Here is a 123,799-nt window from a genome sequence, read left to right as displayed (position 1 = left end):
CATGTGACCTACTCACGAGTCATAAAATGAAGCCTTCCGAATGGGTTTATTGGCCTTGCTGCTGTTAGTAAGTCCTGACGCTAATGGCTGACATAAACCCATCCATTAGTTCTGCTGTAAAATTGCATGCCAACCCTAGGTAGTTTCTGGATTGCACCATTTTAATAATGGGCTAGGCAGATTCAGTGCATGACTTCTCTTCTGGATATAGTTCTCATGGTATAATCTGGAGGTTCCCTTGCTACCATATAGGGAGTGTTGCTTTCACAAACGAGAAACTAGCTGTTGGTCAAGAGGTGTGTGTGGGTGAGATTTGCTAGGAGGAAAACTTGACACAAAGGACTCGTGGAACCTTATGATTTTGAGTAATCTCAAGAGTGTTGGCAAAGCCACAGTGATGGTGAAGATGCCTGACCGTTGCATTGGATTAGCAATCCTGGATGCTTTTTAGTTTGTTTGACATGGGCTGTAATTGTGAGTCCTATTTTGCAATTATGCCTCTTCCTGCAATATTAGCACAAGATCTATTAAACTTTCTTTGTGGTCCAGCTAAGATTGGAGAACAGACATGAGGGTCCGAAGTCTCATTGAGAATTTCAGCATTACACTGGCCCATTGTTGGTGTATATCATCCTACACTGCTGCTAGGCTTGTCCTATTGTAAAATACAGATGCACAAACCTTGGACATGTTGCATAGTTACAAGCTGCCTGGGCCAGATATAATCTCATGTGTTGCTGCAGGCTTGATAGTTGCCACTGCTCCTTAGGAATCTGAAATTGAATGGGTGAGCTGGATTTTCCTAATCTCTTCTGTGCCTTGTCTTGGACCAGATGACTTGGTTGCCAAAGTGTGGTCATCTTTAAGCAAGTATAATGAAGAGATCAGTGGTCTGAGACTTGTCCATTCAGGTTGTGGTTTGGGGAGATGCATTGGGTTGTTTTGGTCATAGTATGCTGGGGTTGATAAGTTTTGTTTAGTGGCACTTAAATTTCTGCCAGCTCATGTCTGATCAAGATGAGGTGTTACTTGTAATGCTGAACTTTAGATGATAACAGCCAAATTCTTTGTGAGGGTCCTTTCCCACTAGAATGGGTAATGAATTGCATATGGTACTTGCGTTACTTCTGGGAGGGAAAAACAGTGATTCAAAGCATTTTTGCTCTGTAGGAGGAATTCATTAGGAATGAAAACTTTGGAATGCTGTCACTATGAAATGGACCACCTCCCCACCCATCAATCAATGAAGTTAATTCAGTGCCAATATCTTAACAGAATCAATTGCTTCATTTTCCTTGCTATTCAGGATACAAGAACCTGCTCTACATTCAATTTCTCTCTAAATAGATATATATATAAAAATCAGTGAATTGGATTGAATAAAGTCCACTCACTAAAGTGCACTCTTAAACCTAGGATCCTGAAGTGAAGCAGCCACCAAGGTTCCTTGTGTTATTTTTCAGGTATTTATCAGTATTTGATTTGAGCTACAAGATGTGAGGGAGATCAAGTGCTTTGAAGATCAACCATAGATAGCTCCAGCATGACTTGTAAATATCATCCATTAGTTACCAAATGTTCATGTGGCATCTAGTACCACATGCACAGAAGTGTGTTAGCATATTGCCTAAAATTCACCTTGTTTAATCTTTGTTATGCCCAGTGGGAATGTTGGCTACTCGACAAGCACTGGGTCTGATGGCGTGTTGTTTAGTTCCATAGTACCTTGGCTCGTAAGCTTAGAACTTCAAGATGATTTGAACAGTTTGCAAGCTATAAATGTTTTTTAACCTGATCAACTACAAAATGCACTGGAAGACCACCACAGGAAGCAATGGAATGACTCATTTGCATCTGTTTTTTTTTATTTGTAAAAGTCAAAGGCAACTGACAATATGGAGTGTTCTGGTAAAAGTTCATAATTTGGAGAGTGGTATAGAAATAAAGGTTGAAGCACAGGGTTTTGTGCAGCTTGTTGCAAATGTGTCATGTGTGCCTTGAGGAGTTGGAGGTGTTGCCTCTTATTGTGAATGCTATTGCTGCAGCCTACCTCTGACCCAGAGTGGCAGTGATTGTCAGGGCTATACATTACCACCTCTTTTGATGGATTCCAGGTACATCCTCTTAACTTCTGTTGGACCATTGGCTCCCATCTTAATACTCAGATATGGAGAGAGATGTGAATGTTGTTAAGTCCATCAGGCTGAAAACTCTCAATCCAAACTACGCTTTGCTTCAGAAATCTGATCCTTTAATCCCTTCCTTGAGGCCAGTGGTTTTAGACTGCACCTGGCTTCTGTACTCAAGCAATGCAAGTGGTACTGGTTTGAAACTGAGTCCAATAAAACATTCAAAGAACCATTAATAGTTTTGGAAAACAACTCACTTTGCCAATGGTATAGCTGTCATCTGCACCCAAGGAAACGCCAGAATGGATTAAGCAGCTCTTCGGCTGATGTTGGGGTGTGCGAGCGGAGGTTAAGCTGGCAGCTGCTGTGGAACTACAGCAGGTATCCTGATGGTTCTATATCTGGCCCATTCATTAGTCCAGCATGTGTGCTAGGTGGTTGGCCAAGGCCAGGAACACAGGTAAGATTTAAGACCAGAGCTTGGGTCTGGAATATTTCTGTGCTTCAGCTCATAACTCAATAGGTTCACTTAAAAAATAAAATGGGGGGGGGGGGGGGGCAGGAGGGAAGAGGAGGGAATAGAAAATTATATATTGGGGTCTTAGTAGCATCCAAGCTATAGTCTGGCACTACCAATATACCAAGGGTGCTGACTTACTGGAGTTTTACTATGTATGCCAGTAACAATCATGAACAACATTATTCAGCACCAAAGAAAATGGATCCCAGCACTGTACTCAAGGTTTAAAATTAAACCTTTTGTATGTGGCCCAAAAGTGAAAGCACATTAGGCAGTCATTTAGTTCATCATAGCCTGGTCCCTGTCCATTTTCAACTGGAGTCTGATGCCCTCTTCCATACTTTGATTTACAGAAGCTGACATTTACTTCTGAGCTATGTGAGTTTTTCAACAATCATGGCACAGCTAATTAATGTGCTGTTAGTAGCATTAATTGCATGCCCAAGTATTAAGTAGCTGAAGCTGTCACTGTCTCTCTATAAAAAGGCAGACAGCTGAAAGGTTTATGTATGAATTACCATCACTACCTGTATTGTTCTGTTGCAGGATACTACCAATAGTTGTCTTAACTATAATGGTGGTAGGAAAATACACACCATGCTGCAAAACTTAGACGTCACCTAGTGGCCAAGTGACTTCAATATTTTCATTAAAAGCAAAATTCTGTTCTACTAAACAAAAACACCATCCCACACTGGTTCATTCAGCTTTCTATCCTCAAGCTCCAAAAGTCCCGACATCTCCTTAAAAACTCATCTTTACAAGCTTTCTGCTACACTAGCTTTTCTTCAGTATTGCATAGTTTTGTCTAAATATTTTGATATTGATAATCTTTAATGTGTTCTGATGGTGATGACTGGAAGGTGCTGACTGACATCCATCAACAAAGCAGAACAACTTGTGGAAAATGCTTTAATCTGACGTATCACCAATAACAATTTCACTGTGGGGCTCATGTCTGTTCAGGCAGAATGCTTGTAATAAGACAGCATATCATCCAGAGCACTGCCACTGGCTGGCTGATGGAGTTTTGAATTGCTTTGTAATTTCATGTTGGGATAGCACTGTCCTTCAAACTGTGCAGTCTGTTGGAAGGAAGATCCAAGCTGGCACTTCTTCCAGCCTCCATAGTTATTTGATCTCTTGGAATCACTGTAATAGTCTGAAGGGGGTGCAAATTCAGCTGGTCTCTCATCCCTAGGATCCAGGTGGTTCTTGGACCAGTGTTCAAACAGTAGCTCTGGAATGGTATATTGAAAATAAAAATCAGTTCAACTCTTCAAAGCTTTGCACATCCTGTCCATCTCTTCTCAGAATTCCCATGTTTTAAGTGCACCTGGATCAAAGCAAATCTCAGTGGAATTTGAGATCACAATGTAATCTGGGTCCACTGTTCTGATCCATGTCACATGCATACCCACCTCCTTATCAATAACATGAGGGTTTTATTATTAACACTAAGTCCTTCCTCACCTTGGGTGGGAGGGAATCAAACATCTTATTAATCCCCTTTACATCATAGCAATCTAAGTAGTAGAGTCAAGGCTGAACTGATTACCCTTTCTGGGAGTTCTGTTCAATATGATTGATTTTTCAGATTGGAAGCAAATTACAAATCTGTAAATATGATTGTTTATGCCAAGAAACTATGCACCTTTTCAGTAGCCACATTTTGTGAGTGGATCTTGAGATCAACAAGGACAAAGAACCCATAACCAACACCCTCCCAAGTTCCACAGGAACAAGCCTCAAACAGGGTAGGGATCATCTGACAGAGGAACAAATTAACTGATTTTGTTTTAACTTCTACCTATTCCTAGGTAGACAAGAACACAAACCCAAAGCAATGCATGACCAGGGTTGCTCGACCATTCAGGATGACGATGAGAAGAAATTTCTTTACCTAGGGAGATGTGAATCTTTGGAATTCTTTACCCAAAAAAAATCTGGAATCAGGTTTTTAGATATTAAGGGATATGGGGTTATTGCAGGAAAGTGGTACTGAGATAAAAGATCAGCTCTGATTTTATCAAACGGCAGCAGGCATAAAGGACCCAATGGCCAACTCCTGGTTCTGTTTCTTATGTTCTCAACACTTTCTGCCTGATCCCCATAATCCTCTATTCAAAGCTCTGAGGTTCTTGTATTAACTCAATGACTCAATTTCTACAACACCTTGCCCTGACCCAATTGGCCAAATCCATATTCTGAGGTCCTACCTCTTAAGTCTAGATTTTCCCCAATGAGGAACCACTCTCTCAGCCTGGTCTCTGATCTTTCCTCCTCAGGTAACTCCATGCCAGAAATTAATATAATAAGCCTTCTCCACTGCCTCTAAGGCATCTATATGCTGTCTTAAAAAGAGATTAAAACTTTAGAGATTCCTGAGAGAGACCAGAGATGCAGATGCTGGAATGTGGAGCAACAAACAATCTGCCATAGGATCCATTAGAGACCTCATTTTAATGGCTTGTCCAAAACTCGACACTTCTAGCAGTGCAGCAGCAGTCTACATTCTGTGTTAGCCTCTCTAGGGTCATGCTTGAACCCATAACTGTATGAGCAACAAACAATCTGCTGGAGGAACTAAGCAGGTCGAGCAGCATCTGGGGAGGTGGGGGAAGGAAATGCAAGACACAACAGTAGACCTTACTTACCTTTGTATATCCTCCATGCAATATAGAAAAGCAAATGTAGTGGTCTAATTGCTTGCTGCGCCTGCATGCTAACTTTGTTGTACGAGGGTACCAAGCTATTACCCCAGCACGAGATGTGGTCAGAGATTTACTCATTGATAGGGGATTGTAGTTAGCTGCTTTGTTTTAACTATAATGGAGTTGAACAAATACAAACAGACTGGCTTTTCTCAGTTACCTTTTCCTCTGTCCCATTCCCGTACGTGTGGCACACCAGGTTTTGTGTCCTTGCGCTCCTGTATTACGATCTCTACTTTCTTATTCCTTGGGCCAGTGGCTTCGTTCTGCCTTGCATCTAGTTCTGAAATCGTTGGCCCTGGCACTTGTTCCTCTGTCTCTTCGTCTGTATATGAAATAAGATTGCACAAAACATCGTTTCAACTTCTGATCATGGTCCGGATCAATTTCTTGGGATGGAAATCAGAGAACATTTTGTGTTTGCCCTGGGGGAAAACATGAGCTAATTGATCCCAGCACTGTACTCAAAGGTTTAAAATTAAACCTCTTGTATGTACATAATTGAGTGTCCCAAAAGTTATAGCACATCAAGCAGCCATTTAGTTCATTGTAGCCTTGCTCTTCCAGTAGTTTCAGCTGAAGCCTAATGCTGCGATCCTCTCTTCCATTCTTTGTTTTACAGAAGCTGACATTTACTACTGCTCTGTGTATTGTGTGAGGGAACAAAACAAAACATTTTCTTTTGTCCTGCAAGATTGGTTTACTCATGGCTAGCAGCCATGCAGGCTACAGCCATTTAGCACTGGCAAAGGTTGGGCAGGACCTGGATGAGTAACAGGAGGGAAACAAGGAAAGGCAAATGACAGGAAGTGCCCAAACAATGACTTTAAATAGATTAACCATTACCTACATCACAGCCAGTGGACCTTTTATGAGTTCTTAAGGGGTCCACTACATAAATGTTTATTTGTCATCAACAATCACATGTTGAAATTAACACAGGGATTTGTTTTTAGCAAGTCATGGTGTTTAGAGGTAGAATGATTCTTACTTACGTTTATTTTAGCCAGATTCCATTTTAGGGAGGTTATCCAATTTGAGCAACAGTATGCTGCTGTCTCAGAGCTACACAACATGGAACTGCTTCTTTCTCCACACAGCATTTTCATAACTGGAAGAGGAAGGCTGTTTTCCCAAAAAGGGAAGGGAAGGGAATGAAAGGAGGTAAAAGACAGTTAGCCCCTGCCAGGCTTGTAAAGTTTCTCCCAACATTACTGTCAGTGCCTGAAGGACCACAGTCTGAGGGGAAGCCAAAGAAAAAAATGGCAGGTTTGAATAACAACACACTAAGCAGGGCAGCTTGAACACAATCGAAACACATTCCCAATTTTATTGCTAGCGTGTAATGTCGTCAGATAAACTCTGTGTGAAAATGGCAGTGTACCTGTATCCATCACCATTTTAGGATTTTTTTTTGTACAGCAATTAATCTTTAAACTGAATTTGAAATGGAGTTTTGGTTTCTCCCACCCTATATACCATTCCCAAGCCCAAGTAGTCATACAAGTTTCTGTCAATGCAGGCCCTGTTACTTTCAAATGGACTCCAAGCCTCAAGCCTCCACCCTCCTAATTCCTCTTTAGGAACTTTGGAAGGGGACACACATTCTCACTCTCACAGGGACTGATCTAGCAAACAATCAACATGTAGAGCTACATCTTTTTTATATAAAAAGCACTGCAGAAATAACCATATGCTAGATGCCTATTCCACATGTCCCATTTCTCATACCTCAGTCAACCCAAAGTTTTACCTGTACCTTTGTTCTGCAACTCTGGCAGCTCTACAGTAATTTCAATTCCATCAGCTTTCAGTTTCTTCATCTTTCTCTCACGAACCTTTGCCAGTCTGGCACTCAGCATAGCTTTGCGCTTCTCCTTAAGTTTTTCTCGTTTGGTTCTCTGATCCATAGTCTGCAACAGAAGGCAAAATTCAGCTATAATGACTGGCGCAAGTGGAGAAATAGCTAGGTCAGAACTGTTGCGATACAGATTCCTCTTGACTTATTTGCTTCTCCTTTCCCCACTAGTATCACCCAAACACCAATATGAAAGGTTTTCTCTTGCACTGTGTTAGAAATTTTGAACAAGTTAACTGCTGCGTGAACACTTCAGCTGTTGCTCTTGATTCCTTTGTAAAGCTGGAGTACATCACTATTGCTCATCCTTGTGTTCACTTATTTGGTTTCACAGTATTTATGGTTGAGCTTCAACAGTAGCAAAGAAACTCAGCTACTGCTATTGCACCTAGATGAGGTGGATTTTGATGCAAGCTTCCAGGAAAGAGTTGGGTTAGATCCCTGTACCTTATATGTGTTTCCCCAACTTTCTTGGAATGTGCACCTCCAGCAAGGATAGCATTGATTTTCCCTCCCACTTGTGTAACTGAATGGCTTGCTAGGCCATTTAAAATTGCAGCTGAAATTCAATTGTGCTGGTGTAGGACCATTAAAGAGGTCAGAGCAGGTTATTTTTTTAAATCCGAGAAATATTATGGATTTTACAACAATCTTAGTTTCATGATTAGTTATATTGATACCAGCTTTTAATTCTCAGATTTTAATTTATTAAAAATTGTTTTCAGATTCTCAGATTGCCCAGAAGAACTTGAACTCATATTCTCTGCTTTGTAAACCTAGGCACCTGGATGGTTTTTCCAGTAACATAATTGTTCCACTACCAAGATTTATGCATAGTGCAGTTCCTCAAAGCCTTTCACCACTAGCCACCTTGTTGTGCAGTTTGTGCCGAGTTCGGTCACAACCCAACATCCACAACTGCCCACTTCACATCACATCACTCAGTAACAATGAATAGTGGAAAACCTGCATTAGCAGGCCTCCCACTGACCCACTGTTACCATGCCTAAGTGTAACTACCCACCTGCTGCATCAGCTAGTATCATACAGTGTAGCAGAAGCTGAGCATTAACCCCAAGATTTTCATTCTTGTTATTACAAATTTTAAATCTACTCTTACTGCATTAGTATCCTTCCTGAAATAATCTGTTCAGAAGTACACTAACTGCTCCAACTGTAGCCTAACTAAAGCCCCATAAAAATTGACCACACCTCCTAGCATTTGCATTAAATGAGATATTATCCTTTTATGGCTACATCTGCCTGTGCTTCTAACTTTTAAAAGCTATGTATCTGTAGCCCTGGCTCTTCTATTAAGAATCACATGGTTCAGAATCTACCTTCTCTTGAGCTGCACTGCCTGAAATGCATCTGTAACCATTTGGGCCATTAATCCATGCCCTCATGCACCCCGCCCCCACCCCCCCCCATTCCACAACAATCCCATTTACTGTGCCCAAAATGGTATCAACTGCTTTAACACCACCTGGGGCATACATTCAAATCATCTCTATATAAATGCAAAGACGACTGCGGCACAGATTCATGGGTATCTGAAGTCTGACAAACACTTACCTACCTCTCCCATCATCCACCAAACTATTCCTATTTCCTATGCATTTGGGGCAACTCCCTCTGATTCCCTTACCACTGGGCGTAATTTACAATAGCTAAAATACCTCACAATAAGCACATCTTTGGGATGTCAGAGGTGCAGCACTCCAGGGAAACCCACATGGTCCCAGCAAGAACATGAAAACTTTCCACAGACAGCACCAAAGCTCAGAAATGAACCCGGTTCACTGGAGCTGTGCTTCTGGGCTGCTCATTCATCTACCTGGCTACATGTATATCCCCTGTTTCTTAAAGGAAGCCTTTTATCATAGCGCCGGCCTGTATACACATTTAGATACACCATACCTTTCACGCCCAATGCTTCTGGTCCATATGGCTCACCTGCCTGTTAACATGCTGAGCATTTGGGACACCCAGCCATCTCCTTTATAACCATTTGATTAAAACGAATACAAAACATACACACATCTGGGAGTATACCTGTTCTCTCAGCATGTCCAGGGTTTCAATCTGCTTCTTCCTGGTGCTTTCATCACGAGCAAAAGCGAAATAACCTACACCCAGCTCTCGAGCCTCTGAAATAGTAATCAACCAATTAGAATGGTTTCTATAGGATGGCTATTTTTAAGATTATTTTCTTTAATGTGAATTAGCTCTGCCACCTCATATCAAGTGATAACTTGAGCTAACAACCCACTATCAGGTATCTGAAGATGTTTTGTTGCAGTTAGGTGCCAAAGCGGCTCAAATTGTGGCTGTGACTAGTGCTCTACAGACAGAAAAAGATTCAAGGATGTGCTCAAAGCTTCCTTGAAGAAGTGCAACATCCCCACTGACTCCTGGGAACCTCTAGCCCATGACTGCTCAAAGTGCAGGAGCACTGGGGATGGTAGTCAGAACCTCAGAGCCATCAGGGATACACAGAACCCTGCATAAGCAGCAGGCCACCTAACTACCTACCTACTTGCCCCATCTGTGGACGAGTCTGTCACACCCACATTGTTCTCATTAACCATCTCAAAACCTATGAAAGCAAGTTTTCCTTGATCCCAAGGGACTGCCCAAGAAGGTGGTGGTATATCTAAGCACCTGCTTCAACCAGGAGAGCAGATTTCCAAATAATATTCGGGAAAACAATCCTCCAATGGATCAAATAAAGGCTTCACAAATCCACCACCCAAAAGCCAGGATCTTTCACATCCTCACTCTCACAACCATTTTTAGTGGCTGTGGTGGAGTAACCAGCTGGGTCTGGATCTCTTCACTGGCAGGAAAGTGGGTTAAGTAAAGGCTTTAAAAAGAAAATCATTTTTGCAAAATGTTGAGCAGCACTCTAGTTCGGTCTCTGGGTTCAATAACTGAAATTAGCAGACATTTGGGACAGTTGGTACAATCTGAGGCTCCTTTTACTCTAGTTGATTTGGAACCTGCTGAAACTCTTTCATGTTTAGTATCAGAGGGATCCATATTTCCAGGTGTTAGGTTTTCGGACAGATTCTGACAGAAATACCAAAAGGGAAGCTACATTTCAAACTCAGCTTCTTTGTTGCTGCTTCAATCAAGAGCCAACAGGTAGTTCTGACGCAAATTTCCACATTCAAGGCTGGTGAGTATGGACAATGGGCAAGAACAGGACAGTGTTGCTGACAATGAAACAGCCTGCCAATGAGACTCGTGCCACCTTGCAAAAGGTTCAGGAGCAGTAGACTCCCTTGAAGTTGTACCCATTGCAAGAAAGTGCCAAAAACAGAGGAAAAGCAAAAGGAGGGAAGAGAATTCAGAGGACAAGAAGAAAGTAGGACCTGCAAGTGTCAATGTAACCCAGGTAATTTAACCAGAGACATTACGTTAGAATTTATCTTAAGAAGATTGTGCTGCACATATTAAAATTCTCACCATTTTGGCGGATGTCCTCATAGTGTACTGGTCCAATTGGCCTGCTCAGTGCTTCCTCTTCCTCTTTTTCCCACTGCTGCCGCTGAAGTTCCCTCCTCATGTCTTCAGAGAGCAATGTCTTTTTATTTGTCTCCTGCCTGTGAAGGGTTCAAGGGGAGACATTACACAAGAGATCCGCAGTATCTTCTATAGACACAGCATCCCAGGATAGTACAGACTCATTTCCCAACTCTTGTTTTTATTTTATTAAGGTAGAAACAATAAAGGAGAACATCTGAGGAGGATGGTGATGGTAAAATGCTCTAAACAAGGCGTAGAACAATATGGTTGAATTATGTTGGAATTTGCAACCCTCTGAACACTATGTTGAATTCAACAATTTCAGATAACTGGCCAGTTCTGATGAAAGGTCATCCATCTATAAGAGTTTCTTGCTCTCCACAGACGCTGCCTAATCTGCTGGGTGTTTCCAGCATTCCCTTTTGTTTCAGATCTCCAGCAACTGCTGGGTTCTGCATCTCAGAGTTCCAGCACATTCTTTCTTTTATTCCTTCTCTCTATTGCCCCCAGTCCATTATTAACCAGACGGTTCCAAAGCAAAGAGTGATCCGGGCAACTTTAGTCTCCAGACATTCCTCTTTTCTCAAATTCTGATAAAGTGTTAATGATTTCAAATTCCCTCCAAAGATGTTGCCTGACCTGCTGAATACTTAATATACTTAAATGCCTATGTTGTCTTAGACTGCCACAAACTAAAGTCCAAGCAGTGTTATTTTGTTGACGGCAAAATGTACAAATCAAACAGATTTCACCTTGCGCAATAATTCAGTTCTCTCTTCTTCATTGCACAAGCAATAGAAATAAAAACAGAAAATACTGGAAACAAAGCAGATCAGGCAGAATCCAAGAACAGGAAAACCATCAACATTTTGGGTCAACAAACCTCAAAGCCCCATGCAACATTAACTCTATTTCTTCATGGATGCTGCCTGGTCTGCTGTGCATTTTCTGACACCTTCCATCTTTATTTCAGATTTCCAGAACCTGTGGTTTTTTTTTTGTTAACTCTGATCTCTTCACCGTTGAAGTAGATAGATATAGCTGATTCCCCACTTCCACTTCCTCAGCAAGACACTTCCCTATAACGACAGTTGTACTTTGTGTCCAGTACAGGAGAAGCTTATTATGAGGTATATTCGGGTCGCAGACCTAATTTCAGCCACTTCTCAAGAGTATACTGTGACAAGGCAGGTAGTCTTGGAACACATAAAGATGGATAAATCCCTGGGGCCTGACCAGGTGTATCCTTGGATGTTATGTGAAGTAAGAGAGGAGACTGCCGAGGCCTTGGAAGAGGTTTTTTTGTTTAAAATCTTCGTTAGACACAGGTCGAGGTACTAGAAAACTAGAGGATAGTTAGTGTTGCAACTTTATTTAAAAACAGCAGGGTTAAGCCAGGGAACTACAAGCCAGTAAACCTTACATGGGAAAGTTATTGGAAGGGATTCTGAGAGACAGGGTTTATTTGCATTTGGAAAGGCAGGAAATGATTAGGGATAATCGGCATGATTTTGTGTGTGAGAAATCACGTCTCACGAATTTGATTGAGTTTTCTTGAAGAGGTGGCCAAGAGGATTAACGAGGGCAGGGTGGTAGATGTTGTCTATGTGGACTTTAGCAAGGTTTGACAAGGTCTTGCATGGTAGGCTGGTCCAGAAGGTTAGATCATATACGATCCAGGGAAGTTAGCAAATTGGTTACAAAATTGGCTTCGTCATAAGAGTCAGAGAGTGGTAGTGGAGGGTTGTTTTTCAGATTGGAGGCCTGTGACCAATGGTGTGCTGCAGGGATCAGTGCTGGATCCTCTGCTGTTTGTTATATACGTATATTAATGATTTGGAAGAGAGTGCAGGTGGCATGATTGGTAAGTTTGCAGATGACACCAAAATTGGTGGTACAGTGGGCAGCGAAGAAGTCTGTCTAAGGCTACATTTGGATATTGATCAACTGGGAAAGTGGGCAAGGGAATGGCAGATAGAATTTAATTCATACAAGTGCAAAGTGATGTATTTTGGGAAGTTAAACTAGGGCAGAACATACACAGGGCCCTGAGGGGTGTTGCTGAACAGAGAGACTTGGGGTACAAGGACATAGTTCCTTGAAAGTGAAAACACTGGTAGATGGGGTGATGAGGAAGGCTTATGGCATGCTTGCCTTCATCAGCTAAGGCACAAAGTGTAAGAGTTGGGATGTCATGTTACAGCCATACAAAATGTAGGTTAGGTTGAGTATTATGTGCAGTTCTGGTCATTATACTATAGGAAGGACATGATTAAACATGAGAGGGTACAGTGAAGATTCACAAGGATGCTGCCTGGATTGGAGGGCTTGAGTTATCAGGAGAGATTGGATAGGCTGGGTCTGTTTACCCTGGAGAGAAAGAGGCTAAGAAGTGACATGATAGAGGTGCATAAAATTATGAGGCATAGATAGGGTAGATAGCCAGAGTCTTTCCCATGGTAACACAGGGGTGTCCAAAACTAGAGGGCATGGGTTTAAGTTGAGGAGGAGGAGGTTGGAAGGGAATCAGAGGGATAAATTTTTCTCACAAAGAGTGGTTGGTATCTGGAATGAGCTGCCAGAGGTGGTGGTGGAGGTAGGAACAGTAGCAATTTTTGTAGCAAAAAGAAAATCAGTAGCAAAAAAAAACAGGAGGCATCAGGTGCTTGAATGAGCAAGGCACAGAGAGATATGGAATTAATGCAGGCTAGTGGGATTAGTATAGTTAGGCATGATAGTCGGCATAGACGTGGTGAGCTGAAGGATCAGTTTCCATGTTGTACAGATCTATGACTCTAACCCTTGCCACAAAGGCATGGGCTTACATTAGATATTTAAAAGAGTTTTTCATTAGTTTGGTAAGAAAGGTTTTGAAGTAATGGTGGTAAGAACTATATTGTATAACGATAATCTGTGATCGGTCGTGCTTCTGTGTTGTGGAGAAGCGGGAGTGTGGAGCTGTGACATGCTGTCCAGTGTACCATACATAGGGTGAAGCTTGTCCATGACAGATTAACTTTGCAGCAAGGTTGATTAAGTTTAGTGGGAAGAAGACCAAATAACTAAGAAATTATTCTGGCTTTAAGCTCCCAAGATAGAATAGGTTGCCCTAGGAAACAATACAGTGCATCATAGCATGAATAGAAAATAGGGAGAAGGAAGAAAATTCAGTGTTTGGGAAGCAGAGGAACTTTCAACCAAGATTCAGGGAGAGCCAGACATAATCTATAACAAAAACTTTGCACCAAATCCATAAATTAACAACACTGCTGAAAAATCCATATCAATAGCAAAGTGTACTTCTTCAGGGTAGCTTATTCATTGATCATAATTTGTTGGTTAAACCAAAATAATTTGAAAAGGGAGGCAATGATTTTACGTCAAGGTATCAAGCTATTTAGGGTACTGGAATGTTCATATGATTTAAATTCTCAAAGCAAGGCTTTCTTCACGTGGCAGAAAGGTGCAAGTGGGTTACAATCTCTAAACATGAAAGAACATTGTGGCAATCCACCTCCAGGACGTTCATTCAAGTTACAGCCCAAACTAATGGAATAAAAGTTTCCCTTTTCCAATAGTTGATTATGTGGCAGGTTCAATCAAGTGGCCTGCAAACACAAATCCATACAACTTAAAACTTCCCAGAACATAGCAATCTTGTTCAAAGTAACCACTGGATGCCTGAAGTATAAAGATCACCCAAGTACAAGTATTGGGTGCAATTCTGAGCCAAGGTTAAATTTGAAGCAGCAAAAAAAAACCAAAAGTGGATCTATAATGCATTATACCAAAGTGCTCAACCTAATGAATTTAGCACGCACCAAACAGCAAGAACCATCATGAAAGTGTCGCAGCTATTCTGTATTACAACATCCCACAAACACCAAAGAGCTGAATGATTAGTTCATGTGTTTTTGGTGTTACTGATTTAAGGAGAAATTTTGAGCAGGACGCAGTAAATATTCCCTCCTCTTCAGATAACATTTTGGTACCTTTAACACCTACTTCAACTACTGGAGGAGGCAGACATGGTTACCAGTTAACAACCAGTACTACAACAGCTGGAATGCCACACAGATACTGTCCAAGAAACTGTTGTACACCCGAGAAATGTTTGTCATACATAATTGTGAAGCATTTGTTTAAAAAAGTAAAATATTAAAAAAAATCAGTTATTCTGGATAATCAACTCAAAACACCCAGCAGTCCTAAGTTATGCAGCACCCATATTCAATTTGACTCCATTATGCAGTTGGCAGTGTCTCGATTTGAACATCTCCCTGCTCTTGAAAGGAAATTACATATTGTTACCTTGACTCCCTTAGATCTCGATCCATGGAGAGTAGTCCTGACAAGTCTTTTCTCATGCATCTTCGGGATCGGCCTAAAGAATCCACATAGTCCACCCTGAGGGGGAAGCACATAATAAAACACTTGTCTTTGTTTAGAATACAGTTTAATTATCCTATACTGCTGCAAATGTGAAGTCCCCACCTGTACATTATAAGGTAAACATATTGGCGAAATACTCCCGGCAGCAGCAAGCAAGAGTGCATTTCAAGCAAGGCTTTCAAACGATAACATTGAACAGGAAAGTGAAGCTTTTTTAACTGACTGTTTTCCAAATCCCAAGATACAGAGTGCTCTCCTGAAATGGGTAACCACACTGAGGTACCTTACCACAGGCACTCCTGTTTCTCACTGAATGCCCATTATTGATATTCAAACCCAAAAAGCACATTTCAATTGAGAATAAATCACACCCAGGCTGTCATGAGCCTAACAGACTCATATACATACTTCAAAATAGAGAAGAAATGAAACCAAACAGACCACCCAGCATCGTCTCAGACACTCCCATCCTGGCCAACCTTGCAAAGTCCTCCTTTGAGACATCTGGGGACTGGCATCTGGTTTGGGAAAGCTCATCAAGACTCATCAAGCAGGAGCCTGATGTGAGAATCATACCTTAAGCTAATGTGCCAGATTCCTGTCTCACCAAGAGGACTGACCCACTAGGAGAGGTAAGGCAGGAGTAGCCTTGGAGGGCCTCAACACCAACTCCAGACCTTAAAGTCAAATCATACATCGTCAACTGCAGTGCTGCAATTGGAAGCAGCATTGAAAGCAAGGACACAGAATGTACTCTGGGTGAAAGACTTCAATATCACCAAGAGTGGCCAAGCCCTCAATACCAGAGCTCCCAAACTGAATCTGTGATGTGGTAAGTGAACCAACATGAGGGATAAACCTATTGACTTCATCTCACTAATTGACCTGTGGCAGGTGCACTGGTAGAAATTCAGCACACAGATCTTGTGGAGTTGAAGTCCTGCCTTCACATTAAGGACACCCTCCAACGTGTTGTGTGGAACTACAAGCATGCTAAGTGGAACAGACTTGGAACAAACCTGGCAGCTCAAAAACTGATTCATTGGGGAGTGCAGAAGTGCCAAATTGGGATGTCAACCTGGTGAAGGCTGTACCACAGGACTACATGGAGTATTGTTACAAAATTGACATTGTAGCTGATTCTGTCTGCACAGACTGTTTTTGAAGCATAAAGCATAACCATTTGAAAACTAAAATTGTAGAAAACCATGGAATTATCCTCCTTCTATGTACATCGCTGGGCTCTCACCATTCTTCATCAGAGTCCTGAGGTGGTACCACTTCAGAAGCAGGTGCTGAATCCAGGTCCTGTTCACTTTCTGCTGCCTTCAATGCCTGATTCTCGCTATGAGCCTGCAGCTCCTTCTGCTTATCAAATATCTTCTGTGTGAAATCCACCAGGTACATGCTTTCTGTTTCTTCATCTGGCACAGCAATAACAAGGTGTCCATTTATATTAAAAGGGACAGAAAAGCAGAGAATTGCAGTTACTAGCAACCTGCATTTGAATTCAAATCAAAGGAAATCCAAAATATCATACTTTACCCTCCCCTAGAGTGAACAGGGTTCTCAACCCTATTTCCTGCACTTCTGCCCTCAGCCCTTCTCCCACCCAGAACACAGATAGGGGTTCCTCTCGTCTTCACCTCTCACCCCATCAGCCCTCACATTCAACTGATCAACCTCTGTAATTTCTGCCACCTTAGATGAGATTCCACCATCTGACCTCTAATCTCTTCCCTTCTCAATATCCAGGGACCCAAACAGTTCCTCCAGCTGAAGGAGAGATGCGTTTGCACTTCTTCCAGGGTAGTGCACTCTATTCCAGTGGATCACGTGGACTTCTCTGCATTTGTTTTTTCTTATGTAGATTAGGTGACTGCTTTGCAGAATATCTCCATTCAGGCCACAAGGTGACCCCAAGCTTCCAGTTTCCTGTCATTTTAATTCCCCACTCTGATCTCTATCTTTAGCCTTCTACATTGTTCCAACAAAGCTCAAAACAAGCTCACAGAATAGTGAATGCATTGCAGCCCTTGGGACTCGATACTGAATTCACTGATTTCAGATAACCGACCTTTCCTGTTTGTGTCAGAATGTGCCCAGTCCTGATGCAATGTTATCCATGTGTAACATGAACTCAGTTTGTCTCTCCACAGATGCTACCTGATCTGCTGACTTTATTTCAGATTTACAGCAGCTGCCATGTTCTGCATTCATAGTTCCAGCATATTTTCTCTTTGCTGTCCTTATTCTTCTTCCTCTTCACAACACACCTCCAGGGAAGTCAGTTATGATTAGCAAGCATTTGTCACCCTCTCTTGGTCTCCATGCCATCATACACATTCTCCCCACCCCTCTCCCTCGCTGCAAATTAAATAATGCTTGCTTTCTCACTTTTCCAGTTCTGATGCAAGGTCATTAACCCAAAACATTAACCGTTTCTCCCTCCACAGACACTGGCTGACGAGTATCTCTAGCACTTTCCATTTTAAAATCCAAAATACCTTCAGCTGTGAGTGAAAGATGAAATTTATGGACAGCATTTTGGGTTGTGAAATATTTATGAGCCCTAATCTCTCTTTTTCTCAACATTCACCAAAACGTATACCTTCCAGCATTTGTTTTCTTTTTCCAAATGATACTCTGGAAGCACCGGAGGTGGTCAAACTAGCTCAGTTATGCTTGCTTGCTAATTTAAAAAAAGGGAGAGAAGAAAACAGGGAACTTTAGACCAGTTGGTCTAATATCAGGAGCAGGGAAAGTGGTAGAATTTTATGGATGTGATAACAGGATACTTCGAAAAAGTCATCAGGATTTGACAAAGTCAGCATTGTTAAGTCAAGTCGAGTTTATCATCATACGCACAAGTGTGGTGAGGTACAGGTGAAATGGAAAACATGCTTGCAGCAGCATCATAGGTGTGTAGGTTCAGACAACAACACACAGAATATAAGTTTTATATAAAAGTTACTGTCTTGTATAAAGATAAAAAAGACTGCAAAATAAGACATTAGCACAAAAAACCCCAAAAAATTGAAATTGATTTACGACAGGGACAAACTTACTGGAGTTTGTTGAGGATGTTACAGGTAAACCAGTGGATGTGGTGCGTTTGCATTTTCAGAAGACCTTTAACAAAGTCCCTCATAAAGATATGAGCATGCAAAATTAAAGCACCTGGGATTGGGTGCAATGCATGGGAAAAGTTAATGTACCAAAGTCCATGTACCCTGCTCACAAAGCAAACATGCAGGTGAGGCAAGCAGTTAAGGCAGCAAATTTTTGTGACTTTCTATTTGTCAAAATAACAGATCATGCTAAAGAATGGATGACACAATCTCAGACATCAGTATCAGCATCAAGCAGCTCAAGGTTAGATGGAGATATCTCAAGTTCACTTTACATCAAGCTTATAACTAACATTGCTTTCAACAGTTCTCCAGAATGAAACAAAATTCAAACCACCATCCAAATTACCTGGCAAATCTCCTTTGGTCATCTGATCGTAAAGTTTTGCTTTTTCCTCCAACCTCTGTCTAAAGAGAACACAAATGAATTAGACCTATAAAAATTAATGCCAAGCATGAACATACCTTTTTCACAACAAGGCACAAACATTATACTGCAGGCAGTACTGTTAAATAGGATTCCCCTAAGTGGGCAGCCCCACTCCAAAGATTTGGATGCAAAACCAGGCTTGCACTCTCAGTGCTGCATGGAAGGAAAGCTGCAATGTTAGAAGGTGCCATCTTCCTAATGTGATGTTAAACTAAGACACTGGCTTTCCTCTCAGGTGCGGAAAAAGATCTCAAAGCACTTTCTAAAGAGAAGCATGGAAGTTCAGTCCACTGTTCCACCCAATATTTATCCTTTAGCCAAAACCACCACAAGTACAGACTGTCTTTCTCAGGTACATGCTTATAATTCTGAAAAAAACATGTGTTCAGTTCTATTCACAACTCCTCAGCAAATGATGCAGCCCAAGACCCCAACAACATTCAGGGCATGGGCTGATAAGTGAAAGGAAACGTTTATGCTACAAATGTGTTAGGCAATAACCATCTCCTGCAAGAGAGAGGGTCTGACAACCTACCCGTGGTATTCGACGGCATTACTGTTATTGATTCTCCTGCCATCAACATTACAGAGGGTCACCATTGACCAGAAATTCAACTGAACCAGCCTCATAAGTACCAAAGGGATCAGAGACTGGGTATCCTGTGGTGAGTGACTCACCTCCCGACACTCAAAAGCCTTGCCACCGTCCACAAAACACAAGTCAGGAGCATGATGGAATACAGACTACCCTGGGTTATGAACAGGTTCCGTTTTTACAGATGTTCATAAGTCAATTTTGTCCATAAGTTGGAAAATACACAAAAATCACCATGCAGAAACCATACTGCTACAGTATTGCAATGAATAGTGTTGATGAGGGCCAGTTCACATAAGCATTTACTTATTATCTTCTCCTGCCTGGTTACAATGGTACAGAATCAGGATGCCACACACTCAAAGGTGACACAAGAGACTGCAGATGCTGGAATCTGGAGCAACACACAAAGTGCTGGAGGAACTCAGCAGGTCAGCAGCATACATTGGAGGGAAATGGACAGTCAATGTTTTGGGTTGAAACCCTTCATCTGGACTGAAAGAGGGGAGATGGTCAGTATAAAAAGTTGGAAGGAAGGGGTGGAGCAAGAGCTGGCAGGCGATAGGTGGATCCAAGTGAGGGGGCAGGGGAGAGTGGGAATAGAATTCCAGATTGTTCGAGCTGTGGGCTGATGCTGGAAATCTGAATCCATAAACTGCATGAAACAATCAACAGGCCTGTGGGAGGATCTTTGACCCATGTTCTACAAATGCTGTCTGACTTGCTGAGCAGAGCAGTACAGCACAGGAACAGGCCCTTCAGCCCACGATGTTCTGCACCCTCTCCAAGGCCTCCACATCCTTCCTATAATGGGGCGACCAAAATTGAATGCAATACTCCAGATGCAGCCTAACCAGAGTTTTATAAAGTTGCAACATAACTTCCTGACTCTTGAACTCAATGCCTCAACTAATAAAAGCAAGCCTGCCATACATCTTCTTTACCACCCTATCAACCTGTGTAACCACTTTCAGGGAGCTATGGACTTTTACCCCAAGATCCCTCTGTACACCAACCCTGTTAAAGTTCTTACCATTAACAGTGTACCGTCCCTTTACATTTGATCTCCCAAAGTGCAACACGTCACATTTGGCCACGATAAACTCCAGCTGCCATTTCTTCGCCCACATCTGCAACTGATCTATACCCCGCTGTATCCTTTGGCAATCTTCTACACTATCTTCATTGTTAGCCACTGGAGAATTTCTAGAAGACGGGAGGGTGGCTAATGTTGTTCCATTGTTCAAGAAGAGTAGCAAGGACAGGCCAGTGAGCTTGACTTCAGCTGTAGGGAAGTTACTGGAGGAAATTCTGAGGGACAAGATCTACCATCACTTGTCAAGGCCTGATCAGGAATAGTCAGCAAGGTTGTGTGAGTGGGAGATCATGTCTGACATATCTTTTGGAGTTTTTCAAAGAGGTAACTAAGGGGATAGATGAAGGTAGGGCAGTGGATGTTGTCTATATGGACTTTAGTAAGGCCTTTGACAAGATCCCGCATGGCAGGCTGATTTGGAAGGTTAGGTTGCATGGGATTCAGGGGGAGCTAGCAAGGTGGATTCAGAATTGGCTCAATGATAGGAAGCGGAGGGTTATGGTTGAAAGTCGATTCTCTGACTGGAGGCCTGTGACTAGTGGGGTGCCCCAGGGGTCAGTGTTGGAACCTCTGTTATTCATTATTTATGTAAATGATTTGGATATGAATGTACATGGCACAATTAGCAAGTCTGCTGATGATCCTAAATTAGGGGTCTTGTTGATAGTGAAGCAGGTTAACATGAATTGCAAAGAGATCTTGATCAGTCAGGGAGATGGGTCTGAGGAACGGCAAACAGATTTCAATTTAAATAAGTGTGAGGTGATGCACTTTGGACAGTCAAACCAGGATAGGACTTGTACAGTGAATGGCAGGGCACTGACGAGTGTTGTGGAACAGCAAGGCTGGGAGTACAAGTGCACAGTTCGCTGAAAGCGGCCACACAAGTAGGCAGGGTGGTGAAGAAGGCGTTTAGCATGCTGGCCTTCATCAGTCAGGGCTTCAAGTTTAGGAGTAGAGACATTATGTTGCAGTTATACTAATCGTAGGAGAGGCCGCACTTGGAGTATTGTGTACAGTTTTGGTTGCCCTGTTACAGGAAAGATATTGTCAAGCTGGAGAGGGTGCAGAAGAGATTTACAAGGATGTTGCCCAGACTAGAGGGCCTGAGTTATAGGGAGAGGTTGGCCAGGCTGGATCTTTATTCCTTGGAGCGTAGGAGAATGAAGGGTGGCCTCATAGAAATTTATAAGATCATGAGGGGTATGGATAAGGTGGACAGTCAGTCTTTTCCCCAGGGTTGGTGAGTCCATAACTAAAGAGCACAGATACAAGAGAGGAGAGATTTAAATAAGACCCAAGAGGTAACTTCTTTACACAGAGGGTAGTGAGTACCTGGAATGAGCTACCAGAGGAAGTGGTTGAGGCAGGTATAATAAGAGGCATTTGGATAGGTCCATGGAGGGGAGGGACTTGGAGGGTTATGGGCCGAACACAGGCAACTGGGACTAGCAGGGAGGATGCTGTGGTCGATGTGGACCAGTTGGGCCAAAGGGCCAGTTTCCGTGCTTTATTACTCTATGACTATCCACAACACCACAATCTTTGTATAGTCTACTTTCTGGTTTTATTATTGCTGCAACAATTTGCTCAGTACCACATCCCGAGTGATTGCAATTTTTTTGAATTGCTGGAGGGTTATTTGACAATATGTCTTCATAGGACTTTGCATCTAAAACTCTTACCTCGACTTATCAAGTGTCTGTTGTTCCTCAATCTTTTCTTCAACGTCCTTCTCAGCCCGATCAGTGACACCTATATTTTGTTTGCTCCAGATAGTTGGCTTCTATAAAATTTAAGTATAAATATTTCAATATTATTCTGCATCTCAGAGTTTAGAAAATTCAAAGTAATGCCTAAATTATGGACAGAGCACAAGCAAAAGTTAAGGCCAAAAATAGTTCACAAAGTACTAGTTACTTACTTTATTAACATTATGCTTCTAAAAGGGAAGGAAGCGATATTAGCAACAGACTTGAACATTTTCACAATGTGACACCAAACAACTTCCATCAAATACCACTTAAATAAAACACAGACGTAAACCTGGGAACCAGTCCCTTTGCTTGCCCCCTTGGTGAGAGGGAAGGTGCTTGCTGCTCAGTAAGCAGTGAACATAGAACATGCAGCGCAGGAACACAGGAACAGCCCCTTCATCCCATCATGTCTGCGCTGACCATGATGCCAATCTAAACTAATCCCTTCTGACTGCACCATTCTCACCATTCCCAGCTTGTTCATGTGTCTGTCTAAATGCCTCTTAAACATCGCTATCATATCTGCTTCTACCATTTCCGTGGCAGTGCGTTCCAGGCACCCACCACTCTGTGTAAAAATTTGCCTTGCACATTTCCTTTAAATTTTCCCCTTCTCACTTTAAACCTATGGCATCTAGTATTTGACTTTTCCATCCTTTGGGACAAAAGACTATCTACCCCATCTATGCCTCTCATAATTTTATATACTTCTATCAGTCCACTCCTCCGACACTCTAGAGAAAACAATCCAAGTTTGTCCGACCTCTCCTTATACCTTCCAGGCAACATCTCTGTAAAACTGTTCTGCACCCTCTCCAAAGCCTCCACATCCTTCCTCCAGCGTGGCAACCACAACTGCACACAATACTCCAAATGTGGCTAACTGAAGATTTATACAGCTGCAACGTGACTTCCCAAATTTTATACGGTTACAACATCACTTCCCAACTTTTATATGGCTACAACAAGACTCCTTAACTTATATACTCAATAGCTCCAGCCAATGAATGCACACTTGCCATATGCCTTCTTCTCCACTTTCAGGGAGCTATGGCCTTGCACCTCAAGATCGCTCTGTACATCAGTGTGCCCAAGGGTGGTGTAAACAAAAATAAAAACAAAATCTAGCTGAGAATCCTAATATTCAGTATTGTGTAATCTTTAGAAAGAATGTTAAAGTCATCATGAAGCACATTAATCCTGTTAGAACCACGTTTTGAACAGTCATTTGGCAGTGTAAGGAAAGCAAGAAATAAACATGCTTCAGCTAATGCAATCCAATGTGCTAACATATCATTCAATTCACCTGGTGTTCTAGCCAAATACAAATGAAATTTCAAAGGAGAAAACCTAAGATTGTAGCAGTGAATGTTTTCCCTAGCTCATGATCATGAAAGATAACATTAATAAATAAGACCTCAATGATCCTTCTAAAAAATGGCAGTAGCAATGGCTGGATCTCTCATACCTTGTTGGATGGCTTGGCTTTATATTGACCTCCTGCTTCTTTCAGAAGTTTGTCCTGCTTGAACTCTTCCTGTTTTCGATAAAGTTCTGCCTTGAGATCAACTAACTACAAGAGAAAATTATTTTTTTTAAGATGGGTCTTTGGAACATTTCATAATTAAAAACACAACAAATTAAGTACAGAATACATGCGGCTACAAACGGGTGTTGTTTTTATCCTCAGAGACAATGTTTTATTAACTCCAGCACTGTACCCATTTAAATATCAAACAATATAATGGGTGCTATTTGTTAGAAAATACAGGTACATTTGTATAGAGATAAAAGTAAACATTATTCATTTTCCTGAGGAAACAAATTCTCTTCTAAAATCTTCAAATTTTAGTAATAGCTAATTAATGTCTATTGAAGCTTGTTCTTTGGTATTAGATGAGGTTTTTTTTAGGGTAAAAGAAAAATTGCACCAAGTTAGAGGCTGCAAAACCTTGCTAATTTTCTTGGCAGCTGTATCACAGGCATCTAATGCTGAAGGCAATATTAAGTTTTCACCTACCGTCAAGGATGATTTACATTTGGTGACGCAATAGGACAGAAGATAAGACGCTTCAACCTATCTTCATTTATAGTCACTGCAGTGAGTAGTTGTTTTCATTGAGATAGCTGGCTTCCATTGGAAGCTTTTCTTTTAAGTTCAAGTGCTGGGTTTCAAGGTGATCATTTTGGAAGATTGCATAGCATTGCTGCTCAGAATCACACAGCACACATAGCTCTTCCCCACTCGAGAGGAAGGATGCAATTGCACTGGAGACAGTGCATGGGAAATTCACCAGTACGTTGCCTGGAATGGAGGACTTTAGTTACAGAGAAAGATTGGATAGGCTCGGCTTGTTTTCCCTGGAGCGAAGGGGACTGAGGGGTGACCTGATAGAAGTATATAAGATTACGAGAGGCATAGATAGGGTGAAGGGTCAAAATTATTTGTCCATGGTAGGGGTATCAAAAACAGGAGGGCATAGTTTTAAGATGAGAGGAAGGAGTTTTAAAAGTGATCTGAGGGGTATTTTGTCTTTGCTTGCACAGGGAGTGGTGATATTTGGAACTCGCTGCCAGGGGGTGGTGAAATCAGATACAATTACTATGTTTAAGAGGCATTTAGACAGGCACTTAAAAAGGCAAGGCACCGAAGGATACGGTCCTAATGTGGGCAAATGGGATTAGTGTAGAGGGGCTAAAAGGTCAGCAGGACATACTGTACAATTCTATGACTATGAGAATTGGAATAGATACATACTTTAGAAATTTGACATTGTTCTTTCTGATGAAGGGCAAAATGCTTACATGCTTTTACCAACTTTCCTTCCCTTTCATTACATTGCTCACCGTATGCTTCATCTATTAAGTTTCTCCAAACTTACACTCGTTCAAAAAAATTGATCAAACTAAATCTGCTCTGGCAGACTACACAAGACAAGTAAAATGCTAAGTTAACTTGCTACAATAAAACTCCATTATCCAAATGTTTGGAAACTCCAACTGTTCAGCATCTGGCTCACTTATTAGTGTGCAGAGTCCTCATTATCTGTGGGTTTACTATCTGAGGATCTGCATACTTGTGAGGTTGCCCTGTATTACTTAGAGTGTGGGTGAACACTGGGGGTCAGCAACGTGGGGAGATTTGTGCCTGGAGCCAGGGTGCAGCTTATGGGTTTAGTGAACAGCTGGACCTCGGTTTGGGAACATTAGCAAGGATCCAAAGTGCTCCTTCAGACACGTTGAAATACACAAGCTGAAACCAGGCTGTGTTTCCTTCACTTCCTTTAAAGTTACCAGAGCTCAGTTTACTGCTGCCTTTAAACTCACTGGGTTCACTGGAAAACTTATTATACTACTGTATCACATGTTTAAAAAAACTGAAATAAAAATGTATTGGGACAACCAATAGTCCAGAAAATCTGTAGTCCAGCACCAAAGTCTGGAAGGTGTTGAATATTTGGAATTTTACTGTTGTCTATACTTCTGTTAATTTCAATTGAAAACTGTGTTTTAAATGTCACCTTGAATTACGGTCCCAAACTGCAGCTCCAATGGATCAGAATGTAATCTTGTTATGAACTATTTCGGATTTTGTAAAATTCTGCTTCTGTTGGAGGGACACCAATGACCAGAAACTTACTTGGCTCAGCTACACAAATACTCTGGCTACAAGAGCAAGTCATGGGTTGGGTACCCTGGGGCTCAGCCATCCATTATCTACAAAGTGCAATTCAGGAGCAGGATGGAATACTCCATTTACCTGGACGAGCTCAACTTCAACAATACTCAGGAATCATGAATCAACAAGGGCAAGGCAGCTCCTTGACTAGCAAGCCATCTACTACTCTAAACATTTACACCCTCAACCACCGGCACTCATCAGCTACAGTATGTATCATCTACCAAATGCATTGCAACAACTCACCAAAGCTTCCTCAGTAGCATCTCCTAAAGCCCACACCTTCACAATATAAAGGGATAAGGGCAGTAGGGGCAGAGGAACACATCAACCTGCAGGTTCCCTCTGGGTGACAAAGAAATATGGCATTATTGGTCAAAAGACCAGAATTTACTATCTAATCAGACTGTGGGAACAATCTTCAGTGCAACATTCATGACTGTTCAAGAAGGCAACTTTCACTGTCATCTTACCAAGAGCAATTGGAAATGGTCACAAGGAAAGAAAAACATACATTCAAGAATTCTATACTCTTCTCTCTCTACACTCATGACCGCGTGGCTAGGCATAGCTCAGTGGTTTCGCAACAACAACAAGACAAAGGAATCGATTGTGAACTTCAGCAAGGGGAAGTCTGGAGAACACACACCAGTCCTCATTGAGGGGTCAGCAGTGGAAAGGGTGAGCAGCTTCAAGTTCCTGGGTGTCAACATCTCAGAGGATCTATCCTGGGCCCAACACATTGATGCAATCATGAAGAAGGCACGCCAGTGGCTCTGCTTCATTAGGAGTTTGAGGAGATTTGGTATGTTACCAAAGACAAATGCAAATTTCTACAGATGTACAGTGAAGAGCATTCTGACTGGTTGCATCACAGCCTGACATGGAGGCTCCAATGTGCAGAATCGAAAGAGGCTGCAGAGGTTTGTAGACTTAGCCAGCTCCATCATAGGCACAACCCTCCCCACCATCAAGGACATCTTCAAGAGGTGGTGCCTCAAGAAGGCAGCATCCATCATTAAGGACCTCACCACGCAGAACATACCCTCTTCATGTTACTATCATCAGGGAGGAGGGACAGGAGCCTGAAGACCCACACTCAACATTTCAGGAACAGCTTCTTCCCCTCCACCATTAGATTTCTGAATGGTCCATGAACACTAACTCATTATTTCTCTTTTTCACTATTTGTTTTTGTAATTTATAGTAATTTTTGTCTTTATATCTTGTATTGTACCTCTGCTGCAAAACAACAAATTTCACGGCATATGTCAGTGATAGTAAACCTGATTCTGATGTATGCAGTTTGTCTTAATTACTAATCAACTTTCTGATACTGAATATTTGTTTTTAAAGGCAGGTTAGTTTCATTACCTTAGGCTGCAAACAAACATTTCAATCTCTTTTAATCCCACATTTCTTTTATTCTCTTTATTTCACTGATTGTTTGCAAATTTAGATTGGTTTAAGTATTCTAATGCACGTCTGGGTTTAACCTCTATAAGCATCAACGTACTTAGCTGAGAAGTCAGCTGCTGCGTGCTCTGTTCACACAGACCAGTTTAGAAGATGCAGTCCTGAAAAGGCTGTCCAATCAATGTAAACTGCCACCTAAAAGTCCACTAACACATCCATGGACTTAGTATACAGGCAGGACCAAGCACAAACCCTAAGCTAGGAGAAGAGTTTTAAGGAGGTGGGTTCAAAGAGGAGTCGAAAGGAAGAGGGAGGTGGAGGTAACCCGAGTTTAGGAGCCGGAGAGCCGAGGGCAGGGTACTGAGAGACGCTACATGGGCAGCTGATGTCCGGCTCAGGGGGAGGTTACACAGAAAGGCACTGAAACCATGGGGGGCACGTTTCCGTATCAAGTCGCTGCGGCCAGCAGTGCTCTGACAAGTAGAATTACCAATGCGCGGAACGCCACACTGATCGTGCATCAGGCCGAGCCACACCAGTGTCGGCTGCCGGTAAACACGCCGCTGCTCCCGGTGACCCGCCAGAGCCGCGGCGGTGCGCAGGAAGAGTCCGGCTCTGACCCCGGGCCTGGATTACAAACCAGGACCACGGCGTTTTGCAATCTCCCAGACTCACCGAAGCCGCCGTCACATCGAAAGTTTTCTTTCTCTTCTCCATAGCGACAGGAACAGGTTTGGTTACCGACAGGTTACACACGGGCCCGACTCTTCTGCCACCTTAATAAGGTCACGGTAACGTTCGCGCATAAGCCGAGCCGACATTTCCGTGAGGTCAATAGGAGGCAGATATCGGGTAATGCGCATGCGAAGCCTCCATCTTCATAAGGTCAAAGATAGCTCCCGGGTCAGGATCATCATAAAAGCGATACCTTTCGTTTTATATAAAATTCTACTTTATTTCGTGGGGTTTCTGGATTTTCATCCTGAGCCCTAGGATAACTTACGTTGATTTTCACGGTTTGTAATGAGGAGTATCTGCAACTATGGGTAATAAACACCAATTATCTAAGTGGTTCCTTGCTGTCCCTCAGCATCCAGAATGACTTGCTGCCACTCCAGGACTTTGGGTGCTTAGGTGGCTAAAGAGTCCTATGCGGGTTCGGCGGGGTGGATGTCTTGTTAGAGCCATTATTCACTCTGCTATTTATGCATGGCCTGTGTGCTCCCTCTTACAGATTTGACACGTTTAGTGTCCTCCTGGCTGCTCCTTCTTCATTTTGAACAATCACAAGCCAGGAACTTTGGTGACGATGTTACAGTTTTTCAAGGAGATTTCCAAGCCTGTCCTTGAAATTTTTTTTCATTCTTCTTGGAGGTCTTTTGCAATGACAGTAGAGTACTTGTTTCAGCTGACTGATGTCAGGCATATTGATGATGTGGGCACCCATCAAAGCTGGTTAAGTATGTAAAGAGCTTTGACATTGGCCTGTGAAGGGAAGCTAACACTGGTTCCCCTATTCCACAAGTGAATTTGAAGACGACAGTTTTGGTGCTTCTGCAATGTTTCATAGTCCTACTGTAGGTTGTCTATGTATCTGAAGCATACAAGAGGCCGGTGGCCATAGTAGTTCAGCAGACCATAAGCTTGGTGCCAAGTTTGAAGTCTGTCTTTTAAGTACATTTTCCTCAGTCAGTCATCCACATTTTCCATGTTTTACTCATGGAACTGGATTGTCAGGGGGAGGCCTGTTGTAGAGGAAAGGTGGTAGAGGACTGACTGAAATAATCCAAATATTTAGTCCAAGGCCCAACCTATCATATGCTTCGGTGAAGTCAATGACAACATTCTACTTGACCTCAGTCTGCACCATGATCGTGTCTGTATTGAACCCATTGGTCACAGCTTTCACGTCACAGAGCTGTAGAAGCACAATAAATTTCTAAAAACAGACAAATCTGAACAGAATTTGCCCTCTCAGTTGACAGAGTTAAAGGCTTAGCACCCTGCATACTGTGAATGGAATCAACAACACCCGTGTTGAGCTATTTGAACTTCCACTAACTGCCTTTCTATCCTTCATAAGTTGTCCCTCACTCTTGGCTCTCGGAGAGGTAGGTTTTAGGTCAATAAATTGAATCTAGAGCTAAGTTGGTTGCAGAACCAGCAAAGCAGCCAGGATGTGTAGTAAGGCAACTTTTAGTAGATGCTATTTTAAATAGTTGTACAAATACACAAAAAGTGAACAGGTTCAAGCTTGGACATCACACTGCTTTAACACACACATGCAGTTTATTCAGACATATTAGCATCAGTCTCCATGGGTCTGTTCACAAATGAAGTGGAGGAGTATAATTTGAGAAGTGTGGCTATGGCTGCTGTGTTCATCTGACATTTCCTCTAACCCACATTCAGCTCCCCAAGACTCCACAATCTTTCTTGACCTCACAGCTCTCTCTGCCCATTGGACTGCCTCAGAACCCACTCTATCCCTGCCCTCTACCCACTTCCTGCCCTGTTCCCATCCCCACCTTTGCTCCCCACCCTTCTCTTTCCCATTCACCTCAGACTTCTCTCTTACTCCCCCACAGACAACTTTCTTCTCTCCCCATTCTTCCACTCCCCCTCCCAACTCTCAGTCTGTCAACCCCCAGTCTACACACCTAGTGCCTGGTTGGGTTTGGTGTCCAGGAACAAAACACAAGCCAGTTGGGTTTGTGACCCATATGGACATCATGTTTGAATTGCAAATCAGCAAAGCTAGTCAGAGATTTAAGTGTCCAATAATCTTTCAAATATAGTAATTATCTGGAGTTACAATTGCAACATCTAGTACTCAAAGTTGATTACAAATATGCAGGACTCAATTAAAAATAAAACTAAAATTATGTAAACTTAAAAAGGCATAGCTGGAAAATGAATAGACTAAACTGACATTATTTGTCATGTAAATCATTTTTTGGACCCATATGTTCAAAACACAAGTAACTAGGATTATATTTTCTGATAGATTTTGTCAGTTGTTTATATTCCATATAGATCATGGGTATTTTTTCTCAGTGCATAAAGAACTTTGGACAGTTTCATCGCTTTCAGCCTTGCAATTTCCATTACAGTGTACAAGCCAAGTCCTGGATGGGAATGGGTACAAACCCCTTTGGAGACCTGAAAGTAAAGCAAACATACACTATATTAAGGTTAAAATATACACTTTCAGCACTGCAAAGTAAAGTGGACAACAGCATCATGTAAAAAAAAAGTAGGAATAGTGTACAAAGAAATTTTAATTTTGCTGCATTCAAAACAAAACACTATCCACTTTCCAGTATTGTGATCAAGTTCCTGGCTCTGGTCTACATTACTCCCACTTAGGCAGAAAATTGGCTAAGTAATAGAAAACAGAGAGTGGAAGTTAAAGGGTGCTTCTCAGTCTGAAGTTTAAAGGGTTGATACAGGGACCTCTGCTTCTCTTAATATAGATTAATAAACTGGACTTGGGTGCAAGGGGATATTTGTATAACTTGGAGATGTAGTGAACATTGAATAGAAGTAATAGGATTCAAGAGGATAGAGATAGTCTGTAGAATGGGCACATGGGTGGCGGTTGAAATTTAATGCAAAGATGCAATGTGTTACATTCTGGTCAGAAGAACAAGGAGAGGCAATATAAACCAGAGAGCACAATTCTAAAGCGTGCACAAGAACAGCACTGGTTCAACTGCAACCAAAGTAATGTTTCCAGGTCTAGGTGCTTCACTTTAGGAAAAACATTAAGACCTTAGAGTGCACAGAGAGATTTACTGGTATTATTCCAGGAGTCATGAGTCTAACCACAGTAGCTAGAGAGAAACTTTTCACTGGCAGAAGGATCAAGAAATAGAAGACATAGAATGAAGGTGACTTGAGAAGAAATCTATTTTTATTATATAAACGCAGTGAGTGGTTCGGGTCTGGAAAGCACTGCCAGAAAAGTAGTGGACACAGGCTCAATTATAGCATTCAAAAAGGAGCTGGATAAGTACCTGAAAGGAAAAATTTGCAAAGCTAGGGGGAGAAGACAGGGGTTGTGAAACCAGCTAGATTGCTCCGGCATGGACTCAATCAGCTAACTAGCCTTCTTCTATGCTGGAACTTTTCTGTGAAGTCTGTGAAGCAAAACTTTTAACAGGTGCTCATGTCATTAGTGAATAATCATATCGGCTTTTCATTTCTCAAATTTATGCAATAAGAGCAGTAGTTCTCTACTGGATTGGCATTGGTTTATTGTCACATGTACTGAGGTACGGTGAAAAACTTGTCTTGCATACCATTCGTACAGATCAATTCATTACACAGTGCATTGAGGTAGTACAGGGTAAAAGCAAGATAATACAGATTAAAGTGTCACAGCTACAGAGGAAGTGCAGGGCAGGTAGACAATAAACGGGTTAAACTGGTATCTGAATAATCTTAGATCGATTCCTCATGGGCAGTTTTATACTGCCAGTTACACTGCCATCATAATGCTGGGGTCTCATTCATAAGGAGTCAAGATATGGCAAAATGGAATCATCACTAATATAAGATGAAATGGGTGAAGTTGTGGCAAGGAAATGTTATTCATGCTAGTTGGAGGCACGTCCACTTTTCATCTATGCTGAATGATATTTGGTTGAAAAAGATTTGTGCTGTGGGAAGAAAACTAGGAATTTTCCTGTTCCACACCCTATTAAATACCACTTTAGCCAGAAAGACTGCTAATTTATAAAATTAACAGATTAAATTATAGATGTCATCTGATGTTGTTTGGGATCCAGCTTTGTTACAAGTACTGTAAGAGAAGCAGTCAAGAACTTCCTTTTCTTGTAGGCAAACCTGATTGAGTTTTTGTTGACGGTTTATATGGACTTTAGCGAGGCTTTTAAGTCCCACACAGTGGGCTGGTCCAGCAGGATAGGCCAGATGGGACGCAAGGTGTGTTGGCAAACTGGATCCAAATTTGGCTTGGTGATAGGAGGCAGAGGGTAGTAGTTGAGGGGTTTTCCTGACTGGAAATCTGTAACCAGAGGTGTACCACAGTGATCAGTGTTGGGTCCATTGTTGTTTGTCATAAATATAAATGACTTAGTTGAGAATGTAGGTGGGCTGATTAGTAAATTTGCTTATAACAAAAATTAATGGAGCAGTAGATAGCAAAGGTGGTTATGAAAGGATACAGAGGGATATAGATCAGCTGGAATGTAGAGTGGAGCAGTGGCACAAGGAATTTAATCCAGACAAATGAGGTAATACATTTTGGGATGTCAAATACTAACAGGACATGTACAGTAAATGGCAGGAACCTCAAGAGTGTTGATGTACAGAGGCACTTTCAGTGCAAATTTCTAACTCTCCAAAAATGGTGACACATATGTTAGTGAAGAAGCTATTCAATATATTTGCCTTCATAGGCCGCAGCAGTGAATAGAAGACATTGAATGTCACATTGCAGCCGTGCAATAGATTGGTCAGGCTGCACGAGTATAGCGTACAATTCTGGTTGCCACATTACAGGAAGGATGTTGTAATATTAGAAAGAGTACAGAAGAGATTCACCAATTTGTTGCTTGGAATGGAGGGCTTTATAAATAAAGAGAATGGAGAGGCTGGGTTTATTCTCACTAGAACATAACAGGCTGAGGGGTGAACTTATATAGGCTTATAAAATTATGAGAGGCATAATTAGGGCAGATAGTTAAGAGTCTTTTTCCTTGGGCAAGGTGTATAAAACTAAAGGACATAGGATTAAGATGAGAGTAGAAATTTAAAGGAGATCTGAGGGGTAGGTTTTTCCACACAAGAGGGTGGTGGCTATCTGGAACGAGCTGCTAAAGAAGTGGTAGAGAGAGATACAATTACAGCATTTTAAAGGCATTTAGACAGGTACTCGGATAGGAAAAGAGTAGAGGGATACAAGCCTAATGTGGGCAAATGGGATTAGTACACAAGAAATAGGAGCCTGCTCCGCCATTCAATAAGATCATGGCAGATCTAGTTGTGGACTCAGCTCCACCTACCTGCCTTTTCCCCATAACCCTTAATTCCCCTACTATGCAAACATCTTTCTAACTGTGTCTGAAATATATTTAACAAAGTAGCCTCTACTGCTTCCCTGGGCAGAGAATTCCACAGATTCACTATTCTCTGGGAAAAGTAGTTTCTTCTTATCTCTGTCCTAAATCTATTTCCCCAAATCTTGAGGCTATGTCCCCTGGTTCTAGTCTCACCTACCAGTGGAAACAACTTTCCTGCCTCTATCGTATCTATCCCTTTCATAGTTTATATCTTTCGAGAAGATCCCCTCTCATTCTTCTGAATTCCAGCAAGTATAGTCCCAGGCGACTCAATCTGTCTTCAGAGGCTAACCCCCTCATCTCTGGAATCAACCTGGTGAACGTCCTCTGCACCATCTCCAAAGCCAGTATATCTTTCCTCAAGTAAGGACACCAGAACTGCATGCAGTACTCCAGTTTAAATAGGCATCACAGTCAGCATAGATGAGGTGGAGCGAAGGACCCATTTCTGTGCTGTACAACTCTATGATTCCCCATGAACTTTAAGTATTTCTGCCATTTTAAATTCTGTCCTAGATTTTCAAACGGGCATCAGCATTATCTGCTTTTTAGATAGCATCTATATTATTTATGTATCAACATTTCAGTGGATGACCTGCTTTTTGCTTTGATATTTGAAGCTATTACTACACAAGAAAAGATATAAACAAAGTACAACTGACCCCTCTTGGTAAGAAGTATGGCGCATCAGTCTCCACAACAATCCGTTCCATTGGGATTTTTCTGACAGCCTCCTTGGTCACACCAGCAGTTGGATAGGTGATCAAGGCAGTGAATCCAACAGATAAATTTGAAAATTCCTGTAGAAATGGTTCAATCACCTCATAAGAGCCTGTGAAGCAATGCCTGCAGAATAAAAAAAAACAAAAGCAAATGTAACAAAATCATTCTGTTTCTGGCAAGGCTGAGGTTTCCTGATATATTCTTTAAAATTTCAAAAACAAATGGTTAAATGTTCCCAGGCATAAGATGAAGTAAGTGCTGGAGAGGAAAAAAAATTGCTCTTAAACAATCATGTTTCAGGTCAAAATTCACTTCATTGCAACATCTGTACACCTCCCCTGATATTAGGATCAGCATTGTATCAATCTTGAAGAGGGAGATGGATCAATTGTAGGCTTGGACAAAGATCACATCTGAGAAATGGCAGTTAGATTGTTCTAAACATGTGGTCCATGTCAGCTCCTAAGTGGTTTTGTTTGCCTGAACAGGTCATAGTGAAACTTTCCAGAGTATCTTTTCTCTTTTTGCTCTAGAGTTGCTTCTCTCAGTGAGGGGCAAGTGCTGTGGTTTTTCCTCTTCCCTCTATCTCTTGCACTGCCTCTCCTCTTGGTCCAAACATTGGCAAAATTCCAAAAATAGGGTGACAGCAACTGTCCTTGCTATCAACAAAGCATATTTCAGTGTCAATGAAGTTGTTGGGAAAATTCTCCATTGGCTAGATTCATACCCAGCACAATCTATTGGAGGCCATTCATCTTCAGGGTCCTTGCTGAAGAGTTCCCTAACACTGTGTAATAAGCTCTATCACCGACGACTGTTTCATCAATCACCTCATCTAGATCGTGAAGGCAAGAGTGGGGATGTTCATTGTTGGTTGCAGGTTCTGTTTCATTCACAATTATTCAGATACTAAAACAGTTTTTGCTTGCACGTTGCATGAACTGAAAGTGGCATATAACTTTCATGCCACACAATTGCAAGTTCATGACCAAATCTAACAAATACTGTATCCAACCACTTGTCCTTAACATTCAATGGCAATGCTTTTGCTAAATCCTGCACCATCAATATCCTGGTGCGGATCACCATTGCCAAGAAACTTAAGTGGACCTGTCACATCAATACCGTGGCAAGAAAAGTCAGAGGAAGTTATTTTGGGACAAGAACCTGCCTGCTGACTCCCAAAGCCTTTCCACTATTTATGACAGGATACGTCAGGGGCATGATGGAATGCTCACCACTTACCTCAATGAGTACAGCTGCAATAATGCCCAAGAATTCAACAGCATCTTGGATAGAGCAGCTACCACCACACTGACCATTGTTACCCTCCACACCAGCACACTTTGGCTTGAGTATGAACCACCTGGAAGATGCAGTACAGCAACTCAATGTGGCTCTTTGTATCTTCTCCTAAATCCACCCCTCTGCCACCCAGAATGACAAAAACAGGTGGTGTAACACCATCACTTGCACAAGTTCTTATTTTGTTTGGATGAATTTAGAAACTGGAGAAACGATGTGTAAACGTTTTACAGCATTATGGCACAGGGGCCCTTTCAAGTAGGGGGAGAAAAGAAAACCAGTAGTCATAGGGAATAACATAATTAGGGTTCTCTGCAGCAAAGACAAATGTCCCAAAGTGCAGTGTTGCCTACCCAGTGCCAGGTTTAAGTACTCTTTTGGGCTGGAGAAAAAGAGTGGGAGAGGGAGGATCCAGTGGTTGTGGACACTAACAGCACAAGTAGGACTAGGAAGGAGATTTTCCTGAGGGGTTACGAGCAGCTCAGGACAAAATTGAAAAGTAGACCGCAAAGGTGATAATCTCCCAATCATGGGGAATTTACTCATTTCATCTCATCCTATCAAGAGATATTCCCCTTTCGCTCTATCCATCTCTCTTCCAGCTTCCCGCAACTGAAATTAATTTGTCTTCTCTTTTTCCCAGTTTTGATGAAGGATCTCAGACTTTAAATATTAACGCTGTTTCTTTTGCCACAGATGTAGCCTGACATGCCGAGTGTTTCCAGCATGTTCTGCTTTTATTTCAGCCATGATCATATTGAATTGCAGGACACTCTCGAGGGGCTAGGCTATCTACTACTATTCCAATTATCAATGTTCCTTCATTATCACTAGGTTAGGGTCTTAGAATCCTTACCTACAGCAGTTCAATAAGCTGGCTCATCGCCATCTCAATAATACTTATAGATGAGCAACAGGTCAGCAAAATCACATCCCATGCTGAAATAAATCTAAAGGCAATTTTGGTGGTGGTGATAGTGATGAGCATGGTGCAAGCTTGATGGAACATGTGGCCATTTTCATATGTTCCTACATGATTGCCTGAAACAACATTACAAGTTTATTGATACTGACAGACGGGATAGTTGAATAAAATCTCTCCTAGGAAAAGCTACATCAGGAACTGCTTCAGCAAGAACTGCAAATCCATGGTGTCAATTATGGAATTAAAACACAAAATCTTCCTTAAAGCATGCAAGTAAATGAGAAAGTAGACAGTGTTACAAATAATGTCTGAAAAACAGATAATATTGTAAACCAATCATCAAATTCCTTGTGGTGAAGGTAGCCTGCAAGTGTGTTCTGCAATGGAAAGGATGAATGGCTTGTATGTAATCTGGTACCTGATACACAGTGATCACATTTACCAGATGATGCCAATGAGCATGTACCGATATCAACAACAAAATAATCAATGTGACCACTCTGTGGAATGGCTTAGTCTATTTCTTGTAGTTTCATTTCCAATGGGACACTCTTGTTCTTTCTAAGCTTGCACTATGAGGAACAGGTCTTGCACGTGTACAAATCTCCAGGATGTTTTTATTCTGGAAGCATTCTTTAGGGCAAACTCCTGACAGCCAAACAAAGCAAAAATCAATCACCTACAAGCTCCTTATATAATGTACCATACAAAATATAAAGGCTTAAGATCATTTTGAGGACCTCCACTGTCTTGGGAACACAGCTGAATCATGGGTTTATACAAGAAGAACAATAAAGAAAGCTAAAGCATAAACATAATGACCTTTTACCTATGAATTCTGTAGTTCTTGGCACATGGATTTTCATTATCTCAAAAAGATCTTGATCAGCGTCCCTGCAGTGGATGACGAGTGGCTTCTTTAATGCCACCGCAAGCTTTAGCTGCCTCTCAAAGACCTGGCATAAACAAGAATCAAATTATTAATAAATCATTAGCTCCCATACCCATTTACCCCTTACTGCCCATCACTCCACCTCTCATCCCCCTCAATCCACCCAAGACGATTGAGGAAGTGCTACACTGTCAGAAATGCTTTAATTTGGCAACTCAGGCAAATGGAAAAGATGCCTTGATGCTACTTGAAGATGGTTTAATAGGTCAGCTTTGGCTGAAAATTATCACTTAATCAACATCGCTAAAGAATTGCTAAATTCCTTCATTGGTGGACTTGTTTCTATACAAAGCAACACAAACTGGTTATAACATTCTGAAATGTGGAATGCACAATGTAAACACAAATTTATTATTCCTCAATGACAATAAGAAGTCCCATACATTACTTGTTCAAAAACTAGTTTAAGGCTTAAATTATGTAGAAAACTCTACAATGCTTCTTGCGTAGTACTTGTCTGCAATACTGAAAATCCTAGAACTGAAAGCTTAGCTGAAATTTCCAAACTCTGTCCTATCTGGCAAACACTAAGGCATTACTAAACTTAAATGACCAATCTATGAGCAAGTGTGGACTTTGGTGAGGTGCAGCTTTATACTTCAAAAAAAATTATTTTAATGACATAAATTTTGTTACCTGAACACTTTGTTTCAAGAAACATCATATCCCTTGGGTTAAATAATGCAGAATTGGTCAGTAAAGAGAGACAGGAGGGTCTAACACAAGTGAGGCAGGTATGGGGATCAAGAAGGTTGCTTTGGAGGAGCCTCAGCATTTGAACTTGTCCAGCAGCTACAACATTCTTGCAGACAGTTTGAATGAGAGCGGAGACTGCAGGAAGGATGAGCAAATTGACCACAGCACCAGGGTACAGGGGCCATTCAAGCCACAATACAGGAGTAATAGAAGACAGTATGGTCAGGAGGATAGATACTGTTCTCTGCATCTGCGAGCATGAATCCTGAAGGCTGTAATGGCCTGCCTGATGCCGGGATTATTTCCTCAGGGCTGGAGTGGAACCTGGAGTGAGAGGGGGAGACAAATGTTGTGGCCCATGCAGGAACCAATTACAAGCAGAGGAAGTTCTGCGGCAGAAGCATTTAGATTGGTGTAGGAGAATTTATTTCAATTCATGGGGCACTGGCAGCAGTACTGAGGAAGGGCAAGTTTCACTTCAATCACATTGGGACTAGTGTCAAATAAGTAGGGCTATAGGTAAGGCATTAAACAAAATAGTGAGGGTGTGGTGGTGGGAAAGGGTTCAGGTGAGGGGAAATTTAGAGTCATACAGCACAGAAACAGGCTCTTCAGCCTACTACATTAACACAACCATCAACCACCCATTTAGAAAGTTAAAGGATGTGTTAATAGTGCAAGGTGGCAAAATAATGTGATAACTAGAATCAGTCAGAAAGGGACAAAGTGAACAGAGTACAACTCCAATCAGTAACATACTAGGGAAAAGTGGTAAAAAGGCAGTGAAGGCTCTTTATCTGAATGCATGCATGAGATAGATGAACTAATGGAACAAACATAAATAAATGGATTTGATCTAATTACCATTACAGAAACATGGTTGCAAAGTGATTAAGATTGGGATGTAAATATTCCAGGGTACTTAACGTACAAGAGACAGACAAATTAGGCAGTTCTGAAATAAAGGATGGTGTAAAGGCAGTAGAGAGAAAGAATTAGTTTGGAAAAAGAAGTAGAAATGGTTCAGGTGGAGCTAAGAAAGAGTACGGGGCAGAAACCTTAGGTGAGAGTTGCCAATCATATCCAGATACTCAAAATAACAAATCCACCACAGAGGGTGAACAAAAATTGCCCTTCCAAACTCCAGATTGTATAGAGGTACTTAATTTTTAAAAATCCTGGATTGATGATGGTGCTTCCCAATATTTTTAAAAAGTGATCAACTTAAATAATCACAGACAATATTTAATGGCTTTTAAAGGACAGATTTTTGCAAATCTTAAGCAGTGTTGTCAATTCCTACAATTTCTAAGTCAGCAGATAAGTTCATTTGTGGATAAACAAGTTGTCCTTCCTGCTCTTTGCTTACCTGTTTTTGTTTAGCGATGTCTGTTGAACACTTATATGAATAGTCCAAACCCATCTCTCCAAAAGCAACAGCTTTCGGATGTCTCAGTGCTTGGATAATTGCGCCTTCTTGTAAATTTGTGTAGTAACGGGCAAAATGTGGATGGCAGCCAAAAGCACCCCAGACAAGAGGTTCTTCCAGTAAACTTTCCCACAAGTTCCCAACAACTAGACTACGAGGGTCACAGAAATCAGTGATACAGCCATGAAATTCAGCTGGAAACGTGCTGTCATAAACTTTCATAAACTTTGCAAAAGTTCCCTTGAAGGATAACTTAGAGTATAAAAAGTCCAGATGGCAATGTGTGTCCACAAAGCCTTCCCTTTGGTAATTCAGTCTCCAATTATCATCCAAACTTTCTGAATCTTCAAATGATGAGTTGAAGGAACCTTTACTAAAATCCATGTTATTACTATGTTCAAACTGATGTGGTGAATAACCTAATGACTCAAAAGACAAGTTATTGCAATTAACAGACTGTGAACCTTGTAAAAATTGTTTTGAATGTGTTGGAAAAGGTTCTGTTTCATCATCACGGAAGTTATGATAACAGCAGTCATCATTAAAACTGCTGGGTAGCAAAGGTCGCTGAGGAGTTTGGGGGCTTGACCAATTTTTTGAATGTGGATAGGAAGGGGTAGAATACATGAGAGGTGGTTGTGGAATATATTTGGTGTTCAATGGAGTATCAGATTTGGAATTTTCCAGGTTAATTGTTGGACTGGAATCTCCTTGTGAAAAAGTAGCTATTAGAGTGGGATCTTCAACATCGGACCAGTCACTTCCAAAGGATGCATCGTCATCAGAGTTCAGTTTCTGTTTAAAAAAAAATGTGAGAGATGTCATAACCTTGACACAACCAAGTCCAAAACAAAATAGAAATGTGTATGGTACAGTGCAGAGAGCTAAAGCAATATTTGCATTTCGAAAGTTGAATCTAAACCATACTTTGTTCTGCTTCACAAAGTGAAGCACTGAAAACAAAATGTTAGGTCATTATAACATTTGCTCTAATATCCCCGCAACTATCCACTGACTAGTAACTGGAAAACAGAGAAAATGTCATTGAACAGAGAGCTCAATGAAAACAAAGAAAATACATCATCTTCAACTCATTCACAAGTGACATTCACAAAATATTATAAATATTTTTGTAAAAAGGTTGAATAGGACAAATTAAAGTTAGTACAGTTGTGAAGTATCGAAGGACCACTGGAGAAAAGCACCTAGCTTCAGGCAAAATTGAAGCCAAGAAAAATCTTTTACCCCCTTCACCTGAAGATAAGTACTCCCATGAATTGTTTGTTCGTTGCCAATTTATGTTACAAAAATGTCAATGTATAGATGATGAAGAATATTCTGGAAAAATATATCAGAATTATATAGAACCATAATGAAATAATAAACTCAAGTTTTTTTGGCCCAACTTGTCCTTGGGTGTATCCGTTTTCCACATGAACAAAAATTCCAATCCCATGTGCTTGCCCAGTTCCAAAATCTTATTTTCTTTCAACTGCCTATCTGGTCTAATACAAGACATAGTCTGTTTCAGTCACTAAAACTCTAGTAGAACATTCCACCAGTCTTGCTGTAAAGGACGTTTCTCCCACTTTCTTTCCTAAACCTTGTATCTTATTTCTATGCTGCCTCAACTTAGACCCTCATTCACCATAAATGTGTTTACTGTGTCCCATATCATTTTTAAACACCCATCAAATGGGTTTTAAATCCCTTTATAATGGAGACATTTTTCTTTTGTATTTCCTTACTTAGGTAGAATTCTAATATCTTCTACATCCTCAGTATTCCTTCAATATCCATCCTTTACTTTGGAAATCAAATCTGCAACTGTGGTCTTAATAGATTTATATAGATTTATTGTAACACACACAATTCTTATAATTTATACTTTCTCATAAAATTGGTATTCCATTAAAATGTAGAATACTTTAGCTTTTTTCACTTGGGATACTGCTTTTACCATCATTTGAACCTGAACTCACAAAAGCTCTCTACTGATTCACACTTAAGATTTTCTTAAATTATGATTACCAAAAAAAGTGTACAAAAAACAAAAATGGCTTGGATCAGTTGGGAGAAAGTGGCAAATTACAGGAAATGTCAGATAAGCAAGTATATACAAAAACAGATGGACATCCTGAAAGAGTGAAAAAGGTAGTGATCCTTATTACATTTAAAAGTACCTGGACAGGCACCTGGCACCATACAAAAACTTAGGAACTAGGATCAGTCTGAATAACTTTCTGTCCAGCATAAAGATGATAGGACAATTGGCCTGCTGGTCTGTAAATTTCTATAACTCCCTATACCATCTCCCAGTTACTGGCATTGGGTTCAATCTGTGATCATTTCTGTCCATTCCACCATCTTATCAATATTACCTCATAACTTCTTGTACTTATTTTGCAAAACACTCGAAATAGAATTTATTGTTTGTGCTTACTTTCGTAAAAATGTTCGTTGGTTGTATGAGATTTCCAGACAATGAATATCAGATAAACAAGAGTTTACTGTAATGCTTTTGTATGAACATTTCCCTTAAACTTCAGATTTTTGTATATACTTGTTTATCAGATTCAAAACTAGAATATGCAAAACAATTGTTCCAATTGGCCCTGAGAAGTAGACCTCAATAATGGAGAGCTGAACTTGTTCTCTTCCAAATTCAACACATCCATCACTGTATAATATTAACATAAAACAAAGGTCAAGTTTAAAGTGTGAATACCTTGTAGCCAACAATCTCATTTTCTGGAAGATCATTGCTTCTTTCTTTCATACTTGTCCTGATATTCATAGCTACATTAACAGACACCAGCTTAGGGTTTAGTCTTTCATCCACGTTTTCTTCACTGGCCTTTAATCCACCTTTCCATTTTTGCTCCACAGAATTATTTTCAGCATCAGTTTCTCGTTGTTGACTGCTGTACCGAGAAGAACAACCCACATGAGTTGTTTCCTGACAACTGTTTTCTTTGGTTTTCCTGCAATCTTTCGTTATAGCTGGCATAGATCCAGCCAACGTCCCTTCAGCATTCTCAGTGTCTTTGGTATGGCAGTGCAGTCGCGTTTTCCAGAAATCTCTACCGATAGCTTCTGATATGGCTTTAGGTAGAGAACTTTAGTACCCTGTGGTGGCACTACTTTCCGAGTCTTTGGCTGAATGAAACCGTTGTCATCTCCCACCCAGGACGTAGATTGAGAACTTCGTTTTGTGGAACTGTTTAATGCTGCAGATGGACTTCTTTCAGCTTCCACATTCTGAAATTTATATAAAAAGTGAAATAAATAACATTGCAAAAAACAGAGCATGTTGTAGTAAATTTGTTTTTAAATACAGGGATTTTGCTTGAATACATTCAACCAAACAAAGCATCCTTCAGTTTTTATTTATATATATAGTGCAACCTTTGGTAGTTATAGAGCTGTCAGCACCTTTTATGGCTATTCTTTTATAATCCCAAAAATTAATATTTTCATGTTAACCAACTTTGAAGTAGGTTTCATATATATTGTAACTATATACAATCATCAATGACAAAAAAAGCAGGCTGCAACATGGTGGCAGACATTTGTTGCAGTGCATCACTTTTCAGATCACTATTTTAAAACAATCATTTTGATTTCTAAAATTCTTTGATCCAATACAAGTTCGAGGACCAAATTAGATAGCCCCTAAAAACAGGTGTGAGAATCACAATGTGCTGTTAACACATTATCCTTGAACTGTAACACCCTTGGAGTTTGGAGAAGAAAAAAAAGATGAGAAAATTTGAAATGGAGCTTTACTTCATATTACTCGAATTTGAGTCCAAGGTGAGAAGTAATGCTGGCACAGAGGAAATTTCCAATGGTTTTGATTTGGTCAAGAATCACCATAATAGTTCTTTCCATGAAATTTCTGAGCAAAAAGTCTGTATATGTTTTATAGGCAACCTAGGAACGAAACTAACAGCAACAACAACAGGACCAGTGACCAAGTTACTTTTCAGGTCAACCTCACACACAGAAAGGGTAATTAAGTTCCACCAACAGCCTCAACAAAAGCTCTCACATTCAAAGTGCTTACTTATTACAAAGCAGAATGGGCCATACAGCCCATCAGTACATTATTACATTAATAAGATTGCTGTATGGAAAAACAGTGCAAAGAAAACTCTATTAAATGGTTGATGTAATGTAATCTCCGATGCCATCAGATGTCTGGATTTTATCCTTATGCCTTCAGCCAGCCATGGTGAAGCTGTCATCATGGTAATATTGGACTGGTTGATTCATCCTTTGGTGCAACCTCCCACAACAGACGAGCAGCATCCTCTTTAGATTCTTTCCAGATTATTTCATGACCGTTCCCAGTTACCAGGAATGTATGGTAACCATTTGATCTAATTTACATAATGTTCATTAAAGTCTATGTTGTATTACTGTAAGTGAAATCTCATCTCAAACATGGTTGTTGACTTAATACTTATTGTATTAATATCCTTACATACAAGTCAAACATTGTTCCTTACTGAGGTTCAGATAGGTGAATTCATCTAAGAGAACCCGAGGCAATTATGGCCTCATACTTAAGAGCCTTTCTACTCCTCACCTCTCTTCTGGCAGTTTAGTGTGCTCTCCATAAGCTTTGCTCAATCTCACAGTCATACTGTAAACCAAGGGGAATACCTACTAATAAACATGTTTGGCTGCAACTGGTTTGCATGATGTGTTGAACTCACCAAAAAGTCGTGCAGAACTTGACACATTATCCCCATTGACCTGCAACTCAAAAGAACTACAGAATACATCAAACTGTAAATCATCCAGCAACCAACCTGCAAGTAGTTAATGAGTTCTTTAAATGTTGATGGTAAGGAGTCTCTCCTGCTGGTTAATACATGATCAATGTACTCTGATCAAGTTGCACTAAAATGGACTTTGTTTTTTTTCTGTTCTGTGTTTGCTTGTAATGTTTTGTATAATTTGTTTAATTTATGTTTTTCTTGTGAATGCTATGTGCCTACTGCAAGTAAGCTTTGCATTGCACCTGTGCATACATGTACTTGTGCATATGAAAATAAACTTGACTTTAAAAGTGTAAAGTTTAAACTTCACAAAACACAGTACAGGCTGGAGTGCCAAGCTCCAAAGAGGCAGCAATGCACACCAAGATCAGAATTTTTCTGTTCTGCACAATTCTAATGGACAGACGCTAATGGTGCCATTCAACAAAATTAATGGCAAACACAGCAGTAAGTAACTCACAAAGCATCTTGTCAACACTATTGTAAGCAGTCTCATGCTGATTCATTGTCCAGAGGTGACTTTTTAAAATGACAATTGAGTTAACAGCCTTACGGATAACTAAATCTTGAATAAGAGCTTAGGAGCAGTAAGAAAGCAGGATGAAATTGATCTTGGGTGGTAGCTTAAATTGGATGTTGGGTTTATGACATGACCAATTCACTTTTCCAGAGTGTAAAATGGGGTGCCAATGTAATTGTATGGTTTTCAATGACATACAACTAATTATGTGATTAAAGTCATTGAAAAGCTGTAATGCACAAAGTTATTCTAACACCATTTTGGAAAATTGCACAAAGGAAAAACCAGGCACTAGGTGGAGATGTAGTGCCATCCAGGGAAAGACATACACACTGCTAAGGACAAGTTTGGTAACTGCACAAGTATTGGAAATATAGCATGTGACAGAAAAGTCATCTATTTCTACCCTGCACATAATTTCTTTCTCCTAGGCACAAAGAATTCAGACAATGGACATCACCTTTCTGAATTCCCATTGGCAATACATGGCAGCAAGTGATGTAGCTTAAATTACCAAATAGCTAAAGGAATTATTCCAGTGGTGCACATCTTTTTTGTAGAGAGGGCCAGAACGTACAGTTTGCAGAAAAGTACAGCCTCTTCTAATTGAATCACATAACATTCTTTTTTTATTTTCATAGCTGGTCACAGGAGTTTGCTAGCAAGCATCAAAGGATCTTAGATGTTGCTTTGAATTTTTCAACCCAATCGAAACATCTTTTCCAGTGTAACTGCATTTATGACAGATATAACACATCACTTCTGATCATCACACACTTGAAACAAGTTAACCATACTGAGATTCTTAGTCACGCATTTGCTTACAAATGCTGGCCTAGCTTCTGTTTAGACTGCTATGAAACAACAAGTCAATAATGGTTTCCTTGTTTAAAATGCAAGGGATTGGGACTTGTTTTTCATTTGACAGCATAATTTGCTGAAGTCAGTTTTAGCCTTTACAAGTCCAGCCAATTGAAAGAACTCAACTTTCAAAGACTCTGCTTACTTGATGCATCTGATAAGCAACCGCATCTACAATGATGTTACATTTCCTGCACTTAGACCAGCAAATTTAGAATATAGCATAAGAAACAGGAGCAGCGGCAGACCAGCTGGCCCTTCCATCCTGCTTATTATGCAACAATATCATGGCTGACCTTCCATTTTTACATCATTGTCCCATCCTATCCCCTAATGCCTTGATTCTTCAAGTGCCTGAGAAGCCATCTATCTCAAGGAATAAAATCAATTATTGTGCCTCCATAGCCCTCCTAGGTAGAAAATTCCAAGGATTCACCACCCAGTGAGTGAAGAAATTTCTCCACATTTCAATCCTACCCAATTCTGAGGCTGTGATCCCGGATTCTGCACTTGACGTTCTAACCCACCAACTTTCCAATCTATTTGAATCCATTCTCTTTCCAGGCCAATATTGTGTGGCAGCTTACCTTCATACCAGGTCTCTGCTCCAACATTATAACTGATTTCCCTCATTGCTGGAACTTTCCTAATAAATCTTTTCTGCAGCTTATCTGGGACCTTCACATACTTTCTGAATGGTGGTGAACGTAACTGGCCACACTTCTCAATTGTAGACTAACTAGTGCTTTGTACGAGTTCAGTGGGTTTAACTAACTAAAATGAAACGTCTTAAACCAAGTAGAACAATGGTAGCACATGTCTAATATGAGGGGCATTTATTCTGAAAACTGGTGGAACTTCTTTCCAATGAAAACAGTCCAGGAATTTCCTCGTTTCCTCCCTTGAGAGGCTGCATCAATGATGCTTCTGCAAACATTGCAGAAGCTGAATGAGAGAACCATCCCCATCTGCCACAACTCCTCTTCCTTAGGCCAAGGATATTTGCAACAAAGGCATCGACACCATGCACCAGAACACATCCAACACAATCCATAATTTAGCTAGTAAATAATGTTACTGTTCAAGTTTGGGAACACAAGATAGGGTGAGGGAAGGGTTGTCAATTTTAACTTCTCTTTCATTGACTCTCCTCATTCCAATGCATGTTCATCTGTAGAGGCTCCAAGCAATATCACTATTCCATAAACCTTGAGCAGGCTCTAAACCTTCTCTCAACCTACGCCCCTGCTAGTTTAGAAATGTCCCTGACCACATGTGTGCTGACTACCTCAACAATGTTTTAGTCTTTGCAAGGGTATTGTGCTTAACAGAAAATGGAGCTTATTGCTATTGACCTATGCTTCTGGTTATAGTTGGAGATGAGGTATAAGCAAAAAAATAACTACTGAATCGTTGTGCTTATAGTGTGCTGAATCATTGAGGTAGTCAGCACACATGGAAAGATGCTTCCCATCAGGACTGATAATAAAGTGGTTGTAAACTGGTAAATTTAAATAATCACAAATCCTGCTCTAATCCATGTTATACAGGGTCATTAAATTCACAGAACAATCACATTTTAGATGAGTAGTCTGGGCCATTAAAAGTTAGAGTCATTGAATCATACAGCATGGAAACAGACCATTCAGCCCAACTCATCCACACTGATCAGTGCTATCATTGGTTTTAATCTCATCTCCCAGCCCTTGATTCATAGCCCTCTATGCCTAGGTGATTCAAGTGCTCATCTGGATACTTCTTAAATGCCGTCAGTGACCCAGCTTCAACCACCCTCTCAGACAGTGCATTCCAGGTACCTACCATTCTCTGGGTGAAGGTGGTCCCCCTCAGGTCCCCTCCAAATATCTCCCCACTAACCCTAAATCTATGGCCTCTGTTTTATCTATGGCACGGTAGCATAGTGGTTAGCACAACGCTTTACAGCGCCAGCGACCCGGGTTCAAATCCGGCCACTGTCTGTAAGGAGTTTGTATGTTCTCCCCGTGTCTGTGTGGGTTTCCTCCGGGTGCTCCGGTTTCCTCCCACATTCCAAAGACGTACAGGTTAGGAAGTTATGGGCATGCTATGTTGGCGCCGGAAGCGTGGCGACACTTGCAGGCTGCCCCCCAAAATCACTACGCAAAAGATGCATTTCACTGTGTGTTTCGATGTACATGTGACTAATAAAGATCTTATCTTATTTATGTACCTCTGAAAAGGGGAGGTTTCCCTATCTATTCCCCTCAAGTTATGCCCCCTCTTAACCTCCTTGCTCAGAGAGAACTGACCTAACTTCTCCAGTCTCTCTTCATGACTGAACTGCTCCATTCCAGACAACATACTGGTGAATCTCCTCTGCCGCCCTCTCCAGTGCTATCACATCCTTCCCATGGCAGGGTGACCAGAAATGCATGCAGTACTCCAGCTAAGGTCCGACCAAGATTTTATGAAGCTGAAGCACAACCTCCCTACCTCTGTGTTCAATGCCCCGCCAAATGAAGGCCAGTATCCCATATGTCTCCCTAATCACTTATCTAGCCGTGTTGCCACCTTTAAGGATCTATGGATGTACCCCAGACCCCTCTACTCTTCAGTATTCCCTAACACCCTATCATTCATGGTGTATGTCCCAGCCTCATTAGTAGTCCCAAAATGCATCACCTCACATTTGTCTGGATTAAACTCCATCTACCATTTTTCAGCCCATCTTACCAACACATCTCAGCAGCCCAAGACCATCTTCCATGCTATCAACAACTCCGCCAATCTTTGTTGTCATCTGCAAACTTATTGATCATGCCTCCTACATCCACATCATTCACGTATAATTCATACAGCAAGGGTCCCAGCACCAATCATTATGGGACACTAGTCACAGGCATCTAATCACAAAAAACAAGCCTTGACCATCACCCTTTGATTCCCAATGCCAAGCTAATTTTGGATCCAGTTGCCAACTTGCCCAGTCTCCCATGAGGGACCTTGTCAAGGCCTTACTAAAGTCCATGTAAATCACACTTGTGGCGCTGCCCTCATCTTTGTTACCTCTTCAAAGAATTTAATTATATTGGTCAGGTAGGATCTGCCCTTAACAAAGCCATATTGTCTGTCTCTGATTAGTCCCTACCTTGCCAAGTGATCATTAATCCTCTCCCTCAGAATTTTTCCCAGCATCTTCCCTATCTATAATTATTTATGCTGTACCTTGCTGCCTTTCTTGAAAAGGGGGATGATGTTTGCTGTCCTCCAACCATCTGGTACCTCATCCGTGTCCAGCAAAGATTTAAAAATCTCAGTCCGATCTCTTCCCTTGTATCCTGTAATATTCTGGGATCTTGTCTTAGTTATTTTATCCACCTTTAAGCCCACTGAGGCATCGAGTACCTCCTCATTTATGGAGAGACAGGTTTTGCCTTCACATGGAAGGAGTTTGAGCTGACAAGTAGGATTTGCAGCCCAGCTGGCCCATGTTGAAAGTGGCAGCAGCTGGGTAAACAAAAAAATCTTGCGAACCAGCTACAACTACAGGCCGTGTGTCATGCACCAATCAATTATTCCATCTCACATCACAAAAAGGTACTGATTAACTTAATTATGTACATCTGGAGAGATTATGGTTTTGTTTCACCGACCTGAAAAGAAATATTACTTTTTATGTTTTTTTTGAGAGAAACAAATTATTTGTACATTCTGTTTAGTTAGGATAGTTGTGACCATGAGGTTAATGCTGCAAGGGTTCAGTAAGTCTCTTTAAATACAAAATTTAGGATGTCACTTTCACACTAGAGCTTGGATGACATACTATGATAAAATACCTTCTCAGGCTCCACCTGCACAGATCTTGGCACAAAACTTCGACGATGGTGATTTTTGTTACTAAACAAAGTTTTCCTCAGTGGATAACTCTTTTTCCATGGATCTGAATTGCAGAAACTATGGTCTTGTGAATGATCTGAATTTTTTGAAGAAATTATATTTGAAGTGACATTCATTTGTTCATTACAGTCATCAACTGGCTCCTGTCCTTTGCCAGTTCTCTGAATGATTTTTCCTGCGGTATCTGTGTGATCACACCCCGAGCCACTGTTATTGCCTGTTTGGTCCTGTGAGAGCTGAGTTGCATATTTCCTGTATTTTGATGGGGAGGCAGTGAAGGTGTCATCCCATCTAAACATCTTTTGCTTCTGACAACTTGGCCTCATTGCTGGCTCACTGCAATAAAAAAAATTTTGGTCATCAAGCATTCAAAGACCCTCATATAAATGCATGACTTCAGGACCAATAACAATGATACCAAACACACAAGTAAACAATCCTACGTGAATGAAAAGCAATGGTCACACCCATGACACTATCCATTTCAATGGATGTGATAATATGAATAGTGGAGCTATTAGTAGCAGAAATTAATGACAAAGACCCCTGATCATAGACCTACATACTTCTCTAAATTCAATGAAATTTTTTTTAAAAACTGATGATGAACGTCTGAATGTTTGAGGAAAATGGCACTAGCAGTACTGAAATAAAAACTGTTTTGGGGGCAGCGCAGAGGCACATTGCTGCCTCATAACTTGAGCAACGTGGGTTTGATCCTGATCTCTGGTGCTGTCCGTGTAGTTTGCACATTCTTCCTGTGATTATGCGGGTTTCCCCGCAGGTTCCTCCCACATGTGGGTTGGTCACTCTAAGTTGTCCCTCACGTGTTGATTGATGAGTGTTCGAATTTGGGGGGTGGGTATGGAAAGAATAAAATACATTAGGGTAGGATTAGTGTAAATATGGGTGCTTGATGGTCATTGTGGATTTGGTGGGCTGAAAGTCCTGATTCCATGTCATATCTTTTCCATGACTATCTATATATCCCACAAAAGACATATAGGTTGGACCTGTGCTAGCTCCCATAGCTACACCTTTGATCTGGAGGAAAGCAAATAGATATGAAGAAGTTCTTCAAAGCAAGAACAAGTTCATGTAGGTGAAAGCGTGTGTGATGGGGTGGGGGGGAACTCGGATATCTTGGAGTGGGATTAAACTGTAAAGGGATTGTACATTCATGGTAAAGATGAGGAAATTTGGACCACAGAATTAGAAACTGTTGAAGTAGCAAAGAGTACAAGAGATATCATATTTGTACCAGGGAGAAAGGATGGAATCGAGGTAGGAAGAACTAAGTTCGATGGGGCAAGAGCAGGCTAAGGTAATAGGTCTTCCCAGAAAGTCCTGCTTGTGGATCTTGGGCAAGAGATAGAAGCAAGCTATACAAAGATCTGAGACTACAATGCTGGAAACTATGGAGGGAAGATCTCCTGAGGAAATGGATGGCCCTGATATTCATTGGTGGGGTCATGGTCTGGATGGAGGTGAGCTGGTGTCTGAGAGATGACATTTAGCCTCTGCAAGACAGAGGTCAGTTCATCAGGCTATAATAGCACCACCCTTGTCAGCGAGTTTGAAGACGATACAGGGTTGGTTCTTGGTGAATGGAATTCTGCAAGTTCAGAAAGGGGTAGGTTAGAATGAGTAAGGGATGTGGAAAAATCAAGGTGGTCACAGTTGTGTCAGTGGTTAGCAATGAATAGGTCTGGAGAGGAGGAGAGAACAGAGAGAGGATCCAGGTGGATTGGGAATTCTGGAGACAGGAGAAAGCATAACTTAACAGTAATATGTTGTCTTCTAAATGGCAAATGACTGCCCTCCAACAACAATACATCATTGGCTATGTAGCACTTTGGGTTGTAGTAAAAGGACCTCCAAAAACATAAGCTCTTACTACCCTCTCATATTTCTCGAAAGGAATCTTTGCCTCTTGCTTCTGAATCCTGCTTAAGCCAAAATTCTATACAACCTATCCTTGTTCCTATCCCTGTTCCTATCCCAGATGCCTTTCTCCACCCTCACTCCACCAAATTACTTAAACGTTAACTCATCACTTCCATTCATTCTCACTTCTTTTCACCCAGAACACCCTGAACGTTGACTAGTACAAAACTGACAACCCCACACTGCCACCTGCTTCCTTATTACTCTTTGCCCACTTCCTTATTACACTTTAACCCACTTTCCTTTTGAACTTATCATCACTCCACAGGCCCGCAGCACCACCCCTCTCATCACTTCCCCGGTCCTCATCACTTCCACCCTCCCCCCACCCCCCATCAGTCCTCAAGCTCGGAGCACACCCCCACCATCACTCCCCCCTCATCACTCACCTCCCCGCCCTCATCAGTCCCCCACCCCCGCCCTCATCACCCCCCACCCTTACCCCTGCCCTCATCACCCCCCTCCGCCATCATCACTCCTCCCCCGCCCTAATCATTCCCCCGCCCCTCCCCTGCCCTCATCACTCCCCACCCTACCCCCTCATCATTCCCCCCACCCCTCCCCCTGCCCTCACTCCACCCCTCCCCCTGCCCTCATCGCCCCTACCCCTCCCCCTCACACCCCAACCTTCCCTCTTCCCTCATCAGCCCCCAGCCCTCATTACTCCCCCACCCCTCCCCCTGCCCTCATCACCCCCCACCCTTCCCCCTTATCACCTCCCTCAACCCTCATCACCCCCCCAGCCCCTCCTCCACCCTCATCATTCCCCCACCCCTCCCCCTCCCCACCCTCATCATTCCCCCGCCCCTCCCCCTCCCCCTCCCCACCCTCATCATTCCCCCGCCCCTCCCCCTCCCCCTCCCCACCCTCATCAACTCCCCACCCTTCCCCCTCCGCCCTCATCACCCTCACCCTTCCCTCTCATCACCCCTCCACCTGCCCTTATCATTCCCCTACCCCTCCTTCATCACCCCCCCACCCTTCCCCCTGCCCTCATTCACGCCCCCCCCACCCACCCACCCACCCTCATCACTCAATCCCCCGCCCTGCCCGCGCACCCTCACCCTCCGGGTAGTTTCACTTTCTCCTGCGTTCCCTGCACGGTGGATGGTGAACCCTGCGGCCACTCACAGAGTAAGGCACAGTTAGCAGCTGCTGCTTCCCAACTGTGTTGTATCGTAACGTAAATGAGCGGAAACGGGTGGAGCCGGAGTGGTTTGACCGCTTCAACCTCTCCTGTCCAATGGGGGTGCGGGCAGTGCGGCGCCATTTTAACTCTGGCCTGCGATTGAGGACGAGAAACATCAGTGTGTGGCGAGTGGGGGATGAGCCCGGAGTGGGAGCATGGGTCCGGAGTGGGGGCAGGGGATGGGTGGGGGGGGTCCAGAGTGGGGGCAGGGGATGGGTGGGGGGGGGGTCCAGGGTGGGGGCAGGGGATGGGTGGGGGGGGGGGTCCAGAGTGGGGGCAGGGGATGGGTGGGGGGGGTCCAGAGTGGGGGCAGGGGATGGGTGGGGGGGGTCCAGAGTGGGGGCAGGGGATGGGTGGGGGGGGGGGTCCAGAGTGGGGGCAGCGGGTGTGTGGGTCCAGAGTGGGGGCAGGGGATGGGTGGATGGGTCCAGAGTGGGGCAGGGGATGGGTGGGGGGCGTCCAGAGTGGGGGCAGGGGATGGGTGGGGGGGGTGCAGAGTGGGGGCAGCGGAGTGTGTGGGTCCAGAGTGGGGGCAGGGGATGGGTGGATGGGTCCAGAGTGGGGGCAGGGGATGGGTGGGGGGGGGTCCAGAGTGGGGCAGGGGATGGGTGGGGGGGGTCCAGAGTGGGGGCAGGGGATGGGTGGGGGGGGTGCAGAGTGGGGGCAGCGGGTGGATGGGTCCAGAGTGGGGGCAGGGGATGGGTGGGGGGGGTCCAGAGTGGGGGTTAGTGGGTGTGTGGGTCCAGAGTGGGGGCAGGGGATGGGTGGGGGGGCATCCAGAGTGGGGGCAGGGGATGGGTGGGGGGGGTCCAGAGTGGGGCAGTGGGTGTGTGGGTCCAGAGTGGGGGCAGGGGATAGTGGGGGCAGGTGGTGGGTCCAGAGTGGGGGCAGGGGATGGGTGGGTGGGTGGGTCCAGAGTGGGGCAGGATGCAGGTGGGGTGGTCCAGAGTAGGGGCAGGGGATGGGTGGGGGTGTCCAGATTGAGGTAGATATGACCCGCAGGAGGGAGGGGATGGTGGTGAGTGGGTAGGTTGAGTCCGGGGTGGGGAGCTAAAACGTTGGTGGGGGGGAGGGATTGGTGTGTGCTAATGAGCCCGCAGAGGGGATGTTGTCAGAAATGAGCCCATGACAGGGGTGGTGGTCAGCTGGGGTGGGAGTGAGCCTGGATTGGGTGGTGATTGAGTCAGGAGTTGCTGGGAGTGCAGAATTCACATGGTGGAATGAGATATGGAACTGGATCACTGCCTTCCAGTTCCTTGTTAGAAGCTCTAGGTACGAGTGCTTTCAGTTCATTCTCCTCAACACCTTTTGTCATCTTATTATCTCCTCCAATGTCGGTTAATTAAATTATTTAGCGGAATAGTGAATCGGATATATTTCTGGGGAATCGGGGAGTTTCAATTTCTTTTTAATCTATTGGAGGGTGTATTTCGGTTGGTTGAGTTGCTCAATTAGTTAGGTAGAGCCATAATACGTAGCTGCCAGATTTTAAAAATACTGACACAGGAGGGACTACAGATGCTGGAAATCTGGAGCAACACACACAAAATGCTGGAGGAACTCAGCAGGTCAGGCAGCATCTATTGGAGGGAAATAAACAGTTGACCTTTTGGGCTGAAACGCTTCATCAGGACTGGAAAGAAGGAGGGCAGATGTCAGAATAAAAGGGGGTGAGGAGCATGAGCTAGTAGGTGATAGGTGAATCCAGGTGAGGGGGGAGGTAGGTAGGTGGGGGAGCAGGTGGGAAGTGGAACGATGTGAGAAGCTGGGAGGTGATAGGTGGAAGAGGCAAAGGGCTAGACAAGATGGAATCTGATAGAAGAGGACAGTAGACCATGGAATAAAGGGAAGGAGATGGGGAATCCGGACGATGGGTGAAGGGCAGGGCAGGTGAGGGGAAAGAGAAGGGTAAAGGGGCCAAAGGGATAAGGGAAAACCAAAGGTGGGGGGTGGGGAGCAAACAAGGGGGAGTGGTTACCGGAAGATAGAGAAATCAATGTTGACGTTGTCAGGTTGGAAACTACCAAAACGCAATATGAGGTGTTATTCCTCTAATCTGCATTTAGCCTCAACTTGGCAGTAATGGAGGCCATGGACAGACATTGTCAGTGTGGAATGGGAAGTGGAATTAAAATGGCTGTCCACCGGGAGATCCTGGCTGTTCTGGCAGATGGAGTGAAGGTGCTCAACGAAGCGATTTCCCCCAATCTGTGTCAGGTATCACCGATGTGTAGGAGGCCACACCAGGAGCATCGGATGCAATAAGTGACACTGATGGATTTACATGTGAAGTGGTGCCTCACCTGGAAGGACTGTTTAGGGCCCTGAATGGTGGTGAGGGAGGAGGTGTAGGGGCAGGTGTAACACTTCATACGGTTACAGGGATAAGTGCCTAGAGGGGGATCGGTGGGGAGGGATGAGTAGACAAGGGAGTCACGGACGAGAGCAATCCCTATGGAAAGTGGAGAGGGGAAAATGTGCCTGGTGGTGGGATCCCGTTGGAGATGGCGGAGCTTGCAGAGAATGATATGTTGGATGCAGAGGCTCGTGGAGTGGTAGGTGAGGACAAGGGGAACCCTGTCCCTGTTATTTCAGAGGTGGGGGATGGGGTGAGGGCAGGTGTGCGGGAAATGGAGGAGATGGGGGTGAGGGCTGCATTGATAGCAGTGGAGGGGAAACCCATTTTCTGAAAAAGAGGACATCTTGGATGTCCCTGGAATGGAAATCCTCGGAATGATCAGATGTGGCGCAGACGGATGGAACTGAGAGAAGGGGATAGCAATCCTTACAAGTGACAGGGTGGGAAGAGGTTGTAGTCAAGGTAACGGTAGGAGTCAGTGGGTTTGTAAAAGATTGTCAGTAGATAATCTGTCTCCGGAGATGGAGACAGGGAGATCTAGAAAGGGGAGAGGGGTGTCAGAGATGGACCAAGTGAATTTGAGGGCGGGTGGAAGTTGTGGCGAAGTTGATGAAATTGATGAACTCCACATGGGTGCAGGGAGCAGCCCAATGCAGTCATCAATGTAGTGGAGGAAGAGTTGGAGAGATTACAGATGTAGGCTTGGAACGTGGATTGTTCCACAAAGCCATTGGAAAGGCAGGCATAGCTGGGGCCCATGCAAGTGCCCATGGCTACACCTTCGGTCTGGAGGAAAGTGGGAGGAGCTGAAAGAGAAGTTGTTGAGGGTGAGCACCAGTTCTGCCTGGTAGAGGAGGGTGGCGGTGGAGGGGAACTGGTTGGGTCTGTTGTCAGGAAAGAAGCAGAGAGCCTTGAGGCCTTCCTGATGGGGGATGGAAGTGTATAGGGACTGGACATCCATGGTGAAATGAGCCGGCAGGGCCGGGGAACTAAGAGTTGTTGAAGTGGTGGAGAGCATGTGGTGTTGCGGACGTAGGTGGGAAGGGACTGAAGCAAGGGGGACAAAGTGGAGTTGAGATACAAGGACACAAGTTCAGTGGGGCAGGAGCAGGTGGAAACAATGAGCCTACCAGGGCAGTTAGGTTTATGGATCTTGGGTAGGAGGTCAAATAAAGACAGGGGCGCAGTGCGCCTTTAATATCCGAAAACTTCCCGCGCTGACGTCACGCGCGGGTCACCTGACCTTCCTGCATGTGGGCTTTCCCAGCCCGACGATGGGGGAGAAGGAGGGCCCCACGCCATCTTGGATCGGTGCCTACGACGACATTTGCGATGTCGGTAGCCGGTTGATGCCGGTGCAGTGAGTCGCTACATAAGCCCCTCCCCACCCCCCCCCCCCACACACCCCCAGAACCGGCGGATACCGTCGTGAAAAACAGAATTAAATAAACTATGACTTGGGTGGCCTGCCCCTGCGTCACGCTCGCTGGACCACCACGGGTTGGTCCAAGTCTAAATGAGCCGGCTTCAGCCGGTCAATTGTAAAAACCTCCTCGTGCCCCCCAATGTCCAGCACGAACGTAGACCCATGTTCCTGACGACCCAGAAAGGCCCTTCATACGGCCACTGCAGCAGTGTTCGGTGCGCGCCCCTCCTGACGAAGACAAACTTACAGTCTTGGAGGGAAGTCGGCATACAGGTCGGGGCCTGTCCGTGTCGCAAGGTGGGTATCGGGGCTAGGTTTCCGAGCCGCTCGCGCAGCCGGTCGAGCGCCACGGCAGGTTCTTCCTCTGGCCCCCGAGGGGCTGGTAGGAACTCGCCCGGGACGACTAAGGGCGTTCCGTAGACCACCTCTGCAGACGAGGCATGCAGGTCCTCTTTCGGCACGGCGCGTATCCCCAGCAGGACCCAGGGGAGCTCGTCTACCCAGTTGGGCCCTTAAGGCGGGCCATGAGTGCCGACTTCAGATGTCGATGGAACATCTCCACCAGCCCATGGATTGCGGTGATAGGCGGTGGTGAAGTGGATCCAGGAACCCCACAAGTCGGCGACGGCAGACCAACACAGGCCAGAGGTGAATTGAGCTCCTCTGTCTGAGGTGATATGTGCTGGGACACCGAACGGGCCACCCAAGTTGACAAAGGGGCCCGTGCGCAGGACTGGGTGGAGGTGTCTGCGAGGGGAATGGCTTCAGGCCAGCGGGGTAAAATGGTCGACAATTGTGAGGAGGTACTGCGCTCCTCGGGAGACTGGGAGGGGGCTAACCAGGTCGACATGGATATGGTCGCACCTCCGGCGGGTAGGTTGAAAATCCTGCAGGGGGGCCTTGACATGCTGCTGTACTTTCGAGGTCTGGCAGTGTGTGCAGGACCGGGCCCATTCGGAAACCTGTTTACGCAGGCCATGCCAGACGAACTTGTCAGACACCATCCGGACAGTAGTCCGGATGGATGGGTCGTGCGCGGCCGTGGATGGAATCAAACACCTGTTGGCGCCAGGCAGCTGGGACAATGGGGCAGGGTCTACCTGTGGAGATATCGCAGAGCAGGGTGTGCTCACTGGAGCCTACCAGTAGGTCTTGCAGTTGCAGGCCCGAGACTGCGGTGCGATTAGCTGGGCATCTCCATGTCTGTTCGCTGTGCCTCCGCCAAGGTGCCGAAATCCACCCCCGGGACAAAAATGGATGGTGGGCCGTGACAGTGCATCCGCGACCACGTTCTCTTTCCCAGAGAGATGGCGGACATCAGTGGTGAACTCTGAGATGTACGACAAGTGCCGCTGCTGCCGTGCTGACCAGGGACCTGAGACCTTGTTGAAAGCGAACGTCAACGGCTTGTGGTCGGTGAAAGCTGTAAACGGCCTGCCCTCCAAGAAGTATCGGAAGTGTCTGATGGCCAGGTACAACGCCAACAGCTCGCGGTTGAAGGCGCTATATTGGAGCTCTGGTGGTCGAAGGTGTCTGCTGAAGAACGCCAGCGGGTTGCCAATGCCCTTCGATAAGCTGCTCTAGAACGCCTCTGACCGCTGTGCTGGAGGCGTCGACAGTGAGGGCAGTCGGGACGTCCGTACGAGGATGCACCAACATGACCGCGTCTGCCAGGGCCTGCTGGTTTCGACGAACGCGGTGTGAGCCTCTTTTGATTGAAACAACGTCCTTGTTTCCGCCCGACAGGAGAGCAAACAACGGGCGCATGATGCGGGCGGTGGATGGTATGAACCGGTGATAAAAGTTTACCATACCGAGGAATTCCTGCAGGCCCTTGATGGAGGTGGGTCTGGCGAAATGGCGGATGGCGTCGACCTTTGCAGGCAGGGGCGTGGTGCCATGTTTGTCGATCCGATGGCCCAGGAAATCAATTGACTCAAGCCCGAACTGGCATTTGGCTGGGTTGATGGTCAGGCCGAAATCCCTCAGGCGAGAAAGGAGTTGGCGGAGGTGCGTGAAATGTTCCTGGCGGTTGTTGCTGGCGATCAAGATGTCGTCGAGGTATATGAAGATGAAGTCAGGTTGTGCCTGACCGCGTCCATCAGTTGTTGGAAGGACTGAGCAGCGTTCTTGAGGCCAAAGGACATCCGGACGAATTCAAAGAGGCCGAAAGGTGTGATCAGTGCCGTCTTTGGAATGTCGTCCGGATGTACCGGGATCTGGTGATACCTGCGAATGCGGTCGACCTTAGAAAAAATGGACCGCCCATGCAGGTTGGCAGCGAAGTCCTGAATATGCGGCATGGGGTACTGGTCCGGGGTAGTAAGGTCGTTCAGGCGCTGGTGATCGCCACAGGGTCGCCAGCTTCCGGCTGCCTTGGGGACCATGTTGTAGTGGAGAGGCCCATGGGCTGTCCGACCTGCAGATGATCCCCAACTCCTCCATTTTTTTTAAATTCCTCTTTCTTGAGGTGGAGCTTGTCCGGGGGTAGCCGCCGGGCGCGGGCGTGGAGGGGTGGGCCCTGGGTGAGGATGTGATGCTGGACGCCGTGTTTGGGCAAGGTGGTGGAGAACTGGGGCGTTAGTACGGACGGGAACTCTGCCAGGACGCTGGTGAACTCGTTGGTTGACATGGTGACGGAGTTGAGGTGTGGGGCGGGTAGCTTGGCCTCACCCAACGAGAACATTTGGAAGGTCCTGGCATGTACCAAACGCTTAACCGGCAGGTCGACCAGCAGACTGTTGGCGCGAAGGAAGTCTGCCCCAAGGACTGGTTGCGCGACGGCAGCCAGGATGAACTTCCAAGTAAAGTTGCAGGTGCCGAACTGGAGGTGCACCAAATGGGTACCAAAAGTCCGAATGGTGCTACCTTTGGTGGCTCTGAGGGTGGGTCCTGGTGTGCAGTTGCGAGTCTCATGGCTGTTGGGAGGCATGATACTGACTTCTGCTCCAGTGTCCACTAGGAAACGACGTCCGGAACGCCTGTCCCACACATGCAAGAGGCTATCTGGGTGGCCAGCCGCTGTAGCCATCAGTGGCGGTTGGCTCTGGCGTTTCCCGGAAACCTGCATGGTGGCCGGCACCTGCGGACATCAGCGCCCCACTGCTGGTGGTAGAAACACCATTGGTCGGTCGGTGTCTCAGACCTGGTGGCGGGTGGGGCGCGTTCGAGTGCCGGGTCTGGCCTGCTGGGCTGCTGGGTACGTGGCATAGCAACGTGCTTGACAGACGCCCCACTCTTCTTTTTCGCCCGCCAAAGGACATCCGCTCGGGCAGCCACCTTCCAGGGGTCACTGAAATCGGCATCCGCCAGGTGGATGTCATCAGGCAACTGCTCCAGGAAGGCCTGCTCAAACTTCAGGCATGGTTTGTGGCCATCTGCCAGGGCCAACATCTCATTCGTGAGCGTGGAGGGGGGTCTGTCACCCATCAAGGTGGAGGAGGCGGGAGGCCCGTTCACGTCGGGAAAGGCTGAAAGTCTCCAGAAGGAGGGCCTTGAACTTATCGTACTTCTCCTCCTCCGGGGGCGCCTGAATGAAGTCCTCGACCTGGGCTGCGGTGTCTTGGTCGAGGGCGCTCACCACATAGTAGTACTTGGTGTCGTCCCTGGTGATCTGGTGAATCTGGAACTGGGCCTCGGCCTGGTTGAACCAGATGCGAGGCCTGAGGGTCCAGAAGGTGGGCAGTTTAAGGGCTACTGCCTGTACCTCTTGTTGTGCAGACATCGTAGAGCCAAAAACGTTTGGGCCCGTCGGGGTCACCAATGTAGCAGCTAGCTACACGCTACGAAATGAGGACACAAAGTCGCTGGTTTGAAATCTGAAGTCAAATGAATGACAGGGGCGCGGTATGCCTTTAATATCCGAAAACTTACTGCACTACAGTTCCCGCGCTGACGTCACGCGCGGGTCACCTGACCTTCCCACGCGCGGGCTTTCCCAGCCCGACGATGGGGAAGAAGGAGGGCCCTGCGCCATCTTGGATCGGGGCCTCCGATGATGTTCGCGATGTCGGTAGCCGGTTCGATGCCAGTGCGGTGAGTCGCTACAATACCACCCTGACTTGGAAGTACATTGTCCACCATTCCTTTATTGCTGCTGGGTCTAAATCGTGGAACTCTCTACCCAACATCATTGTAGAAGCATCTTCACAAGAATGTAGGTCACTAGCACTTTCTCAAGGGTACTAAGAGATGGACATTAAATTCTAGCCTTGCCAGCAGTCTCAAAAACAGATCAACAACGAACAGTAAAGTTATACAAAGGAACTGAATTCGCCCTGCCATTCAACAAGGCTGCGGTTGATCTCCACGTATCTGCCTTTACCCTGTATCTATAAATAATTAATTTACCTAGCTGCAGATGTTATCGGAAAACATGTTAAATTCCTACCACCCTTTGCACTTCTGAAAATATTGGGTCTCATATTTAATCTTGGTTAAAATCATAAGTAATATAGAAATTATGGGCTGGAGTGCGTTGGCTGTAGCTTCAGAACCACAGGGGTTCACTCATTTGTACTGAAGCAAGTCCAGCTGTTCTAAGTTTGGAACATAATGAACCACTGCATCTGTCACTATGCTCTGTTGCTAAAATCAGTATGAAGTCCAGCAGTTGAGCAAGGCTGTGCTAGGAATTTCTAGCATTATGCTGGTGAATTGCATCAGAGATCTTATCCTAGGTTAAATCTCGTGCAGGATCAGTGATCCCATTCATTTGAATGGAGTTCTTGGCTTGTGGAATGGGGAAAGTGACTTTTTAAATTATGTTTGCTGCCAAGGCTTTAAATGATTTGGAACTGTTTTAATGAATAATATTATTTTTATAATTTTTAAAATTATCTTCATCAATTTTGAACAGCTTTGAAATATTTCTAAAAATCAGGGCAATATAAAAATCTATTAGATTTCTTGGCAGCTGTGTCAAAAGGCCCCCTCACCGACCAACAGCCTTGTGCTGAAGTGTTTTTGTTACAAAGACCACTGAGGCTGAACCCTGTCTCCAGGGAGATTCCAGCAACACCTACAATGTAAGTACGGGTTCAAACAATTTAAGATTCCAGGTCTCGTGCAGAGGATTCTCCCAAATATAAATGCAGCTTGTTGTCATTAACCAAGAAATCCAGGCTGACATTCATTAAATGAGTATGAAATCAACATTATCACAACATCACTTCTGATGTAATATTCGGGTGTTTATTACAAGGTATAGAATAGGTTTCAAAACCATTCTTTTTTTGTTGAAAGTTTCATGTTGAAATAAAGGTAACCACACAGATTCTAAACAGGACTGAGTTTAATATTGACACAGTCATGAACCAAGGTTGCATCACTGTCATTTGTCATGATGTTCAATAGACAACTCCACATTCAATTTCAGGCATGCTGCTTGAATCTGACTGTTTTAACTTGCCTGTAGCCATTTCTATGAAATAGGAATGACTCCATGATAAAGAGCTTACAATTATATTCTCCATTTCTTTTGAACAAAAAGAACAATTCCTTTGGTTCTTGCTGAATATTCATAGTTGTCATTTTTGTGCACTTTGCTGACCTGTCTGGAAGTTACGTAAATCATTGGGTAGGAATTAAACACATTAAAACTTTATTTATTTTCTTACAACAAAGGAGAAGACCATTTGTCCCATCAGGTCCGTGCTGGCTCTCTGATAAATCCCATCAGTCCCATTCTCTCTCACGTCCCCATTAACTCCTCCCTTCTCGATGCTCCTACCCATCTCTACTTGAGACAATTTACAGTAGCCAGTTAGTCTACCAACACGTATTTAGGATGTGGATGGAAACTGTAGCACTCAGGGAAAGTCCACATGGTCACAGATGAAATGTGAAGACTTCACATAGCACCCAAGGTCAGAATTAAACCTGACTTGCTATTTTGGGTAATCTGCATTTAGAAAGGCAGGGATTAATCAGGGATAGTCAGCACAGATTTGTTGATGGAAGATCCTCTCTGACAAATTTAATTGAGTTTTTTTAAGAGGTAACTAAATGTATTGATGAGGGCTGTGCTGTTGATGTGGTTTATGTAAACTTTAGTAAGGCCTTTGCCAAGATCCCAAATGGAAGGCTGTTGGAAAGGCTAGAGCCCATGAGATCCAAGGCAAGTTGGCAGATCAGTGCTGAGACCCTTGTTTATTATACATTAATTACAGGCAGATGGGGTGGGAAGGGGAAGTCTATTATGGGTAGGACATATATCATGAATGGTAGCACCCTAGTGAGTATGGAGGAACAAAGGGACTTTGGTGTACATCCAAAGTTCTCTGAAGGTGGCCACAGAGATAGAGTGATGAAGACGGCATGCAGAAAACTAGCCTTCATTAGTTCAGGAATAGAATATAAGAGCGGGGAGGTCTTGGTACAACTTCATAAAACGTTGGTTAGGCCACATATGGAATATTGTATGCTGTTCTGATCACCACACTATAGGAAGGATGTGATTAGCTGAGATTGTAGAGGAGAAATATCAGATATTGCCTGGGATGGAATGTTTGTTATGAGGAGATACTGGATAGGCTGGGTTTGTTTTCCTTGGAGAAGAGGAGACTGAGGGTTGACCTGGTAGAGGAATACAAAATTATAAGTGGCCTAATAGGGTAGCTTACAAGAAACTTTACCCCATGGCAGAGATGTCTAAAATACGGGCATAGGTTTAAGGTGAGGAGTAAGAGGTTCAGAGAGGATCTGAGGAAGAATGTTTTCACCCAGAGGCTGGTTGAAGTCTGGAACTCACTGCCTGACGTAATGATGGAAGCAGGTATTCTCTCAAAATTTAAGGAGCATCTGGAAGGGCATATGAATTGCCAAGATAAAGTAGGCTATGCACTAAGTGCTGGCAATGGAATTAATATAGATGGCCACTTGATGGTCAGCATGGACATGGTGGGCCAAAGTGTCTGATCCCAAATGATCAGTCCTGAGCAGAGCCCTCAGTTTTGTCCCCGTGTCCCCATTTCAATGAATTTCAACATGAAGTTCAACGTGATATTGAAGTCTTCCTTCTCTGCCTACATGCCCATTTCTTTGGCCAGGAGCCTTCACCCAAAACTGTGGACCATTTCATCCATCCTTAGTACTCCCGATCCAACTGGACACCTCCCTTTGGCCAATTACCATCCTTAGATCTATTCATTGCCAACTGCTGATGTGACTTTTCCAGTCACTTCTCAGGGTCTAACCTACCCCATTCTGAAAACTGGACTGCATACGCTAAGAACCAACCCTGATATGATCATCAAACCTGCTGATATTGGTGGTGCTGTTGTGGTCTGGTGAACTGATCTCTATCTCACAGATATTATCTTGTGCTTTCCCATGCTCACATTTATAACATCCTCTGCTTACACAAAAATAAAAGGTAAAACAGTTTCTTTTTAATTGTTTAATTTTGAAAAAAAAAGGAACTTGCTGTACTCCCATTACAAGTATATTTTCAACCAGCAGTGCTAAGTTTATTAATCTTACATTTAACTACAATTAAAAGATTGATATGAAATACTGTACAGGGATTTTATGTGATTTATTTAAATAACATTTTGCAGCATACTGAGGTTAACATAATCAATGTCCAAAATCGTCATGAGCTTTTATAAAGATTCCACAATCTTAATTCAGGCTGCTATTCGGCAAGTTCCAGACCAGAATTTCCCAGAGTAGCACATCTCAAAAGTGCCCTATTATGCTTTTTCCCCTGTTGGTCCAAAAGGTTTTTAAGCTGCAAATTATTGGCTCTGTTGGGTAATAACAAGGCATCCAGGAGTTAAGTGAAATAAGAGTTATTAACTAAGCACATTTAAGGACAAAGAATGAAATAGAAAAGTGACTGATGAAAACAGGACACATTAGATACAGAAAGAAAACAGAGGGAAAGATAAAGAGAGAGACCAAAGTTTAAAAAAAAGTTATAATTTAAAATGTTTAGAAACAAATTATGATCTGCAGGACAATTCTACAGTTTCAATTATTTTTCTGACACTGAGGTTGACTCATTTTACAAGAATGTAAAATTTGTTATGAGGGAAGTTCTTGTGTTGTTAAACACCAACCATAACTTTCTACAGTGAGTTTAATTAGTCTTAATAGCCCAAGTGCAGTGTTTTTTTAAACTCATGCAAAGATTAATGGTGAGTATCTTATCATCCTCCTGGCCAAACTGCCAAGCAATTTGTGGTGTTTTGCAAGTCATGGCATAGCCTTTTCATAGATTTCTTTAAAATAAACATTAATCATGGCAAGGACATTTAATTGACAGTTAGAACTACTTCCTCATAAATTGTGGGCCATTTGGTTGCAGGATCTGCAGGGCAGGTTATATAAGGTTAGCAAGAAATCATTTTCTAGTTCCAGTAGCTACCTTTGATCGGTTGTAAACCAGAAACAATTTACAAAACTGTAATATGCATTTGATGGAATGAACTCTTACACCAACCTAATTATACCAAGTAGTTCAACAGCATCACTTGGATTGATTAGAATGTAGAGTCTGATTTAGAATTTGATAGTGATTCGTATTGCACGTAACCGTATTTTGAGTCTTGTCAAAATGGTCTGGAATATTGACATTGATGGATAACTTCAGAGAAAACAAAGCTACTCTTTAATCCTCTGTATTGAGAGTTTTCCTATATCAAAAATAAAGATAAGTTACTCATTTAGAATTGTCACCGAAATAAATTTTGTAGCTTAAAATTTTTTTTACTGTGTTTCTGAAACCCAGTCTCAGCTTGTATCAGCTCCTAAAATATTAATGTTTCTCCAGATCTCTTTCTCCATTCTCCCTTTCAACCACGAACTGTTTAATAGTAGGAGTTACCCAACCCAGTTCAATCCAGTGGTCATTTTACATTAATACACAGATGCTTTTTGGAGAGATGTTGATTAGGAGATGGAAACTTCACCAATTTAGTCTCACTAATCCAGAGATACCAAGGCCTTTTAACTATTCCAGCTGAAATCAGAAAACTCAGCCTTTTCTAAAGATGGAACCTGGAGTCTGGGAGTCTACACCCAGCACATCACGAACACCAGCCTCCCCTCCTTGGACTCTGTCTTTACCTCTTGCTGTCTTGGTGAAGCAGCCAGCATAATCAAAGACCCCACCCACCTGGGTCACTCTCTTTTCTCTCCTCTTCCATCAGATAGAAGATACAGGAGCTTGAGGGCATGTACCACCAGACTTAAGGACAGCTTCTACCCCACTGTGATAAGACTGTTGAACGGTTCCCTTATACAATGAGATGGACTATAACCTCACGATCTACCTTGTTGTGACCTTGCACCTTATTGCACTGCAATTTCTCTGTAGCTGTGACACTTTACTCTGTACTGTTATTGTTTTTACCTGTCCTACATCAATACACTCTGTACTAACCCAATAATTGACCTATACAATCAGTATGCAAGACGAGTTTTTCACTGTACCTTGGTACAAGTGACAATAATAAACCAATACCAACTTTAGCACACTTCTAATTAAACTTAAAGCAAACAAAAATGTATATATTGTTCTGCAACATAACCTGAGAAAAGCAAATGACTAAGGGTGACTTTATTTTAACTGAAAAAATTTTAGTTCCCTGTGTTATTCAGGAGCTTCCATCTGTGGGCATTGAGGCATTCTAAGGGAGTAGGGATACTGATGAAGGGGATAACCCTGGTAGAGCTTGACTTTTTAAAAAAAATTTTGATTTTGACATTTTTAACCTTTTTAGATACTCAGCCATCAAATACTTTAAATAATAGAAAATTAAAAAAAATTAGAAATATCAATTTCAGATTATAATTCGCCATTTTAAAGTCCAGAATTTTAGATTCTGGTTTTAGGCAGCCTATTTTAAAGTGGGGTACTCTAGCAATAAGGATATGAGCAGAGAGAAGAACTATGAAATTTTACTGTCTAGAGTTGTAGGTTTACTAACTACAAGGTCTGAGAGACACACCAGTGTAATATGAGACCCAAGAATAGACCAGCACTACAGTGACATGAGAAATGAGGTTTCTAAATCTGAAGCAAGAAAGAGACTACTAGATGTAGGGGTAACTTTTATGTTAATGCAGAAAATGTGTAAAGAGAATACAAAGTTGTGAGAACTTACAAATACAAAAAAGTCCCACAGCACCAAGTTCAAGAACAGCTTCAGTCATTCGGTTCTTGAACTAAATGGCAAAACCCTAATCACTACAGTTTAGCAACATTATGACCAATTTAACCACTTTGTACTAAACTGGGATTTTCTTTTGTTCTAATTGTTTTCCTGTAAAAATGGTGTATATGTTTAATTTATATTTTTCTTGTGAATGCTGTTTATATGATGCTATGTACCGGTGGTACTGCTGCAAGTAAGTTTTCCATTGCACCTGTGCTTACATGTACTTGTGCATAGGACAATAAACTCAACCTTGACTTTAAAAAGCAGGAGCAGAAGTTGACCATCAGACCCTTTAAGTCTGCCCCACCCTTTAATGTGACCACGGCTGATCTATGCTGGCCTTAATTCCTCTTCTCTGCCATTTCTCCATACCCCTCTATTCCTTGATCTATCAAATATTTGTCCATCTCCACCTTAAATACTCCCAATGATTCAGCTTCCACCATCTGCCAGGGCAGAGAATTCCAGAGATTTGCCAGCCTCTGTGAGAAGAAATTCCTATGTACCTCAGTTTTAAATGCTGACCCCTAATCTTGCAGTTATGTCCCTCTGGTTTGAGACTTTCCCACAAGTCAAAATATCCCAATATCTACCTTATCAAGCCCCTTAGGATCTTCATATGTTTGAATAATGTCACCATTCATTCTTCTAAACTCCAAGGAATACAAGCGCAAATTATTTAGTTTCTCTTGGTAGAATAACCCTCTCACCCCCAGGAATTAGTCTGGTGAATCTCCTTTGTACTGCCTCCAATGTTACTACATACTTTGTTTTAGATAAGGGGACCAAAACTGTGTGAAATATTCCAGGTGACGCCTCACCAACACCCTGTTCAATTGGAACAAAACCTCCCTATTTTGTAAACTCCAACCCCTTTTCAGTGAAGGCCAAAATCCATTTGCCTTCTTAACAACTTGTTGGATCTGCCTGCTAGCTTTTTGTGATTCATGCACTAGAACATCTACAGTAGATCCCTCTATACTGGCAGTCTCTCTCCATTTGGATAATAATCAGAATTTTGATTTCTCTTACCAAAGTGCATGACCTAACACTTTAAACTCCCATATTCCCATATTAAACTCCATTTGCTAGTCTTTTGCCCACTCTATCTATCTGTATCCCATTGCTAAATCACTTCTTTATCACTTCATGCCCGTCCACTTATTTTCATATAATTGGCAAATTTGGAAATGTTATATGCTGTTCCTTCTTCCAGGTCATTAATGTAAATAGCGAACAATTATGGGCCAAGAGCTGATCCCTGCAGTACTCCTCTTGTTATCTCCTTACAATCTGAAAAGGACCCCTTTATTCCATTTTCTGAGAGGACCAGTTTTCAATCCATTCCAACACATGCCCTCCAATACCATGGGCTTTTAATTTATGCCCTAGCCTCCTATGTGGCAGCTGGTCAAATGTATTTTGGAAATCTAAATACACTACATCTACAGGTTCCCCTCTATCAACTCTCCCTGTTACATCCTCAAAGAATTCAAACAAGTTTGTCAAATATGATTTACCTTTCCTAAAACTATGTTGACTAGGCTTAATTATATTCAGCTTTCCTATATGATTAGCTATTTCCTTTTTGATTATTGACTCTAATATTGTTCCAATATTAGTTGTTAAATTAACTGCCTGTAGTTCCTTGCCTTCTGCCTTTTCGGAACAAGGGAGTCACATTGGCTGCTTTCCAATCTCTGGTATCTTCTAGAGTTTAGCAAGTAAGAAAAATGTCAACCTGTGGGTCTATAGTGGAACCACTACCTTTGCAACTACTTCCTTTAAAATCCCAGTGTGCAAACCATTTGCTCCTGGCAACTAGTCTACCTTTAGCCCTCTGTTTCTCCAATACTTTACCACATTATTTGAACTTAGCTCATCTGATATCTTGGGGATATTAGCAAAATATCCCTAAGATATAAGATGGGCTGAAGACTGATGCAAAAATGTTATTCAACATATCTGCCATTTCTTTGTTTGCTGTTTTAATTCAGCAGCCTTGTTCTCTAGAGAACCCACAGTTACCTGAAGGAAGGAAGAATATGTATGCCATCTACCTATTTACATATCCAAAAAAACTTCTACTGTTTGTTTCTATACCACATGCAAGTTCTCTCTCAAAAATCATTTTTCTAAACTTTTTAGTCTTCTGCTGCTGGATCCTAAAAATTCCCAGTTCTTTGGTCTACCACTAGCCCTTACCACTTTGTATACCATAGGTTTCAATTTAACATCATCCTTTCCCTCCTTTGTTAACTGTGAATTGTACTCTTCTTCATGCAACCCCTCTTTTTGATCTAACTCTTTTAGATGCATTTTGGACCAGTTATTTAAATTTCTGCCTCTGTTGACCTGTCTCCTAATTTGATTGTCCAATCCATCTTTGACAACTTCTTCCACATACCATTATAATTGCCCTTGTTTAAATTGAAGACTTATGGACCTATGGTGTTCATCCTCAAAAAGCATTTGAAATTCAGTCTTTTTATAGTCACCACCCACTAGGGGATCTTTAATTACAAGATTCCTTATTAATCCTTCCTCATTACATAAGCCAAAATCTGAAGTAGCCCATTCCCAGGTAGGGTCCGCAATGTAATGCTCTAAACAGCAATCCCTGACGCATTCCACAGATTCTTCTACAATACCCTTGTTGGCTTATGGGTGGACCAACCAATGTGGTCTTCCCTTTAGCCATTGACATTTTAGAGACTTTTGTAATAATAAAGCCAATATTGCAGTTTAGCCCTTGCATAGCTAGGGCTAACAATGACAATCTTTTAAATAATATTAGTGCAGCTGAGATTTTGGATAACCTTGATGGTTTTAAAATATGGGAAAATGTTCTAACAGAGAGCATGAAATCAATATCAATAAAACTGGATTTTCGTATGTTGTCTAAGAATAAAACTTTAGGTTTTAATTCTATCAGACCATTCTATTAACTGTAGCAAATTAGATTTTATTGCACCGCGAAAAATATTTAGGGTGCTGGTCGTGCACTTTGTTAACAGCTAGATTAAAACCCCCACAAAAGTTGGATATTTCTAAAGTTTATATGATGCCTAGCTTTTAGTTTTCTTTTCTTCTAAATGAAGCATCCCAAAATATTTTTGTTAAGCTAGATGAGAAAATTAGGAACTATGTTAAAACTAGTTTTTATCTTCTTAATTGCATGAACAACTAAGTTTTATATTCTAGACTTAGGGATGGTGGTCTTGGACTTCTGAAATTGAGTCCAGGGTCCTTTATCAATTATTAAAAAAATAAGCATTTTTTTAAAAAAAGGGTAGCGATGGCCTTGTTTCCCTACCTTTCAAGTTTGCAGGCATCAATTTAGAGGAATCCATTGCTAAATATAAGAAAAGACACAAGAGACTGCAGAAGCTGGAATCTGGAGCAACAAACAATCTGCTGAAGGAACTCGGGGTTGAGCAACGTCTGTGGGGGAGAAGGAGATTTTGATGTTTCAGGTTGAAACCCTGCATCAGGACTGAGAGTAGAGAGGGGAGATGGCCAGTATAAAGAGGAGAGAAGAGCAGGGTTTTGACCTGTAATGACGACAATTCATTCTGCCCGACAGATGCCGCTTGACCGGCTGAGTTCCTCCAGCAGTTTGTTTGTTGCACTAAATACAAGAACTTTAACTGCCTTGGGGCTAATTTTGTGAATGATGTTCTTTTGAAGTGATGTTTTGAGTGTAATTTTAGTGGGCAGATCATTGGATGTCATGTTATCTGAAATAACAGTTTCCATTATGTGGAATAACAGCTCTTTCAATGTGGAAAATGAAAGTATTTGTAGTCATTGAAGCAAATGGACATATCCATTGGACACATTGAAAATACAGTGCCTTCAGTCTTCTGGCTTGACTGCATAAATTTCCATCATGTTTTGATGTTTCTTTATTGCCCCTTCTTTATTGTAGTTCAATATTCTGGTTCATTCTGTTTAAAAATAATCCAGCATTAGGTCTTGAAGTTCACATTTCAAAACAAACCGATGTCTTGTAGCATACCTCACTAACACATATTATTGTTTGTAATCCTAGGAAGCAATCATGAAGGTGCAAAAGTTGTCATTTCTTTTTAATGGAGAATGCACTACTCAGAATTGATTGGTCATATGATTAGCAAGAGAGCCCATCAGAAAGCAGTTTGTAAATCTACATTGGTAGATTCAATGTGACAGCACAATTTCACACTTTCTCCTTCCAATTTTACTCCTTTGCTGAAATAGATGCTTAATACCAGGATGTAATAAGATTGGACAGAAGACTGGCAAGTTACACTACAAATTACCACAGGGATTGTGATTATTCACTGAAGCTTCTGGAGAAACAGCTGTTTATAGTGATTCTACCAGTTTCTGTACCAGAGATGGTAGTGGGAAATTGGGAAACCCCATCATTAATAGGCAATTTTAATATAGATCTGTCCTTGTCCCACTCAGTTTGTATTTGCTTAATAGCTGTTAGAAGAGCAATTTTGCAGCTGTTGTTCAGAAACAGAGTAAATGCATTACTTCTACTGCTACCCCAACATGCACCAGAGATCTATCTGGTCACAGCAGCTTCTTAGATTAGATTGTGATGTGATGTGGCTTATCACTAATGTGTGAATAGGCAAAGAAATTGAGCAAAGATGGGTACAATTCTGGGATCTATTCAACATACTGTATGCCCAGTCTGAGCTATGCAATACCAGGAAGTATCAAGCAGGAGTATTTGAGATTTTCAGTTACAAGTGTGAGGAAAATCAGATGCAAGGGATGTTGCAAATTATCAATTGAATCTTTAAACACTTGCCTACATTCACCACAATGAGAGATGGCATCTTTTGCACTTTCATGCAGTGATTCCTGCAAAAAAAAATAAATTGTTAGTGAGGAATGCACACAATATCAACTCAAGCACTCCTTTGCATCTGTGCAGGAGTACTAAACATGTCTGATTAGGAATTGTAATAAGTGTGTTTTTTGGCAATCTCTTTGCGCAGATGTCATTGCCATTGCACACTTGCCATTGTAATAATGATGAGTTAAATAATGTTAATCCACTTTTAGAACATAGAACACTACAGCATCGTACAGGCCCTTCGGCCCACAATGTTGTGCCGACATTTTATCCTGCTCTAAGATTTATCTAACCCTTCCCTCCCACATAGCTCTCCATTTCTCTATCATTCATATGTCTGTCTAAGAGTCTCTTAAATGTCCCTAATGTATCTGCCCCCACAACCTCTGCCGGCAGTGCGTTCCATGCATCCACCACTCTGTGTAAAAACTTCCCCCTGACATCCCCTTTATATCTTCCTCCAATCACCTTAAAATTATGTCCCCTTGTATTAGCCATTGTCGCCCTGAGAAAGAGTCTCTGACTGTCCACTCGATCTATGCCTCTTATCTTGTACACCTCGAGCAAGTCACCTCTCATCCTCCTCTCCAAAGAGAAAAGCCCTAGCTCACTCAACCTATCCTCATAAAATGTGCTCTCCAATCCAGGCAACATCCTGGTAAATCTTCTCTGCACCCTCTCTAAAAGCTTCCACATCCTTTCTATAATGAGGTGACCAGAACCGAACACAATACTCCAAGTGTGGTCTAACCAGAGTTCTATAGAGCTGCAACATCACCTCGTGGCTCTTGAACTCAATACCCCAACTAATGAAGGCCAACACTCCATACGCCTTCTTAACAACCCTATCAACTTGCGTAGCAACCTTGAGGGGTCTATGGACCTGGACCCCAAGATCCCTCTGTTCCTCCACACTGCTAAGAGTCCTGCCATTAACCTTGTATTCTGCCTTCAAATTCAATGTCCCAAAGTGTATCACTTCACACTTATCTGGGTTGAACTCCATCTGCCACTTCTTAGCCCAGGTCTGCATTCTATCAATATCCTGTTGTAATCTAATTTCTGAATAAACATTTAATTAATAGTTTAGGCTTTATCCATCAACAAATTAAACAAGTTCAAATGTTATTTTGCTCCTTTTAGATAAGAGGCACTGAAGTTCATACATGACTAAAGGATGAATTGAGAAAGGTTCTCTGTTCATTATCCCAGATACACCATGAAACCTACTCAGTGATCAGGCACATTCAAAGATACAATCAAGGATATAGGGAGGTATGGATTAGGTATGAGAATACGTTGTGAAGCAGGTCAAAATTTAGCTAAAACAAATATGGCAAGAAACCCCTCCAAGAGAGAGAACTACTTGAATCAACCCAATAATGGGCAGCCAGTGTACATACCCTCAGTTACAAAGAAAGCTGACAGGAGCTCTGCACTATCGATCTTTCCTTCTTCATATAAAAGGATCTTATCTTGCAGTTTCTTTTTGTGAGGACCGATCTCAATACTCGAGGAAGACAAAGCTACTGCTGTAAAATGAAGACAGAGAAACTTAGAGCTGTGGCAGAACCACTTGGGTCATTAACATAAAAGAGACACTGAAATTCTTTTACTCCCTGCCTTGGTCAGAGGGAGCACTGGACTAAGACAGAACCAAGAGAGCAGTGCTGCCTCACCAATTTATTTGAGCATTTAACGGTATTACACCTTCTCATGTAACAAAATCACATCTCTGGGGAGCTATGTCAAGAAGAAAGTTTATTCCATATGTTTAGGCAAGAAATTATTATTTTGGAGAAACTATCATTTTAAACTGATTAAGGATCCAAACTTTATATGACCACTGCTAGCTCTCTTTGCACAAATTAAAAGATTAAAAACGTATAGCCTTTCAGACATTGAAGTTTTTAAATACTGGGAAATTAAATATTTTTGTGGTTTGGTCACCAATGAACTATAACCAACATTAAGTACATTAATGTTCATTTAACAGTCCTTGTTCAGCTGCAGCCCGAGTTAGAGGCATTATTAACTCTTTGAGTTGTCCCACCATGCACTCCACAATCACAACAAATTGGATTTAAATAAAGCTGCTTTTATACATTGTTGCAGAGCAGATATAGTTTTAAGGCAAAGTACAGTTCTACTCAGAGTCTCAGAGCAGGGACCAATATTTATTTAATAACCATATTAAATAAAAACATCCATGAGAAAGATTGTAACCAATGACTTCCAGAGAGTTGAGATCCTCCTAAATATTTTCATGTGTTTATTAATCACTTTAATAAATGGAAGGGCCTCACAGATGGATGGAATCCCTTCCATTTATGAAAGTGACTAATAGGCACATCATAGAATTGACTTTTTGCAACACAAGGTTTAGCCCATTAAACTTTTATTTTCCCTGAGTGTTGTGACTGCTCACTTCCATTAGGGTCAGGTTATGTTCTTGACCCAGATCTGGTTCTTAAAGAAATGTGATTGGGGAAAATAGTGACTTGTTATGCCTTTATTCAAACAGTAAATGTGGCAATATAAATTATGTCAAAACTACCATGCCATCGATTGAATACAGAATTTTTATGATATATATTTTTTAAGCTTCCGCCCTGCTTGTGTTCAGCCGCATTTGTGCTCCTGATTTGTTCTCTAGTGATCCGTGTTGGTTGGATATACCAGGGCCATTAACCTTCAAGGGACCGCGTCTAAACACGAGACTTCCAGGAAGCAAGGGCAAAGATATTTTCAATTATGTGCATGTACATCTGATTTCACAGACCTGAACATTACCTGGACTTGTGCCATGAGGCACTCCTGGACAATATTCCACAGGGTGCTCAAAAGCACATGCTTCATGGCATAGTTCACTGATGTTAAAACCCTGGTAAGAAGGATCTCTTGAGGGGGACTTTGAGTTGATTGACACTTTGTCTCCACTCTGAACAGACAGCATAGGAGAAACATCAGAATTGCAACAGTAGCCCTTTGAACAATCTTTGTAGTTGTCTCTGATCTGGTTGAAAGAATTTGCTGTCCTATCTTTTGGGTATGGAGAGAATTCACAAGCAGCATTTAAGGCAGCACTAGAATAATCACGTGGAACACAAGGTTTATCTGAGACCCTGTCTCTTGGTGGAGGTAATTCTTGAACAAAATGGCTGTTGGACTTGCAACCAAGTGTATTGGTTTTTGAATTGTCTTCACCTCTGTTAAAGCAAGAGCTGTCATCACTGCAAACACACTTTGTCTTAACATTGTATACTTTGCAAGACAAATGGCAAGGGTTTTCCGGTGCAGGGTAGTAACAAAATATGTCAGACTCATCTGATTCACATGGTACTTTAGGCAATTTTGCATCAGGTAGCTGTTCTGAGTTTCCAGATAAGCCTTTGAAAATGGTTGGACTTTGGGGTTGTAAAGACTTTATGTTATTATTGGGATCCAGGGAGGGGGAGAGGATCTCCGTATTTTCCTGTGGACGCAAGGCCAATTGATTTAGCTTGCACACAACATCTTCTGTCTCCTCAGGAGAACTGTGCACATCACAGTGTTTAAGGTCATGCTCTAGAGTCTCCAGCATAGAGTAAACCTGAAAAATACAGACAATGCATGTCAAATAACCATGTGAAATCATTTGAGAGGGATTGAACACATTTGGACTGCATACTTCACTCTAGCAGGAAATGTCCACTCCACTCTCTTACTAAGATATTATATTCAACTTTGGCAAAATACTGTGAACATAATTTTATTTTTTAAATTTCACGCATCAGTCACCATTAAAGTTGAGAACATTCCTTACAAGACTTAGCCGGCTTATAAAATAAATTGTTGATTTTATATAGAAGAATAATTCTGACAACTGTGACAATGCAGGATTTTTAAGATTCTCTTCTCATTGGGTTATACATAAATATTGTTGTAACACAATTGGCATAACCACCCTCCATCAAAAGGTATGAAAGTCATTTAAATTTACAGTGATACTCTGCCTTCGCCTTGCAGATTTTGATCGAATGGAGAACTTGATGACACATTTAAGATCGTGAACCAGATAATGGAACAAGCTAGTGCAAAGCCATTCTGGAGAACCTGGCAATGGCTTGCCTTACGACACATCTGGTCAACATGGTTTCCATTACATCGTTCCTGGACCTAATTGGTGGGTTCTTCATGGGTTATAATCTAGGCAGACGTGCTACTTTCTGAGCATCCAGTTAGTGTAGAAGTTTTTCCACACTGATAGCGGTGGTTACCTGGAACAAGCTGTCAGAGGAGGTGATAGAGGCAGATACAATTATGTTTAAAAGGCACTTGGACAGAAAATTAATTAGCAAAGGCGTAGAGGGATGCAGGCAAATAAGATTAGTGTGGATGGGCATTGAGGTCAACATGGACGAGTGGGCTGAAGGGGCCTGTTTCTATCCCGAATGATTCTGTCAATGTAAGAGGAAATTGTATCATCACAGGCTAAAAGCATCTTGGCATCTGCCCTGGAATCTAACACATCTTCAAAGATATATTCTTTTCTGCATGGAGGTGAGATACAATGTTGTGGTGAGAAAAAGATTTGAATAACACAGACTCTAGTCTTTATTGAGATTGGTTAGTATCGTGGCTTGTTTGTCGTCATGGAGCAAATTTCCATGGGCCGCTGAACTTAAGGAAGCTGTTCCACAATCCTTCCTGAGTGTTCGGCTTCAAAGAGGTTGAATAAGAAACACAGAATTTCTCATTATCCATGAGGGATAATAAGAAATTATGTGTATTGGAACTGTTCAGCTCTGGATCCACTGCAGTAGTGCCTAATTTTAGATTTGAAACCATAGATGGAAATAATTTTGAATGGTTATCTAACAGGGAAACAGATACTTGATTTTCAAAGCACAGCATTGGTAACAATACAGTATTACAAAAATCACATGCAGCTTACAACCCTTGGCCCAATAAACATTTGTTGGTGATTATTTTCTGCACAGACTCCAGTTATAATTCAATATGATTGTCTCATCTCCATATTCCTATATTTCGCTTTCCTTCAATAGTCTGCTGAACTTATTAGATGTTAACACGGTCGATTTTCCAATCATTATAAATCTGTTCTAATAGCCCAAATTTGTTTTTCTTTCTTCATATAGCAAGTCACTTTTTTATTTACCTCCGTCATCTTGAGTGTCTTCTTTTTGATGCACAGGCAGGCGATTATAGCAAACCTAACTGCAAAATTAAGAGGAAGAAGACCTGCTTTTGTATCCAGATACAGCTGACAAATTTTGTATGCTGTTTTCTCTGGATCTGCTCCATTTTTCATTTGCTTTTCTGCCTCCAGCTCTTCCAACACAAGATCTTTCTGTTTAACATGAAGATAAGTTAGTGCATTATATATATCCTGTACATAGATAAATACATTTTCATGTATTAAAAGTTTTGGTGCTTATTAAGGCAAAAAAGATGTTAAATGAGAGAAAATAATTATTTATGTCAGAATTGAACATATTCAGGGCAGATCTGAGTAAAACCACCTCTGCAGGACCACAGTTTAAATAGATTCCCAAATCATTTACACAAATGAGTACTATTTTGCAGCGAGCGAATCATTTACAAATGGAGATCTTCACTTAAAGAAGGTGCTGCTGCATGATTATGATATAGGTAGAAGGAAAAGAAAGGGGTAAAGACGCAAAGCAGAGCTTAAGACAGAACTCTCAAAAGCTCTGGTGAGAATGGCATAAATAGAGGGCAAATAAAGAAGGCAGTCTCTGAGATAGTTTGTGGCACTGTATCCTGGTTATACATCAGATGAAAGGAGACCGCTGAAGATGCACTGTAAGAAATAGCTTCGAGTGCAGCTGATTTGACCAGGTCACATCTCTTTTTGATCTTGTGTCGATTGAGCTAATCAATAAACCTAATCAAAACATACATTCTCAGGTTACGAGTGTTATAATTCTCATGGGTTGTTTTGTCAGGTTTATGGTAAAGAATAAACATAGAAAGGCCTTTGTAGGTGACAGAGATGTTAAGGAATTAGCTGAAATAAAGGAGAAAGAAATATAAAGACAGATCTCTCTGCCTTGGCCAAACTAAGAGATGAACATCAGAAGAATTGCTGTTTATCATGGTGAATGTTTGTACTGGGAAATTAATTCACCAGAATAGACAAGGAGATAGTACAATGAACATCAACTGCCTATGGGTCATTAACTACATAGGACAGTATCTCAGTGGTGGAATACAGGCCAATGAATGGATGTAGCTGCATTAGTGGAGGGTTTTATGTTGGAAGCTTCATGGTCCCTACTGTCTGCACTGCTGTTAAGTAATAATTGAACAAGAAAATAGCTAGAGTATGCATGCAGGTCATTAACAAATGATCTTCCAGAACCTTAGTGCTGTGTGGGCTTTGCCCATCTTACCTACATGCTCACTTGTAGTTAGACAACAGAGGTGCTGAATGTAAATAAGTTTAGTGATTAACGTTAGGGATCAAAAAGCCCTTAAATTGGATACAAAAAGGATGGCTTTTGTTAAATGGAATCAGAAGGAAACAAGAAGAAATGAAGAAAACCCGAGTGAAGTCATCTTATTTGCAGTTGGACAAAGCTAATAACCTGAAGGTATCCACTACTCGGTGAACTGACAAGTCTTCTATTCAATATCAGGATGGAAATATGTATAAACAGGGTAGCAAAACTACTGCTTGATAAATTATGTGTAAATGCTGATTCAATAAACCGTTATTACTTAGCAGAATGGTGTCAATGTGCATCCATTGTAAAACCTTACAGCATACATCACTTGTGTCTTCTTACCAGAAATGCTGGTTGCCTGCTTTCATCCACTGCTTTCATACCAGTCAGAATTTCAGCAAGAACCTGTGATAAAAATTAAAATGACACGAGCTTCAAAAGCTACAGAAAAAGCACATGGATAAAATAATCATCATGGTTTTAATACATGATATGTTGATTGTTTTCCATAAAGAATGGAGGAAGGGACAGGCATATTATGGGTAGTGCCTCACGATCTCATCAAATGCTTATGTGTGGGTTTGTGTCAGTGAATTCTTCCTAATTTCAGGAAGGAAAGCCCTGGATGGAATCAAGCCAGCTACCAATTAGAACCTGAGTGAGAGGACATTCATTCAAATATAGCTCTGTTTGAGTTCTCATATTGTAGTTTACGCTTTTAAGAACTATAAGATATTTTTAAAGTATACTGTACTGAAAGAATATCTTTACACCTATTGCCCTATAATATTTTCACTTCACTGCTGTTTTTTTTAAAATGTCATTTAGTGACTTTTTATTGTCACTTAGTGCATTTCAAAATGCATCATCCTCTCACAGAATGTATATGTTGACTGTCAAGCCGCAAACACATCAGTTTTCAAACCGCAGCATGGAAACTCAATAGATCCATGAGTTGTAATGATACATTGGGCAAAAATGGTGGTAAGTGGAGGAAAATGCAAAAAGGAAAGATCTGGATTATATTCAAGTTTTATCTTCTCTATTGAATGAAAATAAAATCAAAACAGAAAACTCTGGTCCTCTTTAGTAAGACAAAGAGAAACACAATTAATACTTGGATTGCCAGACAAAGGGTCTTCCACCTGAAACATAACTCTGTTCCTCTTTTCATGCATGCTGTCTGACCTGTTGAGTATTTTCAGTATTTTCTGTTTTTATTTCAGAATTCCAACATCTGCAGTTTTGTTTTGGGATTTTCATTGAATGTGAATTCATTATTTTGCTTTTTGTCCCAATGAAAATAAATTCTGAATCCTCCTTGAATTAGAGCTCTAAATTCCAGAAGTTATTTTGTCCAAATTCTTGATAATGTGCCAATATGCAAAAGGAAGCTCAAAGCCAGTCATATTATTCTGAATGAAGCCTCAATCCAAGATTAGATTAATTTGATTAATAATCAAATACATCATTCAGGAACCACTTACTATTCCAAAACTGAAGGTGTCAACTTTTTCAGACAGCCACCTGTGTCGCACAAACTCATCCGGTAGGTAGGCTAGAGGTCTCTGTAAAGTCTTGGTCTTTAACGTGGTATGGCTGTTGATTTGACTAGCATCTGTGCTAAGAGGGCCAATCTTCACCAGCCCAAAGTCTCCCAGTTTTGGTGTAAAATATTCATCTAGCAGAATATTTGAACTGCAGAAAGAAGGCATTTTTATTAAATATAATTATGTGAATTAACCTTAATCATAGCTTTAAACTTCCAGCAAATATGTCATATTCTTGGATGTTCAGAATGTTTTGATACTTGATGACTACAATTATCATTAAATATTAAATACCATTAAAAATTTCTTTCAAGTTCCCAATGTATAATATAAGTAAGTATGTTTTTTTATTTTGGAAATCTCATCTTAGAGTTCAAAACTGTGTCACTCTGGATATGTGGAATGGGGATTACATTATCCTTATTTCAACTACATCACTTTAATCCCAAAAGTCTGTAGGTTCTACAGAGTTACTCACTAAAGTAAGGAAATTTGGTGAGATAAGACCAAAGCCTTAGCTTTATATTTAAAGAACTAAATAAATTAAATTGTTAAAAAAAATCAAGACAGACTTTGCAGTGCAGCCAATGTGATGCACCTGCAGTACATGGGAGCCTACAACAACTACGTCAGCAGTAGATGTCTGCAGGTCCATGAACTTGCATTCAGAGCTAATGAGCTGGAGACTGGGATTTGGACACTACAACACAAGGGCAAAGTACCCAGGATACTTGTTCCAGGAGTGGTTACCCCTCTTACATCAAAGTATTGCAGGATTGGGCAGGAGTTGGGGGGGGGGGGGGGGGGCGGGGGCGGTGGCAGATACGTGAAACAGATTTGAAGATACAGAGTTAGCGTAGGAGGTAAATGAACCCTTGCAATTGTCCACCAGCTAGGTAATTCATGCAGCCCATGTGAGCATTAAGCAGAGGCAACAAGAAGGATGAACAAATTGATCATAGCACTGTGGTCCAGGGGGACATTTACGTCTGGGGAGCTTACTTTTTTTTGTTTAAGTTTGACATAGATAGAAATAAATAGAACTGATCTATGGTCATTACAGTGACATGGTTGCAAAGTGACCAAGAGTGGGAATTAAATATTTCAGGATTCTTAGCTTTTAGAAGAGATAGGCAAAATGGAAAAGGGAGAGGAATAGCCTTTATAATAAAAGATGAGATAAAAGCAGTGTAGAGAAAGAATGTTAGCCAGGAATATCAAGTAGAATCAGCTAGGAAACAGCAAGAGAATGGAAAGCATTGATGGGAGATGTCTACAGGCCCCAAAAAAAGTGTTAATATAGGGTACAACATAAATCATGGGGGATGAATAATAATGGAAGTTTATAAAAGTGTATTGATCAGTGTATTGAGAAACCAATAACAGAACAGGCTATTTTAGATCCAGTAACGTGCAATGAGAAACATTAATTACCTAATTAGAGGTCCTTTTGGGAATAGTGATCATAATATGATAGAACTTTACATAGAGACTGAAAGTGATTTAGTTCAATGTGAAATAAAGCAAGCTACGAAGGTAGGAAGGATGGGTTGGCTTTGGTAGATTTGGAAGCCAGATTGAAAGGTATGTCAATACACTGGTATCCAAGCCTAGCAGTATCCCACAGAGCACTGATTGGTAAAGCACTGGATTGGGAAACTTTATTAGAAGCTTTGATAATAACACTGGTATCCAGCTGAGCAATACCTGGCATAACACAGAGTTGTATGGTGCTCTTCACTCTCACAAATACAAACTCCACCAAACTTTAAAACAGACACCCATTCAACTGTGTGCTGTTATGCTAGGAACCTGCAACCAATACCTCCCCATCCACTATTGCATCCTTCTGTGCTAGGAACCCAATGCAAACAACTGCTCTCCCTGCTGCTGCACGCTGCTGTACCTGGAACCTGTGTGCTGGGATCCTGGTCTGATCCCCTGCCCTCTGCTGGTGCTCCCATGACCTCATGGCTGTGAGAGGAGAATCTGCCCAAGAGGGCTTGGCGTTAGATGGGCTGGTGGGTGCGGTGGGGAAGGGTGCAGCCACTCTGTGCTGTAATGTGGAGTTCATTACTGCATCCTGGCCAGCATGATGAGTGTGGGTCATTGCTGGGGACTGGCAGCACTTGCGCTATGTGTTGTCAGACCATCTGGGTCCTACTGCCTCCCTCATCGCCTACTGCTGGATGTGATGAAAGCCGCTGTCTCCCCCTCTATATGTTTGGCCTTAGAGCTTTCTCCAACCCAGATTTCATTATTTTACATTTGGTCAATTAAAAGACTTCAAAAGTTCTTTGCTGCACTGCACTATGAACCTTGACTGATTTTACCCGAACTCAGAGGATAGGTGCAAGAAGAAAACAAGGGAAACCCTGCAAAACTCTTCCGGGAACCCTGTGAGTTTTATGGGACTTTTAGAAAGACCCTTGGGGAAAACACATACCACTTCAAAAGTAAAAGAAATTCTAATTAACAATTTTCTGTGAGGCATCAAAAGGCTGACGGCATCCAGCAGGGTTAATGCCTTTAGGAGCAGATTATGAAGAGAATGAAATCAGGGAAACTGTGCTGGAAGATGGCAACAATTCACATTTCTGCAGCTTCCCAAAACTACAGCCTGGAAATTCATCTGCGATCAGTAGCACTAAATGTGCTATATAGCAGAGATTCCACTTTCCAACCTGTTGAATTTCAGAATCAGAGTGGAGCACTCAGCTGCACTGTATATATGCTTAGTGCTACTGACAAGGAATCTTAGCCCACTACTTTTCCAATTAGAACAAAAGTAATTAGACTTGGTGAATCAAAGTTTTGGGAACAACACTTTTACCTTTTTATATTTCCATGTATTAGAGGTACATTACACTGATGCAAGTATTGTACTGCCCTTGCTGTTCCAACTGCAATCTTAATACGCGTTTCCCATAAAATCATATCGGCAGGATTCTGAAACAGAAAAGATGTTGGAAACTGGATTAGAAAGAAAACAAACATTTTTATGGGTAAATGGTAACCTGGGGCTTGTTTTGAAGTGTATGCACCCATTTCCTCTCGAAGATTCCACTGGTCAGTTCCAGTTTCAATTCGCCCCGATGCCAGTGTCATATCCCTATAATATTCCACACAGTTGATGTTATCATCAATGTGCGTGACACTCATTAATTACTTGCTAACAGAAATTGGATAAAAGGTCATGACTTCGTAACTAAATTACAGCTCAACAAGGAGTACATCATGCTGAAGGTTTAGAACAAGACACAAGCTAACTCCCATCCCCAACAAGATGTGATTTTCTGTGGTAAAAAATAATCCCCTGTAATATTTATTAAATAAAAATCTGTTGTTGACAGGCCTTGGTACAGATTAAGGTTTCTGTGAACTGATAACTCTGTGGCTTGGAGGCAGCTGTTGGTAAATGGTTGATTGGGCCATCTACTACAATGGGGTTCAGTAAGCATGCTCCATGCCATCGGGAGATAGGGGGCTTTTCTTTAAGAGATTCACCTGCTCTCCTCCTCTGATATTCCCCCCCCCCCATCTCAGTTTTTATTTTGCAATCCCCACCACCCAATATGACCTAATTTTCAGTGAGATTGATTTAATATTGCTGCCCTGGGATTGCACGTGAATGCTGTTGCTGTTGTCTGCAAATGCACAAATCAGGTTTACTGCTTCTTAAAAGTAGTAAGCCACAATAAGGATAAAACAAGAATATTCCAGTTTGACAGTTTCTTTGGTGACCTCCCATTCATCAATATTAAGAGCCTGTTTAGCACCCTTAATATGGAACTAAAGTAATTTCTATGCAAGTGTTTTAATAACTTTTTTATGCAAACTTGTCCCATCCCTCCCCCACTAATGAAAACTAACTTGTTTTCTCTCTCCCAGTTCTGACAAAGGGGCCTGGACTTGAAACATTAACTCTGTTTCCTGTTCCACAGATGATGCCTGACAAATGAGTGTTTCTACCATTTCCTGTTTTTATTCAGAATCCAGCATCTGCAAGTTTTTTTTATTTTCATACTACAACTAATGGGAGTGCCGATGAGATTCAAGTGGATTCAAAGGTTCAATTGTATTGGCCACAGAGAACCAGGGAAGTTCTTTGGATGTCCTGGATAATATTCATACACCAACATCTTGAAATAAATCTTGCTGTTATTTCATTACAGTAAACAAATCATCTGCTGTTTCCCACCCTTAAAGCAAGGACAACACTGTGCTTCAGGAAACCTGGATTCATTAAAATTCTACCCAAATAAAAATCCTTCCTTCCTTAAGTGTTTACTGCAAATAGTTGCTAAAACTCTGAACCATTGCTCATTTGCATTCATCAGATTATAGAGGGGAAACCAAATTAACATAAAAGAATGTTCTTACTGTAATGTGACCAGTAGGAGGAAGAGGCATATTCCGTTTGATTTATTTTAATTAAAAATAAAATAACAGCTGCGTACTTTGCACTGAAGCTTGTCCTCAAGGGAGCCATTGGACATATACTGATAAATAAGGCAGTAAGAATCATTTTCAGCACAATAGCCTTCTAGAGCCATAATGTTAGAGTGTCGATACCTGGAGGAGCAAAAGAAAAAAAGTCAAGTTCAAAAACTTTAATATGAAGTCAGGACATCACTGCAGCAGCAAATCACACTCTCCATACTCTTCCCTTTTGTGCAAAGTATTTCTACTTTGTACATCTCATTTTGTGGAGCAGAGAAAAAGCTAAAGTAATTTTGTTGTTTAACATTAGAATGGGGTACCAAAAAACATAAGGTAATTGGATAAAGCCACTTTGGTTTTGTGAAAGGCAAATCATGTTTGACCAATTTATTGGAGTATTATTAAGAAGTAATGTGCACCTTGGAATAAGGGAAAACAGTGGATGAACTAAGTTTAAGATTTCCAAAAGACATTTGATAAGAAGGTGCATCAAAAGTCATTGCAAGAAGTAAGTTATAGGAGACAATAAATGGCATGGACTCAAGATTGGCTGGGTGACAGGAAACAGTTTTCTTGCTGGTTGGCAAGATGTAGTGAACCTCACGGATCATGCTGGGGCTTCAACCTTTTACAATATACATAAATGACCTGAATGAAGGTATCAAAGGTGCGGTTGTTAAATTTGCTGATAATGCAAAGATAGGTAAGAAAGCAAGCTGTGAAGAGGGCATAAGGAAGCAACAAAGGGATATAGATAAGTAAATGAGTGAGAACATCCAGTAAATGGAATATGATATGGGAAATGAAAAATTGTTTATTTTGGCCAGAAAAAATAAAACAAAAATCTTTTACCTGAGTTGCAATGGGATTTGGTTATTGTAGTTCATGACTCATAGAACGCAAGTAGGAAATTTTTAGAATGTCATTGTATGCTGCTTGGTGAATTGATTTAAAAAAAAGATTATGGTGCTATTATAGAGGACATTGGTGAGATCACATCAGGAGCACTGTGCATAGTATTGGTCATCTTATTTAAGAAAAGCTGCAAGTATGTCGGAAGTAGAACAGTGAAAGTTTACGACACATACCTAGAACACATACCTGGGTTGTCTTATGAGGAAAAGTAGGACCGCCTAGGCTTGTGTCCACTGGAATAAGAGATGATGAAACTAAGATTCTGAAGGACCTCGGCTGGGTGGACGTGCAGAGGATGCTTTTTGTGGGAGAATCTAATGCTCGGGGTCATCATTTAAAAATAAGTTGTCACCCATCCAAGGAAGATGAAGTGCTTTTTTTTTGCTCAGAGTGTTGTGAATATTTGGAACTCTCTTCCTTAAAGGGTGGTGGAAGCTGAATATGTTTAAGGCAGAGGTAGATAGATTCTTGCTAAGCAAAAAGGTGAAAGGTTATCATGGGTAGATGGAAAAGCACAGTTAGGGTTGCAATCTAATCAACCATATTGTATTGAACAGTGGAACAAGTTGGAAGGGCAGGATGGACTACTACTTCTCCTGATTCTTATGTCTAAATGGAGCTGTATTCCTTGGAGATTAATTATTTAGTATTATTTAAGCGAATGCAGGGTGACCTTATTCAAACATACAAGATCATGAGGGGCCATAACAGGGTAGATGTTGATATGTTTCCATTAGTGAGACAGCCATGAGCAAGGGGACAAAGCTACAAAGTAAGGGGCTGTTCATTTAAAACAGAGGTGTGTAGAAATTTCCTCTCTTAGACAGTAGTTAATCTCTGGCACTCTGTGCCCCAGATGGTGGTGGAGGCTAGATCATTAGATATATTTAAGATGGACATGGATAAATATTTGAAAGAGAAATTGAGGGTTATGGGAAAGTAGCACAGAAGAGGAGGAGTTGAGGCCAGTTTAGGTAGGCTATGATCATATTGAATGGCGGGGCAGGCTTGAGGGGATGAGTGGCCTCCTCCTGCTCCTAAGTTATTGTGTTCCTGTGAATGTATGTTTTGAACTGGTGAGTCAGATTGGGCATTACCTACTCTGTTGGAACATTGGCTATATTCCTTTATCAAGATTGTGAACTTTCAGTCTTAACAGCGATAAAAGGGAAAAGTAAGAGTGAGTTTTTGATCACCTGGGAAGAAGTTGAAATATCAACCCAAGTTCCTCTAAGTGGATAATTAATTTGGAGCATTGACAGACACCTGGGAGCAGGTCAGCAGCTTCTTCATGGGGGTCACAAAAAAAATTATGACACAGAAAAAGGCCGTTCAGCCTATTATGTCTGTGCTGGCTGGAAAACCACATTTCGGTTCTGGGTCTGTTGCCCTGCAGGTCACTGCTTTTCAAGAGCATATCCAAATGATAGTTTCTGCCCTGCCATACTCCCACACCATTGACTCTTGAACTGACCTCTCATACGCTAAAGTTGAATTCTTGATCTCTTAATCTACCTCATCATGGCCCTTGCACTTTATTTGTCTACCTGCACTGCACTTTGTCACTGTAACACTATATTCTGCATTCTGTTTTCCTTTTTTCTACCCTATTGTACTTGTGTATGACATGATCTGTCTGGATGGCACATAAACAGAAGTTTTTCACTATCTCGGTACATGTGACAATAATAATAAACCGTAAACCAGATACATCCACATCTTGGTAAAAAAGAATTCCTCTTCCCATCTCTAATCCTTCTATCAATACGAGTCCACCCTCTCCCCCCACTCCCCCAGTTTTTGTTCCCTCTATTAAGAGTCTCTCCCATTTGTTCAATCCAAGTCCCCCATAATGTTATGCACCTCAATTAAGTTGCTCCTCAGCCTCCTGTATTCCACAGAAAACAACTTCAACCTTCCTCATTGCTAAAATTTTCCAGCCCTGGCAATACCATTGTTGTTGGTTGGGATGTAACAAGGACTAGAAAGAGGAAACTGGATTAAGATTGCTTTGCCAGGTTGCATGCTAGTGATCAAGACAAAATTTACCCCCAGGATGAGTTATCGGGTTAGACAGGAAATGCTGGGCTAGTAAACTCTGGAGAAAGGTTTGGAGAACACTTAGAGTCGTACAGCCTGAAACTAGACCCTTATGGCCCACTAAATCTGGGCCAATTGTCCAGCACCCATTCAATTTGATTTTATTCTCCCCACATTCCCCTCAACCCCCCCATAGGTTGTTCCACTTACCTTTACACTAGGTACGATTTACAGTGGCCAATTAACCTACCAACTTGCATGTGTTTGGGATGCAAGAGCAAACCCTTTATAAGAGTGTACACGATTGCAATTAGTTCAGATAGGATAAAGCCAAGCTACTCCCATTTGCAGACATCTTAGGGACCAAGTGAACTCTTTTAAAGCAATGAGAAAATGAGAAATCCTCATGGTTGTCACATGACAGTAACGACACTGACCTCCGCTGACCAGAGGACAGCATTGTTCCTCTGATCGGAAGTGATACTACTGTCAATCAAGGTGCAGCTCCACCCACCCCTCAGGTGTGAGAGTACCTTTTGCATCTGAACCTGCCTGACCAGTATCCTTTGTCTCTGAACCTGCCTGACCATTTGCTGTGGCAGGAACCTTTGTTTTTGACTTCCACACCATTGGCTCGTTTAAATCACAACAGTGAGGCTCCACCCAGCCTCCTAGCACCATAAAAAGGGCTGCTTCCCCTAACCCTTCCTCTTTCAATGACCCCAGGAGTAGTGAGACAATGCTGCAGAGATCATTGGTAAGAGTGCATCACCACATGGTCAGGGAGCATTTCACTCAGACTCAGGGAGCGTTAAGGGCCAATGCTAGTGTGGGACGGGCATTGAAGTGTTATATCCTGAAGTTGTACATTGTTACTGTGTGCGTGTGTGTATTATTGCATGTGTGTGAGTGTATTTTACCCCAGTTGTGCTTCCCCTCTCGTGTTCGTGGTATCCTGTGCGTGTCTGTCCCGTGTTTGCCTTTGTGATTAAACTAGTTTTGGTCTACAAAGCTTGAGTCCAGAGTCCTTGATCCTTAAGACAGTTAAAAGAACGATTTCACACAACATTTGGTGCTGCGAGCTGGATCTTGAGGATTTTGGCTGGACACAAACGCGGGGAGAATGTTTTGGAACTGGGGATACAAGGCTAGCACAGATACAGAGGAGAGGATCCCAGGGTGGACAGACGAGAGTGAGGGATTTGGGAGCTTGGCCAGCCTGCTGGCAAACCATGGCAAGCCCGTGGACTGGGCTGAGCAGTTAGATCCACGTGATGAGAAACTGGGTCACCACGTGGTGGCCCTCCTCCAGCAGTCAGGGTTCCCCAGTGCCAGAGGGAGCCCGAGGGGTGCCATCTGGCTCCTAGCATACCTCCTGAAGCGCCAGGTCGAGATTACTGGCCAGTTGCAGGATACCTGCTCAGTAAGGGAAAGAGAGACAGAGACAGAGACCCTCCGACAAAGGTGTTGCACACTCCAGGAGGTGGTCCAAACTGCCCAGACCTGGGCCAATGACCTTGAGGTCCGGGGTACTGAGGTCACCTGCTGGCTGGTCCAGGTGCAGCAGGCACAAGCCACCCGCAGAGCTGGCTGGCAACCAGATCCCTTTAAAATCCGAGCCCTGGTCCGGCGCGGCAACCAGCTAGACACATGGCTTGGGGACGGGGACATATGGATGGACACGGACGAGGAAGGGGCCCTTGAAGAGCAGGAGCCCCTCCAAGCCCGACCACTACCCTGTGCCCCCGAGCTCTTGCAGGCTCGACCCATCCGAACACGGTCCCAGGTCCGGTCCACGAGGGAGGGGAATGGGGATGAGGCAGCCCTGGGGGAGAATGCACGGAGCCCTCCGAGGTCACGGAGATCCGGGACTTCTCCATCAAGAAGTTAACGCAGCTGGTGGACCGGTATCGCCAGCAGCCGGGCGAGCACCTGGATGCGTGGTTGCTCCTGCTGTGGGATGGGGGGGCCTCCAATGTGAGCCTCTCCCACCAGGAGGCGTGTGCCCTGGGGAGCCTGTCCGACCAGTAAAGCATCAACAACGCCCTGCGGGTGCCACCAGGGAGGGCTGGGAACGATGCCATGCTGTGGAACCGGGTAGTGACCACAGTAAGGACCCGGTACCCTACCCTCCTAGAATGGGACCTATTCGGGAGACCCCAGTGGAGTACGGTCAGCGAGGGCGCAGGGATCATTACAGAGTGGGTGCTGGTGACAGGTATTTACAAGAGGGCAGGTGACCTGGAGCTTTTAGAAAATACCGTGGCGACCAGCGCGCTAGCAGGCTACCTAGTCGCCACCGCGTGCCCCGAATTGAGACCGGTGGTCCTGCCCCTCATGGGACTGATCGGGGGGGGAAGACCGTACGGGATGCTATCACCCTCCTGGAGGGATTGGAGTACATGAAGCGGGGGACACCCGCCAAGGTCCGCAGAGCGGAGATGAGGGCTGGGGACACCTCCGCCTGTCCCACGCACAGGCAGCTGTACTTAGATCTGTTGCGCGCAGGGGTGGATGGTGCGAGTATAGATGGAACTCTGACCTCCGCTCTCCATGTGCGCTGGAAGGAGCTTTGTGGGGAGGAGCCTGACTGCGGAAAGACCCGAGGCCACCCCGACTCCAAGCCTGACTCGTGGGTGCCCCCAACCGCCGGGCCATCTGGGCTGCCCCTGCAGAGGCTGACATTGCCTCTGCTCCTCCCTTACCTGAAATGGCCTCTCCTGCACTCATAGCTCAGCTACGGGACCTGTTGTGGCAGGAGATGGCCCAGTTCCACCCACAAGAGCCCTCACCCACGGAGTGACAGACCCCCAGCCCCCTCCCATAGGATGAAGGCCAGGGTCCCCAGTGTGTCTGCTCCGTCACCCTTCCGCGCCCGGGGGATCTGAGGCCACACATACCTGTAGCAATACACTGGGGAAAAGGGAACGCACAGAGGTGGATGGCACTTGTCAACACAGGTGCCCAGCACACCATTGTACCAGGGAACCCTGTGATTTGGAAGGGGCCACAGATGCAAATTGAGGGGTTGGGGGGGTTCCCTTTTGCCAGCAAAGGAAATCAAGGTCCACATGGCTGTCGGGAACCAAACCCCCTCGAACGGTGGCCGTTTTAATTGCGGACTCGCTCGAGTGTATACTGGGGATAACTGTCCTAACTGGACAGTCCCTACACACTAGTCGGGGCAAGTTTACTTTCGGAGTCGCCTGAGCCATGGTGGTAGTCGGGGCGGCTGATTGGGAGCCAGTTGTCATTGTCCCTCCCTCACAGGTAGTCTACAGTCAACAGTATAGGGCACCAGGAGGACACCAGGATATCACAGAGGCTGTGCAAGCCTTGCTGCGGGAGGGAGTTATTAGGCCTGCTGCCTCCCCTTTCAATAGCCCCATCTGGCCCGTCCGGAAAAAGAATGGGACCTGGCGCATGACGGTGGACGACCGGCAGTTGAACAAGGCGGCCCCCCCCCCCACTCGCTTCCGCAGTACCCGATATGGTCAACCTCGTGGAGAATGTGTCAGGGCGCCCAGACAAGTCATGGTATGCTGTTATAGATCTGGCCAATGCTTTCTTCTCCATCCCCCTCCATGATACCTCCCAGGATCAGTTTGCCTTTACCTGGGACGGGAGGCAATACACATTTAGATGCCTCCCCCAAGGGTACATCCACAGTCCAACCATATGCCATGGGATAATTGCACAGGATTTGCAGACCATTGAACTCCCCCCCGGGGGTGGTAGCCACCCATAACATTGATGATGTCTTGCTGCAAGGCCATTCTGAGGCCATTGTTGCAGAAGCCCTTGACATGGTAATTTCCTCTCTCAGAGAGCGGGGCTGGGCCATTAAGACGGAAAAGGTGCAAGGCCCAGCCCAGGATGTATTGTTCTTAGGAATCCGCTGGCATGCCGGCGGGAGAGAGATCCCTGAGCCAGCCCGTAACAAAATTTTGAATTTTGCTGTCCCCAAGAACAAAACAGATAGAGGTTCGTGGGACTCCTTGGTTACTGGAGACGGCATATCCCACACCTTACTATGATCCTGAGACCCCTCCATAGGGTTTCCCGAAAAAAGGCCACATTTTCCTGGGGGCCTGAACAGCAGGCTGCCTTTGAGACAGCGAAGCAAGCTGTGGAGCAAGCCCTGCCCCTTGCCCCCCTGCCAGAAAGGGGTCCCCTTTGAATTACAAGTCTCCAGGTGCGAGTCGGTCGCTGAATGGATCCTCTGGCAAAGGACCCAGGGGCGCAGAGTCCCGCTTGGCTTCTGGACCAAGCCCCTGCCGGAGGCTGCTGCCCGCTACAGCCCTTTCGAGTGCCAGCTGCTGGCCTGTTACCTGGCGCTCCTCACCACAGAGCACCAAACTGGCACTGACCCAGTCATCCTTCACCCCCATCTGCCCATCATGCGATAGGTCAAGTCCTCCGACTCCACTCACAAAGAGGGCCGAGCCCAGAAGTCCTTGGTGGTGAAGTGGAAGTGGTACATCGCGGACCAGGCTCGGCCCGTTCCAGAAAGGGTCAGCCGCCTCCACGAAGCGGTCATGTCCTTTCTTCAATCCCAGGAATCACTCCCAGACATTCCTGAGATCACACCCTCCCCCATGTCCTGGGGCCAACCTTTCGACTCCCTTGATTCCGAACAGAAGAGGCATGCCTGGTTCACAGACGGCTCCAGCCGCTGGAAAAATGGGAAGCAACATTGGATGGCGGCAGCACTTCATCCCGCCACGGGGAAAACCATGACAAAAGAGGGAGGGGGAGGGTCCAGTCAATTGGGAGCTAGCAGCAGTGGTTCTCACGCTACAGAACTCCACTGGGCCAGCCCACATCTATACCGACTCTTGGGCAGTGGCCAACGGTATGGCGGTGTGGATGGTGCGGTGGCATGAAACGGGGTGGGAAATTCATGGACACCCCCTCTGGGGCCAGAAACATTGGCGCTATATCTAGGACCAAGCGACCCAGAGACGCATATCGGTCCACCAAGTGGATGCCCATATACACAGAAAGACCCAGGAGGCCATCCACAATGTCACGGTGGACCAGGCTGCCCAGAGGTGTTGCGCTAGCCTTCCCCCAATGAACCTGACTTCAGTGCCCTAGCTGCATGGGCATACTGTAAGAGCGGCCACCTAGGGGCTGACGGTACACGTCGCTGGGCAGAACGGTTTGGGGTCGCCCTTACGATGGACCAGCGTAAGACCACGGTCTTGAACTGCCCCATCTGCCAGCAGGTGAAACCACGAGTTTGGCCGACGGGGCCACCGGGCCATATTCACCATGGCACAGGAGCAGATCGCGTGTGGCAGCTAGATTATATCGGACCACTCCCACGCCATAACAGAAAGCAATATGCCCTAACGATGGTGGACACGTACTCAGGTGTCCTGGTGGCGGTGCCCTGTGAAAGGGCTGACCAGAGCAGCACCGTCAAGGGATTGCAGTACCTCTCCTCCATCTGTGGAGTACCGTGGGAGGTACAGTCCGATCAGGGCTCCAACTTCGCGGGGGCCAAGGTACAAAACTGGGCGGCAGAGCAGGGGATCTCATGGCTGTTTCACATCCCTTACCATCCCCAGGCATTGGGCCCGATCGAGAGGATGAACAGCCTACTGAAGGAGACAATAAGCACACTGACACCCTCCCGCACACTGCAGGGGTGGTCTGGCGTGCTACAGCAGGCTGTCGATCAGCTGAACACACGGCCCACTGGCCAAGGGGGGGGTCTCCATTATCCTGCCATCTGGCTTACTCCCTACCATCCGACTTGCGAGACCCCAAATCCCCCGGGACTGAGGAGTCCAGGAGGGTCTGGGTCTGACAGCCACAAGGCCCCCCTCAGAAGGGGGAAGTCGTTGCGCGTGGTGCTGGGGACACTCGTTGGGTCGCGACTCCGGGTCGAACTAACCTGTCCTGTCTCCATACCCAACACCTGATCCGCTGGGAATGAGTTTGTTTCCCCTGCTACAGGACGATGGCACTGCTCCCTCCCCCCTCCATCTCTTCCTGCTGACTGTGATGATTGACGAGATGTCTGCTCAACCTTCCCTTGAAATTACTCACGGATCCGCCAGCACCTCCAAAGACGGAACCGTGGAGCATGTGGAATGGTTGAATCTACCCCTGAATCCAGGCACATGCCGTTGAAGCCTTGCCATCGACGATGATTCCTTTGGCTACTTGTCAGAATGGACTGTTTACATGGACCCTCTTGTTTTTATTAGTTTTCCTTTTATCTCTGTTGCGTCGGTGTTGCGCGGTTCGGTCTCCCTGTTGTGCCTGTCGGGCTCGTTATATCCATGTTCTGGGGGGCTGGATGGCAGCTCCTCATCATTTCCCCCACCATGGCACATTTCTTCCAGAGATTCCGAATGGGGTGGGTGTTTTAGGAGCTGGTATTTCCCTTTATACAATTTGACCTCCACACGAGTCCCGACCCTCAAAGTATTCTGCAGTTACTGAGCACGCCAAGGGAATGCTGGTGTAGACTCCAGGATGAGTACAGTTCCATCTTTTCAGTTGGCCGTTGTGAGTTTGAGCGAGACTAGTGTCCAGGTGCCCCATGACCACTGCTGATGGTGCCGCTAAGCTGGGGCTCCCTGAACTCTGAACGGGACCCACTGGATCTCCAGCTCCAGTACCTAGCCGTGGCTCCCCACGGGCTGGTACAGTTGCTGTCTTCCAGTGTTTGACGGTGCCCTGAATCCACACTTGATGAACAGGGGGAGCACCCAGCACACAGCGGGTACAGGGACAGCAGGGCCATCGCGGAGGTGGAGAGGCTCGAGAGGATAGCCTGCCTCCCGTATTGCACGGCCAGACTGTCCCATGAGAAACTACGACGGCAGCGGAGCTGGCTGCAGTCAGGCTGGTAAGCTGGTGGAATCAGACGGCCCTGGATGGTCCACTCACTGCGAATGGTGGTAGATGTGCGATGATTACAAAGGAGTGCTGCACCTTTATCTCTGATAAATCCAGCAACCACTCCAACCTGGCTGCTCACTTCGGGGACTCGGTGGCCAAAACCCAGAACCAAGGGAACAGCTCCCCCAGCACGACACCTTATGGGAAACAAGTGGCCATTTGGGTCACTGGGGAATGTTGGGCTACTGTCACCCAATGGCCATTGCCCTCCTTTTGTTGATTATGGTTTCTGTGTACCCTGATAGCTCCCCCCTTGATTGACGAGTCATCTAACTTCTGAGGGGTGGAACGTTGTGAGAAATCCACATGGATGTCACATGACAGTAACGACACTGACCCCCGCTGACCGGAGGACAGCATTGTTCCTCTGATCAGAAGTGATACTACTGTCAATCAAGGTGCAGCTCCACCCACCCATCAGGTGTGAGAGTACCTTTTGCATCTGAACCTGCCTGACCAGTATCCTTTGTCTCTGAACCTGCCTGACCATTGGTTGTGGCAGGAACCTTTGTCTTTGACTCCCACACCATTGGCTCGTTTAAATCACAACAGTGAGGCTCCACCCAGCCTCCTAGCACCATAAAAAGGGCTGCTTCCCCTAACCCTTCCTCTTTCGACGACCCCAGGAGTAGTGAGACAATGCTGCAGAGATCATTGGTAAGAGTGCATCACCATATGGTCAGGGAGTGTTTCACTCAGACTCAGGGAGCGTTAAGGGCCAATGCTAGTGTGGGACGGGCATTGAAGTGTTATATCCTGAAGTTGTACATTGCTACTGTGTGCTTGTGTGTATTATTGTGTGTGTGTGTGTGTGTGTGTGTATATATTAGAGTGTATTTTACCCCAGTTGCACTTCCTCTCGAGTTAGTGGTAATCTGTGTGTGAGTGAGCATGTGGCTGTTCCCATCCATTCTGTCCCGCGTTTGCCTTTGTGATTAAACTAGTTTTTGTCTACAAAGCTCAAGTCCAGAGTCCTTGATCCTTAAGACAGTTAGAAGAATGATTTCACACAACAGGGTGAAATGTAATGAGAAACTTTATATACATGGAAACTGGTTACCAACTGGAACTCACTGTCTATAAGGTGGAAGAAACAATCAGGGATTCCAATGGGGAATTAGATTGGCAGTGGAGGAGAATTAATTTTTGGGACTATAGTGTAAGAGTAGGGGAATGGGATTGACTCCTTGCTCAAGGAAAGGCAGCACAAACCCAAGGGCCCAAATGACCTCACATTATGCTGTAATACTTTACCTCTATTTTAAAATTTTGCAAATGGAAGCTTTTTAATATTAAAAAAAACTGCAAATCTATTGTTAATTAATATCTGTCTGACTCCTGATGAATGGAATAGTACAGCAAGTCACAAGGCTTTCCTACAGCTTCTATTAATGTGAAATGAAGTGTCTAAATCTTGGTGATTTGAGGGGCCTGTTTCTGTAGACTCTATGACTTAGATCTTGTCCATGCCAAATGTCAATTACCCATCTGTACTAATCTTGCACTCACAATAGGATGGATGCTGGAAAAGGCTCCCCAAATGCGTAGTTCCCTTTTAATCCCAGGGGAAATGGGGAGACACAATACTTCCACTAACTTTTAAGACTTTCCTCCTGTCTCCACAAAATCTTGAGGGAGACCATTTCTGAAGCAATTCAACTAGTTAGCAGATAATGAACATAGCACTGAAGTCACATAGACCCAACTGCCAGTCATATTTATGGCTACGTGACTAGATCAACTGACTGATACTGAGTAAGACATTGTAAGGCTTATTAGTTGCTTTGAACTCCTGGTTTAGAGTTTCATTTCACTGATGCCTGAAGCTGGATTTCAGAGATGAAGCCATACAAGGAGCAGTTGTTCAGTTTAGTACATTAGTTTTCTGATAAAAATGGGAGGATAGGCTGAACATACTGCTGTGCAGTTTTCCACCAGTAGATGTCACACATCAGCTTCTTGTAAAGGCGGTGAGCACTACATAAGTACATGGGGAACTGGATTACAACTTCTTTTAACATCCAACAGGTCTCCATCATCACAAAGTAAGCAAGGCTTCAGAGGTCCAGAACTTCAAGATCCTGTTACTTAGTGGTTTATTTTGCTTAGAATTTACAAACACATTTTACATTATCTTTATGAAGACAAGTTCAAGTAAAAGATCACAAGAAAAAAAAGGAGTCAATGTTTAATCTACACTGATTATGGTTTAAAAAAAAACTACCTAGATTGAAATAATTGTCTCTCAGGACTGAAAGACTGTCAACCTGATCCTTGTGAATAGAACAGAAGCTCACCTGTTTCCTGTAGAGATTACTAACAGATAAATCACTGAGTGACCTTCCATTTCATTGTTATATTATTTTCCAAAGGAATAAAAACTTTAAGACATACAAAATGTACTGTAAGATAGTGTCCCTGCAAAAATCAAGACCGTCTAACAACATGGAATAATGTTCAAGTCTAATCATTCATTGGTTGATGGTGACCATCATCAGACTCACCTCATGAACAAGGTGTCATAGTTTAGATTAAACTCCAATAATTTGCTGAATGCTCTGCAAGAGCAAAGAAACTCTGCTGGAATATCCAATTACATCAGTATGGATGATCCATCAACATTCAGTATTTAAATGCCAATTGGAATCGGGAGACTTCCAGTTAGATTCTTATCTTTATTCTAGACCTGACAAAACCTAATAATAATTCCAAAATGATAAGTGCCTTTTTTTGATATTTGCAAATTAGAAGTTTTTTAAAAGCTACTATACCCTCTTTTCCCACACCTTACAAAACTGAAATTACAGAAAAAATTTTTGGTTTTAATCCTTGTCAGAAGGGCTTGATAGCAATAATTTATGATTTAATTATGAAAATTCGTTCAGAACCACTGGACAAAATTAAGAACGAATGGGAAAGTGAACTCCAGACATCTATACCTACAGAGACTTGGAAGAAAATTCTTCATTTAGTTAATACATCTTCAAATTGTGCTAGGCATTCTTTGATACAGTTTAAGGTAGTTCACAGGATCCATATGTCAAAAGATAAGCTAGCCTGTTTTTATCAACATATAAATCCTATATGTGACAGATGTAAATCGAATGTGGCTTCTTTGACACATATGTTTTGGTCCTGTCCTCTTTTGGAAAAATATTGGAAAGATATTTTTAACATTATTTCAAATGTATTGAAGATTGATTTATGACCTCATCCTATCACTGCAATTTTTGGTTTACCAAGGATAGAATCTGGCCATCTATCTGCCTCTGCTTACCGTATGATTGCCTTTGTTACATTAATGGCCAAACGATCCATTTTGCTTAAATGGAAGGATCCAATACCCCCTACTACTTTTCAATGGTTCTCTCAAACTATATCATGTTTAAACTTGGAAAAAATTAGGAGTGGTACTGTTGATCCTTCACTTAAATTTGAGGAAGTTTGGAGTCCATCTATTCAATGTTTTCACATGATATAGATCCCCTTATAATAACCTTTCAATTTAGAGGAACGGAGTTGATGACATAATATTGCTGTTTCTATTGAGAAATTTTAGTCCAGTTTTTTTGTTTTTTTTGAATATTTTTTAAGCTTAGTTTGGTTTGATACATTGTTTATAATTTTTCTTATTGTTTTGGGTTTTTTTCCCTTTTTTATATTTTATAATAAATCTTTTTCTTTTATATTATATTCATTCACTAATGGATCATTGGATCTACAGATTTCTTTTTATACTCTATTGTTCTTTATGATTATCCATGTCATGATTGTTCTCCTGATCTCTTTGTACTACATGTATAAACATTGATATATTAATCTGTATTAATTTGAAAACTAATAAAAAGATTGAAAAAGAAAGATAAGTGAGCTGTAGAACAAAAGGACTCCATCTATGGTAGGACAATAGTTAAATTTTTTTCCGTATTGTCCCTTTTGCCCAACCCATCATTGATAGAGTAAGGTAGCACCAGTTTGGTGTTCTGACCTGTGTCAATAAATAAATGCAGATTGTTTAACTGCAACTGAAGTACTGATAAAACAAAGATTTTTCACACATCTGATGCCTGACACCATGGCATTATTGTGCCTAAGACCTTGTCATAGCCCTTGCAGCTTATTTGTCCACCTGCACTCCACTTTCTCTGTAATTGTAACACTATATTCTGAATTCTGTTATTGCTTTTCCCCTTGTACTACCTCAATGTACTTATGCTTGGAATAATCTCTATGGATGGCACGCAAAACAAAGTTTTTCCACTGTATCTTGGTACATGTGACAATAATAAATCAATTACACATGACCCAAGCACAGATGTACCAGACAACTTCAAGGACAAGCTTACGGAAACATTTTCTCTCTATAATGAGACATTAAGAGATATAAGTTTAAGTATAAACCTATAGAGGTGGTCAAACATAGAGGTGATAAACATTTACTTTTATGCTCTTTATATCCTATATTGTTACTGCCATTATTCATGGCCAAGGAACTCCCTCCAATCCTTCCTGATTCTCTTGATCCCAACGCATAACAAGTCTACCCAGGCAATACAATTAAAATCAGGGAGTCAGTGGACACGAATTATGGGTATACATATAATGGTGCAGACACAACACCATGTGTTTCTCATTATAAAAATGTCTCAAGGCACACTAACATCTTGGCACATAGCCGCCACATTATACTTACTGGTAGAGAGTCTCAACCTCTCTGCAAAAAAAATCCCGTGTGATTTTCAACTTGACATCCTCGAGCTGTTCAAGAGAAAATACAACACCGTAACACACATATAAAAAGCAAAATTTATAAAACAGACTTCTACACATGATTGCTCGGTGATCACTGCCACACAATTAGGCAAGTGCACAGCAAAGCACCTCAACGCATTTTGGAACAGAAAACAGAACAGCTCAAAAAGTAAAGGCTAGGAAGGCAGAACACAAGTTTGGTCAAAGATGGGTGACATTACAGAAATGCATCCTACAATGGGTTTGGAAGTTCAACTCAGTCAGGTTACTGGGCTAGTTTAGCCTGTAATAGCCAGAGAACAGAATGGAATTAGCAGTTAGTGATGAAGAAAAAGGCTTTGATCACCCCAGAGCAGGCATGGAGAAAACATGACTCATTAAGGAGTAGATATTGGACAAATAATCTGATAGCACGTTGGCAATGAAAACTTAGGTGAAGGTCCTTCCTATCCCACTTGATACTGAACTAGTCAGACCAAGAATCAGTTGCACAATGATTATCCACGTGGTCTCCTTCCGAGTCCTAAATAGCCTGTCTTTCACTGTAAGGTATACAGTCTCCTGGATTATCAAACCATCTGAGAAGGGATGACAGGGAAGTGAGCTCTGTAGAACTCAGTTTAACGACGTGGAATACCTCTAAGCACTTATTTGAGTTTGCATGTGTGGTATTATGTAGGGGCATCCCGTAACAAATATGCATAAATAAAGCTGGAAATATTATTCAATCCAACAGATTCCTATACAAATTTTATGCACCAGTTGAGGTAGACATCTGCAGGCTTCACCAAAAGTTAGAAAGCCACAGAAAAGCAAACTAAATTTGTTTTAGACTAGGAGTACAAGAGTGCTGTATTTGGAGTCACTAGGAAACTTTTGGGCTTCCCAATATCCTGGACTTTGTCCCTCTACCACGCTGGCCTCCCAATCCTCCTCCATAGCATTTATTTGAATTCTGGGATCTGTTCCTTACGGACCCCAATAGTTGCCTTCTGTTCCCTGAACACCATTTCTATCCATCGTGTATAAGTACTTCCTATAGGGATGATGCGAGAAATTGAAGGAGCCTTTGTAGGTGAACTCCAGGAGTTAACATCTCTTTAGGATGGGATAGTTTGCCATCCAATTTGATGCATGTGGAGACAGTCCCCTCCCATGAAAATCGATTAAAAGCCAATCCTTTTATCTCAGGTTGCAGGCATTAATTTTTGCTTTCCCTCATGTATTTTGTAAAATTACAGAGATTGCTAAAGCATTGTACTAAACATTACTGAAATTACTATATCCTTATAATATCTAAATATAATTATGCATTATTAAGATTCAGAATAGTAAAAAGCAAGCTACACATTGGTCAACAGGATCATCACTCGGTCACCTGTCAGAAACAATGAAGAGACTTACCTTATTTAGCAGTTTTATGGCATATTCAGTATTGAACCGTTTAGCTTTGTAGACGTGGCCAAATGTACCTTGGCCAATCTTATACCTTTCATTGAAGTTATCAGTGGCTTGTTGCAAGTCCAGCAAGGACCACGTGCAACTGCATAGCTCAGGAGGTTGATTAGTTTCCTGGTGGGGCCTGTGGCTAATGTCATCCTGAACAAAGTAAACAAAACAAAAATCAGACCGTCTTGTATGGGAATTGCAACGTATAACCATGTTGCAGTATTATAAAGTGTGAGTGTGTGAGTGAGTGAGTGTGTTTCCTGCATCCTCACCACAAAATTCAGCATCAGAAGTTTGCAAAGGAACATCTAAACAAGCCTGATGCATTTTGGAAACAAGTCATGGGGACATGAAGTTAGAATGTTTGGAGAAAAAAGGGTGCAGAATTTCATGAAAAGAACACCTCTCCAACTGTTAAGCACGGGGGTGGATCGATCATGCTTTGGGCTGGTGTTGCAGCCAGTGGCACAGGGAACATTTCACTGGTAGAGGGAAGAATGAATTCAATTAAATACCAGCAAATTCTGGAAGCAAACATCACACTGTATGTAAAAAAGCTGAAGATGAAAAGAGGATGGCTTCTACAACGATAATGATCCTAAACACACCCCAAAATCCACAATGGACCACCTCAAGAGGCACAAGCTGAAGGTTTTGCCACGGCCCTCACAGTCCCATGACCTAAACATCATTGAAAATCTGTGGATAGACCTCAAAAGAGCAGTGCATGCAAGACCGCCCTAGAATCTCACAGAACTAGAAGCTTTTTGCAAGGAACAATGGGCGAAAATCCCTCAAACAAGAATTGAAAGACTCTTAGCTGGCTACAGAAAGCGTTTACAAGCTGTGATACTTGCCAAAGGGGGTGTTACTAAGTACTGACCATGCAGGGTCCCCAAAGTTCTGCTTTGGGCCCTTTTCCTTTTTTGTTATTTTGAAATTGTAAAAGATGGAAATAAAAAAGTAATCTTGCTTAAAATATTAAAGAAATGTGTCATCTTTAACCATGCCTTTTGGAAATCTGGTCTTTTACTCGCTTAGCTATTCACAGTAACAGATATTTTGACCAGGGGTGCCCAAACGTTTGCATGCCACTATAATATATATTATATATCAGGCAAGCACGGCCTGTAACACTGAAGTACAAACGTAGAGGAGTTCCTGCAGTGCACTTTGTTGTTGATCAATACTGCAGCCACAATGTGCCAGTGATGGAGGGAGTGAATGTTTAAAGTGGAGCCAATCAAGCAGGCTGCTTTGACCTGAATGATGTTGAGTTTCTTGAGTGTTGTTGAAGCTATGTTGATCCACACAAGTGAAGAATATTCCATCACACTCCTTACTAGTACTTTGTAGTTGGTGCGAAGGCTTCATCTGGCCCAGATGGAGTCCCCGGCCATGTCCTTAGATCCTGTGCAGATCAGCTGGTGGAGGTACTTGCAGACATTTTTAACCTCTCCCTGCTTCAATCTGAGGTTCCCACCTGCTTCAACATGACCACTATCATCCTGGTACTTAAAGAAAAATAAGGTAACGTGCCTTAACAACTACCACCCGGTGGCTCTGACATCCACCATCATGAAGTGCTTTGAGAGGCTGGTCATGACATGCATTAACTCCAAACCTCCCAGGCAACCTTGGCCCACTGCCATTCACTTACTGTCAAAACAGGTCCATGGCGGACGCTATCTCCCTGGCCCTACACTCATCTCTGGAGCATCTGGATAGTAAAGACACCTGGGCTAGACTACTATTCATTGACTTCGGTTGTGTCTTCAATACTATAACTCCAAACAAACTCATCTGCAAACTCCTATACATGGGACTCAACACCTCCCTTTGCAACTGGATCTTCGGCTTCCTGACCAAACAGACCACAAATCGTTAAGTATAGACAGCAACACCTCCGCCACGATTATCCCCAACACTGGTGCCGCACAGGGCAGCATCCTCAGCCCCCTTGACACTCTTGACTGCGCGGCCAGATTCTGCTCTAACTCCATCTACAAGCTTGCAGGTGACACCACCGTAGTGGGCCATCTCTCAAATAACGATCAGTCAAAGGAGGTAGAGCGCCTAGTGACATGGTGTCATGACAACAACCTTTCCCTCAATGTCAGCAAAACGAAAGAGCTGGTCATCAGCTTCAGGAAGGGGGTGGTGCACATTTTCCTGTTTACATCAACGGTGCTGAGGTCGAGAAGGTTGAAAGCTTCATTCCTAGGAGTGAACATCACTAATAGCCTGTCCTGGTCCAACCACAGATGCCATGGCCAAGAAAGCACCTCTACTTCCTCAGGAGGCTAAAGAAATTGGGCACGTCCCCATTGACCCTCGCCAATTTTTATCGATGTACCATAGAAAGCATTTTATCTGGATGCATTACGGCTTGGGATGGTAACTGCTCCACTCGAGACTACAAGAAAGTGCATAAAGTTGTGGACCCAGCTCAGCACACCTCACATCATGAAAACCAGCTTCCCCTCCATGGACTCTGTCTATGCTCCTTGCTACCTCGGTAAAGCAGCCAGCATAATCAAAGACCCCATCCACCCTGGACATTATCTCTTCCCCTTCCTCCCATCGGACAGAAGATACAAAAGCCTGAAAGTGAGTACCACCAAGCTCAAGGACAGCTTCTAACCCACTGTTATAAGACTTGTGCAATAAGATGGAGTCTTGACCTCCCAAACTACCTCATCATGGCCTTGCATATTATTGTCTGCCTGCACTGCACTGCATTTTTCTTGTAAATGTAACACTCTATTCTGCATTCCGTTAGTGTTTTTCCTTTGCACTATCTCAATGTACTGATGTGATGAAATGATCTGCATGGATGGCAGGCAAAATAAAATTTATTACTGTACCTCAGTACATGTGACAATAATAAACCAATTTGGGGTGTCAGGAGGCAAGGAACTCACTGCAGGATACACAGCACTGGCCCACTGTTGTAGCCATGTTATTTATGTAAATGGTCCTTTCCAGTTTCTGGTCAATCATATGCCCAATATGTTGATGGTGGGGGCCTTGGCTGCTCTTGGATGTTTAATATCCACTATTTTATGGAAATATTTAACTCGTCTTAATGAGATGCTGAATGCAGAGTTAATTTTGTCTAATCTTACCGTCCCTGATGATGGTATTTCAAGTCTGTCACAATTTGGCTTGGAGTTCAAGTAACTTGGAGGACTCGATGGTCCAGGAAGTGGATCAAGCTTGTGTACTGAAGGTTAAAAAAAATAAATATCAAATCAGAAGAAACAACAAAAATAAAAAGCCAGAGCTCTATTTTGGAGCTGTTGTGTTTACTCCACGTCTGCAAGAGGTAACTTCAATAAAATACTTGAAAGGGTTAAGCTTGTTTCAAACTGTTCCTGATGTGTCTTAATATTTTAATATCTTTGTTGCAATGGAACAGTGTTTCATTAATCAATTAAAGATCGACAAGGCAAAAACAACATGCATTAGCACCTGCACTAAAATGGTCAAAAAGCAAAGCATGATGGACAGTCAAGTTGAAAATAGCGCTAACTGCAAAGAATGTGCTGAAACAAAATCACATTTAAAACTTGCAAGGTGTAAAAGTCAGGGCACTGATTTAGTCTGTGGCACTGTCGTGTTACTTTGAAGCAGACAGATAGCCTGGGATAGAACAACTACAGGTCCCCCCTGGGTTACGGATGCCTGACTTATGTACAGCGCATACATACGAACGAGTGTCTGGGAGACTTGCGTGATGGGTTTAGCGGCTGCTGCGGGGCTGCAGGCATCTTCTGCCGTGTGGGGACTCTGTTCACATCTGCATTTCTGACTTGCGGACTGTCTGGGTTATGAACTGTTTGCCGGAACGGAATCCTGCCGTAACCTGGGGAGGACCTGTACATTACATTTTCCAAGAACGTGCTGATGGAGTATTGTATTTGAAATCAGAGCTCTGGCCTTACTTGTTAAGAGACAGAAAACAAGGAAAGGGCCGAAACACTAAAGGGCCACTTTGCTGACGTTTCTGATGGAACTCCAGACAATTTGTACAGGGGGGCATTGAAGGAGTAGCTCAGTCTACAAGAAAGTAAACAGGCATATTGACCAAGTCTGTGGAAAAAATGAGGCAAGCAAGACGTGAAAGGCAAAAGGTATTAATGTATTTTTGAAAGGAATAAGGGTAAGGTTGTTATGGAAACTGGGAGGAGGATGAATGCAAGTTTGTGAGAAAAAACATTGATTATGAGAGAAAGAGAATGCAAGTGTGAGCAGAAAGAACTTAGAGTCAAACATGACACAGCAGATAGGAAAAAGACCTGTGTTGTGAGCCTCCAAGGTTTTGAGAAGGGCACTGTGATTATCATCTCTGTTAAGTATTGCTCCTTTGTGCCGAATGCAACTTACTTAGTATACCTGTTGTAACCATGATACCTGTACCCATAGTGGTTTGTTGTAGTCATGAACAAGTCTCTTATATTAGGTTAAATTAAGTATAAACTGGTAAATCTTACAAGTTAGTGACAAGGCCCACTCTGTATACTCTCAGTACTTGTGGGTAATATTCGTGGGCCAAATTATGCTTGATTGGCTATTTCCTTACATTTGCCTCTCACTACATATTTCATAATAAAATTGGGCACATTTGGCTTGTTAAATGTTTCAATTTTACCTGTCTGTGTGACAGTGTATCAAGATTATTGAATGTATATGGGATTAATCATATTTTTCCAAATTGTTTTGTCGGTGGTAGAACTAAAAATGCATCATGTGATTGAATGAGTAAACATTGTGAAACTGAGACAACTTGACATGAACAGAATAAAGGGGTTGTGCTGAATCCAGCACACACACTTTCCTGCACCTCATCCATCTCACTGATAACTGCCAAGGTTTAGTATAATTACCATTGATATCGGAATCCACATCGACCATACAATCCAGCAGTGGATTAGAGGAAGCGGAAGACTGAAATACCTCAGGAGTTTCTGGCAGAGGTAAATGAGAGGAAGCAGGCTGAACAATGAAAGAATCTTCAGGCTTCCCTGAAAGATAAAGTTTCACTATTAATGCTATAACATACTTAAAATCAGTGTCTTTAATACTGACTATGAATCTTACCACACAGACACCAATGGACACTGTCCCCGTTGAAAATATTGCACCAACTGAAAATTAAATTAAAGACTGAATGCTATCCTAGTTATCAAGGTCAATCTGAGCCCAGAATTTCTACACTTTTTAAAAAAATTCTATCTTCAATAAAACAGCATTTAACTCATTCCGACTGTTGATTCATGGAACTAACCTGAACCCCGTCCCTGTGTCCTCCAAACGAAGGCAGATTTCCAACACCCATGGGACCCAAAGTAAGAGGAAGCTTGTGATGGCAGCATATATCCTCGCCAAAATTGAAAATTCTGCCCAATAATTTCACGTGTCCCAAGAAGTTGAATTCTTTTTTTAATGCAATAAAGAGGGTTGAAGGGACAGTGGAGCAGGTTAGAGTACCCAAGTGATTGGGGTCAGAAATAATCCTCCTTTCCTTTGCCCTTGGGGAGTGAGGGGGCTGGATGGTGAGGCAATATTGTGTGCCCCTAGAGCTCCAGGTATCTTGCACTGGAACCCAAATGAGGAAAGCATTGCCAATCCACAGTGTCATTGGTGGAGATTGTCAGTGGGCTCGTCCTGCATTGATGTAAGCATGCAGCCTCTGTTGTCCACTGGGTACAGTCTCATGACCAGATGCATCCATTGCTATGTTTATTATTAAGCTGGACATGGAAATAAAAACAGAAAACACAAGAAATACGCAGCAGGTCAGGCAGCAGCTTTTACAGAAGGAAACAGCCTCGATTTTGTGGTCAGAGGCAAAGGAATGAAAGAAAGCTGCCCTCAAAGATTTAATGATTCGTAGCATAAAAGTCCTGATGTAAGTTAGCATCAAGCTTCAATTCATCAGAGTCCAGGCATCGTGTATATTAGGAGGAACATGCTGCCCTTGTGACAGCTGCATTGGGAACAAGACCATTGCCCGTCTCCTGGAACGTGCATTTGCCGGGAACATCTGGGAAGAGATGCAGAGGTATGTGTTGAAGTTTGTCCCAAACAGCCGCACATGACAGGATACTGTGCTGTGCAGGCTACCCCCAGGTATGAACACTGAGACAAGCCACCAAATGTGGGGCTTGAGAGGTGCCCTCGGCTATGTCTGGGACTCACTTAAATTCCAGACCAAGTTGCTGTTCGTGACAGAATGCTGCAAACTAGCATGCTCTAAGGCGTAGGATTATGTGCGAGAAAGATGTTGAAACTGGGTGCAGTCACTACAAAGGCTGCATTGGAAAGGTCATAGTTTAGACCCCTCACATCATTGCACAGTAAATGGTTGGAACCCGTATTAAAACCTCATGAACTTTTTACTCAAAGCTTACATATAAATGATAAATAACATTATGCCAGCATTAAGTAATTGGAATAACATGACTTAAGGAAATATTGACTTGATTATTATGTAGCATACAGTATACAGCTGACTTAAATAAATTTTGAAATTAATAAACGTAACAGGTGGTGTCAGTCCTTTTGGAAATATACCAAGTGATCTCACCCTCAGCACAGACAGGAAAAGAATTATGGCAAAAGAGCCTTTTGTTAAGTTTCCAAACTGAGGATCTAACTTTTGCAGAACTGAATCAAACTTGCTTCACTCTTTTCAGTTCTGATTTCTCGTTGCCACAATGAGCTAAAAAGCTTAACAATTAGCAGAACTCAGAGACCAAGTAAAAGCATTATTCATCTTTGTTGCTGCTTTATATTTTACACTTCCTCTTTTGCAGTTAAAGCGGCACTGAAACTTGAATTTCAACAGCAAACCTGAAATGGATTAAAGCCAGACTCTCTCTGACCACCACTCAAAAAGAATTATCAATTGGGATTTTTGCTTTTTTTTTAAAAGAAGAGATAAATATATACCTATTGGCATATTTTGAGATATGGTGAATCCAGATTTCCAGAGTAAACAAACTTCCAATTTTTTAGGTCAATGCTGAACATGCCTGGATCTTGTACCTTTCTCTGATCTGTCCACTGGCACTGCAAGGTCTTTCCTACCAGGGCTTCTGGGGTTATATGGCTAGACACTCTGGCAATCTAGCCCTAGAGACCCTGACAAGTCCATTCCAATTAATTAAATCAAAGAGGAGATTTTACAAAGTTCCACTCCAAGTCACGCACCATCCCGATCTGGTAATATAAATACCAGACCTTCAGGGTCCAAATACCAAATGTTACTGGGTCAAGATCGTGGAACTTGCTACCCAACAGCACCACAGAAGTTCCTTCATCATGCAGAGGGTAGCCTTTTGAGGTTCACCACTACTTTGCCAAGGGGAAGTATATGGGAAATCATTGCTGGCCTTGCCAGTACACCTGCCTCCTTAAGAAACTACTCATAGTAGGTAACATTGGGAAGCAGCAATATTCCAAACTACCAATGCGAGTCCTATAAATAATCCTAAGGGTATCTTTACCAGACCTTCACATACATACTTCTCAAGTAACCATGTTAAGAGTTTGAACCATAACTGCCCTGCAGCGTGTTGCCGAGGCCACACCCAGAGTGCTACATACAGTTTTGTTCCCTTATTTAAGGCAGAATATACTAGCTTTGGCAGCAGTCCAGAACAGATTTACTAGGCTAATTCCTGGGATGAGGCAGTTGTCCTATCACGAACAGCTATAAAGTTAGATCTGTATTCTTCGGAGTTCAGAAGAATGAGGGGTGATCCTATTGAAGCACACAAGATCATAAGGGGGCACAATATGCGAAAAGTGTTTCCACCAGTGGGATAGTCCAGAATGAGATGACATGGTGACAAGGTTGGTGGGGATGGTCAATTCAAACTGAGGTGCGTAGGAATTTCTTCTCGCAGAGAGTGGTGAATCTATGGAATTCTCAATCCTGGAAGACCGTGGAGGATAGATTACTCAAGATATTTAAACAGGAGATAATGTAGAACTGGCACAGCTGAGGATTTGAGGCCTGGGACAGATCAGCCATGACCATATTAAATGACAGGGCCGACTCCTATTTCCTTGTGTTGTTGTGCGCTCTCTTATCCCAAGGACCTGTTTGTTCTACTGCTGCTCAGCTCAAATCTACAAGCCCAGTAAGTACTGGAGATTGAACTTAAAAGGTTGCTGTCTCTGTGGTTAAATCCCTTGCCCATATGGCGATGGACTCTCTTACCAAGCATCTGGAAGAGCTTACTGCAGATATTTTAAACAAACTCTAGCTTTTTGGCAGAGTTGAACAAAGAGGAAATGAACTAGAGCAAGGGGAGAGAAACAAAGATAAAGATTTTAATGTGTAGATCTCTGTGAACCTGTCAGTCAGTGAAGCTTTAAAAATGGCCTCAATATTAACATGAGATTTCTAGATTTCTTGTCCGATTGGCCTCACCAGCCAGTGAGACTTGACCTATACTCCATTCAGTCATAGCACTTTGCAGCACAGAAACAGGGCCCACCACATCCATGCCAACCTTTTTTGCCCATCTGCACTAATACCATTTGCCTGAATTAGAACCACATCCTTCAACGTCTTGTATATTTAAGTGTCTGTCTAAATGCCTTTCTCTCTCCATGCTCTAGTCATTTGCTCTTTGTTCCACTCCTTTCTCTGGCCATTTCCTCCTTGTTTTTGGCTGGAACTAGTTTGTTAAACTAGTTCCGGCCAAAAAAATTGGAACTAGCTTAAAATATCTGCAGATTGTATCTGATTCCACCACCTCTTCTGGCAGCGCATTCCAGATATCAACCACCCTTAGTGTTAGAAACTTTCTCAGAGACCCTTTAAAACTCCTTCCTCTCTCCTTAAGCCTATACCCTCTTGTTTTTGATGCCCTAACCATGGAAAAAAGATTGACTATCTACCTTATATTTGCCTCTCATAATTATATGTACTTCTATCAGGTCACCCCTCAGCCTCCTTCGCTCCAGGGAAAAACAATCCCAGCCTATTAAATCTCTCCCCATAACTAAAGTCCTCCAATCCAGGCAACATTGTGGTGAATTTCCTCTGCACTCTCTCCAGCATGTTGTTTTAAATGGATACGCTAAACGCAAGTTGAAGCAATGGTAAGGTTTGTGGGAGAATGGAAACGTTGCCACGGAAGGTGAGTTTTCCAAGCTTGTGCCTGTGCCGTGGCTCCCTGAATCTTCTGCTGGTGACTGTCAGGACCTAGAGGGGGAAACTGGAACCAATGGGAGGAAGTGGCTGGGTGGAATCCACAGGTATCACAAGAGGTCAGCAGCATGATCTTGGTTCCACGTTCCTGGATGGTCGGTTGAGTTAAAAATGTACCAACTGCAAAGAATGTGCAGAAACAGAATTGTGTTTAAAACTTGCAGACTGTGAAAATGAGGAAACTAATTTAGGCTGTGGGATTGTAGTGTTATGTTGGAAGCAGTTAGACTGGGACAGAACAAAACAGTATCAATTCTACCCAGAACCTTTGGGGAGATTTTGAAGTTAAGATGAATAGGAAGGAAGTGAGCGTGCACATATAGTCACACCTAGAGTGCATAAATAGATAAAGTGCATCTTTCCAGCAGGAGTTGGCACTTGTAGGGGAAAAAGGTTAAAGAAAAGGAATGGAAGTCAGAAAGGGTAATGAGTTTAACGGTGCATGGTGCCGCATCTTATTGTGAAGAAAGATTATGAGGTTAACCTTGCTCTAGATGAGAGGATACAAGAGCAGGATGGGAGGATATCAGAATTACAGAATCAATTGGTTACTTGGTTACATGACAGCAGCAACCAAGTTGTCTGGGTTGCTGTGAATATGCAGCAGCAGTGAATCCGTCTTCAGGCTGGCTCAGTGAAGCAGGATTTCGAGGAAGTCAGGTGCTGAGTGAATACCTCAACTAAAGATACCAACTGCCTCACTGGACAGTTACAGAGTCCACAGAAGCTTTCCAGTGTGCCCAACATGAAGCATCTGTTTACATCAATGGTGCTGAGGTCGAGAGGGTTGAAAGCTTCAAGTTCCTGGGAGTGAACATCACCAATAACCTGCCCTGGTCCAACCATGGCCAAGAAAGCTCACCAGCACCCCTAATTCCTCAGGAATTTGGCATGTCCTGTTGACCCTCACCAATTTTTATCCATGCACCAAAGGAAGCATCCTATCTGGATGCATCACGACTTGGTATGGCAACTGCTCTGCCCGGGACCGCCAGAAACCACAGAGTTGTGGACACAGCCCAGCGCATCACAAAAACCAGCCTCCCCTCCATGGACTCTGTCTATACTTCTCATTGCCTCGGTAAAGCAGCCAGCATAATCAAAGACCGCACCTACCCCGGACAATCTCTCTTGTCCCCTCTCCCATCGGGCAGAAGGTACAAAAGCCTGATAGAATACCACCAGGCTCAAGGGTAGCTTCTATCCCACTGTTATAAGACTATTAATGGTCCCTTGTACAATAAGATGGAGTCTTGTCCTCTTAAACTACCTCATCATGGCCTTATACATTATTGTCTGCCTGCACTGCACTTTCCCTGTAAATGTAACACTCTATTCTGCATTCTGTTATTGTTTCCCTTGTACTACCTGAATGTACTGTTGTAATGAAATGATCTGTATGGATGGCATGTAAAACAGTTTTTCCACTGTACCTGTGACAATTTTTCAGTACATGTGACATTAATAAACTAATTTATAATTTACAGATCACAGAAAGTGCCACACTCATATTCAGGAGTTAGAAAGGATTTGCTGAACGAACAATGAGCTATTAACTGGGAAATGTCAAGCAGGAGTAAAACGAGTTCAGGATGGGCTTGGATTCTTGATCCATGCCTTAGAGCCGAGGAATCAAGACAGCACTGTTCAGAACCAGCTTCCAAATATCAAAAGGGAGAACTGAAGAGTTTGAGAATGCTTTATGGCAATTGGGACGTTGTCACAGCTGGTATAAACCTCAGTGAGGCAGGACAAATATTCCTGCCCTATTGAAAAAGTCTGATCAGGTTGTATAATTGAGAGAGCAGGCTTATAGCTACAAATAATAACAAACAGCCCACTGGAATGTTCTCTCGAAGATAATGTTCCTTTGCTGGAGGTCAGAAGACTGTAGCAGTTTTTAATCGTAAGATCCATAGCAATTATGGACCTAGAACAGCACAAGGTCAAACAGGACAATATAGATGGGGATAGGAAAGGCCACTGAGCTATTGGCTCATAGCTGAATGGGGAAAAGAGATTAATGGACCATTATTGTACTGTAGGCTAGTATTGGGGTTGTTGAAGAACCTAAAACAAGGAAAGCAGGGAGGGGTGAACACAAGTGCTGACATTAGATTAGCAAATGATGAGTGTAAGTGAATGCTTGATGGTTGGCGCAGACTCGATGGGCCGAAGGGCATGTTTCTACACTGTACAACTTTATAACTCCCACAACAAGTGGGATAGTTTTACTTTAGGTATTAATCAGCCTGTAGCCTTGTTGAACAAATACGCCAGACACCTTTGCAATGTGGGATCATTTTCCCCCAAAGAATTCCAACTCTATAACCTATGCAACCAGTATAGATGAAACTCAGTCATCAGTTGGGGCAGGATTCATGCAAATAACACCACAGTTGCAATCAATATCCTCAACACCAACCTTCTGAAAGCAAAATCCATGCTAAGTACTTTTATCTACAATGGAGCACACTTACATGACATAATAACACACGCAGCTCTGTACAGCTGCATCTCATTCAGGACGTCCAGAAGCTGTTGGACAGTGGCTTGTTTCATTCCCCATGCCCACATCAGCTCTCGGGTTCTGCTGTTGGGCTTTCGGCCAAAAGATTCAATGTTCCTTAGTTCGGTCTGATCGGTGATGATGCAGGAGCCTGAAAGGAGAGTTTTAAGAGGGTAAGTATAGTTCCTTCATCATTCAATTCCCTCTGTTTTCCTTCCCTTACCTCAAGAACAAAGATTGCAGGCAAAAGGATTGAAAACAAACTGTGGCCTCCTCTGGTTCAATACACTATGACCAACCCTTCCAACCAACATCATAAAAAGACAGTAAATTAAAAGAGGATGGACTTATTTATCACTGGTCTCAATTGCTGAACATCCAAAAAAGCCAACAGTGAAAGAGTTTTGAAGAATCATCACTGTTAGCATGTAGAGAACGTACAGAGCAAGGTCTCACAGACAGCAAATAAATAGGTTACTGAGTTATTCTCTGGTATTATAGGTTGATGCCCAGATAGCATGACAAACTCCCCTGATTCTCAAATAATGCAGTGGGACATAATGAATGTGCAGCTTCTTTAGTACTGCAGTGGTGCTTGCTTGGATTACGTGTTACACTCTGTGAAGACTTTCAACTTGGGAGCAATTGCAAGCACTGAGACAAGTCGGATGAATTTGTAATCTCATAAATTTCACAGAAAACAACTTGGTGGAAGGATAAAAACCTTGTGACATCTAACCTGCTGCTCCAGTTATGTAACATCACCATAGTTGCTGACTCTAATATAGCCTATCCACATGGGCCAACTCTGATTACCTCATTGTTTTAAATACCTCCATTACATTTCTTTCAAGTGTGCAGTATTCTGTAGGAAACTGTCCCAACTCCATTACCATTGGCAATTAGGTATCTGTCTGATCCCTCCTCTGTATTTTTCCTCGGTCAATGGCAATTGAAATGGAGCAAAACTGGAAATAATTCTACAAGAGATCGAATTAAGGTTTTATACAAAAACAATGCAAAGTTGTTTTGTATTGGATTCTTTTAGCTTTACATTTTAATACTATATTTACATTTTCTATTGCCCCATTGCACTAGCCTGAATTCTTCACTTACTACAGTACGTGTTTCCCTCCTGCTCACTGACCTTGTACATAACACCGTATTACACCTAAAAATAGAAAAATGGGCACTGTAAATTGCCCATACTATTTGGATAAGCAGCAGAATTCAGCAGAAATTGATGGGAACAAGGAGAAAATAAATGGGATTAAGGTTGGATTGGTGTAAGTGGGTGTTTGATAGTAGGTGTGTACTTGGTAGGCCAAAAGGCCTGGCTCTGTGTGATATGACTATATAACTCAGCAGGTCAGGCAGGATCCAAGACTCTTCAACCTGAAACGTTAACTCTGTTTCTCTCACCACAGACCCTGCCTGACAAGGTCGGTGCTTACAGCATTTTCTGGTTATATTTCAGATTTCCATACATGGGCTTGAAATTAGCCCAATTCCACAAATGCATTGTCTACCATACAGTATATCCTCCGGCAGAGAAGGCTCCTGGGAGATGTATTCCCTGGGGAGACGGTGCTCCAGGGAGGGGGACTCCCCGGGGTGAGCAGGATCCCGGGAGGGGTGAGCACCTGTTGGGAGGAAAACAGATTTATATTTTGAATCAACAACCTTTCATTAGTGCTGGCCTGAAGAAAGGTCACCAACCCAAGATTTCAACTCTGCTTCTCTTTCCACAAATGCTATCTTACCTCTAGTGTACTTCCAGTATGTTCTGTTCTATTTGCAATAGACATCATTAAGGAACTGCACACATGCCTGTCTGCTTATAATATGTCCTGTAAACATATCTGTCCAAAAGCAATCAGACTTAAATTCTTGCATACTTCCCTACTTGACATATCCAAGTGTATGCATGCAAGCACTAGAATAAGGAAGCAGTATTAAAATTAGGTGTTAAGGTAAAAGGTTAATGGCGGGGCCACTTAGTGAAGTTGAGGTTAAAACATTCTTCATCTAAACAATCTATTTAAGGATAGGGAGAAAATATTTATCAAAGAAATCCAGGCAACAGTGTTGGTGCAAGGAAACAATATTTGAGCATTTCCATTATGAATAAAATTCAGCAATTTTCCCCTTATAAGGCAATCTAGTATATTATCAGTTGTTCAATTTATAACTAAACACCATGAATTGACAGGAAGTGCAGTCTATGAGTTAGTTATATAAAGGAGTTATTTGTCTGCTTAGAACTAGATTAAAGATCAGGAGGTTTCAATTTTCACTGTACTATTTCCTGTGGAACTTTAAAGACCGAATTAGTATTACCACCACACACTAACCCCAATTGGTGACCCTCAAGGCTTGCGCAACCCTCGAGTCCTTATCATAGAATCATTCATCACAGCACCAACTTTCGGGAAGAGAGAGCTCTCTGTCATTTACTTTTCCTCTGCAATGTTTGCCCTTTCATCTATTACAAAATTCCTTTTTAAAAATTACTGTTGAATGTGTTTCCACTATCACCTCAGGCAGTAGGAATTTCCAATGGACGGAAAATAAAATGGGGGAGATTGCACTGCTGATGACACCAGTGTCAGAGAGGGATATCCTACGCATCCACACATTACAGAGACCAAAAGAAAATGTAAATTACATAGAAGAACCAGTGATGAGATCACTACTCGTCCATTGCCTTGCAAGGATGTGGTCTACACTGACATACTGTAGGTAAAGACCTTCTGCCAAAGCCCAAAGAAGTCACTATAATGACTGCACTACAAAAGTTTGTGAGTGATATTTCACCTCAAGCTTATTGTTGTCAAAGGCATACATACGCAAGGTATAAGTGCCGTGAAAATTAGCTTTTTGCAGCAGCAGCACAGTACATTACAAGATTAGTACAAACATAAATTATACATAACTTACATGTGTGCAAAATAATTATCTTCAGATAATGGTTAAAAACTTTTGTCTGCCAACTCCTACGAAGTTCTCAATTCTTGCATGCAACACACCAAAGCAGATTTTGCCTTCCTAGTCTGTGGTACTTGAAATCCTAGGGGAGGTGCTCCCTGGGAGAGAGTGGACTCCTGGAAGAAATGTACCCTGGGGAGAGTGTGTTCCTGGTAGAGGTGTATCCTGGGGAGAGCACATTGCAGGGAGAGGGGAACCAAACCCGCACATTCCCTCTTCTCCTCCCTTCCATCAGGCAGAAGTTACAAAAGCTTGAAAACACACACCTCCAGGCTCAAGAACAGCTTTTATCCTGCTGTTATAAACTCAGGAACTGATTTCTCATACGATAAAGATGAACTCTTGACCTTGCAATGTATCTCATCGTGGCCTTTGCACCTTATTCGTCTGCCTGCATTGCACTCTCTGTAACTGTAACACTATATCCTGCATTCTGTTTTTCCCTGTGTACTACCTCAATGTACTTATGTTTTGAAATGATCTGTATGGATGGCATGCAAAACAAAGTTTTTCACTGTATCGCGGTACATGTGACAATAATAAACCAATTACCTAGTGAGAGTAGGCTCCCCGGGTGATAGTGCGGTCCCAGGAGAGGTGTACCCCGGGGAGAGTGGGCTTCATCTACGTGCTACCAATCGGCTATCCTGAAGTAGTCAGAGAGCAGCAGCTGGCAGAGGTGGAATTTTGTCAGCTAGCACCAAACATCCGGTCACCAGATGTTAGAGGGAAAGATTTCAAGAGCACCTTGCAAGGTGGAAAAGGGGTAGTGGATGGGGGAAGGGGTGTAGACCAGCACCAGGGAACCTATTGCCTACTTTGTGTGACTAGTACTTGCACTTACATGGGGGTATATTTTGTCCTAGCAGCCACCCACCTGTTGCAGCAGAACAAGCAGGCTACAGCAGACCCCTGGTCAGGTCAGAGTCAAAATCTAAGCAGGGACACAGCCATACCATGGAACCCCTAACCTGCTTAGACTCACAAGTGTCTTGTAGCTAGAGCAGTGAAGAGTTAAGCCAAAAGGAATCTATCATCTATAAGGCTGAATGTTCAACCCTGGGTCATTGCCCTGTTTTTGTTGTCTTGTGGCCAACTAGCTCCATTTCCACCAGTCACAAAGGGATCAACAGACTAATTGACTTCCATTGGGGTTAATTGTTAGATCATTGCTACACTGATTTATTGAACAAAGATGCAGGTGTACAGGAGATTCAATGTACATGGAAATTACAGGAAATAGAACCTGCAATAACAGCCAAGACCTGTTCTGACCACAGTTTGTCAGGCTAATCCAACTTCTGCTATTGCAGACTTTAGATATTTTACATGAAATATATGAATCGTTCTTTGGGTGTTTTTTGGAATAAGGGTAGGATTTTGCTTTTTAAAAGATAATTTAAGGTCCTTTGGTACATTGGAGTAGTCACTGGAGACAATGAAGAATTACTTTGCAATAGTATACCCAAACAATATGCTATTAAGACCATGTTGTTTGAACAGTGTGGCGAGGTCAATCCAATGACATTTCATTCCCTAAGTTACTTGCTCTGTGGCAAGGAATGCCCATGTTCACCAGTTCATGGTTCTGGAACTATATTTCTGATATTTAGTTTCTTACCACATAGGAACCATTTGGCCCATCGAGTCTATGCCAGCTCACGGGGCAATCCCAGTCCCCCACTTACTTGCTGCAACCTGTAAGGTTATCAAAAACTACAAGGGGATCTTGATCAGCTAGGTAAGTGGGCCGAGGAACAGCAAATGGCATTCATCCAGATAAGCGTGAGGTGTTGCATTTGGGAAGTCAAACCAGGGTAGAACTCTCACAGTAAATGGTCAGGCCATGGGGACTGTTGGTCCCCAGGGCCCTACTGTTCAGGGCTATGGGGGAGGGCCAGTAAAGTAGGCAACAAACTTCGGATCAGCCTTGATCCTACTGAATGATGGAGCAGGTCTGAGGGCTAACTGGCCTACTCTTCCTCTTTATGGTGCTAATGTACCACCCCCACAAATGTTAACAGTATGAAATGTCATCAGCAAAACTAACACTGCTTAAGTCACAGTCTATGAGACCACCTAAATTCCTGTGGGCTGCTAGCAGTCATAAGACTGTATTAGCTAGCCTGCTGAATGTATTTTAGTTTTGTTTTACTTACTTTGCGAACTTTCCAACTAAACTACCTCAAAATTATTAAAGAATCGTGGATCCTCGATAACCTTTAGTGCCTCCCCACCCGAGGAGGTCATAAAGTCATACGACATGGAAAACAAAGCCCTTCAGCCTACTTACTACATCAAGCACCCATTCAACACTAATCTTATGCTATTCCCCCCACATTCCCATCAGCTCCCCCCAAGATTCTAGCAGGGGTCATGTGACTGATCTGGAGCTCCTGACATTGACTTAATATTTCATGGGAATTACATCAAGATCTAGGAGAGCTAGTATCTGTCATCCATTGTTTCTTCACGTTGGTTGGGCAGCACAGTGTCTCAGCTGTTGGAGCCACTGCCTCTCATCTCCAGAAACCCAGGTTCAATCCTGACCTCAAGTGCTAAGGGGCAGGCATGGTAGTGTAGCGGTTAGTGTAATGCTATTACAGCGTCAGCGACCCGGGTTCAATTCCGGCCGCTGTCTGTAAGGAGTTTGTATGTTCTCCCCATGTGTCTGTGTGGGCTTCCTCCAAGTGCTCTGTTTCCTCCCACATTCAAAAGATGTATGGGTTAGGAAGTTGTGGGCACGCTATGTTGGCGCTGGAAGTGCGGCGACATTCGTGGGCTTTCCCCAGAACACTCAATGCGAAAGATACATTTCACTGTGTGTTTCGATGTACGTGTGACTAATAAAGATATCTTATCTGTTTGCATGGTATCCTTGTGTCCACATGGGTTTCCTCCCACATACCAAAAACATGCAGGTGGGTAGGTTAATTGGCCACTGTAAAAAAAACCCTAGCATGTAGGCGAGTGGGTAGAATCTAGTGAAGTTTGATGAGAAAGTGGGGAGAATAAACAAAAAATGGGATTAATGTAGAATTGGTATTAATAGGTTGTTGATAGTCAGCGCAGAATGAAAGGCTCTGTTTCCCTGCTGTATTTTTCTATGACTCTATTATTAATTCAGCATTTTACGGTGCCACTTATGGATTCCAGGATTCAGAGTGGCTATGCGCTTTCATCAAATTACCCATCAAAAAAATTCATCATGCCCTGCCTCAGTTGGCACTTCACGGCTACTGCCTTGGGAATTATTGTTTCCAGAACGATTGCGTTTGGAAATACACAGTGTCAAGGCCATTCTTCTGAAGCAAGTGTTACCTTCACTCGTTGAACAACTAAAGCTTGTGTATAACCTTTAATATGGTAAAGCATCCAAAAGCACTTTGCAAAATTTGATACTGACTCCTCCCATCCCACACCTCACCCCAACTGAAGGATGGGTGTCCAAAACTTTAGCCAAGGAAATATTAAGAGGGATGATGGTGTGGAGAGTTTAAGGGAGATTTTAGAGCTTCCAAAGGAGGATGCTGAAAGTACAGCCTTGGTGGGACAGAGGAACTCGGAGATACATGACTGGAGGAGTGCAAAGTTCTCAAGAAGTTGTAAAGTAGGAGGAGGATGTAGGTGTGAGAAATATGTTATATCTAAGTGTAGGGGTAAGGACTGAGTGTACCATGTGGTATGATCTTGTTACACTGTTGTACTAGACACTGTTGTTTAGCTGAGAATTATTGTCTTCAATGGAATTGGACTCTATTGTAAGCTCTGTCATGACAAGAGATCTAGGAGAATACAGAGGAAAAACCTCCTTGAAGAAATGCTCATAGCCCACTTTAAGAAATGCAGCATTCCCATTGCCTTCTGGGAACCTCTGAACCATGGCCACTCAAAACGGAGAAGGAGCATTCAGAATGGAATCAAGACCATGCGTCGAGAACGCAGAAACACTGTGTGTGCAGCACAGTACCTCACAAACTACCACGTGCTCTATCTGTGGAAGGGCCTTCAGTTCCCACATAGGCCTCATTGTCCCTACAACACCAGAGTACAAGCAAGTCATCCTCAATCCTGAGGGACTGCCACTGAAAAAGGAAATGAGCCTTCAGTACAGATGTTCTACTAATAACTCTAGCTCTATCTAATCACCTATGCTTGAGGCAACACAAAGGAATCGCAGACTCCACAACAGTTGGTTTACCAGCACCTTTCGAAGGTTCAAAGGCCAGGGAATGATGTCCTCAGTTACAACACCAAACTTCATGGCTTCCTTTGAAGGAGCTATCAAACCTCCACTGGTGGCCACATTGTCATAGAGTAATACAGTATGGATACAGGCCCTTCAGCCCAACTCATCCATGCTGACCAGGATGCCCATCTAAGCTAGTCCTATTTGCCTGGGTTTGGCCCACATCCCTCCTTACCCAAGCATCTGCCTTAAGTTTTGGAACTAATTGCACAGAGTTATGAACACAGCCTAGTCTAACATAAAATCCAGCCTCCCCTAGATTGACTCCATGTACACTTCCCACTGCCTCGGGAAAGCAGCTGACATAATCAAGGACCCCTCCCACCCCAGATATTCTCTCTTCTTCCCCCTCCAGTTGGGCAGGGGATACAAAAGCTCGACAGCACGTACCACCAGGCTCAAGGACAGCTTCTATCCTGCAGTTATAAGACTCTTGAACGGACCTCTTGTATGAGAAAGATGAACTCTTGATCTCCCAATCTACCTCACCGTGGCCTTTGCACCTTATTTGTCTGCCTGCATTGCACTCTCTGCAACTATAATACTATATTCTGCATTTTGTTAACTGCTTTTCCTTTTGTACTACTTTGATGTACTTACGTTTGGAATGACCTGTATGGATGGCATGCAAAAAAAAGTTTTTTCACTGTAGCTCAGTACATAGACCAATTACAATTTCACTTTTTCCCAGATAGTACTCAATTTTCCAGATCTTTGCCCACTCATTTAGCCTTCCCAATCTCTTTATAGCTTTATGTTCTCTTCATAATTTACTGGGTACATGCGACAATACAAAACCAATTACCAACCAAACCCTCCACAAGGGCTTCCTCCACCTTGACCGAGGCCTTGAAGACCCAGCCCTTGAAGACCCAGCCCAATAACTCCACCTGACTCCTCAGTTATAGCTGAAGCGCATGGGGCAGTTTCACTCCGCCAAAGCAGTTACATTAATAACGTTGCGGGTAAATCCGGTTTCACCAGAGTGCAGATATAACGAAATTAGGAAGCAGAAACGTCAAGAGTTTGATTGCGCAAAATCTGTCGAGTGAGAATACAGCCGCGGGAATAACGACTGTATTAAAGGGAACGTTGATGTCTTGCGGGGGTGGTGGGGCAGCTTTCCTTCACGCATCCTGTTTCCTCATCGCTTCCTACTTGCACACAAGCATGAGACACAATGACTCGTGCATGAATCACCTGAAAATTTCCCTTGACACTAAATGACATAACGAGGAACAGAGTGTAGGGTTACCACAATAAACCCGTGTTCAATAATGGCGATTGAAGTCAATGCAAATAAAAGCAACTCTGTCAAATCAGGTGGGAAATGCTGGAAATACTAAGCGGATTAAGCAGCATTTGTGGAGAGACAAACTGAGCTGATGTATCAAGTCGAAAAGGAATGCACCCTTCATTCGTCTTTCTCTCTTTAACAGATGCTGCCAGACCTGTTGAGTGTTTCAAGCATTTTTTTTGTTTCAGATGCAGTTTTTGATTTTTAGTTTTCTGACCGTTACCACGCCTCGGCTGTGGTCAGCAAACAGGACCCATGACACCGTCTCAAACAGTGCGGGTTGAAATTCCTATCCAAAGGTCCGGGGCTCCTGGAGTAATTAACAACTCCCCCCCCCCCCGAAACTGCCTTCTCCTGATCGATTTCATCCCATTGCCTGGAATTGAATCAGCCATTAGTCCTAATAACTGACCCACAGCCAGGACGATTACTCACCAAACCGATGCCACACTCCAGGCGCCAAAGTATCCATCACCGCATAAAACTCTTCCATAATCTTGGCAGGAATGTCATAAACAAAATACTGAGAAGCCGTTGTATTTCTCTGCTGCTCATTTCTCCGCCTTCCAAATAAATCCATCTTGTTGGAAAACCAGCAGCGACTGGGAGACTAGCCGGATGACACAACTTTCCTCAGCACTTCGAAAGGAATATACTCTGACAGATTCCCCCCGCGTCACGTGGAGGAAATGTTAACCTGGAAGCTCGTATTATCAGCGGCGAGCAGAGCATTCGGTAGGCGCGCTGTATTTAGTATCTCCCCAAGTTCCCAGTGCATCGAAACTACAAACAAACCCGCCTGTTCTGCAATTAACGTATCGACAGGAAAAAGCAAAACACTGCAGAGGCCAGCAGAAATAAAATTTGCTTTGTGTCTGTACTTCGGGATAGTTTGTAGAGCGTCCCGGGTTCCGTGAGCTTCAATATCACCGACCTGGAGGTTGGGGCTCGTTAATCACCAGCTATTGAGGTGGGGGGAGTGGGCGGGTCCCTACGCCTCAGGGTCATAGACCTGTCAACGCCAACCGCTACTTTGCTGGTACCGAAATTCTTTAGCCTGGCAAAGACTCCAGACTGGATTTATAATTACAAAGCTAAGTCAAAACAATGGGTGCTGGAAATCTGAAAAGAAAACAGAAAATGCTGAAAATACTCGGCAGGTCAGGCGGCATCTGAGGAGACAGAAAGAGTTAACCTTTCAAGTCAGAACCCATAAAGGGTCACTGACCCGAAATCTTACTCCCTCCACTGATGCTGGCTGACCTGCTGAGTTATAGAGATATACAGCATAGAAATAGGCCATTCAGCCCATCATGTTCATGCCAGCCATCAAGTACCTATCTATACTAATCCCAAATACAGGCCCTCCCTGTGTAATATACCGGTTCCATTTTAACAGACATCCTTAAGTCGATTTTGATCATGTGGGAAAATAACAAAATCACTTGATATGGTAACCACACCTCGGCAGTATTGTAATGATTGGCACCAAAACACCTAAGACTGAGAAATTACTAAAGGTGGAGAGAGACGGGGAAAGAGAGAGGAAACGAGTTCTGCCATTCGCAGGAAGGGTCGTATGTATTTACATCGAACTTTTGAACTTAATAATATCATGGGAGCTCGTTCGTATATACGGGTGTCCGGAAGTCGGATGTTATTAACTTGGGAATGTCCTGTACTAGCACTTGGCCCTTAGCTTTCTCTATGCCTTGGCAATTCAGGTGCTTGTCTACGCACTTCTAAAACGTTGTGAGAGTCTCTGCCTCCACTGACCTCTCAGGCAGTGTGTTCCAGACTCCAACCACCCTGGGGGTAAATAATTCTTACCCTGATCCCTTCTAACCCTCTCAGCCTAAACCTATGCCCTCGCGTTTCAGACACCTCTGATATACATAGAACATAGATACAGCACAGGAACAGGCCCTTTGACCCACAATGTTGTGCCAAACTAATTAAATTGGTAGTTAAATGCCTAACCAAACTAATCCCTTCTGCCAACAGAATGTCTATATCCCTCCATTCTCTGCACATTCATGTGCCTATCTAAGACCCTCTTAAACACCTCTATCATATTTTTCTCCACTACCACACCTGTTTTATTAATCAAAATAAATAAAAACTACAGGTGCTGGAGAGGGTCTTGGACCTGAAACGTTAACTTTGTTTTTTTTTGTTTTTCAACCTGCTGAGAGTTTCCAGCATTTTCTGTACTATTCCAGAAATCGAAAGTCTGCCACAACACCGTTGGTAGCACCAATTCCTCAAATCTGTTGCTCTCTTTGCCTTGCAACATTTTAATATAATACTTCACATTTTTCACTGATAATCCACCTTCTCCCTCTTCATCAGTGTTTTTTACTCCTTCTTTGCCACTTCCTTAAACTCTCAGTTCATTCACAGTGGTGCAGCTAATAGAGCTGCTGCCTCACAGCTGCAGTGGCCCAAGTTCAATCCTGACCTCTGGTGCTGTCTGTGTGCAGTTTATACATTCTATCTGTGACCGTGTGAGTTTACCCCTGAGTGCTCTGGTGTCCTCCCACGTCCCAAAGGCATAAGATAAGGTAAGCTATCTTTATTAGTCCAATGTACATCGAAACATACAGTGAAATGCATCTTTTGCATAGTATAGTGTTCTGGGGGCAGCCTGCAAGTGTCTCCATGCTTCCAGTGCCAACATAGCATGCCACAACTTCCTAGCCTGTATATCTTTGGAATGTGGGAGGAAACTGGAGCACCCGGAGGAAACCCATGCAGACGTGGGGAGAACGTACAAACTCCTTACAGAGAGCGGCTGGAATTGAAGCCGGGTCGCTGGCGCTGTAAAGCATTATGCTAGCTGCCACACTACCATGCCTGCCCAATTGTTGTTAGGTTAATTGGCCAGTGCAAATTGCTCCTAGTGTAGATGAGTGTAAAATCTGGGGGGAGTTAATGGGAATGTGGGGAGAATAAAATGCTGATTATCGTAGGGTAAGTGTGAATGAGTGCTTGATGGTCAGCAGGGACCTGGTGGGCTGAAGGGCCTGTTCCTGTGTTTTATGACTCCATGTGCTTACTGCTCTTCTTAGCATCATTATAAATTTCTTCTTTTAATTTATTACAATTCTTAGCCACCTTATTTAGCTACAGCTGGATCACTAAACTAATGAGTAAAGTTCTTCAGCTCTGGTAGCATCTGTGTAAATCTCCTTTGCATCCTCTCCAGTGCTATCATACCCCTCCCGTAAGGGGGTGACCAGAACCTGTGCTCAGTACTTTAGCACTGGCCCAGCTGGTATGTTGCACAGTTCTAGCATGTCCTCCCTGCCCTTATATTTCACACCTAAGACTTGGCACTTTTGCTAGCTGTCCTTCTGCCCTGGAATCATCCCAAGGTCATTCCAAGAACCTGGACATACATTCCAAGGTCTCTCTGTACCATCGCAACAGGGCTGCCCAAACATTTGGGCTTTTGGCAGGGCTATTGTCAGGATGGAGTAGAAGACCATGGATACGTGTGTGTGTGTGTGTGTGTGTGTGTGTGTGTGTGTGTGTGTGTGTGTGTGTGTGTGTGACATAATAGTGCAGGGAGGCTGTGTAATGATGCTAAGCAGCAACAGTGTACAATGCTTATTTAAGA

The 123,799-nt window shown here is 43.0% G+C and overlaps 3 protein-coding genes across 6 annotated transcripts; all 3 read right to left on the bottom strand.

Moving 5' to 3' along the window:
• Positions 1-3,547: 3,547 nt before the first annotated feature.
• ccdc174 (coiled-coil domain containing 174) lies at positions 3,548-28,107 on the bottom strand. Of its 2 annotated transcripts, none has more exons than XM_052017571.1 (11): positions 27,924-28,107; positions 23,622-23,726; positions 22,082-22,182; positions 18,625-18,683; positions 16,394-16,568; positions 15,064-15,159; positions 10,693-10,829; positions 9,277-9,371; positions 7,117-7,276; positions 5,524-5,688; positions 3,548-3,889 (listed from the first exon to the last, which is right to left on the bottom strand). In XM_052017571.1, exons 1-11 carry the CDS (start codon positions 27,963-27,965, stop codon positions 3,612-3,614), a joined length of 1,413 nt encoding a protein of 470 aa, XP_051873531.1. In that variant the 5' UTR covers positions 27,966-28,107; the 3' UTR covers positions 3,548-3,611. The 2 variants fall into 2 exon arrangements, with proteins under 2 accessions (XP_051873531.1, XP_051873532.1); XM_052017572.1 differs by having other exon boundaries at positions 7,123-7,276; positions 27,924-28,106.
• Positions 28,108-29,240: 1,133 nt separating this feature from the next.
• Positions 29,241-52,586, bottom strand: tatdn2 (TatD DNase domain containing 2). The gene is given in 8 exon segments (XM_052018248.1): positions 29,241-30,410; positions 34,000-34,183; positions 37,120-37,138; positions 37,141-37,246; positions 39,308-40,162; positions 42,096-42,628; positions 49,354-49,750; positions 52,426-52,586. Coding segments are annotated over 6 exon segments (1,587 nt in total). The 5' UTR covers positions 42,378-42,628; positions 49,354-49,750; positions 52,426-52,586; the 3' UTR covers positions 29,241-30,269.
• An 11,194-nt stretch (positions 52,587-63,780) lies between these two features.
• LOC127571824 (interleukin-1 receptor-associated kinase-like 2) lies at positions 63,781-121,076 on the bottom strand. Of its 3 annotated transcripts, none has more exons than XM_052018560.1 (15): positions 120,613-121,076; positions 111,615-111,794; positions 104,792-104,929; positions 103,031-103,128; positions 99,858-100,052; positions 98,395-98,459; positions 83,843-83,957; positions 82,216-82,331; positions 79,320-79,530; positions 78,175-78,237; positions 76,521-76,712; positions 74,153-74,951; positions 72,763-72,891; positions 71,312-71,364; positions 63,781-70,451 (listed from the first exon to the last, which is right to left on the bottom strand). In XM_052018560.1, the coding sequence occupies exons 1-14, from the start codon at positions 120,755-120,757 to the stop codon at positions 71,351-71,353; spliced, it is 2,460 nt and encodes an 819-aa protein (XP_051874520.1). In that variant the 5' UTR covers positions 120,758-121,076; the 3' UTR covers positions 63,781-70,451; positions 71,312-71,350. The 3 variants fall into 3 exon arrangements, with proteins under 3 accessions (XP_051874520.1, XP_051874521.1, XP_051874522.1); XM_052018561.1 differs by having other exon boundaries at positions 72,763-72,888; XM_052018562.1 differs by lacking the exon at positions 71,312-71,364.
• Positions 121,077-123,799: the final 2,723 nt, after the last annotated feature.

This window comes from Pristis pectinata, chromosome 6, assembly GCF_009764475.1.
Source record: "Pristis pectinata isolate sPriPec2 chromosome 6, sPriPec2.1.pri, whole genome shotgun sequence".
In the NCBI taxonomy this organism is placed as follows: Eukaryota; Metazoa; Chordata; class Chondrichthyes; order Rhinopristiformes; family Pristidae; genus Pristis; species Pristis pectinata.
The sequence above is the reverse complement of the archived record's forward strand: the minus strand, read 5'-3'. Positions and strand labels throughout refer to the sequence as shown.

Coding starts and splice junctions, on each gene's coding strand:
- ccdc174 (XM_052017571.1), bottom strand. CDS start 27,965: ATGGAGAAGAGAAAGAAAACTTTCGATGTGACGGCGGCTTCG. Junction 15,160..16,393: donor CAGGACTCTGATGAAGAATG/GTGAGAGCCCAG, acceptor CTTCCCCCTCAG/GGTGGACTATGTGGATTCTT. Junction 10,830..15,063: donor CGAGATCTAAGGGAGTCAAG/GTAACAATATGT, acceptor AACCCTTCACAG/GCAGGAGACAAATAAAAAGA.
- LOC127571824 (XM_052018560.1), bottom strand. CDS start 120,757: ATGGATTTATTTGGAAGGCGGAGAAATGAGCAGCAGAGAAATACAACG. Junction 98,460..99,857: donor CCATAAAACTGCTAAATAAG/GTAAGTCTCTTC, acceptor TCTCTTGAACAG/CTCGAGGATGTCAAGTTGAA. Junction 76,713..78,174: donor GCAGGCAACCAGCATTTCTG/GTAAGAAGACAC, acceptor CATGTTAAACAG/AAAGATCTTGTGTTGGAAGA.